This window comes from Microtus pennsylvanicus, chromosome 10, assembly GCF_037038515.1.
Source record: "Microtus pennsylvanicus isolate mMicPen1 chromosome 10, mMicPen1.hap1, whole genome shotgun sequence".
Classification (NCBI taxonomy): Eukaryota; Metazoa; Chordata; class Mammalia; order Rodentia; family Cricetidae; genus Microtus; species Microtus pennsylvanicus.
Genome location: NC_134588.1, coordinates 58,426,754 through 58,570,049, shown reverse-complemented (window position 1 = coordinate 58,570,049; position 143,296 = coordinate 58,426,754). Strand labels below are relative to the sequence as shown.

The window sequence follows — 143,296 nt, the reverse complement described above, 5'->3', positions numbered from 1 at the left end:
CAACCCAAATATGAAGCGTTCATCCACTTTGTCAGACTTGCTGGCTGCAATTAAAACTGACAGGGAGAGGCAGCGCCGCAAAGATGGTGTTCTGAAGGACTGTTTCTTTTTAGGAGCAGCAAATTCCTCCTCTTTGTTCAAATTACTTTGATTTAAGTCCCTGTGACAGCAAGACTCCCAGCTAGGTGCTGATTCTGTAGCCCAGGGATGCTGCCATGAGGACAGATTTTGCGACTGTTACGTTGCCCTTGGATACTATGGTTTCTCTTCATACAGATCGCTTGCCTTTTACTAAGTTATGTTTGTAAATGATTTCTAGGGATGTAACAAATTCAAAATAAAGCAGAAGCATTGGGATACTCAGTCAGTACTCAGCATGATCCTTCAACAATCCATCAAAGATAGGAAAGAACCACAAAATACCAGCACCTAGGCTGAGTATTGTTGTGGAATGTTATTTTAAGATGTGTTACATTTGTTTATGCTGTGGAATATTTGTTCAATGATGCAAAGATGTGTTGTATTCTTATATGCTGCATTTGTTTAACTCTGTAAAGCTGTGTTACTGTGCCTGTCTAAAACACCTGATTGGTCTCATAAAGAACTTAATAGCGATTAGCTAGGCAGGAGAGGGATAGGTGGGGCTACCAGAATAAACAGAAGAGAGGTGAGCGGAAAAAGGAGTGGAGGATGACAGGGGCCAGTCACATAACCACACAGCCAGACACAGAATAAGAAGGAACAAAAAGATATACAGAAACAGAAAAAGGTAAGAGCCTAGAGGCGAAAGGTAGATGGGATAATGTAAGAAAAGCTGGCTAGAAATAAATCAAGCTAAGGCCAGGCATTCACAAAAAGAGAAAGTCTCTGTGTGATTATTTGGGAGCCAGGTGGCGGGGTCCTCAAAGAGCAAAGAGTAAACAACCAACTGCAAACTATAGGGGCTACAAGTCTTGAATTTATGTCACATTCCCCTCCCTCCCTATCCCCCTCCCTCTCATGGGCATCCTACAATAAAAAGGGGGAAAAAACAAGCAAATGATGGCCCCATACTCTCTTTGACAGTCACCATTGTCTTCTCAGATGAAAACACAGAGCGTGTGTTTTAAAGAGTTTGGAAAGCACCGTGAAACACTGGCCAATGAACTCCCACGGAGCATTATTTTCTCGGCACTAAAACAGCTACACAATTCGCCACTAAGGCGAGTTGCCCGCTATCACCTTGCGATCCCTGGTCTGAATGCCACCGAGAAAGACGTGTGATGCTGGCAATCTCGTCAGAACATTCCTGTTTCACTGAACTGTGCGTGCCTCCGTTCACAATGGGTCCCCACCCCCTCGTAATCCCAGGGGCTTTGAACCTGGACTAGACCGCAGACGAATCCAATTGTTGGTCTTAGTCTGCTCAGGAACAGCGGCCAGGGAAGCATCTGGCAAATGCACCCACTTAGCCGCTGCCGTTTCAGGGGCTGTCTGCCATGACCTCTTAGCACCACGGCCTTGGTCAGGAGCTGCACGCTGTTGGGACACAGATCTCATTCATCCCTTATCCTAGCTAAGACTGGGGCTCAGTTCCTGTCTGCAGCAGGCGAGGTGTGAGACCCAAGGTCTGAAGCGCAGTCGTGGTATGAAGGACCCACCAGCAGCAGCAGAGGCCAGGCCTTCATCTCACCCCTGGCCCTTGATGACTTCAGTGTCACTGCCCTGGTCACACCGACATTTGGCTACAATAACTCAGCTATGTGAGAAATTGGCGCTGGGCCGGGCACAGTGGCATGTGTTTGTCATCCAGTGCTTAGGAAGCTGAGGCAAGAACATCACAGGGCTGAAGACACCTTGGACTACACAGTCTAGAGACACTAAGAAATAGAGGAGAAAACAAAACAAAAATAACACCACCAACCCCCCCCCAACAACCTGCATCAGCTTAAACAGTAGTCTGTGGTGCCCCCTTGTGGACACTCAGAATGCTTCGGTGACATCCTACAAGTCCAGTTATAGAGCTGTAAAGAAAGGACTTTGCCCTGTAGGATAATTGGATCTGACCTGAATATGGAGTCTTTCCACGGTACCAAATGCCGAGGACAGAAGTCACAGTAAGCGGGAAGAAAAAGAGAAAACCTGGGAGATGCCCTCAACCCAGTTCTGCAGAGCATGCCGGAGCCCAAGCCTAGACTCCGACATTCCCCACATTCTAGGACATGATGAGCTCTTGGAAAAGAGCGGCGTGATTCCCTCCGAGTCCTGGAGCAAGTGCTGACTTAGGAGTGTGGTTAAACGAGAACACTGCTTGAGCAGTGCAGTGAAGCTTTGGAACAAACATCTGGATCTCTGAAAGCAGTCCAACACACCTCGTTAAAATAGCGCTTTTAATTGTTAATGACTTGAATGACAAGACTCTGGTTGTTTATAATTTTTTTTCTTGAAAAGTCATTTGCAGGATTTGTTTAGTTTATCATCTATTTTTCCAGCATTATGGCTCCTATTTAACTTCTTTTTGCCGCCGTAGGGGTCAGTGGTTTGACACCCCGCACTTCATTAAAAGGACTCTAACGTCATCTGAGATCATGAATACAGGAGACGAAGCTACCTAGTACGTTTTAAAATGTGCTATTTTTAATTGTGTGTATGTGAGTGTCTATGTGTGTGCTGGTGCCCCCAGAGGCCGGAGGGATTTGATTCCAGAGCTGGAGTTCTGAGCAGCTGTGTCTGCCTGAGCCTTGGACCAGTTCCTCCGAGAGAGCAGTCCACATTCTTAGATGCTGAGCCGTCCCTCTAGCCCAGAAACAGTTTTGTTTGTTTTGTTTTTTCGAGACAAGGTTTCTCTGTGGCTTTGGAGCCTGTCCTGGAACTAGCTCTTGTAGACCAGGCTGGCCTCGAACTCACAGAGATCTGCCTGCCTCTGCCTCCCAAGTGCTGGGATTAAAGGCGTGCGCCACCACCACCCAGCTCCAGAAACATTTTTTAATGCCATGTTACCAAGTTATCTCCCACAGATGGATGACTCCGGAAGCAGCGCCAGGAGCTCTGAGACACAGAGCATCTGAGGAAGGCTTGGGCTGTGGTTGGTGCCTGGGCTAATTCCTCTTGTAATTCTTTTAATTCTTCTTTTGAAGAAAAAAATCTAACACAGACAAATTCCTTTCCTTCTGCAATCCTCTTTTCATGCAAATAAAACATATTGTTTTGGTTTTTGCTCGTTTGTTTCAATGCTGGGGTCGAGGCCCAGGGCCCCACGCATGCTGGGCAAGCATGCCATCAAGCGAGCTGCCCCTGGGCCCCAGCCCATGTGTATATGTTTTGAAGGACGAAGAATGAATATTCAGTGCCTACTTAGGTGGAAGATGAAAACAGGAAACATTTCTGACTTCTTTGCTCTGGGTAACTATGACTTTGGAACATGAGACATTCGCGGAGTTTTACAGAAGACACATTTGTCCTGTGCGGGATCAGCCCTACAAGCCGACGTGACTAGGAAGTTCACTCCTTCCACATCTGAAGGGTTCACACAGCACTCTGTATCCGGGGCACACCCTCTGCTCAGGTCTCCCCACTCCAGGCTCCTCTGCACAGGCTCCAGAGGCAGCTGGGTGAAGGGGTCACCCTCCAGGCACAGTGGCCATCAGGAATAAAGCACCTGGACTTGGTACCTCAAGTGCCGATGGGCAATCTACACCTGGTCTACATTGCCCATCTATGGGCACAACTGAAGAAAAAACACTGGGAATAGATGAAAGAAAAAATCCTTGATTAGAATGAATGGCATTTTTCTGTGAAAATGGCTTCGAAACACAAGTTTTAAATTCAGCAACCACATCTTCCAAGAGACCCCACTCTAGGACCAACAGCATTCTGTAAACAGGCAAGCAAACAAGATCAACCAGCGGGTGGCAGAGTCCACTGACAGCCCAGGAAAGCTGCAGACAACAGCAAGCCCTTTAAGTGTGCGGAGCCATCTACGGCTCTTTGCTGGGGTGGGTCGGTTCACCACATTCTGCTTCACCTGGAAACGGAAAGAGAGACAAACAGTTATCTTATTAGCTGGGTGGGCCACTCTTAACAGTTTATGTGTTCCCAGGAAAGACTAGAGAAACACTCAGACCTAAAAGTTTAATGTTTTAAGTTAATTTCAGTGACTCCCGGTCCTGGTTTTAGTAAATGCAGGACAGGGCCCAACGCCCAAGGATAATCTTTTAAGGAGCTCCTCTGCTCTCCGTGGATGATTCTGACATCTCGGTCAATGTCACAGGTTGCTTGCCTGGTATTCACAGAACTCTGAGTTTGATGAACTCACAAGGTGGCTCACTCTGGAGGTGGAGGCAGGAGGAGCAGGAGCTCAAGGTTATCCTTGGCTATAAAGAGAAGTTTTAGACTAGCCTGGGAAACAAAAGACTCTGGGGGGGGGGGCAGAAACCTTTACAACACAAAAGGGGTCCTGAACATCAAAACAAGAGAGAAGTGACTGACCTGTACCAATTGATACTGGGCCCAGCTAGGAGGTGACCTTGTCTGTCTTTCTGTTCTGACTGGGGTTAACAGATCACGGATCCAGCCGCGACAAGCTCAACAGAGACTTGAGTCTCAGTAGTTTACCCTGAGGCAATACCTGGTTCCAATAAAGACCACAAACTGAGACTACCCAGGCACCACCCAGGAACTGACCACCCAAAGAAACATTTCAACTATTGTAGACAGGATCACCTGCCAGCACACACCCGTCGCCTTTTACCAGGACACCCCTAGACAAATGTCAGCCAATCAGGGTTCGAAACCTTACAAATCCCTCACCCCCACCTTTGCTACTATAAAAACCCAACTCCAACTGAGATGGGGCCTCTCCGATCACTCCGAACGTTGGAGAGACTGAGTTTTCAAAATTGTATAAGAATAAAGGCTCTTTGTTTTTACACATGGGACTCGGTCTCCTGCTGGCTTTGGGGGGACTCCGTGATCTGGGCATAACATTACAACCAGGAAATCTCTGCCTCAGCCTTGGTAAGAGACATCCGAGTGATAAAGTGAAGCCTGAGAAAAGCTGCCTCCAGGACGTCAGCAAACGCCTCAAGAAGTCCTTCAAACCTTCACTCAACAGGCAAGTTAGCAGACCGGCTTGGTCCAGCAACCCAATGAAGCAGGTCATTTAGTTAGGTCTGGTGTCAGCCCTGACCTCCAGGTTCCTGTGTGGACACTTTCTCAGGACACCATTCATTCCAGTGTCCCAGCCAGCAGCTACAGGCAGAAGACCCTGTGCTGTTTAGAGAAACAGCATCTTCTGAGGCGGATCTGGGCAAACTCCAGAATGCCATGAGGACCCCGTTAGTGGCTCTGAGAATGGACAGACCACAGTCCTCACAGGTACAACTGTCCACTCCCTGGACTGTGACACAAACGGCAGTAAGGAGCTAGGAGGAAGTCTCACTCAAAGAGTGAAGTAGCAATCAGTGGCCAGAGGTACCCACAGCAGTTTTTAGATGCCTTCCTTCCATAGTACTGCACAGCAGGGGACGCCTGGCCCTGCTCTCCCATCCTCCCCTCAGGACCAGACCAAAGGTCCCCTCTTATCTCTAAGCTGCAGAAAAGCACTTACCCGCTACATAACAGAGGTGGGGGCCTCTATTTTACTCACTCAGAGCAGAGACTTATGGGAAAACATAATTTTATTTTGTTATTAAAGTAAGCACTGCCCAGGGCATGTTATTTACACAGAGATAACTGCACTAAGGAGATCGTGATGTCCCGGGAAGGAAAACTCTAACCTCAAAGAGCGGCCCATCATTCTTGCTGTCAGTCTCCTTGATAATATGGTGCGTGGTGATGATCTCAGCAATTGCTACCTCCACATCCTATAACAGAAGACGCTTGGCCAGCCCAGAGGAGGGTCAGAGGCCCTGTGCCTCTTCTCCCGCACACACAGCAGCAAAATCAACGCTAGGAAGGCTGAGTTCTTCACTCAGACGATTGAAAGACTTTGTTTCAATCAAGTGCCAATCAGCAGCTGCTTCCCCAACACCTGCTGTGGGCTGGGCCATGCACTACCCTCAGCTCTGCTCAGACTACAGGGGCAGGAACACAATAGAACCCTGAGCTTTGCTGTTAAAAATTACAACCACTGGGGTAGGCTGGGGGCTACATAATTCCACCTGCGTTGTTCCGTAATGGAATAAGACAAACATTAAGAATTTAAGCTCCAGACTGAGAATGGTCTGGTCCCCGAAGAAATTCCTTTTCCCAAGGTCAGGCATTATCTCAGAGACTTGAAGAAAGTTCCTACTTGCTAAAAAGGAAGTCATTCTTCTCTCCTGCAAGAGGGACTGTGGAACCTAAGACAAGGTTAAGCTGCCTCTCTTAAACTCTTAGTCTCTGCTCACAAGCCCCACCCCAGCTCACAAGCCCCACCCCCAGCTCACAAGCCCTTTTCCCTGTTCTCATTTAACTCTAGAAATGTTTTCCCTGTTACTTCTCCTTGCTTTCCCAGGAGACAGCCTTGGCAATTTGGCATAAACTTCCCTTTCCACCCAAGGAGCTGCTATTTTGGTTTCTTTACTGCACCTATTTTCATTCAGGCACGACATATAAATCTATCTGACTATCCTCACCCATCTCCCTACAGAGCTGTCAGTCATCACAAACAGGAAGTGAACTAAAAATGAACTTGGAGTGGCAGGCCCAGCAACAGCACCTGGTTCGGAGTCCCTGGCTTCCGCGCTAGGATGCTTTCGTTTGAATCCCAGCACTGCCACCTCCTGGCCGAAAGGCATTGAGCAAGCCTGGCATTTCTCGGCCAGGTGCTCCATTTTACAGCCTGGGGATCACTGCTTTATCCGGGTGTGGTGAGAAACTAACCTAATCACGTGAAGCATAGCACCAACCGGTAAAACACGTTCAACAGACTCTAGCTGCGACTGTTAGCGTCGTCATTATCAGCTCTCAAGCTTGCAGAGGTCACATATAGCCAAATTCCTATTGCCACTTAGGAAACACTCTGTCCCCTGAACCTTGACCTCACTCCAGATCTGATTGCCCTCTTCTTTCTGCCCCAGTCCATCTTTGGAGCCTGCTTCTGGGCTGCTTTCAGACAAGATGGTACTGGGGACCAAACCTTGGACTGTTGAGCTATGTCTCCAGTCGTTGATAATTCTACTACTTTTATTTTGTAATGCTGAGATTCATGCCCAAGCCCCAGGTCCCAGCTGCTGAACTTACACCTCCAGCACCCCTACCCCACCCCCATCTCCTTTCTCTCCAGGGGCCCCTTTGGTCCCAACTTCATCACCTCCAGAGGAATAAACCACATCTCCCCACAGGCATCCCAGTGATGCTGGCAGGAAAGAGTCACTTGCTCAGACTCAGATGTGGTGCAGCACAGGCCAGAGCAGCAAGCCTGCTTCTTAGATAGTCCTCCCAAGCCATGCATACCGTCTGCAGTCCCACAGGCACAGGTAGCCCAGACCCCAGGGGGAGTTCATGGGCGACAGTGACCTGAATGAAACTCCCCCACCTTTCATTGAGCTCTAAGTGAAATTTGTTATTCCTTCAGGGATGATTGCAGATGATAAACCATAGACGTGACAGGGTATCTGTGACCATCTCCAACAGCAATAGAGAAATCAAAGATCCCTTGACATTGTACTATGATTATGGTGTGGTAAACGTTATATAGTCTCTCGTTTCCACTACTTTGAGAGAGTTATGGGCTCATTACTAGAATCCTCATTGTTTGTTTTTGTTTGAAACACAGTTTCACATAACCCAGGCTGACTTCAGCCTCACCATGTAGCTGAGGCTGGCCTTGAATTCCTAATCCAAGAGGTTGTCTCTGCCTCCCAAGGACTGGGGTTACAGGTATATGTCATTACTAGATTTTTCTTCTTTTTTCTTTTCGGTTTTTCAGGACAGGGTTTCTCTGTGTAACAGTCCTGGCTGTCCTGGAACTCACTGTAGACCAGGCTGGCTTCAAACTCACAGAGATCCGCCTGCCTCTGCCTCCCAAGTGCTAAGATTAAAGGTGTGTGCCACCACTGCCCAACGTCATTACTAGATTTTACACTATTTAATGTTAATTCAGAAGCTTACCAATGCTGTATCACACATTTAAAAGTATTTTATAGGTATATTTTAAGAGTTGTTCATTGTTTGGTTGATCTCACTATATAGCTCTGGCTGTCCTAGAACTCACCAAGATCTCCCCTGCTTCTACCTTCCAAGTGCTGGCATTAAAGGGATGCAGTACTGTGCCTGGCTTCTTTTGTAACCTATGTATTTTATTATTTTAAGAGTGGATCCTAGATTATGCAAGGGTCTGCATCATATGAAACGTTAAACCCCCTCGCCTTGGGAGGCAGGGAAGGATGATGCTGGACAGGTGAGAAATGTATACTCACTTACTGCAATGTGACATTAAAATATTCTTCAGGGGTCACGACTTTCGGTCCACCAAAGTAGTCCAAGACCCAGATGTTGGTTATATTTAACTTTGCAAAGAACCAATTATGGCTGGAAGGCCAAGTCTTCATCTCAGGGTGTCGCAGGAACAACGAATTCTTCGCATAGTCTGCTTCCTTTTCATTCACCTGAAGGATAAACCGGGGAGAAACAGACTGACTCTTGGATTTCTCCTTCACTAACAATGTGTGGTTCTCACACCACACACCCTGCCTGAGAACTTATTCAGCTGCAAACCCTGGTCTTCAGATTCCAGAATAAATGGAAGCTCGGAGAAAATAGACAACGATGATTTCACACTTGTAACGACACATGCATCAAAACAGTCCGTAAGGACCGAGATGCGCTGCTCAACAGTGAGCCTGAGCTTCCACTGTACCGGCTCAGACACACTGGTGTCACCTGGGCCTGAGAGTAGCGTCCCACCCACCCCAGGATCTATCTGCACATGTGAAAAGCTGCGTGTGAAGGGTGAACATGCGAAGAAGTAACACGATGGGACCCAAGAGCATTTGTTACTTCCCGGTTTGCTCCTGTCAGTCAAGGACACCACCCACAGAGATATACCCACGAGAACGTCCAGACCTGAAGTCACAAAGGCCAGAAAGCAAATCACTGGCTCAGCAATAAGACTATGTACGTGACACCTGTCCACTGGCATTCCATAGATCTTTTTTCTGTTTGGTTTTAGAGATGGAGTCTCACTATGAAGAGCTAGCTGTCTGGAATTCACTATGTAGACCGGGCTGGTCTTGAACTCACAGATATCTGCCTGTCTCTGCCTCCTGGGTGCTTGGATTAGAAGCATGCACCACCACACTCAGCACTGTGGATTGTATCTAACCTCTTCTCTCCAGCACTCAGCCCAAACTGTCCAGACATACTTCTAGTTAGTAACAGACACCCCTCTTATTGGTGTCGAACATGGGAACATGGAACTCTCATGAAATTAGAGAGCAATGGCTCTGTAAGAGCAGATATTTCTTAACAAGAGTGTTTTTACATAGAATCTTCCAAATGTGACATGTTTGGCTTTAAGACATAGGTTCTTTGTCCCTTTAGAGTCCTACTGAACACCTACATGATGGATCCCCACCACAGCCTTACGTTCTTGGACTCACTGTTTGTGTGAGAAGGTGTTCTTACTGTGCACCCACTAACAAATCAACTGCATGTTATTCTTCAAAGACTCCTTCCTTGTTTCTAATACCATGACATTCTGGCCCATCTCTCCTCGTGGAAGTCACCACTCACCTTGGTCACAGTTCCCGACAACATTATATGAACACACAAGGGACTCTGGGGATCAAATCCATGTTTCCTACAGAAGACAGTCTGTGCCAAAGACAGTGTCAGCGTAGCCTCTGGATGTTCCTGCAGAGAGAAAAACGAAGAGCCGTGCATGTGACCTGCGGTTTCTGGAGAGTACAATGCGAGCTGCAGATGTGCGGTCCCTCCAGGTATCGCACTTACACGGAACAGTGAACTGCAAGCCTCCCCGAAGAAGGGAAAACAGTCCGCAGGTGGAGACCGGTTCTGATCCCCACCAAGTGTGTGTGGAGAGGTGCCAGGTTTTAAATGAACAATCTACGGGGAATGTTTTAGCATATCTGTTATCTATTCCATGATTGTCAGAAGTATAAATACAGTATCCCCCAAACCAGGGCTGTTGATAGCCCTCACTGAAATATCTACAGGGTCAAACTCTAATAAAAAACGAAACCAAACAAAACAGTTCATAAAAAGCCACAGTTGCTTGAACAGCCTAATTACACAATTTAAACAAGAAAGTAGCTGAGTCATGCTGCGGGGTTATCTCGTGACTGCAGAAGTTGTCACGTGATCTCCAAGAGGGAGAGTTGCTTATTCTCCTCCCAGCTTCTGTAACAAGAGAATTCTTCCCTCTGATTCAACACTAAGGCAGAAAGACTCAATTCCTTTCTCTCCAGAACCCAGCGTCCTTCCACAAGACTGCAAATTCACAACTGCCTTCACCCCGAGTGGTTTTGGGGTCAACTTTCCTATTTCACAATGGCCCACCAAAAACACAGAGTCCCAGAGACTCTCAGGAAAGAGGAAAACAGAAAGGGCTCAGAAGGCAAGAGCATGGACTGCTCTCCCACGGGGCCCACGTTCGGTTCCCAGCACCCATGTCCAGTGGCTCACAACCACTTGTAACTTCAGTCCCAAGGGTTCCCACATCTGCCCTATGACAGCGCCCATACACAGACAGCCACAGTTAAAGTCAATCTTGCTGGACATGGTGGTGCATACCTTTAATCCTAGCATCCTAGCTAAAATATTTGCTGTCTTCAAGCAAATGTCGAGAGGATCTTCCCCTTCTACTCACCCCCCCCCCCAAAAAAGGGGGGGGAACAAGGGAAAGAGTTCAGATAAGGTTTCTTCCCTGTGAATTCCAGATCTGGTTGAGAAGTCAGACATAAGCAAAATCAGGACGGGAGCAGGAAGGTGTATTAAGGCAGAGGGAATGTAGACTGGGAAAGTATAAGACTCCATAGCCATTACAGAGAAAGCCACTGTAAGAGGAAGCCAAGGGATGGAGGGGCCGGGAGGAGGTGAGCACGACTCAAACCCCAGCTTAGGGTCTAGGTAGGCATCCTAAAGCAGGGCTTTCCAAAATTCCCTACAATTTGTTAAGATGACGATTCCTGCTACCAATCTGCACCCAAGGTTTTATTTATGTGTGTGTGCATGCCTGTGTGTCCGTGTGCATGCGTGTGTGTCCCCATGTATGTGGGCAGATGTAGGTGTGGAGTCAGATGACACTGGATGTCTTTTTGGATCAACCTCTACCTTATTTCCTAAAGCAGGGAGGGTGTTTGTTCAACCCAGAAACTCCCCGTCTCCACTTGCCAAGCAGGGGGATTACAGGCCGACAGGTTGGCTTTCTATGTGGGCGCCAGGGATCTGAACCCTTGACACTTGCATGGCAAGCTCTTTTCCTGATGAGCCATCTCCCCAGCTCCCACACCCAGGGTGAGAAGCACTTGAGGTGATTCTTGAATAGCAGCGGGCAGCATTGGTGAAGCCCCTTGTGTGTTGGGCAACGCTGTATTTTGCTACTGTAAGTCTGGTGGGCAGGGTGGTCCAGACAGTTTAAGAGTTGTTTGAGAACTTCCTAGCTGGAAGTAGTGAGGACTTAGCCAAGCACCGGGTCAATGAAGGGGAAGGAGCAGAGATGGAAACAAAGGAAGCAGAAGAAAAACCGAGGGATGTGGAGAGGCAGTGAGAATTCTAACGTGTTTACTGAGAAAATAACTATTCCACAAGTCAGGACGCTGAGGGTTTCCGAGAAAAAGAGGGAAATGGAACTCCTATCTGACAGACACTAAATGAAGGCAATCAGGAATACAAGAGTCTGGTGAGGCCCAACATGAACACAAATGTGGAAGTAAATCCTAAGCAGAAGGAAAAGCATGACTGTGCACATTTAAAGTATCAGAAGAACCACGGGGTTAGAAACTGACTTGTTTTTAATAGGTCAAAGGGGAAAAGAAATCAGGAATAACCTGGTTATATCACAAGAGAGAAGTGCCAAGAAGGAAGGAAAGATAAAAATGATTTTGTTTTATTTGAGATAGGACCTTATATAGTCCAGCCAGGTCTTGAACTCACCAGATAGCAAAGAATAACTTTGAACTGCTAACCCTTCTGCCCCCACCTCCAAAATACTGAGACTATAGGCCTGTACCACCAAGCCTCCTTTCTGTAACACTGGGATACAGCTCAGTGCTTCCAGCATCCTAGGCAAGCACTCTCTATCAATTTTACTTTTGACTCGCTGGCTCTACAGCCCAACTTGCTACTACATTATCAACCAGCACCAACAAATTCTTCCTATAAACATTTATTATACAAAAACATTACACACCAAAAAACTAGACAAGAGGAACACTCCAAAAAGACGTAGACTCTAAACCTCACAACTTGTCTCTGAGGGCGATGTCTGGCATTTTACATGGCAGAAGTTCTTCTAACCTAATGGGAAGGCATGAAGAGACTCTTGCTGGTTGGAAGCAAGAAGAAGAGAAGAGCAGAAGCCAACTCTGGCTGGCTAACTGAGTCAGCATCCGTCACGTTCATATCATGAGCACTGACATGTTCACATCTTTTCAATACCATCACAGGAACTGAAACCTTGGGTGGGTTCCTCACATCTGCCTCTTTTCTACACATGAAGTAGCTCACTGAAGTCCTACCTTGATGGCCATGAGCTAGGTGGCCACAAGTGAGCCCCGCTACCTCTAAATCTCAGTGTCTTCGTTTCTGCAGCGAGGACGACACCAGCACTCCCTAGACAACTCACAAATATAAATAAGATTACAGTAATAGTGATGCTCCATCTGTCCCCTTCCTGGCAGAATCATCAGCAGGCTTTGAGGGAACACAGGGCACTGTTTCAAGGTAAAGTGTCTTGGAAGTGGGTGCATTTTGAGACCCCTTCTCAAGAGACCTGCGGGTCATTCGAGTGCCATCCCTGGAGTAGAGGGAATCTGTGAACAGCAGATGCCTAGAGGAGTGAGGAGGGCTGGGAAGAAGGAAACGGTGAACTGGGGTGAACATATCTGGGCTGGAGGAGGCAGCGGCTTCTATTCTTTTTGTTTCTCAGAAGATAAGCTCCGCCCCCACTCCCAGGGCTGCTAGATCTTCTGATTTTTTCACGAAGGTTAAGACACTTTAAATGTTAGAGTGCAGATTCTGTTTGTGATTTATCATGCATCTGTGGTCTGCGTGTGCGCACGTGCGTGCGTGCATGCGTGCGCGTACTGCGTGTCTGTGTTGTGTACGTGTGAGGAGAGCGCTGGTGTACCACAGGTGCACAGGTGTTAATGAGTGTGTGGTGTGGCCCGGAGGTCAGCTATGGATGTCACTCCTCACAAGCTGGAGCCATCCAACTTGTTTTTTGAGACTTGAGACAAGGTCTCTCCCTGGGGCCTGAAGCTCACTGACTCAGCTAGGCTGGCTGGACAGGGAGCTGTGTCTGCCTGTCCAGTGAGGATCACAAGTACATACCTTCACACCTCGCTTTTTACATGGGTAACGAAGACCAAACGGTCCTCAAGCTTTTCTGGCATGTACTTTACCAACTGGGCTATTTCCCCAGCCCCTATAATCATAGTTTTAAAAGACAGCCTAGGCCTGGAGAGGTGGCTCAGCGGTTAAGAACACTGGCTGTTCTTCCGGATGTCCTGAGTTCAGTTCCCAGCAATCACATGGTGGCTCACAACCACCTGTAATGGGATCTCATGCCCTCTTCTGGCATGCAGGTGTACACTCATATATAAAATATAAATATATAAAATTAAAAAAAGAACAAAACAGATCTCTGTGTAGGCTGAAGGAAACTGGCCTCTGGGTTCATGGGTTCCAGTCTGTGTCCTGTTCTTTGAAGACAGGTGGATCTGAGGTGAGCTAGAGTTGGCCCCCTGGCTTTGCACATTGCTTAACCTCATGTCATCATGGCAACAGTCAAACCTACTCCTAAGAGTTATTCCAAGAGATAATAATAAAAGCAAATGAGTGGAAATGAAAAGCTCTCAGCACACGGTGCCATGAGTGCTTGATTAAAAAGTCTGTTTCTCTCAACTGACTTTTACAAGCACGCAGTGTCTTTCCGACTTTGCTCCAAGCCAGGCTCCATTTCTAGGCACCTGTGTGGCTCTTCCCTCCCACAGCTTATCCTGGTCCCAGAGAGTAGGCAAAGGACAAAGAGGAACCAGATCCTCCAAGAGTCCTGTTCTCCATCGAGGCCACTATGTTCTGTAGTCCAAAGAAGGCAGTCAACCTTAAGGTCCGGTAGTAGTTTCCCACTGCTGATAGGAAAGGTCTGGAGCGAGAGGAGAGAGGAACTCTAAAGTCACACAAGCCAAATGCTAAATAACTAGCCAACAATCTGTACGCTTTGTAAAGCCTCTGAATAACAAGCGGCCAGTTCGTGCAGAGACTGTCCCTTAAGATGATTCATGACAATCGGAAGGGTGTAAAGTCCTCCAGGTACTGGCAAAGAATTTATCTCAAGTGGTTAGAACACTAACAAGCGAGTAGGAACATTCTGGAGTTGCCCAACAAACATCTGGAATGCTACAATCTCTGCCCAGCCAGCGCCGCCAGAAGGGACTGTCATCTGAGCTGGGTTCGAAATTCTTATCTCTAAGACCCACGCGCTCCGTAGCGAACTAAACTTCAGAGGTTCGCTCCCTGTGGCCGCCAGCCCCGCAGTGTCCAACCCGGGGAACCGCGCATCGCTCCAGCTCACCTGCAAGTCGCTCACTAGTTGCTGCATTGGACTCAGGTACATGTAGGGCACGCCGCTGCCCGCGCCAGGGGGACCGTCACTGAAGGAGATGACGTCCGCGAAGGACCTACCGCGCACCGCCTCCAGCGTGGAGATAGTGGCCAGCGCGCCCCAGTCCGAGACGTGCGTCACGAAGCGGGCCACGCGCGGCGCGTCTTCGCGGGGTGGCAGCGGAGGCAGTCGCCAGCCCATGTCCCAGTCCCCGTGGTCCAGGCCCCCGCGACCCCGGGCCGGCGACACCAGTAATGCCACCAGCGCTGGCGCCAGAAGGGCAGCGAGCAGGGAGCGCGCAGGCCGGAGAGCACTGCCAGCCATGGCGGCGTCTGCAGAGTCCCTGCCCTACGACCTGACTCTGCGGGATAACTAGTGCCCTCCAAGGTCCCGCCCCTCCGAGAAGGCCAATCAGAGATGAGCAGGCCGAAGGGGAGTGGCCCCTGTGCTGCGGGATCCACAGCCACAAACGCTCGATTCGCTCTGTTTCGTGTTCATCTCCTTAAAGACTGCGAGTTTGCACCAGAGTCTTTTTTTTTTCTTTTACAGACAGATAAGCCAGGCTTAGAAGAAATTAAATAACTTGGCTAAATCACGCAAAAGGCGAACTTCTCGCACGCACCACCTTTTCTAATGTCTTTTAGTATGCGTGCCCGGCAACTGAGAGAAAAAGAGTTTTCTATGTATGCTCTTGTCTGTTTAATCCACTATTTTTGTTGTTTTGGGCTTTTGTTTTATTTTTCGAGACAGAGTTTCGTTGTGGAGCCCTGGCTGTTCTTGGAACTCATGCTGTAGACCAGGCTGGCCTCGAACTCACAGAAATCCACTTGTCTATGCCCTCCAAGTGCTGGGTTAAACGCCTGCGCCCCCCTGCAAGGCCTGTTTACTCACTGTTAGCAAACAAACTTCCTTGTGGTAAAAGGCAGAAGAACGAAACTGGAGGAACTTACAGACTGCTGGCCCAGGAGCGTCCTCAGATATTACTGATTTTCAGTAACCCACTCAAGACTTTGATCATGCCTGTTTGAGATCTGTTAAGTCATCTAGCTTGGTTAAATTCGTGGCTTCATGCATTCTTTGTCCTGGCTGTTATAATTTAAAACGAAGTGCACCAGAGAAAGACGACACCCAACAGAGCTCACAGGGAGGATTTGTTTGTTTGTTTGTTTGTTTGTTTGTTTATAATTGGAGGAAAGGAAGTGGGAAAAGGGGAAGGGGAGAGACCAGCCTCTGGGGACAGGAGCAGCAGAAGAGAAGAGAGGCAGAGAGAGACGCAGAGAGAGAGAGAGAAGAGGGAAAAGACAGTAAGTGGGCAAAGCCCACCTTTTATAAGGGAACGAAGCAAATGTGCACAGGAGGTGCTCTTAGTGGGTGCAGCTAAGGACGTATCCTGTCAGGACCCTAAGGGCAGGCCAGTACAGATGCCTGAATACTAACCCTGGCAGGTCCTGCAAGCCGTTCTGGTCTCCATTCCACTACCCGGGGGAGTTAGAAAACATGTGTATACAACCTGGCCCACATCCTTCATCATTTTAAACTTTGGCCACTGTTAGAACATAGAACCTTTAAGCCCCACCCCATAACCTAAATCAAGCCACGACTCTCCACAGCTCTCCCTAGGTGGGAGTTAGGAAGCAGTCTGTGCAGGGACTTGACAGTTTTTCTTAGCTTACGGTGCCTGGCTCCTTACCACATAGACCACACTGAACTAAATAGTGAGACGGAAACGTCCTGCCACCTCTAGAAGGCTGTAAAAACCAGGCTTGCCCTTTATTCTTCTTAGCTTATGGTGCCTGGCTCCTTATCACGTAGGCCACACTGAACTAAACCATGGGATGTGAAACTTCCTGCCACCTCTAGAAGGCTGTAAGAATCAGGCTTCCCCTTTATTCTTCTTAGCTTATGGTGCCTGGCTGCTTATCACATAGGCCACACTGAACTAAACCATGGGATGTGAAACTTCCTGCCACCTTTAGAAGGTTATAAAAATCAGGCTTGCCCTTTATTCTAGGGATTGGTGAGAGACTCCGCAGCCCCCCACCCCCTGCCTCTCCCACCCACCACCTCTCTCTCTCTCTCTCTCTCTCTCTCTCTCTCTCTCTCTCTCTCTCATTCTTTTTTATATTTATTTTTGTTTTATTGGTGTTTTGCCTGCATGTATGTCTATGTGAGGGTGTAGGACCCTGGAATTACATTACGGACAGTTGTGAGCTGCCATGTGGGTTCTGGGAACTGAAGCTGGTTCCCCTGGAAGAGTGGTCGCGCCTCCAGGTCCTGGAATCCTACTAAACTCCACTGAAAGGAATTATGTCTGCTTCCTTTGCCGACCAACTCCTGCTATTCATCTCTTGTAACAGTCACATCTTTTCAAATTTTAATCTTTTTTTCAGGAGTATGAAGGACTCTAATAGGCTGGAGCAAGGCAAACACAGCTCTGGCAGGCCTTGCCCTTCCCTCCATCTTCCTAAACCACAGACTACATTCCTAAAGCTAGCCACCAAGGTCTCTTCCCTTATCTGGCTACTTCCTTCTCCAGAGGCTGACCACCAAGGGCCAGCTATCAAAGTATTGAAGATCAGCAATCAGAAGCTCCCTTTTGGCTGCCCTAACTAACTCAATCAAAACAAACCAACTCATCCTAACTTGGGGGTTTCCCCTCTTCCCTTTATAAACTGCCATTTGCCTATGGGCCTTGTCTGTCTCCTCCCTATCCAGACACAGTCCTTTGTGTCCCACCCTCCCCTTCCTTCAATCCACCCCCCCCAACAAATACCCCTTCCCCTTACAGTCTTGTTCTTCCCTTCCCCTTCTCCTTTGTCCTCTATCTCCCGTGTTTGTCTATCATTCCCTGCCCTTTGTCCCTCTGGGGCAAATAAATCTCCTTTGTGCTAAGAACTTGGTCTTGGTGTGTCCTGTGCCAAGTCTGGCCCTTGCAGTGTGTACTTCAGTGTTAACAGAGGCCACACGGTGGTACCAGTGCGAGGATTTGCCTGTGTTAATCTGGTGATACCATGCCTTCCAAGGCTTCATTGCTTGACTGCAGTAATTTCCTTCAGAGCTGTGAGCCAGTCATGTGAACCAGTGTGGGCAACAGGTGTGTGAGCCAAATCCCACCTCCTCTTCCTTTCTGAAGGCCAGCTTCCCTACCTTCTGCCAACTTCTGAGGCTATTCAGTAGAACGTGACCCTGCACTCTGAACAAGAGCCCACAGTTCCCTCTGGTAGCCAATCTGTGTCACACTGATTTCCACACTTAGCTAAGAGTAGTGTCAACAATGCTCGGTCCAAGATGACTTGCTTTTCACCTGAGTTTAGGAGAATCTCAAACTAAGTGGAAAACTAAGCAGGAGCCATTTCAAGAGAAGAAATTCAGGAACCCACCTAAAAAAAATTCCATAAATAGTCTGAGTGCTTATCTATTAGAAACAGCTCATCCTCAGTGTATTAAGGAAAAGGTTCACAGAGCCGAATTTGGAGTTCCAACCAACCTACCACTAGCAAGTCAAGTGTCCATGGCTCTTTGACTTTACTTTTAGATCTCAGTTGTTCTTGTTCAAAATTTGGAGCTGAAAGATAGTCATGGTAGTGCCTGCCTTTGATCCATCACTATATAGACTTTGTCTCTCCTGCTTCTGGCCCAAAAGAGAAAAAAAAAAATGGATTAGCTGCTGCTTTAGACTCTTCCTTCACCTTTATCCCCTATTTTCCATGTAATGGTGAAATATGAGACTCTTTAAAGTTTTGGAATACAGATTGTTTTACAAGAGGATAAACCACTTTTCATTTATTGATATACCTCTTACTGTTATGGTAAAATGCTGCAGGTCCCTGAGTGGCAGCAGTGGGCAGCGGGCCATGGAGGCAGCTGGTCCCAGGCAGCTCCGGAGCTGTGCAGTGGGTGAGAGACAGAGACCTATTAAGCGCGCCATGCTGATAAAGTGGGTATTTATTTAGTGGGTTATAGAAGGGAAAGGGATAGGGGAGAAGGGAAAAGAGCAGAGAGAGAGAAAAAAAGAGAGAAACAGAGGGGGTGGGGAAGGGGAGAAGTGGGGAAGAAGGAGAGAGGCAGAACTTGCCTCTTTAGGAGAGAGATGGAAAGGAAGAAGCTCAGGCTGGAAGCAGAAGGAAGGAAGATCCACTTGCCTTGGTGGAATGGGGGTGGGTGGGGTGGTGGGGCTTGTCTCTTAAAGGGACAGGACAGACCATTACATTTACTGCTGGCACACAAAATAGCAAGAGTTTTCTATTACAGTTCCATTACAAAACAAGTGCTTAGAGCTTGCTCTCACATGTCACACTGGGAAAAGAAGGTCTACAAACCCTCCAGGAGTTAGGTATGTCTCCGTAGTTTTTATCCTTATACTTGCTGTTCCCGGTGCCCCAAACACATGTCATTCTGTACTGGCTGTTTCCCATGTACACCTCAGGGAATCAGAAGTCACTTTACAAGAGAGCCCTTGAGCCCAGCTTCTTTTTAAAATTTTATTATTTCCTGTGAATGAATGAGTGTGCGTGTAGACACACACACACACATACACACACACATGCACACACATACATATATACATGCTGGTGCCCTCAGGGTAGAAAAGAACCTCAGAGGTCCTAGAACTGGAGTTACAGACAGTTCTGAGCCATTTGGATGCTGGGAAACAAACCTAGGTCCTCTGCAAAAGTAGCCAGTGCTCTCGACTACTGAGCCATCTCCCCAGTCCTAAAAACCTAGCTTCTAGTCCCTGGCAATGGGCAAAGAGACACCTTGGAGGTGGTGTTGTCTTATATCAGCCAGGGACAGAGCAGATGGAGTCCTTTGTTCATCCTAGCTTGGTGCCTATCTTGGTGGCCAAAGCTGTTTCATGCCTAGGGCACATAAGAAAATATATATATATAAACCTAGCTTCTTAACTCATGTGGTGATCATGAAAAATTTGATAATAGTAAAATCAATTGAAAATTAAGCTCATAATGAATCTGAGGCTTTTTTGGTAGTGCGTATCTGTGTTGCCTCAAGACTTGGCCATAATCTTGATCTGAAGCACACAACATGCACACTTCATGCTCAACACATGAGTCATCTTAGCGTGAAATGCCCACAGACACTGCCTGAAGCACCTTGGCTCCAGCTGCAGAATGATGCATGCTAAAATTGCAAGGTTTTTACTGGATGTGCAAAGTTGTTTCCCCTTTATAGAAACAGAAAAATTTGTTTGATCATGTAAAACAAAGTCTTCTTATCATTGTTCCTTATCATGTTAATATCAAATTAGTGTAACTTTAGATTGTTTTGTGTTGTAATGTTTGACCTTAAAAAGCTGCTACTTGAGTTGCCTTGAGTATCATTTTAAAATGGTCAGTGAACTTGGGTTTGGATTAGGATGAAATTTCTAACAGTTTCAGAAGTGGCAGAGACATACTTCTGTCATTGTATGACAATGTATATGAGAAGGTGTTCTCAGCATTTGTTGCTTTAGAAAAGAGGGTTTTTTTTCTTCTTTTGTTTCCACAAAGGATGAGAACCTGTGGAATCCTCCTAGACTAATGTGGTTTGATGTACCAGGACCCCCTCAAAAGTCTCTATGAACACCCCCCAAAATACTTCATCTAACAAAAAGCAAGAAACAGTTTGGAGAGAACTACAATCATATTCCCAAATATTGTTTTTTATTATTTATTTATTTATTATGTATACAATATTCTGTCTGTGTGTATGCCTGCAGGCCAGAAGAGGGCACCAGACCCCATTACAGATGGTTGTGAGCCACCATGTGGTTGCTGGGAGTTGAACTCAGGACCTTTGGAAGAGCAGGCAATGCTCTTAACCTTTAAGCCATCTCTCCAGCCCCCCCCAAATATTGTTTATAAATGTTTGTTTACATTTAAAGAGGGATATGCTAGAGAGATTTGCATTGGTGTGACTCTTGGTGGGGAAAACTAAACTGAATGCTGGGAAAAAGAAGGCAGAGTCAGAGAGAAGTCATGTAGCCCTGCTGCCAGAGACAGATGCCAGAACTTTACCCAGCAAGCCACAGCCTCGTGGCAATACACAGATTGATGGAGGTGGGTTGAATTAATATGTAAGAGTTAGCCAATAAGAAGCTAGAGCTAATGGGCCAAGCAGTGTTTTAATTAATACAGTTTCTGTGTGGTTACTTTGGGATCTGGGTGGCCAGAAACAAACAAGCAGCCTCCTACAACAAGCATTGTCAACTATAAAGTCAAAATGTTGATCAGCTCTGAAAAATGTCCAATATACTTTACCTGCAGTATCAAATATTCACCCACTTTTGAGACAGGACTGGATTCAAAATCACTATGTATCAGAGAATGGCCTTGAACTTCTGACCCTCTCACCCCCTGTTTCACTGGTACTGTGTTGGGTCCTTGCATGGCAAGGCATGTCAACACAAACACATACACACAAACACACACACATGAACTGATACTTTCTCATTTATTGGCAGTAAAATTTTTATTCGTATGCCTATCTTATATAACTATATAAAACTATATAAAACCATTTTATAGAACTATATATACCTGAGGCCATGTAAAAATTTCTCAGGTGAAAAGGGACTGTGAATAGAAAGTTTAAGAAGCCCTACCTTGGGCCAGGCATGGTGACAAATGTCTTCAAGTCTACCACTGAGGAAGCAGAGGCAAGTAGTTCTCTGTGAGTTCATGGCCAGCCAGGGCTATATAACAAGATACGTCCAAACGTAGTAAGTAAATAAATGAAAGCCCCACCTTACACTGCTCCCTCTGAGAGGACTTCCCCCAATTGCCCTGTACCAGACAATGCTTTCTTTCCTAACTAACGCCACACCCTGTAATAGCTGCATTTATTCAGTGACTGACTTCTTCATTGTCCATTGCTAGAGTGAGCGTATCTAGAAGGCAGGAATGTTGTCTGTCTTGTCCACCTCCATATCTCCCAAGCAGATGGGAGCTCAGTAAATATTTGTCAAATGATTATTGGCAGCTGGTGAAATTCTTTGCATAAAATCAGCAATGAGGTGTGAGTGTAATAGCTTCATAACAGGTGAGTATTTTAGCTCTTAATCAGCAAATCCCCCTCATTGGGCTATTGGGGAAACTCCCAGCCAACAGTGGTTTATCAATCATTTTGGATCCTTCTGCTTCTTCTTCTTACTTAGTTTTTCTATTTGATCAGTGGACTGATCCCCGTCCCCAATGGCCCACCGTGAAACAGTCATCTTCCCTTTGTGACTGGTCTTTGCCCTGATGAAAAACCCACCCTGCAAGCCCTCTCTTTCTCATGGTATTTGCATTGTGTATTTGTCTGTGTTGCCACCAAGCATGGTTCCTTCTAGATCAGGAGCAGTACCTTGGTGTCCCAGCACACGAATTGTGTGTGATCTTCATCCAAGTAGTAGTATCAAGGTATGAGGGTTTTCAGCCTTCAAATGCTAGGGACATTTGGTTCTGAAAGAGCAGATAAGTTCTGTTTTTTGATGTACATGGTTCAAACCACAGTAGTGGAAAGAACTAGGGTAGAGATCTGCCATTTAAGCATGACCTTAGATGGGATGATACTGAGCCTCAGTTTCATGCTCATCGAAAAGGAACCAAGTAAAGAAGGTGATCCAGAGCTTGCCAGCATGCCCTGTGCCTTGGAACAGAACCTAGAGACCCCACATGGTGGGGAGCACAGAGCAGTGCATGTGTGCCCTGAGGACAGAGGGCAGAAAGTACCAATGGATAATTTACAGCCTAAGTCTGCCCAAGCATCTGTCCTGGAATCCCAGCAGGGAGCGCTATCTACCTCATAAACTGGGTCAGAGTCAGAGACTCCACTGCCTGATGTGGGATTCCCCTCTGTATGCTGTGAATACCATTGGCGAATAAATAAACTGCCTTGGCATGTTGATAGGGCAGGGTTGAGCTAGATGGGGAAAACTAAACTGAATGCTGGGAGAAAGGAGGAAGAGTCAAAGAGAAGCCATGGAGCCGCTGCCAGAGACAGACATGCTGGAACCTTGCCAGTAGGCCATGAGCCTCGTGGTAAAATATAAAATACTGGAAATGGGTTAATTCTAGATGTAAGAGCTAGCTAACAATTCACTTCAGTGATTGACCAAGAAGTGATGTAAATAATATAGTTTCTGTGTGATTATTCTTGGAGTCTGGGCATCCGGAAAAACAAACAAGCTGCTTCCTACTACAGCGGCCCAACCCACCTTTCTCATGCAAGCCCTGCACCAGGGTTCCAGGCTTGGCCCATCTCTTCTTATAAACCAGGCATGGTGGCTCATATCCCTATCCACCTATAATCCCAGTGCTAAGACAGGTGGATTGCTGTGAGTTTGAGACCAGCCCAGGCTACATAATGAGTTCCAGCCTGGAGTACACAATGAACCCTCGGCCCCCTCAATATGGGCCTCACAAGAAGAAACAAAATGAAAACTGTTTTGTCTTTTTTTTAAAAAAAATGTGTGTGTAGATATTTTGTCTAAATGTCTGCACACCACGTGTGTGCCTGGTACCTTTGGAGGCCAGAAGAGGCCATCAGATCCCATAGAGCTGGAGTTACAGAAGGTAATAGGCCTCCATGTTGGTGTTGGGAAGGGAACCTCAATCTTCTGGAACTCATAGTCACTAGGATGAGGATAGCTGGGAGGATTAAAGGGGAAAAAATGTAGTAGGTCTGTGTAGCCTGAAGGGAAGATTGGTGGAATGTTGAAGAACAATTTGTACTTTAATTGTTATGTATTTCTTTCAGGAGAAAACTCTAGTCTGAGTATCAAATAGTTGTTATTGCTTAAAGCAAGCTGTTAAACAATTTGTTTGGAAACCGGCTTGTGCATACTTAAGATTTTTTCATTTTGTTGTTTGATATCTTTTAGCGCAAAAGAAAAAAAAGCAATAAGATATTGAACTAAAAATATTTAAACTAGCCTTCAGAAGAGTAGCATTTTCAGCATTTTAACATCTCAATAATATTATTTAACATGAAAAGAAAGCTCTCTGTTAGTCAGGATAAAATGATGACATCAGTTTGCCCTACTCAAGGCCGGTCTGTCTCCTCATCCGCACAGTCAACATGCAAATGAAGAGTTTAAATAAAAAATATCTGTTCACTTTGCCTGCCTCATGCTAAATTGCACAACATATGCATTTGGGTGTTAAATCTATGTAAGGGTTGAGGTTATAGCTCAGTGGTAGAACATTTCCCCAGCATTTGTGGGGTTCTGTGTTCCATCCCTGTAACTACAAGAAAAAGAAGGAAAAGAAGGGGCTGAAGAGATGGCTCAGGGGTTAAGAGCACTGACTGCTCTTCCAGAGGTCCTGAGTTCAATTCCCAGCAACCACATCGTGGCTCACAGCCATCTATGGTGATATCTGGTGCCCTCTTCTGGCAAGCATACATGGAAGGAATGTTGTATACATAATAAATAAATAAATCTTTAAAAAAAAAAAGGAAAAGAAAACAACAGCAAACTGTAAGGGTCCAGGAAAAAGCTGAAAGAAGACCCCAGACTCAAATAGTATGCAAGAACAAAGAGCATTTATTACCAACATGCAGGAGCCGAACTCCTGCACAAAATGGCGAGGACCCTGAGACAGGCAGGCTCCTTTTAAGCACAGCTAGAGGACTTTCAGGAACTGTTAGGTCAGCTCAAACATAGTGGGTTAAGCAAGCCGCAGTTACACTAGTATACTTTTAACTGGCTGAGGTTCAGTTTTACCATGTTTGGACATACTTGAGCAAGTTTAGGCAAGTCCAGACGTGACTCAGAACGGGGGTTGCAGGATTTCTCCTTGAGACACTGTGGGGCTGACTTGGGCCTTGGGCGTGCTCTCTCCTTGGTCCCTGAATGTAAGCATGTTGTTGATAAATGGCCCTCTGGACCTGTTTTGCCTCCTCAGAGAACGGAAACATAAATTCAGTTGTAAAAGTGGGGAAGTTTAAACTCTTCACAAGCAAACAAGAAACAACCTAGGAAAACGAGAATACTAGAGTGGCAACCACACCTGAGGCATCGTGATAGGAAAGAAGAAATCAAATATTAGCGGACATTGTCTCCACCCTTGGGGGAAATGTTTAATTAATTCGCAAATAAGCAAACAGGCAATGTGTAATGTGAAAGTTTAGTGCAGTGTGAAAAAATAAAAGAATGCAGAGAGCAAAGGAAGTTCCCTTGAGGGAAGGCTTCACGTAAGAGGTAAGTTTTTAGTTGAAGCCTGAAAGATAAATAGGTTAGCAGTCAAAAAATGAGGTAGGACAGAGAGGAGGGGCCAGGAAATAGAAGGGTGGTCGGCAAGAATGCCTGATGTAAAGCCGGGTGGTGGTGGCGCACACCTTTAATCCTGGCTCTTGGGAGGCAGAGGCAAGTGGATCTCTGAGTTCTCAGCCAGGCTGGTCTATAGAGAGAGAGTTCCAGGATGGCTGGAGCTACATAGAGAAACAAAAAACAAACAAACAAAAAACACAATGTGTGAGATGGATGTGTTCATTGGGTAGGAAAATGAATCATGTCAAGAAAAAGGGATTTTTGACTCCTGGAAGCCATCATAAGTTCTTAATTTTTTTTCTTAAGAAAAATCAAGGGTCGAGAATGTAACTTAGTGGTAAAAGAGTTAACTAGTTTTTGCAAGGCTCTGTGTTTGAGTATCATGAGAAGGAAGAAAGGGATGAAGGGAGGGAGAGAAGAAGGGAAGGAGGAGGGAGGGAAGATGATAATGGGATAGACTCAGGAAAAGAATTGCAAATATTTGAAAGACTGGCAATAAAGCTTCCTTTATATACCCATGCTATGCCTAGTCAGGTTAGTGAATGATAGGTTATTAAATCTAAGCAAATTTCATCAAGTGACAGGACTCAAGACAAACATAACTGATAGCTTTCCAGCACAATAGTTATAAGTTATGAGAAAAACAAAGTGAAAAAGATAGAATTGACAAAAATCATTAGAGCATTCCTTACTCTTGAGCAAACAAATGCAGTTTATAAGATCGTCTGCTCTCTTAGTCTGTTAAGTCGGTGCTTTCAGCTCGAATTCACGCAGCCTCATCCCAAAAGTCATCTAACTGTAGCTTTGTAGGCTCACCAAGAAAGTGTTTGTAAAGAAAAATATTGAGGGAGAATGTATCTTAGAAATATCAGGCACACCATGGGCAAATGTCAAGATGTTAAGATGTAAAATATAATTTTATATTTTTGGTTGTGAGCCTAGCCTTTAACGGCTGAGCCATCTCTCCAGCCCGTAAAATGTAATTTTAGTGAGCATATCAGATGATCTCATTTATAGTACTTAGATCAACTGTGCTAACTCAGTGTTACTGGAAATAAACATATATGGTTACAAGTTCAGAAGTCAAAGGACACTGTAAATGACAGCAATTAGGACATAGGAACTATTGTAGGAACAAACTGTTACTAGTTGGTTTCTCTAGATACCGGTACAGAGACCAGCTACAGAGGACTCAGAAAAGGAGGGGAAGTAAGATCTACAGAACCTAGGGACTAGAAATTCCACTTCTCAATCTACACTCAGATGAAATCTTTATAAATGTTGGCCAAGAGACATGTACAAGAATGCTCATAACAGCATTATATGTACTATTTCCCAAACAGATATCAACAGTAGAATAGACCGTTACACTGTCATACACTCATGTGGTAAAATGTTGTCATGAGTGGGCTATGTTAGAAGCTGTGTCTTTCCAGTGTCCAAATGTATTGAATCACAATAAATTATTGCATGGTATTGGCCAAAGCAAGCATAGGTTCTAATATTTATTTCAACCTTAACTATTAATGTTAATTTTCAGATCACACATTGAATAGTAAAATATTTTCTCATGTGTGTGTGTGTGTGTATTAAGAAGGGTTGCAAAGGACTAAGAGGCACTACAGTAGAGTTTAAAGAGAGAAACAGTAAGAGTTGGGGAGGGGGTGTGTCCCATAATTAACTCTGTTGGAGGTCTGGTATAGACTCTGCTGCACAGTCCAACCTCAGAGTCAGACGAGCTACAGAAACCAAGGTGCAGGACCCTGGAGGCCACCGAGATGAAGAATAGAATTGGATCTAGGAGGACAAATGGATAACAGAACCGATGGATGAAAAGAAAGGATGGATGGCCACTTGAGAAGGTTGCATCAACCATGGGGGGGCTGAGCTGAACTGAAGTCCTTGAAACAGTTCAGAGTTTTCTGCCTATTTATTCATTGACATACCAGGTATCACAGGACAGGCTGGAGACAGGAGTGTGTATGTGGGGGGAGGAGGGTCATGATTGCGTTGTTAAGTGTCCTTCTCTTTAAAGGGTTTAGGTAAAGGTATATATCCTTTCCTCAATTTCAAGTGTGTGATGATGTTTCCTTATACGATAAAAAAATTCAGATTTATTTATTTTATGTCTTTGAGTATTTTGCCTGAATGTGTGTGTACCATGTGTGTGCAGTACTCACAAGAGTCCAGAAGAGGGTGTCAGATTCTCTGTAATCAGAGTTACAGATGGCTGTGAGCGGCCATGTGGCTTTGGAGAATTGAATCCAGGTCCTCTAGAAGAGGAATCTGTGCTTTTAGCTACTGTCTCTGCAGCACTTAGATGACTTTAATATACTGTGTATTCACATGATTCCAATATATTTGGATATATACAGTGTATTCACATGATCCCAATCCACTTGGGTAAATTTACCTGATAGCAGTTTTTTGGCTGTTTGGTTGCAGGTCTAGCCTGTTGTAGCTGGCTGAGCCATCTCTCCAGTCCAACCTTCTTTACTCTTAAATAATTCAGGTGGTATTGTCTGTGTGCCCACCCTGGTGCACAGTCATTCTGCTTCTGTGCTGGCATTCAAAACGGATTCCAGTGCTTTGTCTGCTTGGGCACAGTACATTCTGAAAACCACTTTACCCACATTATGAAGTAACCTATAAAATTCAAAAGTGGACAAACCATTCTCGGAGGACAAATATGAGAACAGCAGTCTCTTTAGAGTGGTAATGGCAGGGGAAGCGCCCCCCCCCCCTTCATGATGCTAAGTTTTTGAAGAGGAGAATGCTGACACAGGTGTGCCCTGGTGTAAGACAATCCCAGAGCCTACTCTGACTTGCGCTCTTTCCTGTGTGTACGCTTGTGTCCTCCTTAAGAAATCACCCTTAAATGTCATGAGCTAAATCCCAGATGTTATGTCACCCTTCTGCGGCCAGGAATCCAAATGTAGCTTAGTTAGGAGTTCCATCTCAGAAACTTTTGTTGCGGCCAGAAGGCTTCCTGATTCTGCTGGAGTCCCCTTGTAACTCTTTATCATCTCAGAACGGCATCCCATGGCTCAAGGAGAGAGGATTAACACAGGGCATGGCCCAAGGGGAGGACACTACGCTGGAGAAACCATATGATACAAGAAGCCTACCACTTCCTTGTATTCTTTAGTTCAGCTGCCTGACACCCTTGGTCTGAAGTCTCGAAGAAGAGCATGGTGGAAAGGGGAAGAAGAAGCAGAGATCTCTCGGCCACAGAAACGGAAAATGCACATTCGCAAGCGTGCTTGGCAGTAGCGGAGTCTGAGTTCCTCTGTAAACTGGGTATGGAACTCGGGGGTCAAGACCTATGCCTTGATAAGTTTCCTTACATGCTAAAAACAAACAAACAAACAAAGCATTTTTATCATATGTCAGCCACTCATCTTCAATTAGTCAATAAAGAACCAAACTAACAGGAGACAGAGGCAGGTGGATCTCAGTGAGTTGGAGGCCAGCCTGGTCTACAGAGTGAATTACAGGATAGCCAGCCAGAACTGCTACACAGAAAAACCCTTTCTTGAAAAAAAAAGTGGAAAACAGAAAAAGGAGATTTATTCCAAGAGACCCAGGAACTCCCCCGAGTCCATCTTCAGGGTCCTGAAGTGGGATAAAGTTTAAATAAAGACTAAGGATAAGCCCATCTAAGCAGTCCTAGTAGAGGCGTGGCCCCGCCCACCATAGTCCCCTCCTTGTCTGAGCTTCATCTCACCCTGTAGGGTGTTCTGAGAAGTTGTTAGACCTGCGAAAAACATGAGATTCTTGGGGAAATTCCCATTTCCTTGGGGGTCCATTGTTTTGGTAATCTGACACTCAGATTGAGAAACACACTTGTCTCTTTAGAATATTTTCATTTCTTCCAGGCCTGTTATAAAAACTGATGCTAAGCTGGAGGCCACCGGCCTCAGCTGAGAGTGCTCTTCATATCCCACAGCCTTCAAGGAGGAGGGTCTTCTATTAGTGAAGACCAGGACAAAAGAGAGGGAATTGTGTAATTGGTCTCTGCAAGGAGATTTCAGCCTGGATGTTGGGGTGGGGGTGACTGAGGGTGGCTTTTAAAGACAAAGACTCAGTAGCATCAGCCACTTAGTGGAGTTGGAAGCCACGGGGAGTGTTTCTGGAATATACATAGCAGCCTGTGGTTGCTTGTTAAACAAAGAGTATGAGATTTCGCCCCTCCTGACATAGGCCATGCGATCCCCATTCTTCTAGGAAAATGGACAGGGTTAACTGGTTCCGTCTACGCAGGGGAGCCAGGGCTGGAGTGTGGTGAAGCGGCACAGCAAAGACTCTCTAGCAGATTCATTACAGGTGGATGCTGAGGACATCATTTGGTCCCCAGGGAACCCAGCCTCTTCCCTTGACCTCTCTAGAGTGTATAAATCATGCTTGCAAAATATATTGTGACACCTTCACAATCTGTGACTACAACAGAGCTATGGAAAAAGACAGGAGGAGATGATGAACGCATGAGGGACCCTGTTCTTTTTAACTTCTACCGTGGGAAAGAGCAAACGTGAATTATGGTATTTCATATCTAAGATTAGAAATACACACTATGCAAATATGGACATGAAAACATGAACAAGTAAGTTGGATTGTATAATAAGGCAAATGGTCAGCAAATGTTACAGTAGAAGCACCATTATCTCTCTAAAGGAACCATTTACTAAAACCAGGCACTTCTTAACCATTAAGGCTGGTGAAATGAAAATAAGAGAGTTTTATGTAACTATGTCTTGTCAGTTTGTTATTTAAAATGTGTGAATGCATCTCTCATATTAGGCTGAAGTTTGCAGGCATTCATAGAATGGACATTGTGATTTTCTTTCTCTCCTTTTTTATGTCCCCCTTTCTTTCAAGACATGGTTTCTCTGTGTAGCCCTGGCTGTCCTGGAACTCGCTCTGTAGACCAGGCTGGCCTCGGACTCAGAGATCCACCTGCCTCTGCCTCCTGAGTGCTGGGATTAAAGATGTGCGCCACTGCCCAGCTGGATGTTGTGCTTTCAACTAAGATTTATAAGATGGTGTGTGAATTTCCTTTGTCCGATTTTTTTTATAGTGAAAAGAACAATTGGCTAAAATCAAAGACCAAGTTTTCCTCTGACTTCATTTTGTTAAAGGTTCTTTTAACTGCGAACAAAGAAAGATGCCAACACTTTTCATTCTTTAAGAAGTTGTGAAAACTATAAACCAGACTCCACTTTTTAAAATGAGTCTTGGTCCTAAATGGTTGGCTCAGCAGTTACTCCTGCCGAGGACCCAGGTTCGGTTCCTAGAACCCATGATGGGCAACTCACAGCCACCTGTAACTCCAGCTCCTAAGGATTCGACAGCATCCTCTGGCCTCCTATAGTACACACACACACACACACACACACACACACACACACACTCAGCAAGACCTCACATCAGGGAAGAGGGGGAGGTTGGGGGGAGGAACTGGGAGAAGAGGAGGGAGGGAAGGGACACTGTGATTGTGCTGGGAAAAAATTAATTAATACAAAAGATGCCAGGCTGTGAAAGTCTGCACTTCCCTCTCACGGTGCTGGCGAGTCCTCTCTCACAGCTGCCGCCTGCTGGAGTCCTGCTTGCTGGGCACTCGCTTGTCCTTTCCTATGATGACGTCAGCAAACTGCTGTCTTTCCTGGCAAGAAACACTGCTTGCCCCAGTGTCACAGGTCTCATCCAGTGTTTGGGGGGGCACACCGCTCGCTACCACAGAGCTTGTCTGAGATTGAATATTTGGACCCTGGTCTAGAAGTTCCTCAGACTAAAGAATGGAATTCTTTTTACTTTAATACCATGGTACCTTAGCTCCATGTCTTATTATCCTGGCCACCCAGGCCCTCAGGCTATTTTCCTACATCAAAGTGACTTTCTTAGAGTTTTGATAAAGGAAATGTATTCCTTCTGTTGTAGACATTCTGGCCATACTGCAGGGTGGGCAGAAAGAAGTTAAGGCAGGGTTTCTCTGTGTAATAGTCCTGGTTGTTCTGAAACTTTCTCTGTAGAACAGGCTGGCCTCGAACTCACAGAGATCTGCCTGCCTCTGTCTCCTGAGTGCCAGTATCAAAGGCATACGCCACCCTGCCTGGCTTTCTGGGCATACTTTTAAAGCCCTTCTTTCATGCTTTATAAAACCGCAAAAAGACATTATAAGGTAGTGTGAGATACCAACTGACATACACTCGGTATATGACATCTAGCCTTATGGACTGATCAACTACTGGACTCTTGGACCTTCCATTGGTAGAGAGCCATTGCTGGGCTAGCTGGACCATGGCCTATAAGCTGTTCTAATAAATCATATATATCATTCATTCATTCTCTAATCTAAGTTCTGGTCCTCTAGAGAACCCTGACTAATACAGTTATCATCACATAACCCACCCCACCTTGAATTCACGGTTAACAGTCCTTGAAAGCATCCTGTAAAGTAGGCCTTATTGTTACCAGTGAGCTGCCGGGGATCCTGTTAACCCTCCATAGAAATCAGAAGCCAGCAAGGAGAGGCTCTTCAAGTGTTGACCTTGGGCAGCTTTTGTCTCCAGTGGCATTTGAAGGTATCAAGAGACGGCAGAAGGCAGATAGGAGCAGCAAGTGTGCCCTCTAGTGTTAAGGTCTTGGGAAGCCTAGAGGGCCCAGAAGGGGTATGTGTTGAAGGATGTTTCTTAAATACAGGGATCCTGTTTTTTGAACACATAGTGAGTCTGTGTCTTTTGCTGGGAGAGTTGAGTTCACTGATATCCAGAGTTATTACTGAAAGATGTTTATTAATCTGTTATTTTGTTGAATTTGTGTGTTTGGTGGGGAACTGGTTCGTTTCTGTTGACACAAACCCGAGATGTCTGGGAAGAGAGGACGTCATCTGAGGAATTGCCTCCATCAGACTGAAGCGTGGGCACACAACCGCTCATGGCATTTCATCACTGCACAAGGAAACACATCAAATCATCCCTTCTCTAGGAGATCAAGTCATCAATTCTTGGGGACTGTTCCTGAGAAAGATTAACAAGAGAACATTCTCAGTCAAAGTCACTTGCCCCTCCTTTGCAGCTGAGCCCGCTGGGGTGTGCGGTTCTCCCACTAGGCCCAGGAGAGATCTGTTCACACAAAATCCTGGTGATTTGGGGTTGCTTTTCATCCTCGATGAGCCTGCTTTTCTCAGACCAACAAAAGCATGTGGGTTTCTAGCCACTCTTCACGGCTCATAAATTTAACATCCCCTGAGGGAATCTGTCTGAATGAGAGTTTGTTCTGTTTTTCTCTTTCCTTCAGCCTTTGGCCCTTTGACCAGGAGAGTTTACAGAGCACAGCTGTGCCTGCTGAGTGTTGGTTCTTAGTCACACGAGGTGCTTTGATCACCTTAAAGTCTAGAGTGAGGCTATTATAGAAAATATACCATGTCCATCCCATCAATACAAAGAAGAGCAGGGTTTTCATGTCCAACAGGTAGGCAAAAGTGACAGTCTGATTAAACCAAATGTCAACATTGTATTCTACATCGCTGTGAGAATGTAAGTGGGTTTGGCCACTGTGAAAAACGATTTGCAGTTATCTTCTGAACTTAGACCTAGTGGTCCTCATTATTGGAATAACATTTTAGAGAGGGCCTTGCTCAGTTTTTACAGTAGAAAAGCAGAGTAAGACCAACTAGAACCTGCTGGAATTTCCTCAGCGGAAGAATAATGTAAGAAATGTTCACCTAGAACAGTGCTTCTCAGCTTTTGGTGGTCAAACAACCCTTTCACAGGGGTCACCTAAGACCATTGGAAAACACAGGTATTTACACAATTAATAACAGTGGAAAAATTACAGATATGAAGTAGCAACTAATACAATTTTATGGTTGGGGGCACCACAACCTGGGGAGCTATATTAAGGGGTCACAGAACCACTGACCTAGAGGGACATTATAACAGCAAAAAACACCTCCTGCTATTGGCGTCAGTATGGAAGCACGAAAAGTTCTGTGGGAATGGCTTCTGGAATGGTTTCCGAGATGGCTCTGTGATTATGAGCACTTGCGGCTCTTTCAGAGGACCCAAGTGTAGTTCCCAGCATCCACACGGTGGCCACAACCAACTGTAACCTCAAGGCTCTCTTCCGGGCTGAGGGCACCAGGTATGCACGTGGTCACATACATACACATAAGGAAACACTCATACACATAAAATAAAAATAGACACTGCATAAAAGAAGAAAGACAAACTTTGCTGTCATCTACATAAGAGGGGGTCTGGTTTATTCAGAAGAGTTTTGATCTTTTCCGTCCTCATTAAGTGGTAGTCCAATCTAAAAGAGAATGCTCAGCTGGGTGGTGGTGGCACACAACTTTAACCCCAGCACACAGGAGGCAGAGGCAGGTGGATCTCTGTGTTTTCAAGGCCAGGCTGCTCTACAAGAGCTAGTTCCAGGACAGCTAGGGCTGTTGTAGAGTGAAACTCTGTTGAGAGAGAGAGAGAGAGAGAGAGAGAGAGAGAGAGAGAGAGAGAGAGAGAGAGAGAGAGGGGTCTTATATAAGAGAGTCAAATCTAAGAAGCAGTGGTCCAAACTAAGGCCCCTCTCTGCACTCTCTGTGTTCTGAGGAGCACAGCAAACACGGTAAGGAAAAGAATAGAGGCACCTTTGTCTTAAGAAGTCTGTGCTGTGCAAACCATGTAAGGCCACACAAACTCCTAACTGACCTAGTGGCTTCAATTTACTCTAAAACCACAACAGTTCCTACAGACAGTTTGTTACAAAACAACCCAAAAACCTTGAAGTAAGGGACTGTTGGGGGTGCCTGGAGGGAAGGGTGAGAAGGGAGGAATGAGGATGGCTACAGTCAAGATACATTGTTTACATGTATGAAATTGTCAAAGATAAATAAAAGACAGTCTATTTTTAAAAAGAAAGAAACCACAGTTCAAAATAAACATAAATCAAAGAATTTTGCTGAGAGATGTTTGACCGTGTGAGCAAAGGCAAGCATCTCTCTCTCTCTCTCTCTCTCTCTCTCTCTCTCTCTCTCTCTCTCTCTTTCTCTCTTTCTCTCGGTTTTTTTGAGACAAGGTTTCTCTGTAGTTTTGGAGCCTGTCCTGGAACTAGCTCTTGTAGTCCAGGCTGGCCTTGAACTCACAGAGATCCACCTGCCTCTGCCTCCCGAGTGCTGGGATTAAAAGCGTGCGCCACCACCGCCCAGCCAGCATCTCTCTTGACGACTTCTTTCCCAGCTCAAATCATCACTATCTCTCTGTGGCAACATCCTCTTTCCCAGTTTTTTCTTAAATAATTATTGAAAAATTCGGCTTTCTTCTTGAGTGGCCCAGCCTAGAATAATGGGTCAGATCTGTGAGCAAGGCTGCGTCTTCACCGAACAGAAGGCTGTGCCAGCACCTACCATTTGAGAATCCTTTCGATGTCCCCCTCTCTTTAATGAACTTAGGAGACAGAGATGAATTTTCTAAGAGACTTGGACATCAGGAATAGTAGGAACGTCTGTAGTTATAGCGCTCTGAGAAGCTGAGGCAGGAGGATACCAAATTTGAAGTAAGCCTGGGTTACACCATGAGATGAGATATCAAAACAATAGCAGGCATCAAAAGGAAGCTTGGGTCCAGGCCTCTTAGATGAAGTTGGCACTATGAGTTACGTGTGTAGGTAAACCCTTATACTTTTCTCAAAAAGACCTTTCTAAAAATGTGCCTCTGAGTGTTCAAGCCAGAGAAGAACTTTTGGGAGGCTGCCCTTTCCTTCCATCTTGTGAGGCAGCGTATGTGGTGAGCTGAGTCCTGCAGGCTAGCCAGCCCAAGAGGTAGTTCTGCCACCTCCTCCCATCTCTGCGTAGGAATGCTGGGGTTACAGACCAGTGCACTGTACCTAACTTTTAACATGGGGTCTGGGGAGCAGGGCTTCATGCTCAGCCAATCAGGAGAACTAATATCCAGTCCTGATGGATTTCCTAAGAATGCATGGTACACTCATTTAACATTTTAAAGCAGTTCTGAACTTTGCCCTCCAAGGTATCAGAGCATCAGACAGTAGCCTCCCTGGGATGTAGTGTTTGCCCATCCCTTGGATGCTCCACTGAATCATGCTCAGGAATCACACCACCAGCCTTCCTTTAAATACCGTTAAAATAAAGCAGCAAGCCAGACACGGTGGTGCAAGCCTGTAGCAAGAGGACAGTGAGTTTGAGACCAACCTGGGCTACTTTGTGAGTTCTATATTTACACAGTAAGAACCAGACTCAAAATGCAAACAGCAAGAGAGGAGGGAGAAAAGAGATAGGGGGAAGAGAGAGAGATTGAAGTGACGTGCTCAGGACACAGGAGGGCGCTGTTTCTATAGTTTGCAGTGGCAGCCCAAAAATGCTTGCGGAAAAAACAAAACAAAAACAAAAACAGAAAAGGAGAAAGAACTGTGGGACTCCCAGATGGGCACTGAAGAGAAGAAATTCCCTGTGTCCTATTTCTGCCGTGAGGCATGGCTTCAGCGATCCAGATCCACACTGGTAGCTTCCCTGAAACCAGGATGTCAAAACACCAGTTTGAGTGTCTAACTAGAATAAAAAATAAATGACCTGGAATAACTTTGCCTAACCTGTTCTTGGCTTAAAACAGAAGTATTGGAGCTACAGAGATGGCTCAGCAGTTAAGAGCACTTGAACTCTGGCAGAAGACCCAAGTTTTATTCCCAGCACCCCCATATGGAGAAGTCCAGAGGATCTAATCACCTTTTCTGGCTTCTGCAGGCACTACATCCATGAGGTATCCTCACATAGGTAGTCAAAACACACATAAACATAAAATAAAAATAAATAAACAATTTAGAATGGAAGTATCTCCCATGATGCTGTGGGGAGGACTACACCCGGATGTCCTGGAGCACCTGATACTTTACAGGGACTCAGAACATAGAGGGTCAGCAGTGCCGACCTACAGCAGAGCTCAACCATGGTTAAACAAGTGAAGGAGATGGGTCCCTCGGTTCAGATTTCACTGGTCTGAAGAAAACTAACAGGGGGTAGAGAGATGGCTCAGTGGTTAAGACCACTGGCTGTTCTCCCAAAAGATCTGGGTTCAATTCCCAGCATCCACATGGCACCTCACAACAATCTGTAACTCTAGTTCTAGGGGATCTAACACTTTCAGATAGGCATATATGTTATGATTTTTTAAAAATGCTGGTGGGTCCCGAGCAGCTTGCGGCGGGGCAGGTTGGTCCTGGCGACAGTGAGGTTCCCTGACTGGAAGAGCTGTGCAGACCCAACCATGCAGTGAGCAGCTGGGCAGGCTACGGTGAGTCCCTGGAAGGTGCAGTTTCCCAGTGGCGAGTGGCTGGGCAGGCGAGCAGGTGGGAGACACGTGGACAGACACATTGTGCATAATAGAATTGAACATTTATTACTTAGAGGAGGGGGGAGAAGGAGAAAAGGACAGAGAGAAAGAAAGGGGGGGCGGAGAAGTGGGGAGAGGCAGAAGCGAAGCTACCTCTGCGAGAGGAAGATGGAAAAGAGAGTGAGCTCAGGCCAGAAGCTGAAGATCAGCCTGCCTCAGCAGATGGGGGAGGGAGTGGGCGTGGCTTGCCTCTTAAAGAGATGAAAATCATAACAATATACATGCAGGCAAAACACCAGTGTACATACAATTAAAAATAAGTTATTTTTTAAAAAGAAAACCAAAATATATGAGCTTCAGTGCCTTGAAATACAGAACACCTGAGAGCTGAGGAAGCAGCTACTTTGTGGAAAATACACTACAGCTGCACCCTGCCTCATCTAGCCAGGGAGAAGGGTAGAGAGAAACGGTACCGTGTGGATAGCTGCAGAGACAACAGGGGTTCAGAGCCTGCGTGTGAACCCTGTGTGTATGAATGTTGATGTGCATGAGGGGTGCATACATGCTAACTCGTGCATGTGGAGGTCAGAGGAAACCTCACATGTCGCTCTTCACCTTCTACTGTGTTTGAGCAGGTTCTTTTGTTTTCCATTACTGCACTCACGGAGCTGGCTGACCTGCTAGTCCAGAGATTCTCTGTCCATCTGGTCTTAGGAGCCCTGGAACTACAAATGTGTCCTACCCTGTCTGGCTTTTACAGGAGCTTTAGGACTCTAAACTCAAGTCCTCATGCTCACAAGGCTAGGATTTTACCCACGGAACCATCTCCCCAACCCCTATGGATCTTGAGTCTTACTGCGAAGTGTGGCTGGGTTGGGAGGAGCTAGCGACTGACCCTAGAAAACAAACAAGATTTTGGTTTGGTTTGGCTGCACTTACAAAGTGCACTGTCACCCAGCAGTGACCCCATCCTAGTGTGGAAAGAGTTGGAACTGCAAAGGGGTTGCCGCCTGCGGTGAGCCACTAATCTGAAGGCCTCTTTGGAGCATGCTCACTTCCCCAGATGCAACTCTCCATATGTCGTAAGGGACCTTGGGTCACCCCTCCTTTTGTGCAATGCGATCAAAAGAATAGTTTCTACTTCCTGCAGCTGCTTCTCCCTTAAAAAATAAATTAAGGATTTGTATTTATTTTATTTTATGTGTATGAGTGTTTTGCCTGCATGTATGTCTGTGCACCATGGGGCGTGCATGGAGGTCAGAAGAGGGTGTCATTTCCCCTGGAACTGGAGTTATAGATGGCTGTGAGGCAGCAATGGGAGTTTTGGGGACAGACCCAGCAACATGTGCCCTTAATTATGACCCATTCTTCCAGTCTGTGCTTCTTTCCTATCGTCAAGGTTCCGTGCAAATTCTCAGGAAACAGAGTTAGCTGCTGTGGCCAGTTGTCACTAGGTAGCCTAGTCAGGCCTCCAGCCACGGTCCTCCTGTATTATCCTGAGGGCTGTAATTACCTGCATGGCACATAACTTTAATCCCAGCATTTAGGAGGCAGAGGCAGGAGGATCTCTGTGAGTTCAAAACCAGCCTGGTCTATAGAGAGTTCCAGGACAGCCAGTACTACACGGAGAAACCCTGTCTTGAAAAACAACCCCCACCCCCAAAAAAAAACCAAGACTCATTATCTAGCTAGCACATTTGACTTTCTTTCTTTTATTTTTTGTTTGTTTGTATTGTTTTTTGAGACAGGGTTTTTCTTTGTAGCTTTGAAGTCTCTCCTGGAACTTTCTCTGTAGACCAGGTTGGCCTCTAACTCAGAGAAATATGCCTGCCTCTGCCTTTTCTGCCTCCTCACTACTGGGATTAAAGTTATGTTCCACCACACCCAATTTCTTAATTTTCAATTTTCTTCTTATAGTTTGTGTGTGTGTGTGTGTGTGCGCGCGCGCGCACGCATGCATACTACCATATGCATGTAGAGGTCAGAGGTCTCTGTCCTCTTCTCTCACTATGTGAATCCCAGGGACTAAACTCAGGTCATCAAGCTTGGTGGCAAGCACCTTTATCCACAGCTGTCTCTCCGAGACCCACATATGACTTCAGCACCTTTATACAAAAGATGTGAAACCGGACCACCCCTGAAAACCCAGGATGGATGCCCTTGCCTCTTGGGAAATTCTCTCCTCTGGAGACACTTGTTGGAAGTGCCTCTGCTTGTGCCACAGTTTCATGGCTGTGGGTATGACACAGACATCAGTCCTCGCTGGCCTTACTCCAGTCCCGCTTGGCTCCCACTCCAGTTTTCCCAGGAAGCCCAGCGTGGTGGAAGCCCTTTCCCATGGTGAAGGCTTAAAGAGGCACTGTTGCCTTCAGCTCTTGGAAGGTGCGGTTGTTTTAAAATATGCATCTGCCAGCGGGAGAAGTAACTCAGTGAGTAAGAGCACTGGCTATCCTTCCAGAGGACCTGGGTTCCATTCCCAGCCCACACATGGCAGTTCAAACCCATCTGTAGCTGGGCAGTGGTGGCGCACACCTTTAATCCCAGCACTGGGGAGGCAGAGGCAGGAGGATCTCTGTGAGTTCAAGGCCAGCCTGGTCTACAGAGCAAGTTTCAGTACTGGCTTCAAAGCTACTGAGAAATCCTGTCCCGAAAAATAAATAAATAAATACATAGATGGATAAATAGATAAATAAATCATAAAACCCTGCAACTCTAGTTCCAGGGGATCTGACTCCCTCTTTCAGCCTTCCTGGACATCAGCCATACAATGGCACCCAGACATACATGTGGGCAAAACACTCATACACATAGAATAACATTTTTAAAATTAAAAATATACCAATCCAAAAACCAGAGTATACTAATAAAAGCACAATACTGTCTCTACACTGCCAGGGTTGGGATGGGAGCAGGAGCAGTGAAAACCACCATCCTCTCAAATTCTTCTGATTCCTATGAAGGCTGTGGTAGTGCTGAGGGGAGGTTATGACAAATGGCCTCAGGTCTCCACCCCTTCGTGCTGATGTGTGGTTCTAAACAATAGCCGTGCACTCACGTAGAAAGCCAGACTCGGCCACAGAGGTCCTGCACTCGAATCTTACCTTCTTTTCCTTGGCTGTGTGGTACTGTGTAAAGTTCTCTCACAACCTCAACTCCTTCCCTCCCGGTAAGGAAGCCCAAACTCCTGCTGGCAGGGGGCCAGGTCAGGGGACAAATGCTGGCACCTTATGTGTCCCTGAGTGATGTAATAGGTGTCAAGAAAAGGGTATTCTCATAAGAAGCTTAAAGGCTAACAGTTAAGAACAGGATCTGGTAACACAAGCTCAGGGGATTGTCATCAACTCCACCAGGAGCTCGACAGGATCCTAAGACTGCTTTTCTGCCTTGCTGTGTGGAAGGGAAGGAGGGTCACTCTGACTGGCGTCTTGAGGGATGTCTAGTGACTTCCTCTTAATGGAAAGCGCCCGTCTCTCTACTCAAACCCACTCACTGAGGAGTAAGTTCCAGGGCCTTCCTCAGCTACCGCGATGACAGCTCAGGAGCCAGCAGGCACTCACCAGAGCGAAGCTCGGGAGCCCAGCTGCAGAGCCTCTAAGGAGAGGTTGGTCACAGTGTGTAGGCGGAGCCGCAGAAGAGAACAGTATGCCACAGAGCATGGGCACATCAGCGTCTGCCACTGTAGAACACAAAGCGGGCATGCAAACACAAGAGCTGCAGATCGGCGATTCTCACCTACACCAGGTGAAGCCAGCTTGCGCTGATGAGTTAAAAATGCGCCAAACAGTGCTCAGTGGGTATGCTGTGCCTGTCAGATGGCCGCTTTGATGCCCGTGTTTGTGGCTATAGATTAGCGAGGCTGCCAACTTTAACTCTAAAAGTGTCTTTTTGCAGTGGGTGGCAGTTACTGCTGAGATTCATAGCTGCTCAAGGTGTTGATGTATACTCAGCCCTATACGGGGTGCCTGTATCACCCCCTCCAAAGCCCATGGGTTATCAGGGAAGAAGGGACAAAAAGAGCAAAAGGAGACAGAGGAATCGATGGCATTGTGGAACATAGTTTCCCAACATGACCTGCCTTGAGCTCACAGCAGCTCTGGTCACCTGCGACAGGACCTATACAAGACGGAGCCATTAGCACTCAGTGATGGATGAGGGAACTTCTGAGGTCTCACCCTACCGGAGGATCTATGGAAGGTTAATGTTTGCTAAAGGAGGGAGAACGTTTTCTTCATTGGTATAAGATGCCCATGTTCCCGTAAGCAGCTCTTATTAGACTATTGGAACCCCAAGGGGTGGGACAGGGGCATGGCTGTAGAAGGCAGGCTGGTTAGGGAGAAAGGGAATGAGCAGGGATGGGGGAAATAGGAGGGGGCAGTGGGAGTGGCTATGATCAAAATGCAATAGACATTATATATGCATATAAAATGTCATTATGAACCCCACCATGATGTATAGTTAATATATGCTAACAAAAACGTAGAAACAAGACAGACAGCCCTCTAGGCAAGCCAGTATAGTGGACTTCACTCTCCACCTGGCCTGGCAGCCCCTAGCAGGCTCTAGATTCATTTATTCGGGACTCCCAGCATCCTCTTGAGATATGTAAACCGATGCTTCTCATCACTTCATTGAGCAGAGGAAGAAGATCAAACCTTCTGGGCAGAGATGTCTCGAAGCCCCTATTTCTTATCAAGGACATAACAGATCTACTAAGTCAGGCAGGAAGCCGGGCACTAGTAGCTGCTATCTGCTCTCCAAATATGTTCTCTCTCAAAAATAATAACAAAGCTAAGCAGTGGTGGCACACGCCTTTAATCCCAGCACTTGGGAGGCAGAGGCAGGTGGATCTTTGTGAATTTGAGGCCACCCTGGTCTACAAAGTGAGTTCCAGGACAGTCAGGGCTATACAGAAAAATTCTGTCTCGAAAAAAAACCCAATAACAACAATAATAAATTTTTCTGCATGTGTGGAAGAATGCAGTAAAGACTAAAGCTAAAGACTACATTTCCCAACATCCTTTGCATCTATTCGTGTCTCTACGGATCAACATAGGCTATAAATAAAAGTGTTTACAGTCTTTCAGGCCAGATGTCTGTGACTTCCTCCATCCTGAATGGCAGATACAGAATATGATGGTTGGAGCTGGGGAAGACATGTTGATGTATACAGGCTCCGAACCACGCACTCGCCTGGAATTTTATATGAGGGAGAAATGAGCCGAAGCTTACGCCATTGCATTTTGTGCTTCTTTGCTACAATCACTTAACATTTACTCTGATGCAAATCCCAGATAATTATCACAAGGAAAGGAAACAGGCACAACAACTGCTAGCGTTAAAGCGGGTGCCCAGAGGACACATTACCTGTGGGGCTGTGCCTGGTGCGGTCCCTGAGATAGAGTCACCCGTACAGCCCAAGCGTATACACACAGACGTGCACCTACGTCCTTAACTGTATTGGCATGAAAGTAGCCGCTCTTCCCTTTAAAGTGACCTTAAGCGGCATGATTAAAAAGTCCCAGGCTCGAGATCAAGAATCCTGAGATCTAATTCTCGTTCAGCTTTTTGCTGCCGCATCAAATTGCTTACTCTCTCTGAGTTTATGTTTCTTCACGTGTGAAATGAAGACGATGGTGTCTGCCCGAGGTCACTCGGAACTCTTCCCACGTTGCTCTCCCTCGCCCCAGGTGGCTTAGCCTTGTGTCACGTGAGTATTGAACGGATCCTGTGGCCTCTTGTGTCTCTAAGCCAGCCAAGCAAAGCGGGCAGCGCATGTGGGGTTTAATCAGCCGAAACCGATGAGTGGAGGTGGCCGGCGTCTCCCAGCCATAAGCCAGGAGTCTTTTTGCAAGGACAGTGGTTCTGTGATGCCTGGAGGAAGGGGAGCCTGTGGCATGTGTGAACTCCACAGTGGGAGCCATTGTGTGGATGAAGGGCTAAGATCATGATAGGAGCTTTTGAGCTCTTAGCGTGACCTATGGGGTCAGAGATGCCCGGACAAGAGTGGCTGATTGGGACAAGGTCAGCATGCCACAGTTCTTGTGGCTCCAGGCTACAGTGAGAAACCTGGGAAACTTCTTTGCTGGATAGCTCAGGGCTGACATCAACCTGAACTCCTACCAAGTATCAGGAGACTTGTTGCTGTCTGAGCAAACTTGCAACAGTTAAACATTGTTCAAGGAGCCTGGCTACGGACTGTATTCCAGTCCCATGGCCAGCAAGTGTTCTTGAATATCAGCTTAAATCACCCGGAGAGAGTTGGTATCTGTCAGAAGTCTTGAAACCCTCAACACTCTCCAGCCACCTCCTCAGCTCTTACCAGTCCCCAGTTCTCTTGGGCAGTGAGGCCCACCCACGTGTACAATCTTATTCCTCTCTCACTGCTGGATCCCTGGGAGCTGAGTGACAGTTCCCACTAATGGGTCCTTCATAGAATCCCAGATTTCCCGGTCATACCAGTCTAATCCAGTCTAGTTCCAGTGTCTTAAGCACAACGGGGCATCCCCCTTTCACTCAGACAGTGGCTGAGACTTCCTGCTGGTAGACCTGAGTCAGACCTGACAGGCAGACAGACCTCTCTTCTCTCCTGATATTTCCTAAAGTGTGCATGCAAGGTTTAGGTATCAGGAGGATTTAAAAATTCATAGTATGGTTGTTGTTTTTGTGTGTGTGTGTATTTGTGTGTGTGTAATGGGCATAGAAAAAAAATTAGTCAACCCCACAAAACTGGTGATTTTCTCACTATTATTACTTAGAACAATACTAAAATGTAAAAACCATGGGCTGGGGAGATAGCTCAGGGAGTAAAGTGCTTGCCTTGCAAGCAAGAGGACCAAGTTTGATCTCCAGCCTCTGAACTATAAGTTGAGCATAGTGGAGCATGTAGGCAGAGACTGCTCTTTTGTTTCCCGGCCACCCTGACCCGAATAATCACACAGAAACTATATTAATTTCAACATTGCTTAGCCTATTAACTCGGGATTGTTATTAACTAACTCTTACATCATAAATTAACCTATTTATATTATTCTGTGTATCGCCATGAGGCTGTGGCTTACCAGGTAAGGTTCTGGTATCTGTCTCCTTTGGCAGCTACATGGCATCTCTCTGACTCTGCCTACTCTCTCTATATATAGCTCTTCCAGCCTGGCTATATTCTGCCCTGCTATAGGTCAAAGCAGCTCCTTTATTTACCAATGGTAGCATACAGAGGGGAATCCCACATCATGAGTGCATTTGTAATCCCAGAGTAGGAGAGATAGAGACAGGTGGGTCCTTGGTGCCCTCTGGCCTGGCAGCCTAACCCAGCCCAGTCAGTCCTGGGTCCCAGAGTATGGAATATTCCTTTCACTGTGTGAATATAAAGCATTGCGATTGGTTTAATAAAGAAGTTGACTGGTCTATAGCTAGGCTGGAGAAGGTTATGCAGGAGAACCAGCCTAAGATAATGCTGAAAAGAAGGGCAGAGTCACAGGAGTTGGGAGGAGACACAGGGTGAAGCAAAAGAAACCGACGAGCTGAAAAACAGAATCTCAGAGGTACCACCATGTGGCAGATAAGAAATATGGGTCAATTTAAGTTATAAGAACTAGTTAATAGCAAGCCTAAGCTAGTGGCTGAGCATTTATAATTAATACCAAGTCTCTGTGTGGTTATTTGGGAGCTGGCTGGAGGGCATGATGAAAAACTCCACCTACACCAGAGAGAGAGAGAGAGAGCCTGTCTGAGAAAACAGTGGACAAATTCCAAGAAATCACACCTGAGCTTGGCCTTTGGCCCCCAGATGCACACGCATGCACTGGCACACCCATGTGCACATATGTACAACATACTCAAATAACGTGGAAACACAGATATTGCTTGAGAAACATTCCTATCTCTGCTCAAGCCCCAGATAAAAGTGAGAACTATAATGGCATCTACTACTCCTTATAGTTCACAAGTATTTCATTTCTTCCCAGCAGGGCCATGTCCTGGGGAATTCAATATAAGATGGCGATTGTTGCTTTCTGTGGCGAACACACGCAGCTGTCTTGAAATCCCTGCACTGGAGAGCTGAGGCAGGAGGATCATAAGTTCACAGACAGTCTGGGCTACATCATAAGATTCGGGTATCAAAAGACCCAAAGAAATGAAACTTAGAGATAAACAAAGAAAGAAAGAAAGAAAGAAAAAGAAGAAAGACAACAGGTTGGTTCTATAGTTGAGTCTGAAATAAAGTTCTCTGATAAAATACAGGACACTTGATTCATTTAGAACTTCAGATTAATATTGCACAGGACATATTTATATAGAAAGTTATTCATAATTTGATATTCCATGTTAACTGGACATCCTGTGTTTGTATTTGACAAATCTGACAACTTTACTCTGAAATTTTAAATTATTCCAAGCACTTCTGCTTCCCTGCTCCATTTTCACTTGACGAGTCAACGCTAACATCTTTTAAATCTCTCTCTTCCTCCCCAGTTTCAGCCTTGGGATCTCAACCCCATGTACTCCTGACTAGTTCTCCTGTCCACAAATGTGTTGCCCCTGACTCCTGCTGTCAGAGTCAGCTTCCTAGAATATAAATCTGTCACTTAGAAAAAGCCCTGAAAATGGCCCTTCCTCTGGATGCAGGGCTGGATGAATGCCATTCCCCTTCACACACCCCAATTAACCCCTTTATACACCCTGATCAGGACCCTTCACACACCCCATCAGCCCCTTCACACACCCCATCAGGACCCTTCACACCCCCATCAGCCCCTTCACACACCCCATCAGCCCCTTCACACACCCCATCAGGACCCTTCACACACCCCATCAGCCCCTTCACACACCCCATCAGCCCCTTCACACACCCCATCAGGACCCTTCACACACCCCATTAGGACCCTTCACACCCCCATCAGCCCCTTCACACACACCATCATGACCCTTCACACCCCCATCAGCCCCTTCACACACCCCCATCAGCCCCTTCACACACCCCATCAGCCCCTTCACACCCCCATCAGGACCCTTCACACACCCCATCAGCCCCTTCACACCCCCATCAGCCCCTTCACACACCCCATCAGCCCCTTCACACACCCCATCAGCCCCTTCACACACCCCATCAGCCCCTTCACACACCCCATCAGGACCCTTCACACCCCCATCAGCCCCTTCACACACCCCATCAGCCCCTTCACACACCCCCATCAGCCCCTTCACACACCCCATCAGCCCCTTCACACACCCCATCAGACCCTTCACACACCCCCATCAGCCCCTTCACACACCCCATCAGCCCCTTCACACACCCCCATCAGGACCTTCACACACCCCCATCAGCCCCTTCACACACCCCATCAGCCCCTTCACACACCCCATCAGCCCCTTCACACACCCCATCAGACCCTTCACACACCCCCATCAGCCCCTTCACACACCCCATCAGCCCCTTCACACACCCCCATCAGCCCCTTCACACACCCCATCAGCCCCTTCACACACCCCATCAGCCCCTTCACACACCCCCATCAGCCCCTTCACACACCCCCATCAGCCCCTTCACACACCCCCATCAGCCCCTTCACACACCCCATCAGCCCCTTCACACACCCCCATCAGCCCCTTCACACACCCCATCAGCCCCTTCACACACCCCATCAGACCCTTCACACACCCCCATCAGCCCCTTCACACACCCCATCAGCCCCTTCACACACCCCCATCAGCCCCTTCACACACCCCATCAGCCCCTTCACACACCCCATCAGACCCTTCACACACCCCCATCAGCCCCTTCACACACCCCATCAGCCCCTTCACACACCCCCATCAGGACCTTCACACACCCCCATCAGGACCCTTCACACACCCCATCAGCCCCTTCACACACCCCATCAGCCCCTTCACACACCCCCATCAGCCCCTTCACACACCCCCATCAGGACCCTTCACACACCCCATCAGGACCCTTCACACACCCCATCAGCCCCTTCACACACCCCATCAGCCCCTTCACACACACCATCATGACCCTTCACACCCCCATCAGCCCCTTCACACACCCCCATCAGCCCCTTCACACACCCCATCAGCCCCTTCACACCCCCATCAGGACCCTTCACACACCCCATCAGCCCCTTCACACCCCCATCAGCCCCTTCACACACCCCATCAGCCCCTTCACACACCCCATCAGCCCCTTCACACACCCCATCAGCCCCTTCACACACCCCATCAGGACCCTTCACACCCCCATCAGCCCCTTCACACACCCCATCAGCCCCTTCACACACCCCCATCAGCCCCTTCACACACCCCATCAGCCCCTTCACACACCCCATCAGACCCTTCACACACCCCCATCAGCCCCTTCACACACCCCATCAGCCCCTTCACACACCCCCATCAGGACCTTCACACACCCCCATCAGCCCCTTCACACACCCCATCAGCCCCTTCACACACCCCATCAGCCCCTTCACACACCCCATCAGACCCTTCACACACCCCCATCAGCCCCTTCACACACCCCATCAGCCCCTTCACACACCCCCATCAGCCCCTTCACACACCCCATCAGCCCCTTCACACACCCCATCAGCCCCTTCACACACCCCCATCAGCCCCTTCACACACCCCCATCAGCCCCTTCACACACCCCCATCAGCCCCTTCACACACCCCATCAGCCCCTTCACACACCCCCATCAGCCCCTTCACACACCCCATCAGCCCCTTCACACACCCCATCAGACCCTTCACACACCCCCATCAGCCCCTTCACACACCCCATCAGCCCCTTCACACACCCCCATCAGCCCCTTCACACACCCCATCAGCCCCTTCACACACCCCATCAGACCCTTCACACACCCCCATCAGCCCCTTCACACACCCCATCAGCCCCTTCACACACCCCCATCAGGACCTTCACACACCCCCATCAGGACCCTTCACACACCCCATCAGCCCCTTCACACACCCCATCAGCCCCTTCACACACCCCCATCAGCCCCTTCACACACCCCCATCAGGACCCTTCACACACCCCATCAGACCCTTCACACCCCCATCAGCCCCTTCACACACCCCATCAGCCCCTTCACACCCCCATCAGCCCCTTCACACACCCCCATCAGGACCCTTCACACCCCCATCAGCCCCTTCACACACCCCATCAGCCCCTTCACACACCCCCATCAGCCCCTTCACACACCCCATCAGGACCCTTCACACACCCCATCAGCCCCTTCACACACCCCATCAGCCCCTTCACACACCCCATCAGCCCCTTCACACCCCCATCAGCCCCTTCACACACCCCATCAGCCCCTTCACACACCCCATCAGCCCCTTCACACCCCCATCAGCCCCTTCACACACCCCATCAGCCCCTTCACACCCCATCAGCCCCTTCACACACCCCATCAGCCCCTTCACACCCCCATCAGCCCCTTCACACACCCCATCAGCCCCTTCACACACCCCATCAGCCCCTTCACACCCCCATCAGCCCCTTCACACACCCCCATCAGCCCCTTCACACACCCATCAGCCCCTTCACACACCCCCATCAGCCCCTTCACACCCCCATCAGGACCCTTCACACACCCCATCAGGACCCTTCACACACCCCATCAGCCCCTTCACACACCCCCATCAGGACCCTTCACACCCCATCAGTCCCTTCACACACCCCATCAGGACCCTTCACACACCCCCATCAGCCCCTTCACACCCCCATCAGCCCCTTCACACACCCCATCAGACCCTTCACACACCTGCATCAGGACCCTTCACACACCCCATCAGGACCCTTCACACCCCCATCAGCCCCTTCACACACCCCATCAGACCCTTCACACCCCCATCAGCCCCTTCACACACCCCCATCAGCCCCTTCACACCCCCATCAGCCCCTTTACACACCCCCATCAGCCCCTTCACACCCCCCATCATGACCCTTCACACACCCCATCAGCCCCTTCACACACCCCATCAGACCCTTCACACCCCCATCAGCCCCTTCACACCCTATCAGCCCCTTCACACCCCCATCATGACCCTTCACACCCCCATCAGCCCCTTCACACACCCCATCATGACCCTTCACACCCCCATCAGCCCCTTCACACACCCCATCAGCCCCGATCCTTGTCGCCCTCTGGAGCACTGGGCACTTATCTCCCCCACTTTCACCCGCACTTCCTGTTATAAAGCAGTCAGCTTCACCGACTGCAGAGAATCTGATTCTGAGTCTTCTGTTAATCCCAGAACTGTCTTTTCTGTGAATCCTCCCCAGAGCCCTAGTTGTGTCTGTCCGGTCCATCCCACTTCCCTCCTAGGCTGCCACATCTCTGCCCCAGCATGAGGCCCTAACCCCATCTGTGGCTCTCCACTCAGGCTGATACTGAGCACCCAAGGGGAAGCTTGGGTGGGATCCTGACCACAGCAGTAACACCCCGGATCTCTCGAGCCAGCAAGTGGTGAGAAGAGCAGGAAAGGGGGCAGGTAGAAGAATTAAAAGAAGCAGTTTGGGAAAGGGTCCCTCCCCTCTTCTGCCTTAGACTCTATTTATTAGGCAGGCTGTCTGGACATGATTTTACCCAATGGCAGCAACAGCTTGCAGGCTTCTCATTTCAGATTCTCAAACAGCAACCAATGATTAAATCAAAAAAGATTGCATGATTAGTCCTGTGGTGGTTTGAAAAAAAAAAACCAGCTCCCCAAAGGAGTAGCACTATTAGGAAGTGTGGCTTTGTTGGAGGAAATGTGTCACTGTTAGTACAGACTTTGAGGTCTCTTTTGCCCAAGCTTTACTCAGGATGACACTCAGACCACTTCCTGTTTCCTGCATATCAAAATGAAGCCAGCACCATGTCTGCCTGCACTCTGTATGCCCCACCACAATGATAATGAACTGAACCTCTGAAGATGTAAGCCACCCCAATTAAATGCATTTCCTTTATAAGAGCTGCTGTGGTCATGGTGTTTTCTTCACAGCAATAGACAATAGCTAAGACAGGCCCCCCAAACCCACAGCAGTAAAAATATCATCCAGAATTAAAACCCGTGTCTTCTAGTATGACGGTTATACATATTATTAACTGAGCTCTTCTTCCCATCCCGTGAGGTCCTCTCTTCCTGACCCTTGTGCTCCAGGAGGAGGTCTAAGAAAACAAGCCATTTGTTTTTAGCAGGCTAGACACTCATTATTCCATACATGGTGAATGCATCCTGCTTACTGCGTTGAACTGATGATGGTTAGGACTTTGCTGCTGATATTTTCAGAAAAAATAAAATGGGAAAAAAAGAGGATGGATTCTTTCAGTGTTCCTGGGGCAAACAGCTGGGTAAACAAGACCCACGTGTTTTTTTCAAAAGAATAAGTGAGGAGTGGAATCGGGATAGAACTGGAGTCACTTGTCTGATCCCTGAAACAGTCCAGATAACATTTTATAGCAAGAAACTGCAGCTTGCTGAGTCAGAAACTCCAAAGGGTTATCAGGGTGTGATGCCAAATGCCTGTTATCTCAGCACTTGAGAGCTGATGGTGGGAGAATCAGGAATTCAAGGCTTGTCTCAACAACCCAAAGAGTTCCAGGTCAGCCTGGAGCCTGGGCTACCTGAGACCCTGTCTCAAAGAAAAAGAAGAAGAAAGAAACACAAAGAAAGGTTTTCTTAAATCTTGAAAATAATTATTTTGAGGGTCAGGTATGGTGGCTCAAATTTTTATTTCCAGCACTTGAGAGGCAGAGGCAATTATATCTCTGTGAGTTCGAGGCTGGCCTGGTCTACATAGCCAGTTCCAGGCCAGTCAGGGTTATCTAGTGAGATCCTAACTCAAAATAAATAAGTGAATGCATAATACATACTTTATTTATACAACATGCATATACGTAACCTAATTTCACTATCACTTAGGTCCCTTGAAAATTCAGAGCTGGTGGCTACTCTTGACTCAGAGTGCATCCTGGGTGAGTTGACAACAGGTTACCTGGCCGTGGGCCACTGTTCCTGAAGCACCTAGTACCTACGGAGAAGCTCTGGGGAGCCAGGTAGACCAGCATGTACTCCTGCAGCAGCAGTTCTCAACCTGTGGGTCACGGCGCCTTTGGTAAACCTCTATCTCCAAAAATATTTACATTATGATTTATGACAGAAGCAAAATTACAGTTAGGCAGTGGTAACAAAAATAATTTTATGGTCAGGGGTCACCACAGCAAGAGGAACTGTATTAAAGGGTCTCAGCATTAGGAAGATGAGAGACCTACAACAGAGAGAGCGATCAAAGCCTGGGAGGGTTTCCGCTGCATCCCATTCCCTCACTCCTTTTCCCTTGCCAGTGCTGCTGAGAAGTCTCTACAGCAGTCAGAAGGATAACTGAACCTCTGCAGCCTGCCAGCATCCTTCTCATCCATCTTGCAATGACTTGAGGGCACAAAGCCACAAGCACAGCGGTTCTTCACCAAGGACAGCCAGGAGGCCATCTCAGATGTCCTGAACATATGTTTGTTGAGGATCTGACGCAGAATATTTGTTTATACTGTGAAGATGTATCTTTGCCAAGGCACCTTCTGATTGGTTTAATAAAGAGCTGAATGGCCGATAACTAGACAAGCAGAGGTTAGGTGGGATATCGGAGTACAGAGAGGATTCTGGGAAGAAGAAAGGTAGAGTCGACAGCCAGACATAGAGGAAGCAGTATGGAGAGATGAGGTAATGACAGAATGTAGATTAAAATAAATGGATTAATATAAGGTTAGGAGCTAATGGGACACGCCTAAGCTAAGGCTGAGCTTTTATAATCAATAATGTCTCCATGTCATTATTTGTGAGCTGGTGACCCAGAGAAAAATCCGTCTACAAGGATCACGATGAGATGGTTTTGAGAATTTCCTGTGTTAACATCGTGACAAAGGCCATCTGTACAGATCATCTTCCTAGCAAGGCAGTCCTTGGATGAGCAAATTTGCCAGGATTGTAGAAATCCTCAATAAAAGACCACACATTCAAGAGGCCTCGCCAGACAGACTGTGGTAGCCATCACAGAAGCCTTGTAGCTTGCAGGATATGGTAGTAGCTGAAACACTCTACACATATGCTTCATGCAGGGGTAAGAGTGGGTTGAGGGTAGGGAGAGAAAACGAACATGTTCTGAATAGCTGAGACTATAGGCCTGTTCACTGTGCTTCGCTTGAAGGCTATTACACAACATCTTAATCTGGTCTATACTACTTCTCTGGACACTGAAAACTGGTTAAGAAGGTGAATTTTATGAGCTTTTACAAACCAAAACTCACAGCAAATAAGAAAGTGGTGTTAAACTGAATTCTTGAATATGCCTGACCACAAATTGCCACCATCAATGTCACTTATGACTCACTGGGTAAAGATTTCTAAGGAAACAGATATGACATTGATAAAAAGAACCATTACAATGCCAAGCCATACGCTGTGATGAGGCTTCATGAGGTCTGCCTCATAAAGGTGTGCATTTTCAGGACTGAAGGCTGAAGAGATGAAGCCAACTTTACACAATCATCCACGGGGTGTCAGGATCACTTGTGATGTGATTCAGTCTAATGGCTTGACTGTAGAGATAGTTCCTGTAATGGTAAAAGTAAAACGGCGCTGATCCTCAAGTGATCCACGGGCCACAAGGGGCAGCAAGTCTCAGGCAGGGAGCCATGTGGTGGGTGAGAGATCTTGGTGGGGCAGCCAGTCCCACGAGGAGCTGCAGCTGCGGCAGGTGAGAAACTGACAGATAGGCACGCCATGTAGAGTGAGGTTGGATATTTATTTAGTGGGTTATGGAGGTGAAAGAGAAAGGGGGAAGGGGGAAGGGGAGAAGGGAGAAGAGCAGAGCGGGAGGCAGAGAGAGAGAGAAAAAAACAGAGAGGGGGAAGGGGAGAAGTGGGGAGAAGGGAGCAAGGCAGAAGCTGCCACAGAGAGTGGGGGCCTTGCAAGCTGGAAGCAGAAGCAAGATCCAAAGATCTGAAGATCTGCCTGCCTGGGTGGTGGGTGGGGAGGACTTGTCTCTTAAAGGGACAGGACAGTTCCCAACATGGAGATTCCGAGATGAACCACTGGACTGAGCTGAGCCCTCAAGCCAAGCACAGTGAACAGGCCTATAGTGTAAGCTATTTAGGACATGGAAGCTGAACTGTCACTTGAGCCTACCAGTTTGAGTCCAGTAAACAGTAAAACCCTGTCTCAAAAATCAATGATAAAAGTTTATCAAGTTTACTGTTTGCTAAGTATAGAGTCTGTACTCATTGGGTAGGGGGTATCTCCCGTTTGGCCTGGAGAGATGGCTCAACAGTTAAGAGCACTTGTTGCTCTTGAGAGGATCCAGGTTCAGTTCCCAGCACCCAGATGGTCATGCACAACACCCTCTTCTGGCCTCCTTTAGCACCAGGCACACACATGCGGCACATACATAAATGTGGGAACTCACACCAACAATAAAATAAAAACAAACAAGAATTAAAGCAAACTAAACAAAACCTTCCCTTACCCAGCACTGATGACCTCCATTCTTCTTCATGCTTCTATAGCTTTGAGTACTCGAAACATATAACTGAAGTTATGTGTTCCTTTTTGACTTCATAAAGTCCTTAGGATTCATCACTATAGCATCCAACAAGGTTTTTCTGCTACTTTGAAGCTGTGTGATGCTCCCTCATAGATCTGTCTGTGGGTGTTTGAGCACCTGCCAGATAAACACTATTGTACACAACGCTATAGCAAATAAGTTTGCATTTTTTTTAGATACTGCTTTCAATCCTGTTGAATGCATACCATTGTGGGGTGGCTGAATCACGTGATAGTATAGTTTTAAATTTCTTTTTGCGGTGGTGGGGGTGGAACCCACAACTTTCTGCATACTAGACAAGTGCTCTAACACAGAGCTACATCCTCTGCCTTTGTCTTTACATTTCTGGGGAACTTCCATACTGTTTTCCTCCAAGGGCTGCATCATTTTCCATTTCCACCGGCAGCGCAGAGGATCCCCTTTCTCCACACCATCACTAACGGAGGGGGGTTCCCTAAAGGTGCAGGCAAGCAGGGAAATGAACCATGAATGCGTGAGAATGAAAACTCAGTTCAGACTGACTTCTTCAACCTGGATCAAACCTCGGGACCAAACCCATCTGCTGGGGGATAATTGATCACACTGCATGAAAAGCGCCTTCTGTTGGTTTAATAAAAAGCTGAATGGCCAATAGCGAGGCAGGAGAGAGTAGGTGGGACTTCTGGGGAGAGAGAGAATCTGAGGGGAGCAAGAGACATCCGTGAGACCCTGGGGAAGTCGGACATACATTATGGAGGAACAGCAAAGAGCATGTGGCAGAACATAGATGAATAGAAACGGGTTAATTTAATAAGTTATAAGAGCTAGTCGGAAAAAGCCTAAGCTAAAGGCCAGCCTTTCATAATTAATAATGTCTCCATATCATTATTTAGGGGCTGACGGTTGAAGAAGTCTGATGCCAGGGTGGTGTTGCTGTCAGATTATTTAAACATGACAGAATTTGGAAAGAAGTCTCCTGATGTAATACAATCCCTGATGTACAAGGAAGCATAATTACATCAAAACTCAACTCAGGGTGCATGCCATTTCTTCCAAGAAGATGGGCTCTGAAGATAGGCTACCTGCATTAGCTTAAAGACCCAGAGGAGGATGTGGCCTGGTCTCAGTCATACAGAAAGTGTGGAGGTCATTTTGGGTTGTTAGCTGCCTCCAGCCCTGGTTGGAGGAGCTGATACGGCCTGCTCCAATAGATAATGCAGATCACCAGGCTATTCATTGCCTCCAATTCCCAGCTTTCTGGATGGCAGATCACAGGGGTTCTGATTTCTCCACACCCTTACTAATTGTGGGGGTCTCTGTAGGTGTAGGCAAACAGGGAAATGAACGATTGAATTTGTCAACCTAGATCAAACCACAAAAAAAAAAAGTTAGCTCCCGCCAGCTAACCTTTTTTTTTTATTATTAGTTTTAATTTTTTTTTGGGGGGGGTGTTGAATTGTGGCCTTCAGGAGTCACCTTCTTAAATGGGTGTGAGGTCATTGCTCATTGTTATTCTGATTTATTTTAATGGATAGTGGCATCAAACATCCTTTCTTACACTTGCACACATTCTTTAGGGAAATGTACAATCAGGTTTTTCAGCTGCTTTTAACAGAGTCAGTGAATTTGTAGTTTGAATGTTGCTGAATTGTAAGAGTTCTTGTTTTTTGTATATTTTCTTTAATATTTCTATTTTGTACTATATATAAATTATATATTTAATTTATATTATAAATTAATTATTAAATATATGTAATTTTTAAGGCAAGGTTTCTTTGTGTAGTCCTGGATATCTTGGAATTCACTCTGTAGACCAGGCTGGCCTTGAACTCACAGAGATCTACCTGCTTCTATCTCCTAAGTGCTGGTATCAAACATGTGTGCCACCACTGTCTGGCTACTCTTTTATATTCTTATTATTAAACTTTTATCAGATACATGATTATTTTCGGTGGCATAGCTTGACTTTCACCATGTTATTGCCTTTCGTGTGCCAGTCTGCGGGTCTGTAAAGTCTCTGAGTCTATTTTCCCACTGTTTCATGTGCTTTTGGGTGTCACATCCAAGGAACCATGGCCAAATCCATGCCATGCATTTTCACAGCAGGTCTTGGTTTTAGGTCTTTTATTATTTTTGTACTGGTGATTGAACCCAGGGCCTCACGTGCCCAGTCACTGAGCTAGATACTCACCTCTTTTTTACTTTTCATTCTGAAATAGGGTTTTCCCAGCTGCCCCTGAGTGAACTGTGTGGTCCAGGCTAGCCTTAAACATGTCATCCTCCTGCCTGTGTCTCTTGAGTAGCTGAAGCTGCAGGTCTGTGTCACAAGGCCAAGCCTTTAATTCACTTGGAATTGATTTTTATATAAATGGATAAGGGTCCACCTTCGTTCTTGAGCATATGAATGTAGTTTCTCACTGTTGTGTGTCGGGGTCTACCCTTTCTCCACACACGATGCCAGCTCCTTTGCTGAAGATCATTTGACGTAGACATGAGGGTCTATCTCTGAACCCTCTTCTGTGCTTTTGGTCTGCATGTCTGTCTTTATGCCAGTAATCACGTTGTTTTGATTACTATAGCTTTGTCATGTGTTTTGAATTCAGGGAGTTTGAGGTCTGAAACTTCCAAGACTTTGGGTAATGTGGAGCCCCTTAAGGTTCTCTGAATTTTGCAAATATTTCTGGTGGTTTTGTTGTTGTTGTTGTTTGTTGTTTTTCAAAAAGTACTATTGCAACCTCGACGGCAATGGCATTGAATGCTTGGATAGCTTTGGGAAGGATGGCAGCTTTAATAATATTGCATTTTTCTGATTCATGAACACACCATGTCTATCTACTTATTTAGCCTTCTTTAATTCTTCGATGTTTTGTGGGTTTCTGTGCATGACGTTTTCCCTCCTTGTTAAGCTGACACTTATCCCTCTTTTAATGCCATTTTTAGGCACTATTTTCCTGCCCTCCTTCTTGGGTTGCTCATTTTGTGCAGAAGCACAGAGTTTCATGCTAATATTCTGCCCTGCAACTTCACTGGGTTTATTATTTCTAGCAGTGTTTCCTTGTGGAATCTTCAGGGTTTTATACACATAAAACCACGTCATCTAAAAACAAAGGTTTCTTCTTCCTTTCCAATGGATGTTTGTTATTTCTTCCTTCTCGCCCATTGCTCTGACGAGGGCTCCTTGTGCCTCATGGACCACAAGTGGCAAGAGCGAGCCTGCTTGCTTTGCTGCTGACTTTACAGAGGGAATTGCTAGGTTTTCACTGGTCAGTATGGTGTTAACTGCTGGCTTTACTTTTTAAAATACAGGGCTTGGGGGGGGGGGTGGACAGCAAACGATGCTTACCACCAAGCCTGCCAACCTGGGTTCCATCCCTGGGTCTCACATGGTGGGAAGAGAGAACTGACTCCCTCAAGTTACCCTCGGACATCCGCGCTTGTGCTATGACAGGTGCATGCTCACACACATACACACAGAGACACAATACAATAAGTAGATATAATTAAAAATAAAATACAGGATTTGAGCTGAGATTAAAAATGAATGCTTATGAATTCCACCATTGAGGAAGCTGAGACAGAAAGATCATAAGTTCAAGGCCAGATAGTAGATAGTTCAAGTTAAGATAGTAGGATTCTATCTTAAGAAATAAAACAAAGCAAAACCCAAAATACACACACATACACATCTAGTTTGCATATGTGTGTGTGTATATATATATACACACACACACATTTAGTTTGCATATATGTATATATGCAAACTGCTTCCTGAGTGCGACATCGAATACGACATTTGCTAAGTTGACAGTATAGGATGTTAAGGAGAGACGAAACACCCATACATGACTGATAAGGGCTAAGCACCATGCGGGAGCAAAGAGAGTTTATGTAGGATTCCTCTTCCACCTTCATGGTCTCTCCTCAGTAATGGTTCCTGAGCAGGACCAACATCTTTAGCTCATCAACAGCCAATATTTCACCCCCTGGTATTTTCTTAACATCCTCCTCCCTCCTTACAAACAAACCCTAGTCCCATTTGCTTACTCCCAACCCGTTGTGTAGCCTCAATTCTGGGTACCAAAGTTTTCTCCATGTTTTCACTCTTTTGTGCAAGGATGTGGGAGGAAAAGCACCAGACAGACAAAGAGATAGACCCAAGATGCAGAGCCAGAGAGGATTCGGGAAGCCTTAACACAGCTGCAGATTTAAAACAAAAATGTCAAGGGAACGGAGTGTTCCAGCTGACCTAACTTCCTGTTGATGGTCTCTAGGGAGAAGGGGTGAGGCCTGGAGCCTCAGAATTGGAGTGGAGGGAGGGCAGGGGCTGGGGAGGCGGGACTTGCCTTTTCATGGGTGGTCACCCAGAAGTTTGGTTCTCATCTGCGAGGCTGTTGACACTCACTTCCTGAGGCTGGCCATGGTCAGAGGAGGCTCTTAGAGCCCAATGCGCCCAGCCTACAGAAAAACAGGATGTGAGCTTCAGATCTGACGGAGCCATGAGATGCAAATTCCTCCCTGTCCCCGCACCCACTCCTCTCCTCAGCTCCTGCCACCCACACTTTTCTTCTTTGTGCTGGAGAAACCATTCAGCGTCCTGTGTGACTTCTATTGGGGCCCCTGTGTCCTTCCTTGCCTTTCCTTCCTAATCAGTCCTTCTGTGTGGGTTCAGATACAGTGCTTAACTCTTTTCATCTTTGTCTGTTTGCTTGTTTGTTTGTTTCAAGGCTGCGTTTTTCTTTTTGTAGCTCTGGCTGTTCTGGAACTCACTCTGTAGACCAGGCTGGCCTCAGGCTCACAAGGATCCCCCTGCCTCTGCCTCCTGAGTGCTGAGATTAAAGGTGTGCGCCACCACCACCCGGCTCACAGTGGGTTTTGATTTTAGGAGTTCCTTATACATCCCTGGATGACTGATGAGAATTTCCATCAAATAAAGGAATCAGAATGGTTGGATAATTTAGCTCTCTCGAAGAACCGGCTGGTAAGAAACGAGCCTCCTGTCCTCACCTGGGCCCCTCTGCCTGCAGGGCCTGCACAGGAAGGGACTGGATGTGCCCCTTGCCTTCCTTTGCTCGCCCTTTCTGCTTCTTTCACTCTCTGTTGCCACTTAAAAGTCCATCGCTGTGTGGGTGGAGGAAAGAGAAACAAAATAGAAACCAACACACACACACACACACACACACACACACACACACACACACCATCTACTTTCACGGGGGAGGGGGAGGAACAGCAATGGTAAAATACTCAATGTGTTTCCCAGAAGGTGATGAATACCAGGCTAGCTCAGACTGCTGTACACCTTGTTGGAAAACACACTACCAGCCTGAAGGCCCTGGAGGCTGGCCTCTGAGGGACACTCAGGTGCTCCCCGCCCCTTGCTCCTCAGGGCTCTTAACCTGGAGTCTGTCCCCCGTGTCATGAGCCCCCATTTTCTACTCCACCAGTCACATCTTGGTCCATTTCCTCTTCCTCTTGCCTCTGGGCTTCCCCGGACCAGTTCATTCTTGTAAATATGGTCTTGTTCAGGACCCAGAGTCATTCAGCTGTCCACTGCTTCAGAATTATAGTATTTGATTTCCATTTCTGTTATTTCTTGCTTTCTCAAATGAGTGACAGTCTTTTTTCTTTTTCCAAGACAAGGACACATCTTTCTGTGATCCCACAGGCACAGCACAAACGTTAAAACACTCCCTTCTAATGCATTTCCTTAGGACCCTCCCAGAGCTCATCTCCCAAACAGATTTACCTGAGCCAGACCAGAAGGACATCGCCTTTGTACTTTGTTGTTTTTTTGTTTTGTGTTTGTTTTTTCGAGACAAGGTTTCTCTTTAGCTTTGGAGCCTGTCCTGGAACTAGCTCTTATAGACCAGGTTGGCCTCGAACTCACAGAGATCCGCCTACCTCTGCGGATCTCCTAAATGCTGGAATTAAAGGTGTGTGGCACCTCCTCCCAACATGAGTGACAGCCTTATAGGTTAGGGCCACAGAGCGCCTCATTGTGCCTGCAATGTAGGACACACAAGAAGAGAAAAGTCTTAAATCATAGACAGATCAGGAAGCAGGGAGGTAAATGAGGATCCCCTGAGTTTAGACAGCATACTTGTGACATAACCTCAAAGGGCAAAATCATTCGGAAAACTTCAGCACCAAGAATTGTCAGTTACATAATGGAAAAAGAAGAACAAATAAAGTATTGACATGCAGAAAACATCAAGAAAGAGATCCTGCTCACACTAGGAATAAGCTGTAGCTCTTTATTTGTCTACCATTTAATTCTGGGGAACCTAAAAATGGTTTCCAAAATGATATCTATTCAATATGGCAAAATTTATTCTAAACTGTGGCATTTCTTCTTCTTTTTCTTTCCTTCCTTCTTTCTTCCTTTCTCTTCTTCTTCTTCCTCCTCTTCCTCTTCCCCCTCCTTCTCTTCCGGCATGTGTAAGCAAAAGTAAAGAATTGCTTCTGAACTCAGACTATTGAGGAACCACTATACAAAGTACAAAGAGGAAAAACTAAGGCCAGCAAAGGCTTTCTTTTGAGGTCAGACCATGGCCAAGCACAGAGCCTTGTAAAAAGCCAGTGGGGATCACAAAGGGATGGACGCCTTGGAACTGAGCAATGACCCAGGAATCCTGTTGTGAATGAAGCTCCTGAGCCAACTGGCCTTGTCCTTTGATCTTTTCTGTTTCCGTTGCTACTGAGGAGTGTATTTATCGCACCCAGGTGCCAGAGCTATTCTGAGCATTCCTTACAACTCAGTGCCCCGAGTTCCCTCATACCCATTTTATAGATGGATCTGAGAGACAAAATCATCAAGTTTCTTCATCAAAGTCAGAGTTGGGCCAGAATGCTGGTGTCCTAGCTGACCCCTAAGCCACTGTGCTATGTACTCTCTTATATGGCTCTGCTATACTAGTCCATGTTTAGGGGAACACACAAGAGCCAGATTACAAAATGAAGGAGCTATCCTTTTGCCTGGGGCTAGTGTCCATTCCGTCCTTAGTTCATTCATCCAGCATGTATTGACATCAAACTTGAAGTCAGCACTGATCATAAAAGCCAAGAGAATGAAATGTGCCCTTGTCAGGTTTTTTTTTTTGTTTGTTTTTTGTTTTTTGTTTTTCGAGACAGGTTTCTCTGTGGCTTTGGAGCCTGTCCTGGAACTCCCTTTGTAGACCAGGCTGGTCTCGAACTCACAGAGATCTGCCTGCCTCTGCCTCCCGAGTGCTGGGATTAAAGGCGTGCGCCACCACTGCCAGGCCCTTGTCAGTCTTGAACGTTTCGTAAAGTTACAGTCTTCCTAGTGACAAGGTTAGGACAGGAAGGAAGTGGTACTAAGAAAGTCTTCTCAGAGGAAGCCTCAACCGGGAACTGAAAGATGAGCAGGAATTCTGGGGACAAGAGAGAACTTTTTGAGACCCTAAAGCAATTCAGAGGACATGAGCAAATCATATTGAGGGTTCTTGGGGAGTTCGTTGGCGTCCTACTGTTTGCTTGCTCGTTTGTTTTTCAAGACAGCGTCTTGCTAGACAGCCCAGGCTGACCTTGAACTAACAACTCTGCTACTTCTGCTTTCTAAGAGTTGAGACCAGGTAAAGGGCTAAAGGCAGAAGAGTGGTCACATCATGAAAGGGGACAAATGAATCATGCCACAACGTCAGCTTCCTCCTGAGGGTTCCTGGGAGCCAGTCTCCTGTTTTAGAAAGACTGCCTCCTGTGGAGTGCAAGAGAGATGAGGGAGGTGGTGAGCAGTTGGGAGGTGTGCAGGTTGCAGCACGCAGAGATAAGATGGCAACAACTACGCTGAAGGGAGAGGGTGTGTCAGAGCTAGAATTTCGTGACTGAGTGGTAAAGATGAGAACACAGCAGCACGCCCGGTTCCCGTCAGAACAGATAGATGGACAGAGAGACTACCACAGAATGGACAGAGAAGCTAACAGGTTGAGGGTAAAGGTTGTAGTAGACTTATGCAAATGAGAATACCAGCACCAGGTCCCAGCCCCTACCCATAGAGAATAGGGGACAGGCACACGTAGTTTTTCAAATCTCCTTGGGTTATTGTCACTGGCGGCCAAAATTGAAGCTGGAGCACAGATGATCTGAATGACCTTGGTCATTTTCACTCCTAACCTCAAGAGACACCTCAGAAGGGGAAGGGATCACAGGCTGGGACCTTCAGTTTGCCTTTGGGTTTGTTTTTTACTGTGCTAATCTTTAGCCTGTCGATTAGTCCAGTGTGCTGGCTGGCTTCTTTAAGCCACTTGCATTCCCTGATGGCCTTACCTTCAGCTGCTATCGGAGCTCCCTCAGAGCACTGGGGCTCCCTGCAGGCTTCATCTGGGTGGCCAGCTTCCTTCCATTCAGCGAAAACTCTTCTCCAAAATCCCCAGCGCCTCATAAACTAAGAATTGTGGTATGGACTACAGTCCCAGCACTCTGAAGGTGGAGGCTTGGAGATCAGGAGTTCAAGGCCATCTTTGGCTACACAGTGAGTAGGAAGGCAGTCTCAGTTGGGGGAAAGTATTTACTCAATCCAATGAAGCAACACAAAGACTTGCAAAGGTGTATTGGAATAATCTTATCTTTCCCTTATTAACCCGTGTTATCCCTGAAGGCTGAACTCCCTCTGTGTCCACCATCTCTCTCTGGACCAGTATCACCAGGCCCTAGTGTGGGGAAATGAAATGACAGAATTGGACTCGGTCTAGAATCCCCCTCCCCCACTGCTATTTTTCTTAATTTGTTTAGTTCAAAATAATTTTTAAAAAATTGTATGTTGACTCTCTGAACAATGAGGCGAACAATGAGGGCTGATGAGAAGCCAAGGACAATGGCACAGGGTTTTGATCCTACGTAATGTGCTGGCTTTGTGGGAGCCTAGCCAGTTTGGATGTTCACCTTCCTAGATATGGACGGAGGGGGGCGGACCTAGGACTTACCACAGGGCAGGGAACCCTGACTGCTCTTTGGACTGGAGAGGGAGGGGGAGAGGAATGGGGGGAGGGGGAGAAGGGTGGGAGGAGGGGGAGAAGGGTGGGAGGAGGGGGAGGGAAATGGGAGGCTGGGAGGAGGTGGAAACTTGTTTTTTTTTCCTTTTCTCAATAAAAAAAAAGAAAAAAATTGTATGTTGTCTTAGTTAGGGTTTCTATGGTGTCATCAAAACATCATAGCCAAAAAGCAAGTTAGGGAGGAAAGCATTTATTTGCTTACACACTTCCAGGTCACATAGTTCATTATTGGATGAAGTAGATCAGGAACTCATGTAAGGTGGGAACCTGGAGGCAGGAGCTGATGCAGAGGCTATGGCAGAGAGCTGCTTACTGACTTCCTTCCCCTAGCTTGCTTAGCCTGCTTTCTTATAGAACCCAGGACACCAGACCAGGGATGGCACTACCCACCATGGGCTAGACGTCCGCCCCATTGATCACTAATTGAGAAAATACCTTACAGCTGGGTCTCATGGAGGCATTTCCATAACTGAGGCTCCATCTCTCTGATGACTCTAGCTTGTGTCAAGTTGACACACACAACCAGCCAGTACATATGTATCTGTGTGTTTGTGTCTGTGTGTGCACACTGTGAGGGTGTGGGTACCCACAGTGGCCAGAAGAAGGTGTATGATCTCCTGGAGATGAAGCTGGAGTTACAGTCACCTGACATGGGTGGTGGGAACCAGAGTAATATGCTCTCCTAACCATTAGCCCATGTCCTGCCCAGTGATTTCAAACTTGGAGAAAATAACAAAATGAATACAACGAACTCTCAAACACCCTTTGTCCAAGATTTCCTTCAGCTTTTCTAATTAACCTCTTCACAGTTTTTGTAACATGCTTCTAGTCAAAGGAGCCAACTTAAAACTGCATGGTTAAACCAGTTGTCATGTGTCTCCAGCCTCCTCCAATCAGGGCTCTTCCTGGGCCTCTCCTCAACATTGCCATAAGACCGAAGACCAGCCATTTTGAGAAATACCCTCCTATTGGTTTGTGCAATGTTTCCTCTTGATTAGACTCAGGTTGGTCCCTTTTGGTCAAAATATCACAGAGACAGTGATGTGTTCTGAGTCTCCTCAGGCAACACAGGATGTGGTCTGTCCCCTCACTGGGGGTGTTTGGTCATTTGATTAATACAGCACTTGTGAATTTTCTTCTCTATAAAGTTACTGACTTCGCTGTCACAAGTAAGCTAACTTCTGTATCATCTTAGCATCTCCCTGTGAGCCAATGAGAGCCTCCTTATTTCTTGGCATAAGATTGTTCTGGGCTTCTCTTTTTTCTTTTTTTATTCTTTTTTCTTTTTGGTTTTTTGAGACAGGGTTTCTCTGTGGCTTTGGAGTCTGTCCTGGAACTAGCTCTGTAGACCAGGCTGGTCTCGAACTCACAGAGATCCGCCTGCCTCAGCCTCCCGAGTGCTGGGATTAAAGGTGTGCGCCACCACTGCCCGGCCTTGGGCTTCTCTTACTGTGAGGGACTCCACCCATTTTCTCCTAAGAGTTCTGTTAGTGCAGAATGCTCAGAAACAAAAGTGCGGAGTGTGTGCTGCTGTTTTTGGAGTACCAATGTTCTCAGGCCACCTCAGTGCAGCAAAACAGGAAACACACACACATGCACAAATATACATTTATCAATACATGCATTTCTACAGACTGAAAACTGTGAGGGTCCACCTGTGTGCTTCCTCACTTCCTCTCTACACCACCACAGGGTCACCCTAGCCCTCTAACACTGCATGTTTGTTTGTTTGTAACACAGAATATCTCTATGGAGCTCTAGCTGGCCTGGAACTGGCTAAGTAGCTCTGTCTGGCCTCAAATTCACGGGGATCTGCCTGCCTCTGCCTCCTGATCGCTAGATTAGAGGTGTGCACCACTTTACTGGTTCCTACCCTACTTGACGGTATTGCTGATTTTCCTATCGGGCTATTCTACTGATCTCCATGGAGCCACTGTTCTACGGGCCTGTTGAAAGCCTTCTTCATGAATCCCCCAGCCCTTCTTTGTGGCAGAATGAATCAGGGGCCTTTGGGTGTTCCATTTATCCTGTTCCAGGATTTAGGGCTGAAATGTAGACAGTCCGCTCTCTGTGATTCTGCATCCATAGATTCAATCAATACTCAGGAAAAATGCATCTGTATTGATCTTATACATTTTCTTTCTCCTCATTCCCAAACAATGCAACTACTGACACAGCATCATAGATATTGGAAGTAATCTGGGGCCAGGACGATGGCTCAGTGGGTAAAGGTGCTTGCCACCGAGCTTGAAGACCTGAGTTTGACCCCATGAACCGATCGATGTACTGGACAGAGAAAAGCAACTTTCAAAAGTTGTCTCTGACCTGCAGGCATGAGCTGTATAGTATGTGGGCTCTCTCTCTCTCTATTTCTCTCTCTCTCTATTTCTCTCTCTCTTTATTTCTCTCTCTCTCTCTCTCTCTCTCTCTCTCTCTCTCTCTCTCTCTCACACACACAGAGAGAGAGAGAGAGAGAGAGAACAAATAAACACATATAAAAATTTTAAAAATAAGTATCCTAGAGGTGATTCAAAGCATACAGGAATCTATGCAAAGCTTATATGCAAGTATCATGCAATCTTATACAATATGCTTGAGCACCAGAAATTTGGGCATCTGTAGAACACAGTGTTGTAGGAAGGCCACTTGTTTGTTCCCAGTTGTCCAGAACCAAAATAACCACACAGAAACTGTATTAATTACAACACTGCTTGGCCTATTAGCTTATGCATATTCCTAGCTCACTCTTATCTCTTAAATTAACCCATTTCTATTATTTATATTTTACCACGAGGCTCGTGGCTTACCAGCAAGGTTCTGACCAACAACTTGCATCTCTCTCCTCTGACGTCTCCCCATGGAATCTCCTTGACTCTGCCTACTCTCTCTATAGATATCTCTTCCAGCCTGGCTATATTCTGTTAAGCCATTGGCCAGAAGCAGCTTCTTTATTCATTAACCAATAAAAGCAAAACATATACAGAAGGACTTCCCACACCAAGGAGGGACCAGTATTCCTGAAACCATTTACTGTGAGACAACTCTATGTGCATTTTAGTTAGTATTTATACTCACTAGGGAATATTCTTTCAAAATATTTTCTTTCTTTTTTTTTGGGTTTTTGTTTGTTTGTTTATTTGTTTTAAGACCAGGTTCTCTGTGTAGCTCTGGCTGTCCTGGAACTCATGCTATAGACCAGGCTGGCTTTGAACTCAGAGACCCATCTGCCTCTGCCTCCTGAGTGCTGGGATTAAAGGCGTGCACCACCACCGCCTGACAAGAATATTTTCTTCTTGCTCTAAATATGAAAAGTAGACAATCTAGCCAGGAGTGGTGGTATACACCTGTGACCACAGGGCTGAGACAGGTAGGTTACAGTTTGATGCCAGCCTGGGACACAGAGAGACTATGCTGGCTAGTCTTCACTATCAACTTGATACAACCTAAAACCAGCTGGGAAGAGTCTTGAGGGGGAATTATTTGACTTGGGTTGACCTGTGTATCTGTGGAGGGATGGGCTTGATTGCTAATTGACCCAACCCACTGTGGGCGGTACCATTCCTTAGGCTAGCCCTTAACTGGATAAAAGTGAAGAAAGCTTTTGTAGCAAGCAAGGACCATGTGCTTATTCTCTGATCTGGACTGTGGATGTAATAAGTACCTGCCTTGGTTTCCCTGATATAACGGGCTGCAACTGGAATTGTGAGCCAATGGCACCACGTCCTCTGTGTTGCTTTTGGCCGGGGAATTTCATCACAGTGAATGAAACTGTAACAGAGACCCTACCTCAGATTTAAGAAGTGATTGATGAAATGATGAGCAGAACAAGACGACCACCAGTGGAGCCCTTGCATTTTTCCTTGTCCTCAGTCTATCCGGTTACCATGTAAGCCTCTTGATGGTCTTCTCTTCCTTCGTTTTTCCCCTAGGACCAAGCACAGGTGCCGGTGTAATCACTGAACAACCCCACCTTTTGTTTACATGCACGGATTCTATCAATCTGCTTTGCTCTTCGTTCTTTCATCTTTCCACGTAATCATTCATCAAATATTGGTTGGCAAGCCGTGCATGAGGGCTGCCCGTCTACATGGGCACCTCCTCTCCTTGCCCTTCCCCGGCCCAAGCTGCATCGCTGGTATTCCATAGTCTTGCCTCTATGTCTTTCTTGGTGAGTATGTAAAGGGGAAGCTCAGGTTGAAAGTGGAGGAAGTGGGTCCCTCTAAGCCAGCTAGACCCTGGGGAGCCGAGAGAGGAGGATGAAGGCAGCCACTTTCTCTTCCCCTTGGTTGTCAGAAGAGCTGGGTGTTTACCAGACTGTCTGTCTCCATCTGGTCCCTGGTGATACTCTACCGAGGTGGGAGGGAGGGTACAGGGAGACTACATCCCACACATACTCCAGATTGCTGGAGGAAGCCCTGGATTTCCACGTTCATTTCTGCTCCTTCCCGGGGAGAAGGACCCTGCTGGGGCAGACAGAGCTCTGGAGCCACAACCTACTTGGTACTGGGTCCCAGGAGCATGAAGGGGCTGTGGAGTTTGCCTGTGGATCATCTGTTCTCAGATCAGGGAGGCCTCATGCAGGGTGGGGCAAGAGAGCAGCTGTGGAACACCTTGGTGGCTGTGATATTATCTGGGTCTAACGGTTTCTTCTGGGTAGGCTCTTCCGCCCTCCTGCTTGTGGAGTCAAGACTCGTGCCCTTGTGTCTGAGTGGAAAAGAGCGCCCAGCTCTAAGGAGAAGAAAGTCAGGCTGACCTGGAGGCACACACCTGTCACTCCAGTATCAGGGTGCGGAGGCAGGGGGATCAAAAATTCAAGATCAGCAAGACCTTCCTTTCTTGCTTCCATCTAGTCTTTGTTCTAGACTCTCCTTGCAGCTGTGTAGGTAGAATATGGCAGCTCTTTCTCTGGGCCCCAGAATGCCTGGCTCTAAATAAAAGGACTATGGGTTGTTTATCCATCTGCCCCCTGTGCACGCGCGCTGTGAAAACAGACGCTCTTTCCAGAGCGGCGACTACACTGTAAAGATGCCCCAAATGAAGATCAGATAAGTGGGTTTTTTTTTTCTAAAGGAACACAGCCAGAAAGCAGGGGATTAGAGTCTAACCCTCCATCTGCTTCTGAAAGTCGAGGTCTTGCCCCTATGCTCCGCTGAGTTCAATGAACTAGAGTCTTCCCTGACATCGTGTTTTACAAAATAAGGTTTAGAAGGCCTGTGACCTCAAAGTCCACAGACCAACTGTGTGAGAAGCAGTCAGGACAGCTTTTTGCAATGTGGGCACGGGCTCTGCTGGTTTCCGGTAGTGGTTTCTCTTGGACTCCTTGCCCAGGTGCAGCACCAACGTGCACCTATCTTATGGTCCGTGCACCTATCTTATGGTCCGTGCACCTATCCTATGGTCCGTGCACCTATCTTATGGTCCGTGCACCTATCTTATGGTTCGTGCACCTATGCTATGGTCCGTGCACCTATCTTATGTTCCGTGCACCTATGCTATGGTCCGGCACTGTGTTGGTTCTCACTCTCCCTTGCACAGCAGCAGGTCCTGGTTTGGAGGACAAAGTTGAGGGATGCTGTAAGAAGATGTACAGACATCCTTGTTAGCCAGTCCCCTGAAGGCATTTTCCCTGGGAAATGAGATCCAGAAGGAGCACCTAGAGGTATAATACAGTAACAGACAATGGCCCTGGCACAGATTCAAAGTCCCTACGTCCCTCCCACACAGCCCTTTTTCTGTCCAGAGGGCTGTACAAACCGACTTCTCTTGGGGAGAGTTGCTAAGCTGGGCCTTATGTGAATCCGATGTTTAGGACCGTGGCCCTTGCTATGTTTAATAGGAATGGGGCGGGGGGGGGAGGTCCTTTAGCAAGCCTCCTGTGAGAGCAGATATTCCCACATCCCCCCAGGCACGCCTACATCAGTGAAGAGAAGCTTGATGCTGCAAAAAAACTTGGAAAACTTCACTTGGGTTCCTCCCTCCCTCCCTCCCTCCCTCCCTCCCTCCCTGCCCCCCTCCTCCTCCACAAAGAGATAACAGATCGACAAACTGATAGCTGTTTCCTGCAAATGGAATCCTGGAAGGTGGACAGGAACAGAGGAGTCAAAACCAAGGTGTTCTTATTAGGCTACTGAATCCGCGAAAGCTAGGTAACGCAGTGAAGTAGTAAAGATAAGGATGGAGGGGAAGAGGACGAGGCTGGGAAGATGGATATGAAAAGATGGAAATGGTAAAGAGGAAAAGAATGAAAAGGGAATCCTAATTTGAGAGGCAAGGAAAATAAAGAATGCAGGCTACAAGAGGGGGAGTTGATACGGTCTGAAAACGTGCAAAGCCCGGGGTCCTGAGAAACTTCGCGAGAAAGGGGGCGCGGCGCTGCCCAGCCCATGTTTGGGCAGATTAATGGAGTCGTGGCTCGGACTCTTGAGTCCTGCCCTGGGAGGGACAGTATCTGTTTAGATTTGTGTCTAAATTTAAACCCCTATCCGGCCTCCCTCCCAACTCCCCTCCATTCCCCTCCCCTCCTCCTGCGTCCCTCGGTCCCTCCCTCCTCCTCCTCCTTCCTCGTTCTCTGGCGCAGGGCCCCCGGCCGGGGCAGTCCCGCAGCCGAGCGCAGCCAGGCGCGCGCCGCCGCCCACTCGCCCAGAGCCCGCTGCAGTCCGGAAAGTGGCCCGGGCTGGGAGCGGAGGGGACAGCGGGGGATCGTGAGCTCCTGCCGGAGCGAGCGGGAGTATCCGCTGCCGGACGTCTACCTGGAGGACTGGAGGCATGGAGGTAATGACGGGGGGAGACTCGGGGCTGGGGTGGGGGTGGGGGTGGGACGCAGTGAGAGTGAGGTCAAGGAGCTCCTGTCCAGGTCGCTGTCCCTGATCACAAGAGGGAGCACGCAGCTCCAAAGATGCCAGGCCAACACCAAAGGCTGGTCCTTACCCCTACCGAGGAGACCCCTGTGGGACGAGTAGTCTTGTCAGGAAAAGATCTCAAGATAAAGTGTGTGGGGGGGGGGCGGCGTCCCTCTTTAGGGATTCGGATGTTTTGACTGAGCACATGCATGTTGTTTAGAAAATAAAATTAGGTACCGCTAAGGTCATAAACCGATAAAGCTGTGTGAACCAAGAACCCCAAAACAAAAACTCCAGTGACCCTGACTCAGAGGCACTGAGAAAAAGAGCGGGTAGTTGAGGTTGGGACTCCATGGGCATGGCTTCCTCTTTCGTTTGCAGCGTGGCCGTTCAGACCAGCTGTCCTCTTGCTTCTGAAGTACCTCTTGTGCCTGTGGCATCTTCTTTCTTTACTTTCTGAAAAGCTCCCTTCATGTCAGTCCAGTGAACTTATTTCCGAGAAACTCGAGTCTCCCCAGGATGTCCTGCCTTCTGAGGTTATGTGCACCTTGGGGTGTGGTAACCATATCTGAGGGGTGTGCAGAGGTGAGTTCCGGACTTTTCTGCTTCTGAGAGGAGACTAGGGACTTTCCCTGCACTTTTCCAACCTCAGTGGAATACAGGCCACTGCTTTCCATCTGAGCAGTAGCTGGGACATTACTTCCCCTAGCTCCCTTCTCCACATCTACAGACTTCCAAAGACGCCCTCCTTCAAACCCACTCCCACTCAGAAGGAAACTGCTCTTCCCTGGACCGTGGTCTACAGTGGTCCCAGTGATTAGAAGTACAATCCCTTCTAGGCCTGAGCCCGCTGTCTTTTCTAAGTTCCGCCGTCTTCTTACCATCTCTAAAAGAACAGTAGATTTGTCCTGGATATTCAGCTCAACCAGTTTTCATTAAGAAACAAGGATTACATTCTGGGGAACTTGAGTACCTGGAATGCTGGGGTCTGAGATGGACCTTCTGTAGCAGTAGGGTAGATAGACCACAACACATTGCAGATGGGCTCGCAAGTCTGCCCAGACCCTACAAACTCAAAGTGATAGGATTCTCTGAGCTACGGCTACAGGATAGAGGGGAGCGATGGCCCAAGGACCCACAAAGAAACTGCTGTACTTGTAGGTTCCCTCTTTGGGGAGCACTTGCCGTGTTTCGTGCACCAAGCTGGGAGCTCGTGGGATAACTACCAGGACTGTAATGGACAAAAAATGAAATACAGCTAGGCTTAAAGCAGGGTGCTGCTCGAAGGCCCAGTGCAAACTCTAACTTTAATCTAGGGAAACACAGGTCTCCCTCCACGGGGACACTTCTTCCTCCCTCAGCTGAAGAAGAAACAGGGAGTTCAAGGCTCTGAAAATATCAGTCCAGCAACTTCCTGTGTGGCTTGGTAGGCGGGAGGCACGAAAAGAGGGCTCTCCCCTCTCTAAACCGCTTTATACAGTAACTGAAAAGGGATTGGATGGAGATAGCCAGATTCCTGTGTGCCATACGCTGGACCAACACAGGGAGAGATTACCTAGTCAACCAGAACACCAGGCAGATCTGCCTATGATGGTCTTGAGGTTGATGGTCTTGCTGGTTGGCAGCGGCCACTTTGGAAGTTTCTTTGGCAAAGCCAATAAACCAATAAACCAAAACACTGCCACAACTGGGCATAAAGGGCATAAAGGGGAAACAGAGGACAGCGGAAGTGACGGTTCTCAGCTAGGAAGGAACCCAGAATCAGCCTCAGGAAGGAGTGCCTCACTTTATTTGAGAAGAAACCGAGTCACGTCATGTCCCCATATCAAGTATTCAAACCTAATCAGCAGGCCGTGGCTCTGGTGCTCCAACCCACGCTTACCTGCTGCAAACGTTGGGGAAAGCTTCCAATCACTGGGGCTGTTATTAGTTGCGTTAATCACACCTCAGCCCACAGGGATCTCTCAGGGGAATAAACAAAGCAAGGTGGCACTTGAGCCCTGCCTTTCAGACACTCCCAGTCCAATAGAGGAAACAGCACTCACGTATCCTGTCAGGCATACTCTTTGAAGAGGTGCGCTAAGTGACTGTTTCTGCAAGCGAGATTTGTACTGGTCAGGGCCGATGCTACGCAGGAGAAACCTTGAGATCCAGGCAGCGGCCAGGTAGAGAAACACAAGGATGGGGCTGGGAAAAACACACCAGCTCTGTTCAGGAAGGCAGAACAGTTGGTTGGAGGGGAAGTAGGGGGTCATTAAAGGAAGAAAAGTGAAAGCAGCAAGATAAAGCCAGGAGACCAGTAAGTATAGGAGCCACTCAGCAGGTGGTTGAGCCATCAGGGGCTGAAATCTAAGCCACCCAGAAGGCCTTACCTTTTCTTCATATAAAATCTCCTTCCCTGGCTGTGCTCTTAACCTGGACCGTGTCTTCTAATCCACCATTTTCAGACCTTGAAGGCCAGTTATGAATGGCCCTGGCGTCTGTGCCACAGACTGTAGGAAACAGAGAGATGCGTGGGGTGGCAGCCATGATGCAGCAAGGTGGTCTATGCCACCCATGAGTACACAAGGCTCTCAGGCTAGGGGGTCCCTTTGAGGCGTAGGATGAAAGACAAAGGGTAAAGACTCCCGTGCGCTACAGGGGAAGCAGAAACCACATCTGCATTTGAGTTCACCAGGGGGCCCAGAAGAGGAGACCTTGCATAGCCTGTGTGAGGCCCCAGGTTTGATCCCTAGCAGAGGGAGGGACAGAAGGAGAGAGAGAGAATATACCTCAGTATGGGGAAGGGCTGCCTTACTGATCTGTGGGTCTCCATGAACCAATACAATGTCCATCCCAGAACCCCAATTTTCCAATAAGATTTGCCTGATAAAATAATAGAAACTGTAGTTCAAATGTTACCACCTCTGGGCACCTCCCCAGAGGCCCCCCGGGCCTCTACAAAGCACTTAACAACCCCACTGGGACTGGCTCTCTGGCTCCCTGCTGGGAGGGACCATATTTTCTATTTCTAGGGCCTCATGGGCACCAAACAGGACATATTGATTGAGCAAATGTGTTCTTGGAGTTGAGAGAGATCAGACTTTTAAAACAGAGAGAAGGAGAAAAAAAGAAAGAAAAGAAAACGCAGACTTTAGTGTGTTTGTTGGTTGGTTTGACGGTTCTGGGTAGTAATTTCAGTACTCGGAGACATACAGACCTCTTCAGTTACAGAAGCGATTGTCTCTAGAAACAATAACAGTGAAGTTATTGTAGATAGGAAGCCAGGGGAAACCCCATCCTAGCCTTTGAGGGCACCAGCATGAATGTGTGCATACACACAAATAATGGTTTTTTAAAAAGTAGCGCACGGGAGTCTTTACCCTTTGTCTTTCATCCTACGCCTCAAAGGGACCCCCTAACCTGAGAGCCCTGTGTACTCATGGGTGGCATAGACCACCTTGCTGCATCATGGCTGCCACCCCACGCATCTCTCTGTTTCCTACAGTCTGTGGCACAGACGCTAGGGCCATTCATGAAAATAAAAGTGTAAATAAAAGTTATTTTTTAAAATGAGCTGAGAATGGCAGCACACGCCTTTAATCCTAGCACTTGAGAGGCAGAGGTAGGCGGATCTCTGGGGGTTCAAGGTCAGCCTGGTCTACACAGTTAGTTCTAGGCCAGCCAAGGCTACATGGTAAGACAAACCCTGTCTCAAAGGTGTGTGTGTGGGGGTGTGTGTGTGGTCAAGCTGGGTGTGATGGCTCACAGTTTAATTATAGAACATGCAAGCTTGGAGCAGCAGAGTCAAGATAAAGATCATCTTCGACTACATACCGAGTTCCAGGCAGCCTGAGCTCTGTGAGCCCGTTGTCTAAAGAAAACACACACAAGCCAGGCGGTGTTGGCGCACGCCTTTAATCCCAGCACTGGGGAGGCAGAGGCAGGCGGGTCTCTGTGTTTTTGAGGTCAGCCTGGTCTACAGAGCAAATTCCAGGACAGGCTCCAAGGCTACAGAGAAACCCTGTCCTGACAAAACAAAAACAAATAAACAAGCAAACAACAACAAAAAGAGCATACGAACACATAAAATCACAATATCAGCAATATAAGTGTGTGCATGTATACACACGTGTCTACATACTGATATATGTATGATGTATTTATTTTGTAACCTGTCTTAATTCATGTATTTTTACCTTGTTAAAATTGTGCTGCTTTATTTTTAGACCATTTTAAAACATTAATTTTTGTTTTATTAATTACTACTATTATTGTGTCTGTGCACGAGTGTGGGGTCTCAAATGCCGCCCTGTGCATATGGAGATCAGAGGACGGTTTACAGCAGTCAGTTCTCTCCTTCCACCACGGGAATCCATTCCGGGTCAACCCAGGTTGTCTGGTTTTTTCCAGTGAATACATTTACCCATCGGACCATCTTGCCTGAGCCTCTACTTTATTTTATTTATTGGTGTGGAAATGCCAAGTCTAGGGAAGAAAAAGGATTATTCGGGGATGTCCCAGTGAACCTCATTGGTTTTCCCCCATGGGTCACTGAGCCATGGTGTGCTGGTTGAGGTTGGTGGTCATAGTGGGGACTGTTCTGTCTCTGAAGCGGGAGGCAGGCCGGATGGATGTGTGGGCATGCCGGGATACCCACTCCTCGCTCTCTCCTTTTGCGTGGGACCCTCGCAGTCACTCTGGCTCCTCTTAGCAGACATCTTCCGTTTGCTGGGCTGTGAGAATAGGAGCAGTTTCGGGTAGGCGCGCTGTCAGGACCCGGCTCCTATCGCGCAGGGGTGAGAGCATTCCTGGAGCGGAGTCGGATTTCAGAGCCTGATCCTCAGCAGGCTGCCCACAGCAAGGAGAGCCTGAGCCTGGCTCCCGCTGTTCCGTGAGAAATCTGAACGCTGGCGGCTCAGCAACTCCCTTAATCTTATCAGAGCCACAGGAGAAAGCCGTTCGGTTCCCGAGAACTCTCAAAGCAACTGCCTTCGTCTAGTGAGTGAGTGTCTTGATTTTTGCCGAGCCAGTCTGGCCTACCTAAACTCACTAGAAAAAGGCCCTGTAGCCCTGGGACAAACAAGGCAATACCTGATTGCTCCAGTCTTACTGGAAATGAGCAAACCAGCCTTGGAGGTATGCTGGGTCTGGGGCGCAGTCGGACCTTATCTGGAGAGTAGGTTAAAAAAGTCCCAGCCTCACGAAGTTCCGTCGCAGCTGCAGCACGTGGCTCACATCCACCTTCACAGAGTCAGGTGGACACATCTTTCTGTGATCCTCCCACAGGCATAGCACAAACGTTAAAACACTCCCTTCTAATGCATTTTTTTAGGACCCTCCCAGAGCTCATCTCCCAAACATACATACCTGAGCCAGACCAGAAGGACATTGCCTTTGTCCTTTGGTTTTTTTGTTTTGTTTTGTGTTTGTTTGTTTTTTCGAGACAGGGTTTCTATGTAGTTTTGGAGCCTGTCCTGGAACTCACTTTGTAGACCAGGCTGGCCTCGAACTCATGGAGATGTGCCTGTCTCTGCCTCCCCAGTGCTGGGATTAAAGGCTTGTGCCCCGTCTGGGCCATCCTTTGGTTTTTTTGAGGCAGGTTGCTCTCCACCCCACCTTTTCCTCTTTGGGGCTTTGTGAGTACAGGTTGTAGGGATTTGTGGAGACTGACTAGCGAAACCCATGAGGCTCACCTTGTAAAGTCATTCATCTGGGGGGGGGCAAAGACTGTTCTACAGACAGGGCTCCAGTCACTGCCTTTCAGCTCTCTGTAGCTCCCTAGAGGGGTGAGGTGGACATGCAGGACCCTCACCTCTGTGAGAAGCCCACACGAAGTGCCGCTAAATCCCACTGTCAGTGAACAGTGAGAGTCCCCAGCTGTAAATCCTCAGTTCTGGACAATGAAACTAACTTCTTCCTTGCCAAGAAATGAGCATCTTGGAGCATCATAGATGCCCCTACCCTTTGTTTTGGATCTGCCCGCACCACCTCAGGGCTACCCTCCTGGCCTGTGGATGGCAACCGCAACTTTCTCCAGCTGAGTCTTCTACAATCTATTGGTGGCAGTTTGCGAGATGTCAGATAACAGTCTTGTTATGCATGCGCGCGCGTGTTTGTGTGTGTGTGTGTGAGTGTGTTGTGTGCACATATATTAAGTGCTGAAGTACACATGAAGGTCAGAGAGGTCAACACTGTCTTCCTCAATTGCTCTCACCTTGCATTTTGAGAGCCTGTCACTAAATTTAGAGCTTGCTGATTCAGTCATGTGCCACCATATGTGACACACACACACACACACACACCCTTTTAATTAAGTGCTGGGGCTTGAACTTGGGTCTTTATGTTTGCAGGGCTAGCCTTAACGCCTTGAGCCCTCGCTCCAGCCCACAGAGCTGTTTAATTAGGCTTAACCAACACATAATGGTCACTTACTGCCTGCCACGCACTGGGACTTTAGCTGTGGCCTTATCTCTTACCTCGCTGGGCTTCTAAGACGGGAAATGGGCACTTAAACCCTTAATTGCAGAACTGGATGAGCAGCAGCAAGGGCTTGCCCCACTGGAGGAGGGGTACCACACCCAGCCTGGGACGGGGGACGGGGTGGGAGGGCAGGGAGTGGAGGGAAAGGGGGAGGCTTCCTGTGACAGATGACTTCTGAGTTGAGTGTTGAAGGAGGACTAGGAGTTAACCAGCAGCAGAAAGTTAGAAAGAGTACATTCCAGTCAAAGACAAACAGTGAGGTATGCATGGGAACTAGGCGCAGTTGGTTCCTGGAAGGTAAAAAGAGATGAGATTTGAGAGGGAGGACTCCGGTGGTAGCAGAGAAATGTAGATTGCAGCTACTACCATAAAAGGGCTCTTTCCTATTTGGAGACCCAAGATCTACACGCACGATGTGACTTTCTGAAAATACAAAATGTGATCTTGATAAGCTGTGAGGTGCAGGGTGGAGTTCAAAGTCGGCTTCTTCTGAGTAGGAGCGAAAACAGGCTTCCTCCTTGGGCTTCCCTCCAGGTGTTTCCTGTCAGTCCTTCATCTGACAGCCTTGGGGGCTTGTCACCGGGAGCTCACTCCTACCTGCAGCTCCTACTGAGGACCTCAGAGGTCAAGCCCACCAAAGCCACCCTCAAGGCCCTCTTATCTTTTTTTTTGACTAGAGGCCTTAGAACAAGCCACACACACACACACACACACAAACACACACACACACACACGTTAGCCCCACCCAGAGCAACGGAAACCAAAGGCTAAGCTGTGGTTGCTGTTGCATAACGCAAGACACAGACCCGCGAGGGCATTTCCATCGTCTAAGATGCCATGGAAGGCTTCCATCTCTTCTGAACCCCCCTTCCTGCTCGACCCTCACTCGAATAGTTCATTCCAAACACATGAGCTACAAGGCCACTTATTCCAGCCCACTGCCCCACCCCCACTCTCTCAGCCCTCTAGAATACATTTCTCAGCCTCAGGTCCCTGGCTTGTCATGCTTTTGAGATACGAGTTGATGGATAGTGGGAAATTCATTCCGTGCAGCCGCAGTAATGGCAGTGTGGGCAACATTTAAAAGCTGTTGTCATGGCAATGACTGTAACACGTTGCATGCCTACTATATGCAGGTATTTTCTATAAATTTATCTTTTTAATCCTCATAAAATCTTAGTGCATCTGCCTCTGGATAAGGGAGGTGAGGGTCTATGTTGCTGGAAGATCTGGAAGGTGACCTTCGCAGGAGCCACGAGGTAAATCCGAGGGCTGGGTCCTAGGATTCCTTTCTCTTCCTGGACAAACTTCTTCCAGACTGTGCCAGGCCAGGCAGCCCAAGGCTTGGAGTTTTTTAAGACCTGGCTCAGGTGAATTAATTCTGAATCCTCATCTAAAAGACTCCAAGAAGGTTTCGCTGTGTCTTTGGTGGAGACAGGAGGCCACTGGTGCTAACATCAATGACAAAAAAGGAGGTGGAATTTTCAAAGTTGATTTTTGTTATTGTTGTTCTTAGTAAGGTTTTTAGGACTGGGTCTCATATAGCCCAGACTGACCTTAAATTCTTTTTTTTTTAATTTATTTATTTATTAAGGATTTCTGCCTCCTCCCCGCAACCACCTCCCATTTCCCTCCCCCTCCCCCCCATCAAGTCACCCTCCCTCATCTGACCTTAAATTCTTAAACCTCTCCCACCTCCAAATGATGGCATTATAAGTGTGCACTACTTCACCCAGCTTAAAAACTGACTCTTAGACTAGCAGAGGAGTTTGGGAAGTAAAAGGAACGAACAGTTCCTCTCATCCCCCTTTATTTGAAAGGAGGGGTCCCTAAACATGACCTATTGATGGCCACACTCGAAGTCAGGTAGTAGCTGAGTCAAAGCTACGGCAAAAGCTTCTTAACCCCCAGGGCACTACGGGACACATCTGATCCATGGGCCTTGCTTCACTTTGCTGCCTCTACAGCTGTCTCCCAAACTTTAGTGTTTGGTGTCTGAGTTCCTCCCAGCAAGCATTATTCTCCATGGGACTTGGGAGAAAACCAATTCCATTATCACTGCTTTCACTAGAGTCTAAAGACCCAGAGCCAAGGCTAGAAAGTGTCCATCCCCCACCTCCACCTCTGCACCCTCCACCTTGTGCCACTGCACCCCCCACGTCCCATCCCCACTCCCCATCTTGCCAGCCCAGTACAGCACTGTGCCCCCTTCACTGGGCCTCAAGAGGGCTTCCTCAGGGAGGTCTGTGGTCTCCATTATCTGGCCATGGCCTTGACCCCTCAGGATGGCCTGGCTTTGAATACTCCAAGCAGAGTATGGATGATGCTACAAGTTTTCCTTGTGGAAATGTGTGGGAGGCTCAGTGAGATACCTGGTGCCAAAGTCAGGGGCATTAGCCAGTGTCTGCTTTTGCCAGGGCTCTGCTAAGAGGTGGCCATGGCCAGGCCAGGTGTTAGCAGAACCACACTTCCTACAGAGGCTCCTCCAGCAAACAATCCTCTTCTGACTTCTCTTCACTCCTGGTACTTGCTGGTTCCGGCTTGGGAACACATCCTCTTCTCTCTTTGTTCTTTACAGGGACATTATCACTGAATCCTAGGTCACGATTTAGGACGATGGTCTCCTCATTTCAAAACCCTTAACTCCATTTACCAAGTCTCATTTTACAAATAAGGTTGTATTTACAGGTTCCAGGGATCAGGGAGTGAGTGTGTGTTTGGGGAGCCACTAATCACCTCTTTACATCAGGAAACATGTTATCCATACAGACACAGAGGGCAAGGGATAATCCTTGGTATTAGGTTAGGGTGTAAGCATCCCCACCTCTCTGCCCTAGGGGCAAATGTCTAATGAATATAATGAATACTCATTTCCATTTGCTGAGTGACTAATTCCTTACCTCTTAGGTAGCCCATCTCCACTCTGGTGTCCCTTATACCTAAACTGGTGCACATTTAGCTACAGCTCTTCATTGGGAGAAGCTACTGTTGGGAAGGGAGGCCCCTGGGAAACATAACATCTCCATGAGCCACCCTCATCTCCTGCTGGTCAAACTAGGTGATGGCTTAGCAGGGTGGTAGGAGCTCAACAAAGCTCATGGGCACCTTCAGGAAGGGACAGGTGGCAGGATTCTATGACTTTGTACCCGATCTCCCTCTGTGTTCTAGTCCTGCATTCCTTAGTCGTTCCCATTCTTTCAGTCTTTTATCTAAAGACATCTACTGAGAAGTTACCAAATGAGAGCTACTCAGACACAATAGTTGCTTTCAGGCTCTCTGCCTCCTGGAGGTGGAGAGGGGAGCAGAAATCGAGGCAAGGCAGTGTGGTTGCTTCCGCGAAGACGGCGAGTAGAGAGTTAAAGTTGCATGAGTTACAAACCAGGCCAGTGTTGCTGTAACGAAGGCCACAGCCCTGGCCAGTGAAAGCAGCAAATGTTTGTTTATGACTTGTGCTACATGGTTGTCACAGCTGGGGTCTCTGTTCCACCTCATATTTGTCCTTCATCGAAGACCCAAAAAGGGGACAAGTGGTCACACAAGTCCTCAGCACCACAGGGCCGGGATAGTACCAGCCTATCACCCCACCTCACGTGCAGAGAGCTGGAAATCCTCTGTGGATGGTTTCTATAGGCTTGGGGGTCTTGATTCATAACAGTGACCATCTCGAAGCTGGTCTGGAAGCAAGGCTTTGTCCTTCAGGCTGTGAAGGTGGGAAGGCCAGGGAAAGTATAAATTATATGCACCCCTCAGTTTCAGGCCTAGAGGTTTGCAGAGCTCTGTGTTCAGATCCGCTCTTCCTGATTGAAGTGAAAGTTGCTTTGTAAGCAGGAAGATCGTTCTCAATGATGCCAACTGTTCTCTGTGTTTTAGAAAGGCAGTGAGTTTGGAAGGGAAGTCAGAAGTACGTATACACCCATTTCTATAGGAAAACCTCAGAGACATCTATAGCCAAGCTATTAAGTGAAGCTGTTTGGACAGATTCTTAAGCATTTTGGTCCTGGAACAGCTCGTTTCTCAGAGTGCCATCAGGAGATGTGGTTTATAGCTCTATTGGCTCCAGGGAATTCAAACCTCCTGGCCTATTGCTGCAGCACAGTGCTGAGCCACCCAAGGGACTTTGATTTTAAAGCAACCCCGCTCCCCTCAAAGAGGGGACCTAAGTCTATTTCCTTCTTGCAGTTAACTCTACACGGAGACTGACCATCCTTTTGTTCAGAAAGCCCTGCCTTCTGAGCCTGTGGGCAGGCTCAAGGTCAAGGGAACTTTGTGGTGAAGTTGAAGGGCACAGTAGTTCCTTCATCTCCTGGCGAGCCAAGAAGGGTGCGGTACAGGAGGGAGATGGGGAATCTGAGTTTCAGGTTCAAGAGTAATAACAGCCTCAGAATCCATTCCCCATCAGGAAAGTGAATACCTCCTTACCATGCAGGTTGTTTTAAAAGGAAATATGATCCTGTATGTCATAGATAAGATGATTGATGCTGTCAACTTGAAAAGCTACAGAGTCTCAAATTCAAGGTGGTACTGGTGTTACTAATACTTAATAAACTAATGCTTAAAAAATGTGACAACCCTAAATAGGCCTTATAGTATAGGTGCTGGAAAAGTGAGGGGGCAAAGAAGGGGACATGCGCAGAGCTTTGAGACAGTAAGGCTTCTAATATAAGCAAGGACCTTTCATAGAATAAAAGTGGCTGTAGGGCCAGACATATAGCTTAGTTGATAGAGCATTTGCCTATGCATAAAGACCAGGGTTCAGTCCCCGGCACCACGCACCAGGTGTGGTGGTGCACGCCTGTAATTCCAGTTCTTGGGAAACAGAGGCAAGAAATTCAGATTCACGGTGAGTTGGTGGCCAGCCTGTCTCAAAACAAACCAAAGGTTCTGGAGCCAGTAAGATGGCTTAGCCAGTAAAGGGTTGCTACCCAAGCCTGATGCCATGAGTGTGATCTTTGAGTTCCCATGTAAACATGGAGGGGGAGAACCAACCGCACAAGGTTATCCTACGATCTTTAAGTGACTTCTGTGGCATGTATGCATTCCCCCATTCACATATCTTACCCAAAATAATCAATAATAATAGTGATCATAATAGTATTAACAAATAAGTTCTGACCTGTGCCGTGCAAAAACACTTTCGCTCCTCTGAGCTGGAAGGGCTGAACACCTATGATGAGAACGATATACACAGCTTGCCCTTGTCCCTGAAGGCAGGATCACAGATGTCCTAGAGCCACATGCAGAGACAGCCCTGCCCCATTAGTGCTAAAGAACAAAGGCCCAGGAGCCAGATGGCTGGGGTTCTATCTGATTTTGCCATTTACTGGACTGCGATCTCCTGGGCTCTTGGTTTTCCCATCTGTAGAGTGGAAAAGTCTTAAGAGCATGCACCTCTGAGTTAATGTTAGTGAAAAGTGCCCGGCGTAAAAAGTGAGTCTGGGAGGAGGTTGTCGTTTGGAAGAGAACAGCCCCATGCAGCTGGTGCAGCCTTGGTGGGGGCACCAGGACATCTGAAGTTCCCCTCTAGCCCCAGGGTCTGTGACAGACAAGGAGTTGTTGCCGACCACACATCAGCCCACCTCTCTGGACTTTTGCAGACAGCTGGGCCGGGTGTGAAATAGCAGATCAAAGTTGTAGGCTCCCGGGGCAGCTAAGGGCTGCCAGAGGAAGGGAGACTCATTGTCTTAATAAATGCGTTTTGGAGAAGGAGATGGAAAGAGAGGGTAAGGAAGGGGAGGAACAGCAAGTGTTCCATGCCTTCACCCGGGAAGAATAGGTAAGGGAGGAGACAGAAAATGAGAAGAAGAGTGGTCGCCCTTGGTATAGTCACAGACCTCGGGGGGATGCCTAAAACCACAGAGTACCGCCCGGATAACCTGGCCATTTAATGTCCTCCCCCATTCATTTCTTTATTTACTTATTTATTTTTGAGACAGGGTCTCTCTCACTTACATCCCACGCTGCCCTGGAACTTGTAGCAATCCTCCTGTTTCAGCCTCTCAAGCACCGAGGTGGCAAGCATGAGCCAACAAACCTGACTTGCCTTTCCGATCACAATTAGAGCATGGGCTGTGTCCTGACCGTCCAGTGTGAGGCACAAGCTGCACAACTGCCTTGCCTTTGTTTTGCTTTTCTCTCCTTCTTCGCAGCCGTAGACAGATGACTCAGTCTCATGAGAGCCTTACCAGTCTCAGGTTATGGTTTCCTTTTCCCTAGCTTATCCAAGCTCCTCACCCGCAGGAAGTACTTCATAGCATCTTTTGGATATCTGGATCACCTGTGCTGCTGCTCCCGCGCTCTGGGGCCAAAATTAAGTGAAATAAAGTTGCTAGAACCTGAGCAGTGACGAGACGGTAGATCTGGAGCTCTGCTATTAGCCAGCAGGCAGGTAGCATGGATACGCTGGACAAAGAGGGCGTAATTTGTAACCGTTAAGTTCTTCCTTCCTGGAAGTTTCCATTCAGTATTTTTGGATTGCAGTTAGTCGTGGGTAGTTGAAAATAGAGAAAATGCAGTCGGGGCTAATGGAGACGATAGTGTGTCCCACCCCTCCTTTCCCGCGTCCCTCACCTCCCCACCACACTCCACCCACCCCATCTCCCTGCTGACTTTCTCTAAGCAGGTCTGCTGGGGAGCAGAACAAAGTGGGGTGCTGAGCCTTAGAAGCACAGCAGGGATCGGAGGGTAAGAGTCTAAACATTCTGTCGTGAACCCATCTCTCCCTCCCAGCCATCAGTGAAGAACTTCTAGCTAGGTTTAGAGAATCAAATGTTCTCATAAACCAACAAGAATATCCTGATTTCTCAAACTCATATTATGAGGGAATTTTTTTTTTGGCAAGATGAATTCAGAGTAGATTGAGCTACCCTGTGTAAAATATCCTCATTACGGACCTTAGGTCTTTCCCCAGGACAGTCTCCAGTGGCAAGCCTTGGCATTCTGTCCTTGGCACGCACTTGTTAAATATTTTTGTTAACGATTTGAATGAAACCTAGAAAGAATCCAGATGACCCACAGCTGGGATACTTAATATGATATATGACACATTCAAGTTCGAAATGATTTATAAAGGATGGGACACGGGGCCAAAGCCAACACAATGAAATTAAACAGGGATAAATGCGAAGTCCTCTGCTTAGCTTTAGTGTTGGACAGACCTGGCTTGGAAACACACATCTGCTTGTTCCGTCTTTCTGCGGTAATGTCGCAGCTAGCTGCACAAAGAATGCTGTCTGGGTTCTTGGAGGGAGTGAAATGTAAAGACAGTGAGCTGAGGGTTTGGGGGTGGGTGGAAGTGAGGCACTCCCAAGACGAAGCAAGGAATGGGTATTGTGAACGCAGTGAGCCCATGTGGTTGGAGGACTTATGGAGAAAATACATTCTGCATTTATGCAGTTGGAAGCATCTTTTCTAAGTAGGAACAATGGTGAAGGGATACCAGTGAGGGACTGCAGGGCCTCCGATGTGTAGGGTGCACACCAATAGTTGCACACGGGGATAGGGCCAGTAGGAATGCATGAAGTGAGCCTATGTGCTGATTAGAAGACAGCATTGACCAGTATGAGCCTCCTTCTGTCCATGAGGGCCCTGGAGGAGAGCCTCTCAAGGCACCAAAACTGCTGGCAGGCTCTTAACTGCCCCCAGTGTATCATGGGTGAAGAAAAAAGAGGCAGAAATACCAGTTCAGGAGCTGAGGTACTAGTGAGAGGTGGCCTTGGGATTGAGATGGCAAAGACATTGCAAACACAACTAAGGAAAGATGGAGCTAGAACTCCGGGCTGATGCTTTTCTTCCAAAAGAAAAAAAATGAGAAGGGGAGGGAGTGAAGGAGAGGAGAGGAGGGAAGGGAAGGAGGAGAGTAGGGGAGAAAAAGGGAAAAAAGAGGGGAGAGGAGAAGAGGGGAAGGGAGAGAAGAGGAGGGGAGAGGAGAGGAGAGGGAAAGAGGGAAGGTGAAAAAAGAAAAGAGAAGGGAGAGAAGCGGAGAGTAAGGAGGACTCACTCTCAGACTTTATTTCCACCCTGCACCTATTAGAATTTCTTATCCTCCCTAGGTGACCCCCTGGGATCTGTGTAACTCCTCCTCCTTCCCCTCAATCTTCAGGATAGGGCCTCAGAGGAAACAGCATCTTTAGGACTTCCGGGCTGTGACCCGTAGGCTGGATAGTGGTAGCCAGATGGAGAACCCCGCAGATAGAATTATTTGTTCCTTATGCAAATGTCCTGTGAGTGCTTTTGTGGCTGGCAAGCTACAGTCCCACACTGCAGATAATTTACAAACCTGCTGTCGGGTACTGGAAAGGTCCAAATGAGGCAAGTTTCCGTTATTATATTCCACAATAAAGTTGCAACTGAGTGGGGAAGGGAGTCCTTCCAGAAAGCCTAGCACTTTGTGTTCAAGGCATTTCCCATAGTTTCTAGTCACTTACAATAAAAAACATTAATTTATTAAGAAGGACATGAAACAGGAACAACATCTCAAGACCAAGGCCAGCCTGGGCTAAAGAACTCAGGTGGAATGGGGAGAAAAATGATGATCCCACTAAATATAACTGCCTCCAACTTCCTGTGTCTTTATTATTCTCAGACACGTGATTATTCTTTTAAAATTACTAGTATTGTTTTATTATGTGTATGGATATTTTTGCATGTCTGTTGGTGTCTGATGAGGCCAGAAGAAGGCTTTGGATCCCTGAGTTATGGATGACTCTAAGACAGCACGTGGTTGCTGGGAATTGAACATGGGTCCTCCAGTGTTATTAACTGAGCTGTCTTTCTGGCCCCCACTTACACAATTATAATAGGCATATATGCATATAGCTTCTCACTCTATCTTTTCACTTAAAGTGACTTGCAAGACAACATCCTTGTTCTTACAAAGCCGTATTTTCGCTTTAAATGTCTTTGTGATAGTCTGCTGCACGAATACACCATGGTTTATTTTATTATTTTTCTATTTTGGGTCATGACATTTGCTTCTACTTTCTGCGTGTTATAAATAACATAGCTCTAAACAGTGCATGTATCTTTTGCTTGTAATTTTAAGTAATTTCCTTGGAAGCAATTCCCAAGAGTGGAATTATTAGGCCAAAGGATATGGATATTTTTATGACTCTTGATGAGCACTGCTGCATTGCCCCGCCTGCCCGCCTTCCACACAGCCTAGCTGGACCTGGTACGGCCACATTGCAGGCTCAGCAGGAAGACCAGAGAGGGAGTGTAAGGCAGGAGGGACTCACAGGCTGTCCAGCAAACAGCCCTCTCCTCACAGGGCCCTGCTGCCTCTCAGCTGGGAGGGGAGAGCAAGGCAGGGCAGGAAGGGGATGTGGACACTCTGGGAAATGAAGCAACCATTTGGTACTTCCTGCTGAAGCATCTACAAATGGGGAAATAACATATTGGTGGGGTGTGCGCGCACACACCTGTGTTTATACGTGTGTGTGTGTGTGTGTGTGTGTGTGTGTGTGTGTGTGTGTGTGTGTGTGTAGCGAGTGTGCAGGCACAAGAACTTGATCTAGTCAGGAGTAGGCAGAACCAGAAGAGGAGAGCTGGGCTTCAGCAGGAACTGGGAAGGAAAAGGCAGGGAAAAGAGGTCCTTCCCTTATTGGGATAAGACTTTCCAACCTGAGTCCAAGAAGACTAAGGATCCTAGGTGCCAGTGTGGATACCCAGGTGTAACCACAATTTTAAGGACCAACTGGAATTTTTGTTTCCGTAGCAACGGCAGCTCACCCGGGGTCTCTGGGTATGTGTGCTTTTGTTGTTGTGCATGCATTAAAGGAGACCCCAGGGGTCTTTAAAGTCTAGCTTAAGGAAGCTGGAGCTAGGGGTACCGAAAGGCACTCCATCACTAAAGCCTATGGGATACTGGAAGACACTCCATCACTAAAGTACTATGGGATACTGTATCAGGCATGCAAGGTCTGGAGGCCTCACCGGGAGATAGTTTCCTCCCTGTTTGACAAGCAGGGAGAGTTAAATGAGATAATGTGTTCATAGGCAAAGATTTGGAAGACTACACATGCAAAGTATTGTTACCACTGTTCTTTTAAAAATACAGAAAAATATCTGGATATGACTTAGTCCCTTAACAAGAAGCATGTGCCCAGAAGCCTGGAAAGGTGTCTGGGAGTGGGGATAAAGCTGTGGGCATATACCTCTGTTTGAGGTTCTGCTTCTTCCTCTTCTTATGGCTTCCCTTTGATGCTCCAAGCACTGTAATAGATGAGAGGCGGGCTGGGTGGGGTCGACAACCCACACAGAGGCTGAGAGTGTTTGAAGGTGACAACCAGGGAAGGGCAGCACTTTCTGACTCCCCGGAAGAGGGTTGAGCGCTGGTGGGAGACACTCAGAGATACCTGTTGCCCACCCCTCAAGGTCCGCTGCCCAGCCATCCAGCCATAAACTGTCCAGTCAGCAAAGAGCTAAAGATGCCCCTGTATTAAGGACAGAGCCGGAGAGATGGACATCCAGAAAAGTGTCTCAGGCTTGGGTAGCACTGGGGAGATGGCACATGCTGTGAGCAGGAAGGTTGTAGTCCAATGTGGGAGGGGCAACCCCACAACTTCTGCAAGGCCACACTCAGCACCAGGTGACTCAACCATCAGAACATTTTTCCTTGTGGTTCCGGAGGCTGGCAGTCTAAGATGAAGGTGGCTGTGTACTGTCCCTTCTGAAGCTTCACTCTAGGCCACTCTGTGGCCGTCTCCTCACTGGGTCCTCACATGGCGTCTGTATTAGCTACCTTTCTCGTGAGGAAATACCTGATACGTGGGAAGGGTTTTTCGGGGATTACTACTTTAGAGGTGTCCCTCTCTCGTGGCAGGGGTTAAGGCAGACCCTCTCACAACAGCATTAAGAAACAGAGAGGGACACAAGAAGGAGCCAGGGACAAAATACTTATGAAGATCACCCCCAGTGGTCTCCTTCTTGCAGGTAAATCCCATTTCCCAGAGTTTCTAATTCCCGAATGTCCTAGGGACCAAACATTCAACACAAGGAGCCTGGGGACAACATTTCATGTTCAAGCTATAATGGTGGGTGTCTATGCCATTTTCTCTTCCTGTATGGTTTCCTGTGTTGGTTCCTTCCTATGTCCCTTTGTTTCCTAGCAGTCATATGAGACAGCCTGCCAAAAGACCACCCTCAGGGCTGCAGAGAAGGCTCAGTGGCTAAGAGCACTGGTTGCTCTTGCAAAGGACCCAGATTCAATTCCTAGCACCCACATGGTGGTTCACAACCATCTGTAACTCTAGTTCTAGGGTGACACCCTCCTCTAATATCCATGGCACCAGGGATTCATGTGGTATATATAAATATGTATAATCAAAACACTTATACACATATAATTAGATAAAAATTTAAAAAGACCACCCATAAGGTCACATTTTAATCTAATTATTCTGGTAATTATACTAAATACAGTTGCATTCTGAGGTGTTGAAGATCAAGACTTCAACAAGGGAGCTTTGGCAGACTCAATCCAAACCATCACAATGCCCCCAGCCCCTCGCTGCCTGACCTGGATGAGAATGGAAGGTCCCAGGAGTCAACTCTCTAGCCATTGCTACTGCTTCCGCTGGCAGAAGAATGTCAAGGGCTCTGAATAACACAGCCCTTGGAATTCTTTGAGCCCAGTGGTCTGGGGCCACCCTGTCACTCACCAGCTCCTGCCATTCCTATCCCCTGCCACATCCTGAGAACACAGAGTACAGTGTCGCTGCAGAGATTACCTCACCCTCTGCCCTCCCTTTGACTCCAGGCATGGCTTCCATCATTCACTTCCTTATGGGTTGATAAACCAGTGATACCCATAAACATAGTGCAGGGTCAATGCTGTGAGCCACATTTCCTTCCTTCCTTCCTTCCTTCCTTCCTTCCTTCCTTCCTTCCTTCCTTCCTTCCTCCCTCCCTCCCTCCCTCCTCCCTCCCTCCCTCCCTCCCTCCCTCCCTCCCTCCTTCCTTCCTTCCTTCCTTCCTTCCTTCCTTCCTTCCTTTTTTCCTTCCTTCCTTTCCTTTCCTTTTGTTTGTTTTTTGAGACAGTTTTTCTGTGTAGCTTTAGTCCTGGAACTCGCTTTGTAGACCCAGCTGGTCTCGAACTCACAGAGATCCATCTGCTTCTGCCTCCCAAATGCTGGGATTAATGGCATGTGCCACCGCGACCCGGCTAATTTTCAAATGACTTTGAGTAGCATTCCTCCAGGCTGGCTTCTCCCCCCCATATCATACCATCCCTGACTCTTCCCTCCAGGTCCTTCAAGATCTTCTTACTGGGATTTTCCTCCCCAGTGTTTATTCTATGTGAGAAATCCTGTCTTCCCATTGAAGACAGAGAGGAAGGGAGTACAAACATGGGTAGACACCCAGGAGGCGTGGTAACATGAACCAGTGGCCTAGGTGGTTCCTGTCCCCCTGCCACCCCAGGTTTCTGAGAGGAGAGCCTAGCTGGGTTATCAGGTCCAGGTGGAAGGAACTCTCCGACCCCTGGCTCCCGCCTCCCTCCTAGTTTTTCATCTCTCATGGGGCTCCTGTTCCCTTCTTATCATCTGGACTGGAAAGAATTTAAATAGAAATGGAGCTGAACCCCTTCAAAGTTGAGTCCTCTCCATGGCCCGATACTTGAGGGTATTTTCAGCCCTCGGGGCCTAGGTGAAGAGCCAAGCAGTTGTCACTGGAGCTCAGCCGGCTCCTCCCTAGAGACAGCCAATGGATCAGCATACCCATGGGAAGACACAGATTTTCCAGTGACTGTTTTTCTGATTATGAGAGGCGTGATCAGCCCCAAGGCTAGTAAAAATTTAACATTTTTTGCTACCCTGGCAAATTCTCTCCCAGGCTTTGCTGACGCTGGGTGCCGCATCCATTGTGTTCAGTTACTCCATACACTTGCTATGGATTTTCCAGCCATTTTTCTGTTGTTGCTTCACATCCATCTCATGGTGCTGGAAATATTGTGTGTGTGTCATCTTTAATGGGAACGTGATGTTTTATGACCTTCGTGCTCTATAACGGACTTCAGTTCTTCTCTGAAGCTTGCATTCAGGTGGCTTCTAATTTTTCACCTAATGGGATCAACACTGCTATACACAATTTTGCGTGACCAACATTCTTTCTCTACCTCCTTAGTGTATATTCTAAAAGTACAACGAAGCATTGCTTATGTTATTCTTCCAGATGACTGCACCAAAAGGGTCAGCATTAATCACTGTGCAATGCTCGCGGCAATTTTGAAGGAGCCGAGTCCCACCATAAGCTTTGGCTTCTTACCCCCGTAACACATTGGGCTTTTGCCATTCTGATAAGCTAGGCAACAGTCCTTCAGTGCCTCGCATTGTATTAGTAGTGTCATCGGTGCCTTCCCATGGGGACGTGTGAGTTGGTGTTTTCTTGCTTGAGAAGATTTTCCTTCTCTGTTGCTTTCCCCAGACTTCACACACACAGACGTGGGACTGCCCTGAGGAGCCTTTGCCTCCACTGGCCTCTTTAGACTCCAGCAATGGTGTACACGCCCAGATGAATGTTAGAGATTCTAACATCCCAAGCCTGGGAACTATTGGAAATAAAAGAGAGCTAAACAGACTGCTCTCAGTTAACACAGAGGGAACTAAGTCACAGTGGCCTAGAACTTGAGTCCCAAAGACAGAACACCCAGTGGCTGCTGCCTTGAAACCAACCGATTTTGTTGCTTATGTGTTATATGTCAGTCTCTCTTCTAGAAGCGTGGGGGGCCCAAAGTAGATCTATGGTTTGGCCTTCATGGGATGGTTATAGTAGGGTGAAAGGAACAGAGTGCCAGGGTGGAGAGAATGGGGAGGAGGGGTTCTGACACAGCTCAGGGAGAAACTTCATGAAGGCCCCTGGGAGAGGTAGCAGGAGTGGGATCAGAGAGGATGAAGGACTGTCTAGACAGGGGCAACTGGTCCAAGGCATCTGAGGTATAGAAACTGTGCACAGGGCCATGGAGATGCATAGTGTGTTGGAAGGGCGGTAAGAGGTCCATGATGGGAAGTACAGAGGCCTAGAAGAGGCTTCGCTGGCTGGATTCCAGCTCCACCACAACGCTGGGGCCCTGAGCAAGCCATGCAGCCACCTGAGTTCTAATAATCTACCATCCATGTGTGATCCAGAAGCAGTGGCAAGGATGCAGTGGGCTCGCGTTCGTGGTTCCTGTGGCATGGCACATTCCGCTGCTGAGGAAGTGTGACCTTCTCAAGAGGAGAGATGAGCAGGGCCTTATGTTCTGAGTAGGTCTACGCTCCCTTATCAGAAATGCTTGTGGCCAGAACTACTTTTTAAAGATCGATTCTGTTAAGCCGGGTGGTGGTGGCGCACACCTTTAATCCCAGCACTTGGGAGGCAGAGGCAGGTGGATCTCTGGGAGTTCGAGGCCAGCCTGGTCTACAAGAGCTAGTTCCGGGACAGGTACCAAAGCTACAGAGAAACCCTGTCTAGAAAAACCAAAAAAAAAAAAAAAAAATTAAAAAAAAAGAAAAAAAAAGATTGATTTTGTTATTTTTAATTATGTATGTTTGTGGGTGTGTGCTTGTGAATATAAGTGCTCAGAGAGGCCAGAGGTGTTGGATCCTCTGGAGCTAGGGTTACAGGTGGTTATGAGCTGCCTTCCATGGGTGCTGAGAGGCAAACTCGGGTCCTCTGGAAGAGCAGCAAGTGCTTTTAACCACTGGGCCATATCTCCAGCCCACAAAATTATTTTTTATCAGCTGGGTGGTAGTGGTGCATGCCTTTAATCCTAGCACTTGGGAGGCAGAGGGAGGCAAATCTCTGAATTCAAAGCCAGCCTGGTCTACAGAATGAGTTCCAGGAAGGCCAGTGCTACACAGAGAAACCCTGCCTCAAAAAAAATTATATAATACATAATTATATATATATATATGTATGTGTGTGTGTGTGTGTGTGTGTGTGTGTGTGCATATATGTGTGTGTGTGTGTGTGTGTGTGTGTGTGTGTGTGTGTGTGTGTGTGTGTATTACCCTTAGATTCTTTTCAGATTCAAATATGTGGCTATCTTAACTTATTTGGGATACAAGTGAATTATAAATATGAAATTCATTCAGGCTGATGATAATTTTGTAACATATTTTTTATTTTTTGGTATTCCGTCGTTTGGATTGCCTCCTGTCACATGAGATCAGTGTGGAATTTTCTGTTTGTGCTCTCGTGTTTCCATCTAAAGAATTCTTAGTTATGGAGCATTTTTGTTTCGGGATTTGACGATTAAGGATGTTCATCCCATACAAAGGCGTTTTGAGCATAGAGTGGGTACCATGTACCCAGAAAACCAAGTGGGAAGGTGACTGAACTCAATTTTGAAAATGATTATTTGCACAGTGCTGGGGGAAGGGGGAGAAGAAAAACAGAAGCAAGAAAACCAGTTAGGTGACCGTCATCAGTGACTACAACTAAGGGAGAATCGGTAGCGGTCTGAGGGTCAGTGTTCACAGTGTTGTGAAAGCTAGGTCAGAAGTAAATGCTAAAGACAAAAGCCCCAGGCTTGGCTATCTCTTACATGATCTATTTCTGGATTGCCACTCTCCGTCCACTCCGCAATCAGCCAGGTCCTGCAGAGACAGCATCATGTCCTCTCTAGACAGGACTGTCATCAACACCCTTGTGACCCTAGGGACAGACTTCCTGGGATTGAGAAGACAGTAGAGGAGGAACACAAGAGTCCCTTGTTTCCAAAGCTGGCTGGAGGCTGCACATCTCCCCGAGGAAATGAGGTTATCTTCGCTTCCCCTAATACACCCTCCTGCAGAAGAAGCCCCGAGCTTGGGGACTGGGAAGCCTGTCACTGATAGACACCATCAATTATCAGGATGCCTTGGGCTGCTAAAATGTGTGGTCCAGGCACATCTCTGCCTGGAGAGGGGTGCGCTTTGCTGAGAGGAAATGGCTCCAGTCAGATATCGCTTTGTTTGCTTGCCCTGTGAAGAAAAGAAACGATTTTCCTCTCATCTTTTATTTATTTTTTAGGGATCAGGCAGATATTTTTAATTCTTCTAGCTTCCCGCTGCCTACAGGTGTTTCCTATGGTGTTGCTATGGAAAGGACAGATTCCATGACATAATCGGCTTTGTTCCCAAGGGCTCCCAAATCCCTGCTCCTTGGATCCCTATTGTTGCCGTGGATCCCAACTGGCAAGTTGTGGTGACTGCACTCCTCCACCTACCTACCCTGTGCCCCTCATCCAGCCCCCCAAGCTGTCTGGAAGCACAAAGGGGATCCTCCCGGTCCAGCCACACACTGGCTGTGGAGTCCCTGGAGACTGGAGACTGGGCAGAGGTACAAGCACCCAGGAGAGCAGTTCTTGACTTCTAACCTGCAGACAACTCTCCCTCCCTTTACTTAGGGGATGATAGGTGAGACGTCTTTCCTCTGACATTGAAAACAGTTAAGAGCAAAAAGTTGCCCAAGCCTAAAACTGTTCTGGAAAACACCATGTTTTCTGTGCACTAGAGAAGCCTATTACAGGAAATCTTTTTATAAAGAAACTATTGTTAAATAATATCTGTTTATTTGTTTACAGTCTACGTGGATTTATGGCACCTCATGCCTGTCTTTTAGACTGAATAGAACAAAATGTTCATGGAATGTTTTTACCATGCAGCTTCCTGGCTGGCCTCTAATTCAGAGCTCAGAGATCTTGCCTGCCTCTGCCGCCCAAGTGCTGGCACTAAAGGCCTGTGCCACCCGCTCTGCTGAGATGGCCTTCATTTTCTTTTTGTGCAGATCACAGAGTCTTTCTCTGTAGACCAGGTAGACCAGGCTGGTTCAAACTCCCAGAGCTCTGCCTGCCTCTGCCTCTTGAGAGCTGGGGTTAAAGTCGTGCACCACTACACTGAGCCAAGTGAGTTTTTTTGTTTGTTTCTGTTTTTGGTTTTTGTTTGTTTGTTTGAGACAAGGTTTCTCTGTGTAACAGTCCTAGCTGTCCTGGAACTAGCTCTTGTAGACAAGGCTGGCCTTGAACTCATAGAGATCCACCTGCCTCTGCCTTCCAAGCGCTAGTATTAACAGCATGCACCACCACCTGGCTGATTCTTTTTTCATGTAATTTTTATTTTTGATTATGTGTACGTACATGTGCTGTGTGTTCATGTGGGTGCAGGTATCCTCAGAGGGCAGAACAAGTCATTGTATCCCTGGAGACTGGAGTTACAGGGGTTATGAGCTTCTCAACATAGACGCTGCTTCAGTTTGCTCATTAGGAAACTAAGGCTGGGAATGTTAGGGGATTTAATCATTGTTAAGGGACTGGAGGAGGATTTGAACCCAGGCCTTTCGTCTTGTTTGGAGTTTTATATTATAATACTACTTATAGTTTGAGGAGGAAGAAATAATACCTTTGATGTCAGTTCATACTAAAAATATAGTATATTATGAGTATATAAAAATTAACAATAAATTAATATATTAAGCCCCATGACTATCACATGGAATTGTTGGGAAAATGGGAGCTGTGTGATAGAAGAATTCTTCCCATAAATCAGCAGTAGCAGACAGATGCCTGGCTTGGCCAAATGTAGCATTTCCCATCCCCAGAGAAAGTCTCTTTCCCACTCCCTCTCATTATGTGTTAGAATCGTCCATTGAGAATCAGACTGAACTGATGATTTGGAGTCTTAGCTGAGTAGCCCCAGTCATTCATTCCGATGGACATGTGTTGCCCACACATCCCTAATGTCATTTCGTCTCTGTAGACCTTGAGGTTTACAACAAACACCTCTGCCTCCAGAGAGGGGCGTGTCATGGACTCAGCCGGCAAAGGTCACCACTGCAGGGTCAGAAAGAAGCTCATATATTGGAGAGATCCATTCCCCATCTCTTCAAAGTGGGGCATTGTCCTCGGGGCCGAGTGGCCTCTTCTGTCCACACTGGCACAAAGAGTAGAAGTCGACCTTGAAGACGTGAAGCTTGCCCGTGGAGTCGACTCCGTGAGTTTTGAACCCAATGCCGTTGGGCCAAGCACACGACCATGGGAGATCATCTCTGTGATTCCCCAGAAGTAGGGACTGATCTTGCTGTCCATGCACCTCCTAGGATGCAGAGAGAACTAGGAGCAGATGCCTGTAATGTATACACAGGAAGTATTTCATCTCTATTGGCTCCTGCCTTCTTTCTCCTCTCCCAAGCTAATGACTTCATGACCTCCGCTGGGGATGGAGTCTGTTTATTGCCAGGAATATGAGTTTATGCTCGACTATTCAAGCTCTGAGGAAATCAAGGGTGTGGGGTGGAAAGGAAATCACCTGTGTTCCCACTTCTCACTGGAAATCTGTTTCTTCGGGGCGGATGGCGAGGTCAAGTGGCTGTTCGTGCTTCAGATTGCTCCCAAGAGGAGGAAGAGGCAGCTCTCTAAAGATGTGTCTGAAGCTACTGCAAACTGGCTTAAGTTTCAGTTTTCCTAAAACCACTGTCAGGGTGTACATATTTACATTTTGTACCAAAATATCTTCATGCAGTTATTGGTAACTTTACCTCCTCCTCCCCTCTGGGCGTGTGTACCCCTTCCATAGACACCTGGGGTTTGGAGCTGACCTCTGAGAGGCTGGCAACTCCCTCACTGGGGCGTTTTCCAGGTTTTGTTCCCACGTTCAAGCCACACCTTCCTCAGAGAGCAGAGCTCAGAAATCTCACGTCAGCAATTCAGCATTTTTTCTGTTTCGAATATTTTATATTTTAATGCCTCTTGGCGATTATCTTTCTTTCCCTCAAAAACACACGACGGACAGCTTTAGACATCGGCTCTGAGTGCTCCCTAGTGGCGCATGCCCGCACACGCGTGCTCAATCACATACGTGTGATTGCATGACTGAGATTATACCAGCATACTGGCTTTCTCAATACTACTTTGATTTTCGTTGTTTATTTCAAATCCGCTCTCTTCCCCACAGCCCCTAGAAACCTCATGTGTGTCTTTCTGCGGAATGTCTATGTTCCTATAGCTAGTCACTTGCACGTGTTTGTACACATATATACAGATGCAAGATATACACACATAAGGGGCAGCAGGTTTTACATAAGCGGGACCATATATTGACTTCACTATGTCTGTGGTTCTATATGTATGTTACAATATTTTTGTGGAAGTTCAGAATGTTTTTTTATTCCTTTTAATGGTTTTGTAATAGACTGTTATGTGGATAGACCATAAACCATTTCCTTTTTTACGGGTATTCTCTTTGTCGCCAGTACTCTACTGCTGTAAACAGTGCTGCAGGCGGCCGCTGTGCCCGTATTCCTGGGGCTTTTTACCGCCTGTGAGGTGGACTGAAGATGAGCTGAGCCGGGAGGATTTGTGTAATCTAGTTTAATAGATGCTGCCAGGTCGCTTTGCCAAAACACTGAGACAACTGGTGTTTCCTCCAGCGATGGATGAGGGCTCCCCGGCGGGCTCTGGCCCCTCCACCTCCTCCTTCCTGCCCCTGTGAAAGGCATAGCAAGCTCAGTGCTACTTAAAGTCCCATTTCCTTACAATGAGTCCTAGCGTCTTTCTATGTAGACTGGCTTTTCACATCTGCTTTTCTGTAGTTGGTGTGTTTGTGCTCTTTGATTATATGTAGACTGTTCGTGTCTTGCCAACGTGCTTTCTGTGACAGGTGTCGCCTCCTTTTTGTCTGTGTTACCAGTTCTTTTCCAGATCTGCTGTTTTCTCTTTCTACTATTTTTTACCATTCAAGTTTTTAGGGACTGGGAAGATGGCTCAGTTGGTAAATTCTGCTGTGCAAACATGAGGACCTGAGTTCAGATCCTCAGCCCCCACATAACAGCTGGGCATGGCAGCGTGTGCTGGAACTCCAGCCCTGGGGAGGCAGAGATGGGGGACCCCTGGAGCTTCCCGGCCAGTTAGTCTAGCTGAATCAGTGAGCGCCGGGTTTAAAGAGAAACCTTATCTCAAAAACTAAGGACAGCGATTGAGAGGGACACCCAGCATCGACTGCTGGCCTCCCCATGTGTGCACACCATGCACACCCCCACATGCATGTGTGCACACACACATACGTGAACAAGTATACATATACCACATACTAGAAACAGGCTCCAAAAGTTTTAATAATTACAGGGTTTTTTTGTTATTTGAAGATTTTTTTCTTAAGATTTATTTATTTACTATGTATACCATGTTCTGTCTGCATATATTCCTGTACACCAGCAGAGGGCACCAGACCTCATCATAGATAGTTGTGAGCCACCGTGTGGTTGCTGGGAATTGAACTCAAAACCTCTGGAAGAGGTGCCGGTAGTCTTGACCTCTGAATCTCTCCAGCCCTGAAGGTTATTTTGTTTTGCTTTTTAAAAAGGTGTCTAAGTTCTCTGTCTTGATTTAAACAGGGAAGTATGTCATGTTGACACTCATGTGTCCTGCAGTTTACTGCTGCATAAATTTGCCTTGGAAATCCCTGGGACCTCAGAACCAAGTGCGGGGAATTTTAGCACAGCTTTGCTGAGTCCCGACTCACACCTCCCCTCAGGCCTTGCTGAATCCTGTGACTGCAGTTTCACCCAGGCTTCAAGCCCATTCTTAGATCCCACAGCAGATACCAGTCTGGAATGTTCCTCTGTTCTAGCTGCTGTCTTGCTGTCCCTCCCCAGAAGCCTCTCCCCCATGCACTCCTTAAATGGAAGTCTCCGCTTCCCAGCTCTCTTCTCTACTTTGCCCTTTGCTGTCGTGGCTTGGACATGGACTGTTCCTGAACTCTCCGTGTCCCTGCTCCAGACATGCCCAGTATTACAAGGTCTCTCTCAGTAGGGTCCCCCACCTTCCAGGACGTCTGTACCACTGAGATCTGCCCCACTGGATTGGATTTTACAGCCTCTCTTTGCATGATAGGGATCCAGGTCAAGTGTTTTTCCTTCAAACCCTCTACCGTTTTCACTTCTTCAAGATAGCTTCCAAATATTTTGGCTTTGTGTTTAAAATCTTGCATTTATAGGACACTTAGTCTGACAAATACTTTGCACACATCCTCTCATTTGATTTCCTTTTTTTAAGAAAAAGATTTATTTATGTTTATTTTATGTGCATGAGTGTTCTGCCGGTGTTTGTCTGTGTACTGTGTACATGCAGTACCCTCAGAGCCCAGAAGAGGGTGTTGAATTCCTTGGAGCTGGAATTATAGACTGTTGGGAGCCGCCATGAGGTACTGGGAACTGAACCCCAGGTCCTCTGCAAGAGCAGTGTGCATTCAGTCTCCGAGCCGTCTCTTCAGGCCCTCATTTGACTGTTGTGCAAGCCTGTGATGGTAGGAATTGCTATCTCCTCTTTACAGAGAAGACCCTGAGAGTTCTGGAGGTGACGTCATCCACCCATGGTCATGGAAGAGTAAGCTTAGCATCCGACTTTTGTTCCCACAGCTCTGTCCCTCACCTCATCCTCTCCCCACCTTTTCTTCCTGGGTTCGGGAGTCTGAACTCTCTATCCACCTGCTGATGTTCTTGAGTCTGCCATGTTGAATGCCCTAAGCCAGCTGACCTGCAAACTCCCAGGCAGTCTCTCCTGTTGCCACCTCTCATCTCAGGACAGGCATACTGGGACTGCGGATGCACACGGACACATCCAGGTTTTGTTTTTTTTTTAAAAAAAAAAGTTTTCTAAAATCTTCATTTATGTGTATGCATGTGTGTCTGTGTGTAGATACCACGTGTGTGCAGGTATGTACAGGGGCCAGAAGAGGGTGCTGGATCCCAAGCAGTTGTAAGTCACCAATGTGGGCCCTGGGGACCAAACTCAGCTCCCTGGAAGGGCAGTGGGCACTCTCAACCCCTGAGCCGTCTCTTCAGGCTCACACAAGCAGCTTTCTCATGTGGGTTCTGGGATCGAATTCAAGTCATGAGGCTGCCATGGTGGGGTTTTACCCACCGAGCCACCTCACTGCCCCGCCGCCCAGTTTCTCTAGCTTGTTTGGTTTTCCAGCCTTTAATCCTGCCCATGGTGGTTTCCACCTCTGTTCCGCCATCTTCTTACTGTGTTGGTCTTTCCATTTGCTCCACATTTCTCCAGGTGGGCTGTCAACTTAAACAGCACAGGGGATATGGCTTACTTCCCTGTGAACACTCCCCTTATTGCATTAATCGACTGCTTTTTAGTTTTCAAGAATTCTTCCTGGTCTCCAGAAAAAAAAAATGTTGTTTATTCAAGACTCTACAGGAATATTTTCTTAAATCTCAGTTGTCAAAAACCATGACCATAAACTTACAGAAGTCCGTGCTCAAAGTTACCAAGCAGATAATAAACACTTCAGGGTCATAGTAAGTAAAACCAATCTAAAATAGGAACAATAAATTGGGGGAGGAGATGGCTTTTAATATTGGGTTTTTAATCCCTCATGCACATTATTTCATTTAATATCACAAGGGTCTTAGAGACACAATATCATAGGTACAGCCTCATTTTACTGAGGCGGGAAATGAAATTCTGAGGTCACTGGCATGAAGACAGACCCTGCCCTTCCCACTGTTACATCCTGCTGGCCAGATCTTGCTAGCCTCTGCCCAGGTGTCGGGCTAACTACACGCAGGCCCATGTGGGCCAGTCTGACCTCACTGCCAGCACCATCGTGAAAATGAAACCCTCTACTCCCTGCTTTCTGAGGGGATGCAGAAGGTCATTTTCAATTCCCCGTCCTCTGTGTGAGAACTAGGCTGAAAGTTGTCTCCGGGGAAAGCCACCTCTGTGACCATCCTGGGTACCACCCAGACAGTTAGAAAATGTGGGGTGTGCTGTAGGGTGATGGCATAAAGCATTGCCTAGATTACCCACTGATCCACTGTTGGGAGAGAGAGAGAGAGAGAGAGAGAGAGAGAGAGAGAGAGAGAGAGAGAGAGAGAGAGAGAGAGAGAGAGAGAGGAAAGGGGAGGGAGGGAGGGAGTAAAGAAGGAAGGAAGAGAGGGAGAGAGGGAAGGAAGGAGGGTGAAAGGGAGGGAGGGAGGGAGGGAGGGAGGGAAGGAGGAAGGGTTCAGATGTAGCTACAGGAGGCTGGTTTATCTGTGTCTTAGCTCTCATGAGCATTACTCTCGGGTTGGGGCTCTTTCTGGGTTCACTACTTGGAAGGCCTTCTTGAGTCTGGGTTTCCTGCGAGCGAGCGATATAACTTATGCATGGGTCTGGCTTCGGCCCCCGGGGCAGACACTGCTCTTCCTTGGTAAGGGATCCAAACCCTCCTTTTCCTAGTTCATTCTTTGATAAAATGGGTACAAAAGATATAAAAGAGCTCACAGAATATTTGACCACTTAGCTGGAGATGTTACATCTTCTGAAGAAAGGCCCTGTTCTAGTATAGGGTGGGTTATTAAAATCAGAGAAGACAACACCCAGGAAAGAATATGCGATTGTAATGGATTTCTTAGCTCCACGTAGACACAGGGGCTCCAATTGTTAGTAATGGATTGATCAGGGAACATTCCCCCTCTGTCCTCCTGTTACTACTTCAGGGACCCTGATGAGCCGCCGCCATTTAACGAGAATGTGCCAATCAGTTTGCTCAGAGCCATCCTTGGCCGAAGGTCTCTCTCCACTTTCGCCATAAGGTCCTGGTCTGTATTTATCAGGCTTTCAGAATGTTGGTCCGCTGGTGTCGATTCGCTGAGGCATGGGTCTGTTTCTTCATTCTTTATTGGCAGGCACATGCGAGGTACCTCCTATGGGCCAGGCAATCTGCTAGAGGCTGGAAACTAACCGCATTGTTTCCGTGCTCGGGGCTGACAGCAGAAGAGGCTCTCACAGAACTGTGTCTTAAAGCTCCCCTTAGTTCCAGTTACACAAGCTCACCAGGTCCCCCAACACCTCTTCAAGCACGCACGCACGCACGCATGCACGCACGCACGCACGCACGCACGCACTCACACGTACACACATTCACACATCACTTACCTTGTCTACACCGCTATTACTTACCTTAAATGTCACAACTTGTATCGGGCTTCTTTCTCGTGTGCTTTCCTCACCCTCCCCCTCTGCGGCGTTTTTGCCCTGATAACTATAAACAAGGAAAACGAACGATCGCTGTTGAGTGGGCCTCTCCCACAGTAGCCTCCATTATGGAAGGAACTATTTCTTGGCACCCCCTGAGCACTCTGCGGTGCAGGGCACAGGCTCCCAGAAGCATGAAGGCACGCGTGTAAGACAAGGTAGGACAAAGGAGGAACAGCTACTTCTGCCCACGTTTGGCAGAGGGATGAGAGCTGCCTTGCCGCTGCTGGAGTTTGTGTAAGTGCCCAGGCTGGGCTTGGGAGAGGCTCGGTGTCGGGTTTACCAGGCAAGGTCTCTGTATGCATAGGCCCAGCACTCTCCGGTGCTAGACAGCGTTTGGTCAGTGTCGTGGGACAGGCTTGTGAATGCAGTCGTTTATTTAAAATAATTAAGTGTTTAGTCTTCTGTTAGTGTCTTCTGTGTCTATACTGGGCAGTTCTACATGCGTTACTTCCAAGAACAAACCAGGGCCAAGTGGACTCAACGCATGAGACATTTTTCTCCATGTTTGCAAACAGCCTTTGGCTGTCCCTTCAAACACTAGAAAGCCTTGCTAGAGAGGGAGTTTCTTATCTGGAATTTTCAGGGAACCGTGGCAATTTAATTTATAGTAGGCAATTTAATCAAATCGTCATGTTTTGTAAGACCATCCCAGCAGAGAGGTAGTGACTGATGGGGTTTAGTGTCCTCCCTTCTGGTCACTTGCGCCCAGTGGCATGAGCCCAGGCCTCCTGGCTTCCACAGACAAGCATTTAGCTAGGCCCTGGCTTTGCCTGGCCTGTCCTTTTCAGACCAGCCCTTGTCCTGTCTTCTCATTATAGCTAATAAGAAACCACTCATGTATGAGACAGAATTCTGTGCACATTCCCCAGAGGGACTCCAAGGAGCATTGCTGTCCTTGCTCAGGGAGTATAACCCATTAATAACTCTCTGCCTCAGTTTCCCTAGCCATGGGAAGCTAGTGTTTCTCCTTCTAGTCAATCAAATCTTTGTGTTACATAAGGTCTATGAAGCCATATCTGTAGACGGGCTGGCATTTGGAAGGTGCTCAGGGCACGGTAGCCACTGGCATTACCAAAGGGTTCTTCTGCCTATGAACTTGGTCCACAGCTCAGATGAAAGGTATCTTAAGGGTTAGTCCCCTCCCCAATCCGTCCTTGTGAGACACTCAACAGTAGGTACTCCAAGGCTCAGCAACACATACTCCTGTGGGCACCCCAAGCATGGGACATCCTGAGAGCCCCCAAATGAAACTCCCACTCCTGGCTGTGCTGGCTCCATCCCTCAGGGAGCCAAGAGGACGCTGCTGTAACAGGAGAGGCAGCAGCTGACTGGCAGGCAGGCCAGGTCCTTGGGAAATTTGTTCTAATCTTAGTAGTCTCCACCTTCTGCTGTGACTAGCAGGATAAATGTCACAGACCTCAAATACACATACACTGTTACTACTGTGATCCCCAGAGAAGGGTTTTTGTGGGTCTCTCTAGGTGGCTGCCCAAAAATCTTGAGGCTTACAGTGAGAGGGACTCTCCGGTAGTCAAGTATATTAGTGCTCTTACCAGGGCAAGCATAGCACAGGGCTGGGAGGTTCTGAACAGACTTTGGGAAGAGACGGATTGTGTATTTACTTGTTGATGAAGGTGAATGAGTTGTCTGGGAATCAGGTGCATCTGACCATTTGACTCTGGGACATGATGTTGCTGTCCACAAAGTTCACAGCCAAGAACTGAGCAAACGAATTAAAAACAAAGCAAAACAACCAAAAACCTGATAATGTTTTAAGTAATTTTGTGTCGGTCTGCATTCATAGCAATGCTTTGCTGACCGTGGTCTGTGTCCCTTCATTCCTGCTTGTCTGAAGCCTTTGCTGTCACCCCGTAGTACAAGCTAAGATCCAGCCCCCCTGGAGGCTGACTCCCTCACTCCCACGCTGTTGCTGTGGGTCTGTGTGCTCCGCCTCACCCTTTCTGGGCGCTCATCCTGTGGCACCTTCTCTAACTTCGTTTCCTCAGCCCTGTCTCTCTTCCTGGGCCTCTCCTGTCAACAACACTCTTGTCTACCCAGAAGCCTCTTGGCTCTACCCTGCACCTCCCACCTTCCCCTCCTGCTCCAGCCACGGTTTGGGATGCCTCAGAGCCAAAGTCTGCTGTGTGTTCCCACGGTTGTGTCATCAGAGATCCTCAACTAGATGCTTCTCCCCTTGCCATCCCCCCCCCCCCCCGTTCCTGACCCTCTCAGTCTCCACCCACCAGGATCACCCCTCCCACTGTGTTCACCGTGTGCCTGCATTTGTTGACTTGTGGTCCTTTCCTTCCAAAGGCAACAACAGCGGTCAGACTCTCGGCTCCAGTCACTGACTCTGACTTTCCCCTGCTCTCCTCCTTCTTGTAGGGATTGTGTGGTTACACATGGCCCACCCAAACCATACAGAATATTCCCCATTTTAAGATCAGCCGATAGACAACTTTATTTTCACCATTTACTTCGTCTGCCATTTACCATGTGACCTTACGTAGTGACGTGACAGCTTCCAGGGACTCGGATGTAGATCCATGTGATGGGGTCAGGGGACCATTACTCCGTCTCTCCTGGTGGCGGACCTGTTTGTGGTACTTCAACGCTTGCTTCCAGAGGTGCGGCAGTCCTCATCCTGTCCAGCTGTGCTCTTCTCCTCCAGTGTGCTCCCTCGTTCGCTGTGTCCTCAAAGTCTTGTGACCATCTAGTGTACAAGGCAAGCCAGGGGTCATTCTGATGTCACAGGTGCAGAGGCTGGGGCTTCAGGAACTCATGTGACTCATCCAGAGTCCTCTAGAAAGAGGAAGCTCCAAGAGAAATGAGGATATCCTAGAAGTGAGGATAGCCCGAAGGCGATCCTCAGCCATGACAGCAGGCCTCCCAGAGCTCCCGGCAGGAGGTGGGAGGAATACACAGAAAATAACAGAAATGGTCCAAATCAGAGAAATGAGGTCATAACCAGGATGAGGAAGGAGGCAAACAGTGACGACACGTGTATCTTTTTAGTGGTACTGCCTTCAAAGAGTGAAGCAAATTACCTCCCGCTGCCCAGCATCCCCCAAACAAATTGAAATCTCCAGCGTTGATAGATGGATGGAGGGATGGCTCAGAGATTAAGAGCAGATACAGCAGTGGTGGTGCACACCTTTAATCCCAGCATTAGGGAGGCAGAGGCAGGTAGATCTCTAAATTCGAGGCCAGCCTGGTCCACAGAGTAAGATCCAGGACAGCCAAGGCTACACAGAGAAACCCTGTCTCAGAAACTAAACAAACAACTGAACGCATACAACTCCTGCAGAAGACCCAAGTTTGGTTCCCAACACTCAAATTGGGTGACTCACAACTGCCTCTCACTCTTGTTGTGAGAGACCCAACACTGTCTCCTGGCCTCTCTGCAGGCATATGCGCACACATAATTTAAACAACAAAAAGGCATCTTCAAAACAAAAAGACTATTCATTGTTGCAGTGTCTGCCTTGAGACTAAACAGCAGGTCCCCTAACATTTCAGCCCACACCAGCCTAAGGAGTGGACTGAGTTCTGCACCCCGTGTTCCATGTGGCAGCTCTCACTTAGCCCTTCTCGTGCACTGAGTGGGGACTAGAGGAATGAGCCCGTCACCCAGGGAACTCATCCGAGGCTGCGACAGCTGCGACATGCTCATCACTTCCTCTGTGAGGTTGCCCTGGTGTTTCTTCCCCATGCTTCTGGGTGAGGCCACCCAGCACAGAGTGGCCCTTCTCATCATGGTATTTTCTACCACCAACCAGGCCTTCAGGTAACCAGGAGCTCCAACGCCATAAAGTTTACCCTGTAACCCCCATACTTCACCTTTCTTGGGCACACAGCTGGTGCCCCGAGACTCAGTCCCTGCCTGACTGAGTACAAAGCCCGTGCTGGTTCTTGCAGCAAGCTCATTCTGTCCTTGAAGACCTCTGGGGATTGGTAGCTATTTTATAACCGTCTCCTCAGCTCCTTCCCCCAGCAGCTGACTGCAGGGCACTCCTCAGATGTGCCCGCAGCAACAAGGCAGGCTGGGAATGGGAGAATTCTGTCAATGGAGACTAGAGAACACAGGGAAAGGTCAGGACTGTGCAGACAAAGTCAGTTTTCTCTTGATTAGACCCTTTAGGCTGGGTGTAAGGATTTGTTGTCTTTTAAAGTAATAATTTGATTGAGATGTAAATAACACACTAAACAATTCATCTATTTAAAGTGGACAGTTAGTGCCTGCAAGATGGCTGGGGTGGGGTGTGGTGGGCAAAGGCCTCCAAGTCTGACAACTTGAGTTTAACTCCTGGGACCCACTTAGTGGGAGGAAAAAAATTAATCTCCAACATGCACACCGTGACACCTGTGCGTGTGTGCACAGATACACACACACACAGACACACATACACACGCATTCAGTAAAAATAAGTTAAAAAAAAAATCAATGGGCACTGGGTATGGTAGTGCACACCTTTAATCTAAATACTTTTGAGGTAGAAGCAGGTGGAGCTCTGTGAGTTTGAGGCCAGTCTAGTCTGCAGAGTAAGTTCCAGGACATCCAGAACTGTTGCAGAGAGAAACCCTGTCTGCAAAATAAACAAATAAAATATTACAGGCAATTAGAAGGAGCATGTTGGCTCGTGCCTATAATCCCAGCACTTGGGAGGCTGAGGTAGGAGGATGGCTGTAAGTTTGATACCAGCCCATGCTACAGAGAGTGAGACCCTGTCTCAAAAGTTGGGGGCGGGGGTGAAACAATCTGTATTACATCTGTAGATGTGTACAGCCATCATCAGCCAACATTAGAGCACTTTCGTTGTCATTTTCAAAAGAAGAAACTTCTATGGCTACATCACCCTGCCGTCTGTCCTCCCATCCCCTCTGGGCAAACGTCAGTCCTCTTTCTGCTCTCTAGGTTTGCCTGCTCTGGACAAGTATTTAGGGCTTCCTGTTTAGTGTGATGTTGGTGTAATTATCTATGTTGCATGTGTATCAATATTTCATTCTCCTTTTAAAGAATTAACTGTGTGTGACAGAAGGGGCTGCGTGTGCCACAGAGCACATGTGAAGCTCAGGACAACCTTGTAGAGGCAGCTCGCTCCTTCCACCTCTCCGTGTATCGTAGGAGTTGAGCTCCCTAAGCTTACCAGGATTGCTCCACAAGCATTTTACCTGCGGAGCTGACTCACAAGCTCCTAATTTCATTCCTAATTATAGGTGAATATTATTGCACAGTGTAACTGCTACAATCTACTTCTCCATTCCCTGGCTAGTGGGCATGAACCTGATACTTTGATTCAAGTGCTTTGATTGACTTAGGGATCACACAGCTTGGATATATGTTTAGGATTTCTGTGAAGTATTCCTGGGGATGGTAAATGAGGAAAGGATGGGGTATCTGCTAGGCACCCATCTTGGTAATAAAGTGGCCCATCATAATGGTTGGCACAGGATGTCCACTCATAAGGGAAGAATATGTCTTAGTTGAGCCTCTGTCCTGCAGAGGGGATAGAAGAGTAACGGAAGATTGGGCCTAACTCTGAACATCTCTTAGCCATTTGCGCAAACTGCTAGCCTCATAACCAACATTCAGCAATAGGGAACAATTATTGAACCCTTCCTGTGTGCCAAGTTCTATTCTAAGCATTGTACATGCATAACTCATTAAGTCTTGCCAATGGCTCTATAACATAGTACTATCATAATAATTCCCTTTATACAGATTGGGATCCTGGGACACAAAGTTTGGTAACCACTGCATCCAGTGTAGATGGATTTGACCTGACTAGGGGTATGGAGAAAATGGAGAAAGGACAGACACCCCAAAAAGCTGGGGGCAGGTGGGCTGTGCAGACACCAATGGAGTGGTACCAATACCGCTACAAACCAGGACATCAGCAGGTTTATTATGTATAGCACAGGGCTGGGGGGGGGGGTTAGCTAGTCTCAGTAACATGTGTTTGCAGGGGCGGAGTCTCCAGCTGTAAGCTTCCAGGATGAGGAAGCTGCAGCTGTATCTTTTGCACACACCAATCACTCTTTCATAAACACTCACACTGGGCCAGAAGAAAGCTTTGGCCCAATCCGAGTCTGACCCAAATGGGAAAAGCTCTGACAATTCCCTGTGAGTCAGAGGCCTTGATCCTTGACGTGGCCAGCTCATGTCACATAGTACACATTCACTCAGGTCTCCACTGGCCCAGGGCTTCACCCGCTCCCTACAGTTAACATCTAGGGCCACAGAATGGAAAATGTGGGGCTGATATTTGCACTCAGTCAACCTGTGCCCCACACAGAGCGTGGTAAAACTGTCACTGCACCCTGCCTGGAACACAAGGCTCATTCCCAATCAAGTGGGGACTCTGTGGCTAATAGTCTGCTTCTTGCTATCCATGAGGGGAGGGCGGTACAGCCACCAAGAACCAGGACACAAGTTGCAAACTGTGTTGTCGCAAAGGCTGGTGGGTATTAATAACCTCACTTACAAAACAGGAAACTGAGGCTCAAGGTACTGTTGGTCAGCTTTCCATTGCCGTATTAACAAATACCCAAGTTAAATTAACTTTAAATTACGAAAGGTTTTTTTAGGTGTGTGGTTTCTGAGGTTTCCAGGGCCAATTGGTCTTGCCGCTTCGGGCCTGTGGTAGCATAATAATACATTATAGGGTGAGTGTACAGGAGAGGAGACTTGCTCAGCTCACGGCAGCTAGGATGCAAAGAGAGAAGAGAGGTCCGGGTCACAATGTCCCCTGCTACAGCATGTCCCCAGTGACTTAACGCTCTACCACTAGACCCAGCTTCTCAAAGGTTTCACCCCCTCTCAATAGCATGCTGGAAACCAAACCTCAAACACATGGACCATGTAGACATTGAAGATGCAGCGGAGGCCCCTGCACATCGAATGCAACCAGCGCCTGCATCTGGCTCCGAATGTATTGTTCTCATCCATCGTCCCTCTGCCTTTCTAGGCCTAAATAATTTCCTTCCTTGTGCTTGTACCATAGCTCACAGGTTTTTCAGAAAACGTTTTTCTCAGATTACATTGCTAAATTCCAAGCATTGTCATAGAGCTTTCTGTTTCCTCTGTTACCCGTCACGGTTACCTGGGCATTCACCCAAACTCTAACCCTCTGTATGTTCCTGCTTTTATACCTGCTGTTCCCCATCTAGAAGACTCCCCAGGACTCCTGCCTTTAGGCACCCAGGACTGTGCCCCATAGTAACCCCCCCAGGACACTGGGCTGCAACACCAAGTCCCAGATAAAATGGAAAGCCCAGAAAGACCCAAAGAAGGACTCGCCCCTTGCCAATGCCTAGGGCTCCTTTGGTAGATTGAGTATTTTTTTCTGGGTTTTCCCTCGGAGTTGCAGAGGCCAAGGAACTTCTATTTTCAGGTCCTCGAATCTTACAAGTGGGTAGGCTGGAGATGTTTGGGACTTTTTTGGTCTGTGTGAAAGGACTATTTGTTCTCACATACCCATTTCTACTCTTCTACATCAAGGATTTGTTATTGTTCTTCACCTCCGCCTTCCATTTTCCCCTAGAGCAGGCTGCTCACAGCTTGAAGTCATCACTTGTTCCCACAATGCATTTGACAGCATCTGGGGATGCTCAAGAAAGAATGGATGAAAGAACCACCTAGAGGGATGAGGGACACCACACACAAGTCATGCGGAACATTTGGGGTTTCTCGCCCTTCCCCCATTCACTTTAGTCAGGGAACTTTCTGACATTGCTCTACCCCATCTCCCCTGGAGCAACAGGGGTGATCCTCCTTCATGGATGAAGGTCAGCTCACACAGAGGAGATAGCACAGTGTTCAGCCTTTGGTCTCTTCCCGTTCTGCATTTCTTCTAATTTGATCCAACCTTGTGACTTCAACTGCCATCTCTACCTGGGCACGCTCACCTGCCTGTCTTGGTTTCCTCCTTTGACCTCTAGGCTTGGTGTATATTCAACCCTCTCTACTGCATCTCAACTAGGGTGTCTATGAGACATTTCAAACTTTCATAATTGAGAAAATACCATTCCCCTCATCCCATCTGTCCCACCCACTCTTCCAACCTTTCCCAACCCAGAAAGTACTTCCGGTGCCCTACTGTCCATAACAGAAGTCGGGCACCATTTTTGGTTCTGCTCTGTTCCTCACGCCTACACAGGCTTCATCATAATTCCAGCAGTTTTATCTCCAAATCTCTCTTCTCCCCCTCTCCTGCCTGCATGTGTGGGCCCCTCCACTGTCAGCCCTGGTTAGCTCACACCCTGCAAGCACCTGCCTTTGGTCTCCTTCCCATTCTCTTCCATCTTCCACGTGCAGCCTCTCTATGAGGGAGCACTCACTCGCTCGCTCAGACTGAAACACAAGCTGCTTGTGACGGGGTACCCACGGGGGCTGGCCCCATCCCTTACCTCCCCACCCAACTCTGGCGCCCAGATTGTTCCTGCCTCGTTTTCCTCTGCTCTCCCTCATCCTGTTCCTGTTTGTGATTGTGCTCAGGAGACCTCCCTTCCCCATCTTTTCCCTGCCTGGGATTTAACAGAGCTATTCCTTTCTCGGAGATACCTTTCCACACCCTCACTGGAAGGAGGACCGGCTTTGCCTCCATCACATCTTTCTCAGCCCCGTATCTCCTTGTTGTTGGTCTTTCTGCATCTTCGTTGTTGAGGGCAACAGTTCTGCCCTGTTCACCTTTGCATCAGAGGCTAGAACAGGGTCTGTGAAGGAGGAGAAAGAGACACACGAGGGTGAAGGGCTGGACGTGTGGGCAAAGCTGGCATTCCATGGTGGTTCCCTCCCATGCCATCACTTACTCACTTGGCAGAAAGTTACTCTACAGCATGGCCCCACCTTTCTCCTCCAGTTGAGGTAAAAATCAGACAATGTGTCACACTGCTCTGAGAACAGTACTCAGAAGCAGGTAGGATAAGCGAACCTGCCTAGTCTGGTCCAGAAGCCTTTCCGTCATCCTAGAATGGCAGTGAGGGAAACACTGGGATGAACGGAAGAGTTAGGAGCAGAGAGAACACCTCAAGACGTTACACTGCTCCTTCCCAAGTGATGATGAAGCAGCTCTGTAGGGATGGGAACTCTTCCTAGGAGATAGCCTTGTCTTATGATCCTTTTCCTTTCTGGAGGACCAAAACAGCCAGCATCCTTTATGCCTTTGAGGCTCTGGGTTCACTGTTCTGATGAGCAAGAAACATTCTTATTGGCTAAGAGCAAACGACCCTCAAGCCCAGCCCTCTCGTGGCTGTGCACAATCAGGCTTCTCAACATACCTTGGTTCCCTACACTGTAGCCCAGAGTCTGTTAGGCAATTCAGCTTTCAAACAAGCAGGGTGGAGAAGCAGGGCAGAGCCAGAGAGGTAGCCTGGCCTTCTTCTGGCCTACACACAAAGGTTCTACTATGTGGATGGTCAGCATCCTCCAAACTGTGTTTACTCGGCATAGCAACACCATCCAGGAAGCTCCACACAGTCTAGACATAGGCTCCTCAGTTCTCAGAAAATCTCACAGACATGGAAAGGAAACATCACAGGTGATTTGCTCCTGGCCGCGGCAGAGTCAGACATTCTTGTAGCTGTGGTCTCAGAGGTAGCTGGCAGAGCCGGGCTTGTTTGGTGGCAGGAAGGGTGTAGCAAGCAAGATTCAGGTCCAGAAGGATGTTGTGGAGGCTGGGGCTGCAACCAGGTGTGGTCCCCAGGGTGAGTTAAGGGTGTCAGCAGCTGGAGGAGCAGGTACCTAGGTCCTACACTGGCAAATAGGGCCGAATGGGGATGGGACAAGCTCTGATGAACTCCTTCTACACTTCAGGCCCAGTGTTAAGTACTTTATGAACCAGAAAAAAAATTATCCAGGGAAGTTGAGAGTCTTGGGAATGCCTAGAAGGAGGCAAAGACACTGAAGTCATTTTTTTTTTTTGGTTTTGTTTTGTTTCGAAACAGGGTTTCCCTGTGTAGCCCTGACTGTCCTGGAACTTGCTCTATAGATCAGGCTAGCCTCAAACTCACAGAAATCTGCTTGTCTCTGCTTCCCCAGTTCTGGGATTAAAGGTATGTACAACCACCGCCCAACTGAAGTCTTTCTTAGAGCCAAGAATACATGGGGTACAGATGTTGCTCAATAGGTAGAACGCTTGCCTGGCATGCACAAAACCCTGGGTTCGGTTCCCAGTGCTGCACAAAACTAGGCATTGTAACCTCAGCACTTGAGGAGAGGCAGCAAAGAGATCAAAAGTTTAAGATCGCCAGGCATGACGATGCATGCCTTTAATCCCAGCACTCAGGAGGCAGAGGCCAGAGAATCAAGCTGTGAGTTCAAAGCCAGCTGGTCTACAAAGCAAGTTCCAGGACAGCCAAGGCTACGCAGAGAAACCCTGTCTCAAAAGAAAAGAAAACAAACAAACAAACAAAAAAGTGTGTGCTCAGTGTCTTTAAGAGTAGCTTGATTTACACAAGACCTGATGGGGGTGGAGTACAGTACAGAAGACAATGAGAGTGTGGGAGCCCAGCCTGCGATGGGCTTGCAAGCTGTTGCACCCACCGAAGGAGCTCTGTGGCTAAGACCACAATGCAAGCTGGAAGCAAAGCCTCACATGGGCTGAGCTGCCAGCCTGAAGATCATGCTTCTTCCATTGCACCTGTGCAACTCGCTGGCTAATAATACTCTTGATACTTACATAATAGCCCTTTGCAGTTCTTAAAGCGCTTTCCACGGGATGTATTATTACTTAACTCATGGCCCTCGCTGGGTGTCAGGGTCAAATATTCCCATGGTTAATTCCGTTTGGTTTCTCCTGTGTGACTTTGGCTAACTGATGTGTGCCTCTGGCCTTCAGTGTGCGCAGTAGCCATCGGTCAGTACTCGGAAATTTAGGAAAGGAGGTGCCCTGGGGACAGGTGGAGGTGAGAAGCTTTGCCATTTGAAGATAACTTGATAACCTAGGGGACTTACGGAAGCAAACTCGGTATTCGAATCTCTCCTTTCACCCAACTCGTAAGCCCTTAGTGCTCCCAGAAGCCTTCCGGTTCCCTGCCGCTGAGCCCCTTGCCAAGCACATCTTGAGACAGGGAAGTTCCGGTGTTTTTGATCCCTCTGTAGCTCTATTTTTAGCTGGAATGTTTCTCACTGCACCACTAGCCCTCGGCGCCTGGAAGCTGAGGTAGGGTGCACTGTCAGCAGGCCTGGAGGAATAAATAGCAGTGGACAGAGGCCGTGCTGGTGAGTGACAGGAAGCTAGACAGATGGACAAACCCATCAGCCTGCATCTTTGCCAAGGGCAGCTGGATTTGCCATACTCTGCCCCCTGAAGCCTTTCTGGCGCTCCAGGACAGTGAGGTGTGGGTCTCTGACCGCTATTCATGTGACCAGTGGAAAGATCAGACATGGACCAGTCCTGAGTCCATCCAACAGCCTCCTCAGATGGAGTGTCCAGGCTTCCAAGGCATTCCCAGCAACTTGAGGAAAATCTGGGGGTGGGGACAGATAAATAATTTGAAATCCTCCTTGAAATCAATGCCAATGTTTAGACTGGGGTGGGATGAACTTGAGTGACGCAGACAACAGGAATGAAATACCTGACTTCGGCCCCAGAACAGCCATTCACATCTGGAGGTCTGAGGCTCCGTTCTTTCTTTCCTACCTCTGCACAGATCTCCTTTCCAATCAGATATGTTTATGCCACTTAATTGCTGGGAGGTAGCAGAGGCCAAATCTAAAAGTGGAGACACTTTTAGAACCAAGGGGGGGGTGGATATGTCTGTGCACAGGGGTATAAGTGGCATAGAAATGCATGCTTATGCTGGAGTTGGGGCATGATCCATCTCAGAAGCCATGATACCACCCGTGGGGAGGCAGAGACAGAGTTTCTCAAACTGCTACCCAAGTCCCCCAAGACAAAGGGAGAGTGATAATGTTCTCTATGTTAAGAAATGTCACCATCACAGTGAAAAACAAAACAAAACAAAAAACCTAACAGCTCTAGGGTTGAGCACATAAGACCACCAAAAAGCCAAGAGGTGGGGCCAGCAATGTGGTTCAACAGGTAAAGGTGTTTGCCACCAAGCCTGACAACCTGAGTTCAATTCCCGGGACCCACTGGCAGAAGGAAAGAACTGACTCCCACACTAGTGGACAGGATAAGGGCGCTGCTGGAACTCAGCCAGGGACTTGCTCCACCTCTCTCATTGCTTCAGCAGTCTGAGCCTTGACACGGGTGGTGCCAGTCTCTCATTAGGGCTGTCCGAGTTTAGTGACTGACAATTTAATGGCTGTGGAAATTGGGAGGAAAGGAGGGGAGGAGCAGGGTGTTGTTATTATGACTGGCTACAGGTCCAGCTTGCAATGCTGCAAGTTGTCCTCTGACCTACACACACGCACACACACGCGCGCGCGCACACACACGCGTACACTTTAAATTTAAAAAGGAAACACAGAAGGAGCTGGGTATGGTGGCACACATCTATAATCCAAACACTGGAGGAAGACAAAGTCGGAAAGATGTGAGTTCAAGGTCATCTTAGTTTACAAAACAAGACCCTGTAAGAGAGAGAGAGGAGAGAGGAGAGAGAGAGAGAGAGAGAGAGAGAGAGAGAGAGAGAGAGAGAGAGAGAGAGACGAGGAGGAGGAGGAGGAGGAGGAGGAGGAGAAGGAGGAGGAGGAGGAGGAGGAGGAGGAGGAGGAGGAGGAGAGAAAGAGAAAGAGAAGGAGAAAGAGAAAGAGAGGGGGGAGGGAGGGAGGGAGAGAAAGAAAGTAACCTCAAACAGGTTACTATGTAGACCACAAGACCTGCCATTTGCAGGGTCAGTAACTCACTCTCTATGTCAAAGTGACAAGTAGCATATGGGATGGACTGTGCCCTTCAGGCATCTTAGCTTGAAACATCAATAAACTAATGGCCAGGACAGAAGGCTGGACCCATAGCCAGCCATAATAACAACCCTCTTCTTTCCCCACCAACCCACAGCCATTAAATAGTCACCAAACCCAGAGCAGCCCTAATGAGAGACACTGGCACCGCCCCGCCGAGGCTGGCCCGCAGTGAGAAAGCTGGAGCAGGTCTCTGAGTTCCAGAACCCTCGTCGTCTGCTACTGCCTCTCAAGTCGTTCATTAATAAATGGTCACCACTGCCCACGGCATTCAGCTAAGTAGGGAAAACAAAATTTAAAAAAAATCACATCTGGATGTGAAAATTCTAGAAAGGGTAAATGCTCTCTCTGTTTCCTACCCTAGTTCCAAATGCATTTTGCCACCCTACTGAACCCCCATTTTTAGGGTCATTAAACAGGAAGGAAGTTTGCAGACTATTGTTGATACTTCCCATGTTTGATGGGTGTTTGCAGAGTGGGAGACCCTTCCCTGACTGCCTCCAACCCCACCTTGGTTTATTTGTCCCCAGGGGCACATCTGGAACCCTGTGTAATACATTGTAGCTACTCACTAAATGTAGATAATTGAATAGTGTGTGTGTGTGTGTGTGTGTGTGGTTGTTTTTAAATTTGGATATAGGAACCAATTGCAAAATACTTTTAAAAATGTATCGTCACAGAATTCCTGATGCAACCACAAAACAGGTGCCTTTCATGGCACCCCATGTGACCCTCCGAAGAGGAGAGTGTGCACTCACTTGATAAACGTTTGCCTCTCCTTTGTTTGCCAGGAAAGATCGGCAGAGACCAACTCCAATGTGGACAGCTCAGCGCAGCCTTCCGTGGCCCAGCTGGCTGGGCGGTTCCGGGAGCAAGCGGCTGTGGCCAGAGAGGTAAATGTGGAGCCGGGACTGGAGGAAGAGGATGCCCATCAGGCCCTGAGGAGAAAGCGCGCAGGAGGAGCTTTGGCAATTACCAAATTAGGAAGAGAAGCCAGAGAGGGTCCCTCTGAATGTGAGGAATGTACCACCGACCTGCTTCTTTGGGGCAGAGAATCCTTCCCTACCAGAGCCGGGCTCCCACCATGGTGAGGAGGGGTGAATGAGGCAGAGCGTGGACTCCTGTTCCTCTTGAGCGTCCACGGACAGGGATGAGTGCTGTGTCGCTTTGTCCAGCCTGGACGGGTTCAGAGCAAAGAAGTCCCAGCTCCTGCTTCTAGCCTCGGAGCAGGAAACAGGCAAGGCGGCATCAGATCCAGAACTGAGGATTCGCTAGGAAACACTTTCCAAAAAGAGACCAGGAATGGAGGACCAGTGGATTCTAGAAGAATCCTGCTGAGAAAAGAAAAAAATTTTTTTAAGTGTTATAACTTTGCGCAGTTGGACCAGATTGTTTCAGTCATGTAGTGTGTGGCTTCCATTCCAAGTGAGCTGAGGCTAGGCCAGAGTGATGCACGCCTTTAATCCCAGCTCTTGGGAGGCAGAGGCAGGCGTATCTCTGTGAGTAGCCCAGCCTGGTCTATAAAGCCAGTTCCAGGACAGCCAGGGCTACACACAGAGAAAGCCTGTCTTGGGGGTGGGGGGGAGATGAGCAATAGCAAGCGTGGTGCTGCACGCCACCGAGATTTCAGCACGTGAGTGTTGAGGACCAAGGCTTCAAGATCATTCTCAGTTATATAAGGACATCAAGGCTAGGCCAGGCTGCAGGAGACTATCTGTCAAAGCAACCAAAGCAAAAGGCAGGGAGAATCCCCAGGTGGCAAGGGTCTGCCTCGGCCCCATAGCCTTGTTCTTTTATGTACACAATTTTGCACTTCTGTTTTCTCAACTAAAAATAAAATTGACCCATGCTATCTAAACAGAAATGCTCTAAAGGACAAAGAAAGGGGGTGGCGATGATTTAAGGGACTGGTTCTGCCTCACGGCCAAAAAGGCAAAATGTGGATGTCATCTTGAGAGGATGGCTCAGATCGGGGGGGGACATTGAGTACAAGATGACATTATTGCTGAACAGAAAGGGGAGCAAGATAACAGCACAGCACTGATGCATTCAGCAGGAGGACATCCCTGAGACAGCCGGTTCCGGTTCCATCACCATTCTTTCCTCCTCTAGCCATCCCTAACCATTCCTAACACCGGTCTCCAGCCCTTCCTCCTCCTCCCTATCGCCCCATTCACTGCCTCTCTTTTTCTCTCTGTGTCGTCTGTCACTCTCTCTCTAGACACCAGCCAGTAAACCAACAAGAAGGAAACCGCCCTGCTCTCTCCCCCTGTTCCCCCCCAAGGTAGAGCTGGGCCAGAATGGTGAGGAGGTAAGTGCTACCCTGGGATCAGAGATGCTGGCTGCGGGGCTTCATCCACCTTGCAGGAAGAGCTACAAACACCGCACATTTAGACCTTGACATCAGCACAAGGGTCTCTCCACCTCAGATGCAATAATGGGTCTCTAGTAACTTCCTGGATCTTTTACCTTGGAGGCTCACCTTCCCCAATCTCTTATTCCAAGACTCCTTAAGCATCAGTCAAGGACCAGAGTGGTGTTTCTGAGTCTAAGGGAAATGATGGTAGAAGAGGTGTGGAAGGGTCCTGGAAAGAGAGGCTATGCTGTTGAAGGCAGAACTATGGTGCTAGAGACGTTCATGCTCGCTCCGTATCCTCGAAAAGGCTGGCTATTGTCCTGGATCACTGGAAGAAAACCAGAGCACACAGGAGGCCTCCTGGCCCTCGGATATAAATAGTCAGTGCTGCCAACATAATGAAGGCTCTGGTGTCATAGATCATAGCCAGTAATAGAGTCCCGGCCTGCGTGCTGGCCCAGCCTTATTTATCTAATTGTAGCTGTTTAGAGCGGCTGCTGCGGCCCCAACCCAGCAGCCCATGAACTTTCACTGTGGTCACGGCCATGGTCCTGCCAGAAACCAATCTGCACGTTGTCTTCAGGCCCAGGAGGCCAAGCCCAAAATAAAGCAAGCAAGTCACACAGCTCAGTTCCCGATTCCCACTTCAGCTCCCTCCTTTTCCCTCCCCTTCTTTCTGGGGACCAGCATCCTGATAAAAGGCCCCAAATACCCCTGTGAACTTAGGCAGACCTACATTTGGTCCCCTATAAAGTGAAACGGTTGATGTAGATGAATGGTTTTTCAGGCCTTTTTGTCAACCCAGAGCTCACAAGTGCATCAAAAAGCAGAGAACTCAGGCCAGCAAGAGGGCTCTGCGGGTAAAGGCACTTACTTGCCACCAAGCACAGTGACCTGAATTCAGTCCTTGACAACCACATGGTAAAAGTTGTCCTCTGACCTCTATACACACGCTGTGGCACGTGTGTGCCACACACACTCACACACACATAATAAATACAAACAAACAAATAAGCAAGTAAGTAGAGTCAAGTGGTGGTGGCACACGACTTTAATCCCAGCACTTAGGAGACAGAGGCAGGCGGATCTCTGAGTTCGAGGCCAGCCTGGTCTACAAAAAGAGTTTTAGGACAGCCAGGACTGTTTTGAAAAACAAAAACAAATTGTGTGTGTGTGTGTGTGTGTGTGTGTGTGTGTGTGTGTTGCTTGAGATATGGCTCAGTGGGTAAGAGCACTCATTGCTGTTCCAGAGGACCAGAGTTCGATTCTCAGCACCCACACATGGTGGTCCACAACTATCTGTAACTCCAGTTCCAGGGAATTTGATGCCTCGGTGCCTCTCTTTGACCCCTATGGACACCAGACACCAAAACACCCATACACATAAAGATTATTTAGTTAAAAATAAATTTTAAAAAATTCAAAAGACAGAGAACTCGTAGCTACCTCCCAGTCAAGTAGGGTTGGGGGGGTGGGTCTGGGGCTTTTTTCCACTGGGCAGAATGGTCTTGTGAGCTGACAAGTCCCCAGAACCTAGGTTAACAAACTGTTAGGTCTCCTCAGGTGCTGGCATCCATGATGCTATGGCTCCATGGCATTCCCAGCTGATGCTACCACCGCCAACTTTGCCAACTTCTCTTTACAAAGGGTTAACTTTTGTAGCTCTTCCCTGCTGAGTTTGGCACCTCTGCTGGTGCAGGGCTGAGGCTGTGGCCATCTGAGGCTGTCCCCAGGGCTTTCCTCAAGAGGAATCATTGCCTCATATTAGTTCCTCATTTGTGAACCGAGGACAGGAACATTACCAGAAAGTGTGCGGTGGGGCTGGATGGGGAAGTTTTGCTCATGGGAATAAAAGCAGATGAAGCGGGTCAGGCTCATAGAGATTTGATTTTATGGCTTCATTTCACAGACTTTATAAAATCCAGAAGTTAAAGGCATGTAATGGCCAAGGGGTAGAATGAAGAGGAAGGTGGGGGTCAAACTGAGAACCCCTCTAGAGTGTGTTTATGCAAACACTGCCCCCAGGATCGATGGCTTTCTTTTTGCCTTGAAATTCAGAGTGAGGGAGTCATGGCACACAATCATAATCCCAGCTCATAGCAAGCTCCAGGCCATTCTGAACTTCAGAATGAAACCTCTGTCAGAGAAAGTGGGCACAGTTCTCCCGGCAGAGCTGGATGGAGATGTTGCCTGCCTGTGTAGTACATGCAGCCTATGGGAACCCTGACAGCCTTCCGGTTACCCTAGCTCATGCCCAGGGATAGGAAGGACTGCTTCATCCCTTACCTCCTATACCTTCTGGGCCTGAGATGTGGGGTCAGCCGCCAGGATTTCTCCTGCTGGTTGTAGGCAAAGTAACAAGTTACCTTTCCTGAGAGAACCAGATGACACGGAAGGACATGAATACTACTTCCTGAGAAGCTATCAGGTCCACAACTTCTAGATGTCATGTTAATACACATACACATAAAATAATAAATGCCAAGTTGGTTTTTTTTCTCTGCAATTTGTTTAACCTTAACCACTGGCCTGGAGCCTGTCATTAAATTATAAACTAAATGCTGCCATCTGCTGTCCATCCTGTGAACTGCACTTGCGGTTGTACAGGATCCCAGTCCACACCTGCTGCCGTCTCCAGCACTCACTGTGCTCAAGAGGTGCTGTTTGTTGGATTTCCACTGTCTTCCAGAAGAGTTGGGAGAGTTTATAATATTACCTAAGTGAGATTTGGTAGGGAAGATTTTTGCTGCAGTTTATGAAAACCACGAAATTCCTCTGTGAAGCCCTGAAACTAAGAACCTCTCAGTTGGTGCCGAAGGATCATGATGCTCACTAGATACCAAAGTTCCTTGACAGCCATCTCTAGGAACATGTCTGACAATGGAGACAATCTAGAGCTTGAAGGAAAGCCCTCGGCATCCTTTGCCATAGCCAAGAAATCTTGGTAGAGCAGGCATCCATCTGGCCAGCAAAGTTGGCGTCAGAAGGAGCAGGTCCCGTTGCAGCATGCTCTCCCTTGGCACCAGCATCTGAAAAGTTCCTGATCAGTTGTTTCTGTCTCTCTTCTTCTACAACTAATATAATCAGACACCTCAGAATGTTACCAGGCAGCAGCAGTGATGGTCTTCTTACGGTTCCAGCACAGCCATATATGGAGATGGGGGAGGTAACATACTCTGGTCCCCAAATCCTGAGACTATCCCTTCTGTGCTTGACGCTGTCTGTCAACGTGAAAGTCGCCTTCTATCTCTCCACCATCATTTAATCACCATGACTGTCCTCACCTTTGTATTATACTGGGAATTTAGGGTGAAACAAGGAGCCAATCTTTTTACAAATATCTAATCCGGAAGTGGGAAAGACTCACGGTGTACATTGATCACAAAAATAATTTTCAGAGCCTGCATAGTAGATAGCAGTCACAACTGTTCGTTCAGGGAAGGGAGTAGATCACCTTCATCTTCATGTACCCACCGTGATGCGTGAGGGCCATTAGATACTTAATGTGTGTATCTGATAAATTAAATGAATATTCACATTTGGGAAAATTGTAGTACATGAACAATGCCATTGGTGGAATTTTCCAAAATATCAATTCCATGAAGGGATTTTGCTAATACCGCTGCCTAATTTCATTCCCCGCCTAGGATTTATTGTTTTGTTGATGACCATTTTTGCCCTTTGTCTGTGAAATCCCCTTTAATTGTTGATTCGCCTTGGAAGGCCATGAAGAGATTCTCCCTAGGAGGGGAGGCTTCCTGTAGTCCGTAGGTCTGCCCTGACTTCTCAGCTCAGACTCAAGTGGTCTTGCGTGTGGTGAAATGCGGGTGTGGGGGGTGGCCGGGGGTGGTGGGGAGGTGCGGGCAGGCAGGAAGTCTGCCTCATCCAGGCCTGACAAGGTAAGTGGACAGACATCAAAGCGGCGGCGGCTTGAGAGACCACCCTGTCCTCCTTCTGGCTCACTTGGTTGCTTTTGGTCTATTTGCTCTGTAGAAATCACCATCCAACACCAGCCACCCACCTAAAATCAAGGTGAAGAGCTCTCCGCTGATTGAGAAGCTTCAGGTCAGTGTGAAGTGTACACGCATCCCCATGCATGCTCATGCACGCTCATGCGCACACCCCGCCTCACGCGCATTCCCTGGCACCTGTGGTCCAGCATTCCCTGGCACTCATCATATGCTATTAAAAAAACAAAAACAAAAACAAAACACAACCTGGACTTAACAATGCTGCCTCTTGTGCATTTTCTATATTTAATTCTTCCCATGACTTAGTCTCGTCTGCTTTGTGCATTCGTCCTTAAGACAACACCCGGTAAATAATAGCTACCTTCCTAAACACGCTTAGTGCCTTGAAGCCAGAGAGTGCTAACAAGGCTTGGGAGTTCTCAATGTCATCTGTCTCGCCTGAGAGGAGTACTGGGGAGTGGGGCATTGCAAGTGGAGTGTACTAGCCACGCCTTGCCGGAGATCAGGCTAAAAGTTGGGACAGAGGACCTGAGTCTCAGAAAGGGTGTTTAGACTTGCTCAAGATCATCAGCAGCTATTGAGAGAAAGATCCTATATCAAATATAATTGGCTGTGTGGAACTTTCTGTTGTTCCGCCAGCCTCTACTGCCAGTCCCCTCTCTGTGAGGTCTTCCTATGACCAGCCCCGTCAGGTCTACTCAGCTGTGTAGGTCTGGATCTATAAAGGGCAGGAGGAAGAGTGTGCCCCTAGCTGGCACTGAAAACCTGTGGACTGGTGATTCAGCTCAGTTGCCAGAGCTCAGAAAGCCCCATCAATTCAGGGTTCAATTCCTGGCGTCTAGTCTTGTTGGAGCTGCCTGCAGCCCCAGCACTCTGAAGGTAGAAGTTCAAGGTCATTCCTGGCTACACAGGGAGTTGGAGGCCTGGCTCTGTGAGGCCCTGTCTGGGCTGTTAATGCCGTCTTCCATATGCCTTCCATAGCCGTCTTCCTGCTCTACTGTTGGTAAGGTTGGTCTGTGGTCTCCCACCTGTTCTCCCACTGAACCTGTGATTCCGTTAGGCATTGGTTACCTCTGAGTGACTCTGCCTTTGGTCTCCCTTCATATCCATTTTGATCTGGTTCCGTTGTACTGCAATGCCCCAGAGAGACGCCTTGAAGTGTGCAGCACCATTGTCCTGTCTCCGAAGACAGAACTCTGCCTGCAGGCCTAGGGACAAGTAGGCCTGAGGAGCGAGCAGGCCAGCCACAGACCTCAGGATATTTAGCCATCTTCCTCTCAGGAGACCAATACTGACTCTGTCGGATGATCGCAAAGGCGACAGCTGTATCCAGCAGAGATAGGTGCACACAGAAGATGTTAATAGGCAGCAGATGCTATTGGCTAATGGGAAGATGACATGAGTGCCAAATACTGTGAGATCCTGGGAGCTGATGGTGCTGCCAGCAGTTTCTCTTTGGGCCACTGTGACTACTCACTGGTCATCATCATCATCATTATCAGAGAAGGTCTCACTATGTAGCCCCAGCTTGCCTGGAACTCACTAATGTAGACCAAACACACAGAGATCTGCCTACCTCTGTCTCCTGAGTGGTTGCTTTTGTTTGTTTTGTAGTTTTTTGAAACAAGGCTTCTCTGTGTAACAGCCCTAGCTGTGCTGGAACTAGCTTTTGTAGACCAGGCTGGCCTCAAACTCACAGAGATTTGCCTGCCTCTGCCTTCCGAGTGCTGGGTTTAAAGATGTGCACCACCACCGCCCGGATGGCACATATCTTTAATCCCAGCACTCAGGAGGCAGAGTTGAGTGGGTCTCTGAGTCCAAGGCCAGCCTGGTCTACAGAGCAAGTACCAGCATAGCCAAGGCTACACAGAGAGACCCTGTCTTGAAAAACCAAAGGAAAACAAAGCTACACCACTATGCCAGACCAGGACTGTTGGAGTGACTATTGGGTCCACCTCAGCATGCCCTGAGTGTCCGACAAGGCGACCTACTGTGAGCCAGGTAACAGGCCGTATGGCTGGCTCTACAAGCCTTCCAGAAGCAGTCAGAGTGCAATGGCAGACAATTGGTTTGGGAGAAGCACACAGAGTCTCCTTTTGAGTGTCCTCAGCCAGCTGAGGCCAGTGAACAAACATCTTTTCCCCTTTCTTGACAGGCCAATTTAGCCTTTGACCCAGCAGCTCTTCTGCCTGGGGCTTCACCCAAAAGTCCTGGACTCAAGGCTATGGTGTCACCATTTCACAGTCCCCCTTCCACACCCAGTAGCCCCGGCATCCGATCTCAGCCAGAAGCAGAAGAGGTACCTGTGAGCTTTGACCAGCCCCCGGAAGGGGCTCACCTGCCTTCTTACAATAAGGTACGGTCTGCCTCCGTCATACTGTGGTGTGCCCAGGGGAAAAAACCATCATCTACAGTATTTTAGGTCATTCCCATTGAACCCAGAGCTCAGCAATGGGCTGAAATGCTGGTCAGCCAGCTCCAGGGATCCATTGTCTCAAATCCACAGGTTGCCTCTTGTTTCCCACAAGATGCCAAGAACCCAAACTCAGCCCCCCTCGCTCTTTCATCGACAGCCAACACTTCACCCACTGAGATTTCCCCCCAAATTATTAACTGATGGACAGCATTTATATCTCCCTGAGACAAAAGCCTGCAGCCTACCAAGTAGTTTCACAATCCCCCCAGAGCGGTGGTCCTCAACCTTCCCAATGCTGCAGCCCGTTAGTACAGTTCCTCATGTTGCAGCAACCCCCAACCATAAAAGCATTTCACTGCTACATCGCGCCTGTCATTCTGCTAGTGTTACAGAGTTCTAATGTAAATATCTGGTAAGCAGGATATCCGATATGCAACCCCTGTGGGGTTGAGAGACGTTGCTCTCAATCCTGTTTTATAATAAACAGCAAACAACTTTCCACCCTCCTAGGGAAGTTAACGGACCTGCAGTGAGTTTGTTTAGCACACTTTGTCTTCCCCTTAGCCTTTTTTTTTTAATTTTCAGGATAATAGTCCTTCATGTCTTCTCCCAGGTGCGGACTAGAGGCTCAATAAAAAGACGTCCTCCCTCCCGGCGATTCCGGCGATCTCAGTCGGACTGTGGGGACCTTGGAGACTACAGGGCTGTGGAGCCATCTCAGGAAAATGGTGCCAGGGTAGAGAATGGCGATGATGTGTTCCCTAGCAAGAGCAAGGCCCCCGGGTCTCCCCCATCCAACCAGGAGTCCATGGGAGATGGGGTAGAGGGAACCCTGGGAGCCACAGAAAAGCCTCCTCGAAGGAGCTTGTGCAATAGCACAGAGAAGCCAGAAGAATGTACTGGGACCCCAGAGGAGGCCAATGCAGGAGAGAAGGCTGGACAGAATCCAGACACAGCTAGCCAGGCTGGTCTGGAGGTCCCAGAACCACCCCAAACCTGCAACACAGAGGCTGAGAAAGGGTGCGAGAGTCAACTGGAGGGGACAGAAGCTGGAGAGCGTACAGACGCTGGGACGGCCACAGAAGGGACAGCCTCTGAGGAGAGTTTGGCAGATGAAGAGGAGGGGTTCGGACAGAAAAGCCCAGCTGCAAAGACACCAGAGGAGGGAGCAGTCGGGGAGAAAGCTCCCCAAAGTCTGGAGCAAAAGGAGAGGCCACCTCTGGAGCCAGGCTGCAGCCCAGGGGTCGACAATGCCCCAGCAGAGAACAGCAATGAGATCCAGAATACTCAGGAAGCCTCCACGGTAGGTAACTCTGATGGCACATACCGTATCATGCTGGAGATGCCCCCGTTGTCACATGTCCTGTTCCTCCCTGTCTGCTGTTAAATCAGCACAGTCTGCAAAAACACAGTTACCAGACCCTCACCTTGGGCTGACCCCATAGAGACTGACTGTGGGGAGAGAAGGGAAGATGCATCTCATGTTCTGGCCTGCTTCCGGCTGACTGGGCCAGCTTCTGGGTGTGCATGGAGTGAGCAGGGTGTGATGCTAACTCGGTGACCAGTGCTGGCAATGTCTACGGGGAGCAGGGTATTCCTGGTGGGACCCAGAGGTGTAGTGAGCAAGGGTAAGACATCACGGACACGTCTAAGCACAAGTTGCCTTGGGCTGGGTCTTTAGAGAAGACTTTATGTGACGTCTATTTAGTCTCGGGCAGGGTGGGTCTTTCAAGGAGTCTTTGTGTGACATCCACTGAGTCACAGGCAATGTCCTGTGTTGCACCTGAGAAGGGGACAGAACTGTCCCTGCCCTTCTGTCACCCCACACACCCTGGACCTTTCCGTCCACTTGTCTATTCCCACCAGCTCCCCGGAATCCCCCTGGAACTCACCGTCTGCTTTGGGGGACTGCTCGGTTCTGTGGAGGCTTGGAAGCTCCTGAAGAACAGCCAGGCGCCCCTCCCCAGCCTGTCATCCTTCTGTGTCCTTCATCAGTTTTGTCTCTCAGCCACCACATGCATCCTGCGATGGTAGCCTCTGGCCTTTCTCTCAACCTTTGTGTTCTTGCTCGATGAGATTCGTTCTTTACACAGGAACCGAATTGTGGATAGATCGGTGGGTGGTTGACTGGCGTGGATCTACTCTCGGCAGGATTTCTCACTCCTCTTTTACTGGGGTTTGGAGACACAGTCCCACAGGGTGTGGCTTGACACAACAGAAATGAGCCGAGCGTGCCTCTCATGCCTGTCATCCCGGCACTCAGTGTGAAATGGAAGTGAGTCCAAGACAGCCTGAGTTAAAAATTAAGCAAATAACTGTCTCAAACAAACAAACAAATAACTAATAGAAATGTAGTTTCTTACAGTTCAGAACATCAGAGACTCCAAAATTAATAAACTGAGTTCCCCCAGAGGGCTAAAAGAGAACCTGACCCTCTTCCATTAGCTGCTGCCTATGCCCTTCCTGTCTTTTCTGGCCTCTCCCAGTGTCTGGTGGCTGTCATAAGTGTTTGCAGTCTGTGGCTTGAGAATGCCTCACTGCAATCTTTGTCGCTATCTCTGTGTGACCTTTGTGTCTGTGTCTGTGTGTCTCAGATGTCCCCCTTTTCTCGTCTGAGCTAGCAGTCTTCAGAGGCAGGACACACAGGATGTGCCTTAAAGCCAATGTGACCTTATCTCGAGACCCTTCACAACATCTGCAGCAATCTGCTTTCCAAATAAGATCAAATTTAGTGCAGGAATGGACGCACACTTCCTTCCCTGGCTCTCCCCAGAGCTGTGCTCTAGCAATCCGATGTCTTTTTTTCTGAAACAAACTAAGTTCACTCCCTACTCCGAGTTCTACCTCTGTAGCCCACTCCGCCTAGAACACTCCTCTTTCTGACCTCAGTTCCAACCCATCCTTCCGGTCTCAGCTCAGCTGATGTTTACCACTGAAGTCTCTCTTGTGACCACTCAGTCAAAGGAATTTGATTCCCCTCCACAGTTACTCTCTCCCATAATCCCACTTTATCATTTTCCTGTGGGGGTTTTTGTTTGTTTGTTGTTTTTTTGTTTTTCGAGACAGGGTTTCTCTGTGTAACAGTCCTAGCTGTCCTGGAACTAGCTTTTGTAGACCAGGCTGGCCTCGAACTCACAGAGATCCACCTGCCTCTGCTTCCTGAGTGCTGGGATTAAAGAGGTGCGCCACCACTGCCCAGCTGGGTTTTTTGTTTGTTTGTTTGTTTTTTAGGTTTATTTATTTCATTTTATGTGTATGCATGTAGGTACACCTCCTAGTACCTGTGGAGGCTAGAAGAGGGCACTGGATCCCCCAGAACTGGAGGTAGGGATGGCTGTGAGCCACCATGTGGGTGCTGGGAACCAAACCCAGGTCTTTTGTGAGAGCAGCAAGTGACCTTAACCACTGAGCCATCATCTCTCCAGCTTCTCGCCTCTTTATTTTTATTGTCTCTTGTACTTTTCTTCTAGTATTTCCTCAAAACTTTTACTGTAGAACTTGTTGAAGTTCTTAAAATATGTGTAGAGTGAGTGAAGAATTGTTAGATAATTAATTAATTTCCTGAGACCAGGTCTTACTCTGTAGCTCAGGCTAGCCTGGTACTCACAATTAGCCCAGAAGGCCTTGAACTCAAGGAAACCCTCCTGCTTTTAGCCTCTTGAGGACTGGGATGGGTGTGTGCCACTGTGTCCATCTGAATAGACAAATCTTTAAAGAGCAAAAGTCACTTGGCCCAAAGTAAATGACTCCTGATGGCAGAGCAGCAGGTGCAAGAGGGGCCGCTGTGCTGTGAAGGCTCCGTTCAGGCCCGCGGGTTCCATCATACAAAGTAAATTAGGGGAAGAAAGCATGGCACTTTAATACTTCCATTTCTAGCTGAGCCTTCTTTAAATCAGATTTAGAATGAGCAGTCATTGGGTTTAGAATCTTTTAGAACCTGGAGATTCCACTAAATCCCAGATTACAGCAAATGCCCAAACCCTTAATCCTCCTTGAGTCCAAGGAGTCCCCCACCAGTGGCTCCCACCCCTTCCTTGCCCAGGTTGAGAGACACCTGCCTTCTAGGAGCCCTTCTGTCTCACTCACAGCCACTTCCAATCCCCAGGAGTGGGGGGCTCCTGGGTACAGAGTTGGGGGGAGAGTCTCAGGTCGAGGATGGGTTCCTGAAGAAAATTCGGGCCAGAGCTAGAGGGCAGGCTCTGTCTGGTCATCTCTTCAGTTTTACACTCTGTATTCCTAAGCCAGAGAGCCCCCAGCCAGGGAAGTGGGTGTCTCAGGAACACTCTCCCAGCAAACAGCAGCAGCTCAGATAGAAAAAGAAGAGCTTCCCTCCCCCACCTCTCCACACTCTCCACCCCACTCCTGCTGACCTCCAGTCACTGAGAGGCAAAACTTTAGTACCATTTAGCCCACCCTCCTGGTTTTAGAAGGGAAGGAAGGTACTGTGGGCCTGGAAATTGTCCAAGGTCACCAAGCTCCATCAGTGCTGACCTTCCGGGCACCTGTTCACATCATAAGAATAAGCTGTTTTGAAGCACCTGCAGGGATTATCGCTTCCCATCTTCTTTGGTCCCTCTCAAGCCTGGTCCAGACCAGAGCCAGAACGCATCAGACACCAGGGCAAAGAATTCCCCAGCGATAGTTATGAGAGGTCTCTTGGCACTTCCCCAGACACCCTGCCTCTCCGGGGTCTTTCCTTGGGCTGGAAGAGACAGGCAGCATGCAATAGTAAGTGGGTTCTCACTCCCATCTAATCCCGTTTAGTGCTTTGATGGACACAAATCAATTAATTGATCAGATAAATTAATTACAGTGGCATTTGTCCAGTCGGCACTTAAGAAACACGGATTGTCTTTATCACTGTGGGAGAGACTGGGGCTTCAAAACCGAGGGAACAGAGGCAGAAACAAGGCATTCAAGAGAAAGGGGGGGGTGCGCGGAGGGGGAAGAACTTAGTCGGGAAAGTGAGGATCGAAACCCAGATCCTCTACACCATGCTTCAAAAGGGCAGGAGGGCAGACAAAGCAGCGCATGGTGGAACATGCTTTAACACAGCACTTGGGAGGCTGGGGCAGGCCAATCTCTGAGGCTTATGTGGTCTACATAGGTAGTTCCAGGCCAGCCAGGGCTACACAATGAGACTCTATCTCAATAAACAGACAAATAAATAACTAAATAAGCAAACAAGATGGACAAGAACTTATGAAGACATCCAGCATCTGCCTCTGGCCTCTACACCCAATGTGTATGTACAACTCTACACACATTACATGAAACTGTATTGTACACACACCACAGAGCAGGGAAAAGTTACACAGACATCAAATGTAAGGTGTTCTCTAAAGGGTTACCTTTCTGCTCTGTTACCCCTCACGGGTAGTTTAATATCTCAAGCTCTGGTCCCTGGGATTAAGTCCCAAGTTTACAATTTGGACCCTGGAAAGTCACTTCCCTCTTATTCCTTAATTGTTTTACCTATAATGTAGAGTTAATGGAACTACTTAACGCCCATGGATTTTTTTTTTTTAAAGATGAAATAGTGTGTGTTGCGGCTCACTCCCACTGTATGAGTTTTGCCTTGTCTCACATCCCCAGGGCCATCTGCTGAGTGTCGGTCTTTCTTCCCTGTGTACAGGATGACATCCCCATCGAGGATACACGAATGTGATGAAGAGCTTGCGGTGCCGGTGATGAAGCCACTGGAGACATCTCCCTGGAAACGGCAGTGTCAATAGTAGCGGCTGTAGCACATGAAGCCACGGCGGAAGCAGAATCACTGAGCATTTGGGGTCGGCCCAGGATGCTGGGCGAATCATCCCCTGTAGGCCACCGCAACTGTCTCCTCATTGGAGATTAGAGCTGGGGGCAGTAGGGTTTTATCAACTTGAGTTTGTGTCATTTGATGGACTTGACACAAAGTAAAATGTACTGAAAGAATTGGCTGTGGCCACAGTACTGTTGACCCCACCTCTTCCTGCAGCTGACCTCCCGCTAGGCTCTGGTTGAGCTTCTGTAAAGTTGCAACCTTTTTATTGTTCTAAACTTTTTATGGCTCTCAGATGTAACTTAAAACTAATTTCAGGTAGATAAAAAAGATAGTCTTGTGGAAAATAAAATCCTCTAAGTTACAGAGAGCTGAAAGCATATCAAAACCCTCGAGGCGATCTTTCTGCTTACTCCAATGGGGAAAAGGCCAACCAATTTCAAAAGCAGTGGACTTAAAGAGATATTTATTAAAACCTTTACAAACTTGTTCCTGTCTGTTCCAAGGGCAGGAGCATTTCCAGTCACATAGTCTTGGCTGATAACAACAAGGGGAGGTGACTGGCCCATCTCATCCCATCAGACCACCCCTAGGAGGAGGCAGGGCAGGAACTCCTGTGGGGAGGCAGGATGCTCAGACTTGCTGGCTTTGAGCTTCATTTCCTCCACTGAAGGTGCAGCAGTATGCCTACGTGATGCTGCGAGCCTGGGCTGCAGGCTCCTACTTGAACACGGGCTGACCTCTGGGAGGTGCCTTTCGTACCCAGGGTTCGGCTGACCTTCTGTTAGCATCCTTCTTAGCTCTCTGGGAAGCTTTTATTTGTTTGCTTTTGATTTTTTTTTAAATCTCACCACGTAGCCTTCAACTCACTTTGTAGCCAGACTGGTCTTGAACTGCCTCTGCCTCTGGATTGTACTAAGTATCACCATGCCTGGCTCTCAGTAAGCATTTCTCGGATCCAAGCCCACGTTCTTCTCCTGGACCCATGAGGCGTGAACTGGGGTCTTCAGCCCGTTTTCATCTGTCTGGAGATGGAGGGTTTGCAGGAATGGTGGTTGGACCATCCACTCCTCTGCTCACCTCCACTTCCCTCTTCATGCACTCCCGCTAAAGAAATGTTAACCTGAATAAAGGATGGGTCTTCAGGTTTGGTCCTTAATTCTGAGTTGAATAGTTCTGTGTCTCAGGGTGCAGACCTGTCTTCTAGAGGGATGGTTTTCCTGCAAGTCCATTAGACCACACCAACAGTCTCACAGACTTAAAAGGCCAATGTCACTGGTGGTACCTCAATTTTCTCATCCAGTTTATAGGTTTCCTAATTCCAAGATAGTATTATTATGTGAGATACATTATTTTTTTTTTCAAAACAGCCTTTAAAATAGTTTGTAAGTGGTAACGAACTTGCGACCTGGTCAAGACTGACAATGTCTTATATAAACTCTGAATTTGAACAGAATTTGGGGAAAAGCATGTCAGACATGTCTCGAGATCTGCATATTGTCCACCTGCTTGCTTGCCCTCTATCACCAGGGATGTCTGCCCCTTGAAGAACACATGGTTTTATTTGTGCATCTCAGTGGGTTGTTTCTACACCCATGGGACTGTTTCGTGGGTGCGGAGCCTGATAACTGTGACAGTTCACAATTCTGTGTGCTGGGGAAGGTGTGTAAAAGCAAGGGCAGGATGTAGAAACTGGACTCTTCAGAAGGCACTAGGGCGTGGTAGAAGAGGAGAAAGGAGCAGCTTTAGAATGTGGTGACGTTGTGACATCACAGGGACGTGCTTGGTGGGGTCAAGGTACCTTTGTCCATGCCCCCAAATCCCAGCCCCTGTTATTTGCATCATTTGTTCTAGTTTATGAAAGCAGCCCCGTTCCCCGGGGTTCTTTATTCCTAAGGGTCCTCTTGGCAGGGTGTTCCTAAAGGGCAGGCGCTCATCTCTTCTCCTCGAGCAGCTTGTGCTTCCCTGAAGCTCCCGAGACTGAGTGCTGTATCTCCACGGTGACTAGGGAGGCTTCCACATTTGGACTGGCTGCTTTTTGTTTTGCTTTGTTGTTTTGTTTTGTTGGGGGGGGGGGTGAGACAGGGTCTCTCTATAGTCCTGACTGTCACAGAGAGCACACTACGGAGAAAACTCTGTAGACCAGGCTGACCTCAAATTCATAGAGCTCCTCCTGCCTCTGCCTCCTGAGTGCTGGGTTTAAAGGCTTTTCAGCACCATGCCTACAGACAATATTTGAGTTTTAAAAAGATATAAAGCTAGGCATGGTGACTCAGACCTGTAATCTCTTCCCTGGGGAGGCTGAGGCAGGACGGTTTCAAAGAGTTTGAGGCCAGCCTGGGCTTTACTGTCATACACACACACACGCATACGCACACACACACATACACACATACGCACACACACACATTAACATGTGAGTACACAAAGCTGGCTTGTGTCTTATGTGGCACATTGTCACAACTAGGTCAGAAAGATGTTTCGTTTGGATTTCTTAAGCAAACAAATTGTTCTGTGGTGACAGGCTGAAGAGAAAGACATCTTTCGAGAAAGGGGGAGGAGGGAAGGGACCTGCCCAGTTTAGAAAATCCTGCTTGTTCCGGTTTGCTTTTCTGTGATAAAGCATTCTGAGCAACTTGGTGAGGAAAGGGTTATTTGGCGTACACTTCCGGGTCACAGTCCATCACTGAAGGAAGTCCCAACAGGAACTCAAGCAGGGAAGGATGCACACATTTCAAAGGAATGCTGCTTTAGGGCTCACACTCCCTGACTTGTTCAACTAGCTTTCTTTTGCAGCCCAGGACCACCTGCCTAGGGATGGTTCCACCCACAGGAGACTGGACCCTCCTACATCGATCAAGACAATCTGTCAGCCATAGCCACAGGTCATTGTGATCCTGGAAATCCTTCAGTTGAGGTTCCTTTTAATCAAGGTGACTCTAAGTTGTCAATAAAAATTAACAATACATTGGTTCAGCTTTATCTAGAATGAGTTAACTGGGTATCTTCATGTTTCTATGGCTGTGATGAAATCATAGCCAAAGCAACTTGGGGGAGAAAATGGTTTATTTGGCTAACACTTCCATATCGTTGATCATCATTGAAGGAAGTCAGGGCAGAAATTCAAACAGGGCAAGAACCTGGAGGCAGAAACTTGTGCAGAGGCAGAAGGCTGATCCCTTCCACATCTACCACTAATTAAGAAAATGCCCTACAGCTGGATAACATGGAGGCATCTTCTCAGTTGAAGTTCCCTCCTTTCAGATGACTCTGGCTTGTATCAAGATGACATAAAACTAGCCAGGAAGCTGGGTGACCATAAGAAATCGCAGGGGCTGCTGGCGCCACGCTAGTACAGAGATCCCCACCAAGGAAGCCAGCCATATGGGTTTGGGCACGAGGTCCGTCAACTAGGTAGTGTTAAATATATGTCAAGTAAAGGAATACATGATTAGGAAAACAGCATTATCTCCTGGTAAGGCCTTTGGGTTACACACATTAATGCCATGGTGGGCTGGGAACGTAGCTCAGTTAGTATAGTGTTTGCCTAGAGTAGCAAAAGGATTACCTTGAGTTCAGGCCAGCCTGGGTTACTTGGTGAATTTGATGCCAGGCTAGGCTAAATAATGAGACTGTTTAAAATTAATAATAAAACAAAGCAAAACCAAAAGAAATGTAAGGCCCCCACCCATCATTTCACATCTGTCGGTTTCTGAGCTGTTTCTTAAAAAAAGGTCAGCTAAACCAGGCAGTGGTGGTGCACGCCTTTTAACTTCAGCACTGGGGAGGCAGAGGCAGGCAGATCTCTGTGAGTTCAAGACCAACCTGGTCTACAGAGTGAGTTCCAGGACAGGCTCCAAAGAGACACAGAGAAACCTGTCTCAATACCCCCCACCCCAAAGAAAAGGAAAGAAGGAAGGCCAGGTATACAGGTGCACAGTCTTGGAGCTGGAGGTCAGCTCTGACCTTGCTGGATCCTCAGGTGAATAATGACTTAAGCTCATAACATAGCTTTACACAGAATGGAAATTACTGGAAATTAGGTAGCCTATAAAATCAGTGCCCACCCTTAAAGAATGCATGGGTTGGGGTTAGTGGGATGGCTCGGTGAGTAACAGGGTGTGCCATCAAGTCTGGCAACCTAGGTTCAATCCCACATGGAGAAAAAAAAACCACTGATACCAATATGTTGTCCTCTGATCCCTAACCATACAAACACATCACACACACACACACACACACACACACACACACACACACACACACAGCTTGCCTGAAGATCAGAGTACAGAGCTAAGTCACCAGGAAGTGGCGGCACATACCTTTAATCCCAGTATTTGAGAGACAGAGGCAGAGGGATCTCTTAGTTCAGGGGCCCCTGGGCTACACAAGATTGAATCTATCTAAAAGAGAAACAGAGCTCACACAAAGGTGATCCCAGCACTTGGGATCCCATACCTTTAATTCCAGCACTAGGGAGGTGGAGACAGGAGTGATATGGCTGGGCAGAGAGAGGAATACAAGGTGTCCGAGGTTTGGTATAGACAGACAGTTGCAGTCTGGAGATGCAGTCTGAGGACAGAATCTCCCCTTCAGTCTGAGCATTGGTAGAGATAAAAGAACTCTCTAGTGGCCAGCCTCTCTGCTTCTCTGACCTTCAGCATGAACCCCTGTACCTGACTCTGGGTTTTTATTATGAAGACCAACTACACCAGGATTAAAGGTGTGTGCCACCACCACCTGGCCAAAACATTGTTTTCCAATGAGTGAACTGGATTACCTTTTAACAAGCTCTCAAAAACAAGAGTCTAGAATGATTTCATGGTTATTACTCAAAGAGTACGTGTTACTGAGATGTGGAAACTCATTGCCCTCCAAGAAAACAAGGGCATCTTCAGATCTAGGATCCCTTGTACTAACCGCTACTGTCTGATATCTAAGGGAGCCAGGGGTGCTGGGTGGCACTAGCCACTTCCACAGCAAGGTTGGCGGGAACTGTCGTACTGATGAATTCTGGAAGCACATGGTGGAAAGGCACAGAAGGGCCTGCCATGTGATGCCTGCAGCTGTCCCGACTCATCCTTAAACAGTTTTACAAGCCCTGTCTTCTTCTCTTTGGTTTTTCAAGACAGGATTTCTCTGTAGCTTTGTAGCCTGTTCTGGAACTCGCTCTGTAGATCAGGTTGGTCTCGAACTCGCAGAGATCCGCCTGCCTCTGCCTCTGCCTCCTGAGTGCTGGAATTAAAAGCAAGCACCACTATCGCCTGGCCTAGCCCTGTCTTGTTTATGATTTAAAAACATACCTTACCTTGACAATAGCGAGATGGCCCAGCAGTTAAGGGTGTTTACTGCTCTCATAGAGGACCTGGATTTGGTTCCCAGCACCTGTGAGACATCTTACAACCTTCTAACTTATGGGCACTGAGGACATATGGTACACATACAAACATAAATGAAGGAGTTGTTAAAAAAATGTTGCTTATCTTAATTTTTCTCAGTGCATATTTGCTTTGTTTTGAAACAGACTCCCCAACATCCCAGGCTGGCCAGTTCAGCACCTGGAACTTGAAACCCTACTGTCTCCAATTCCTGGGGACTAGGATACAGGCATGCATCATCTCTCCTATTTTATAAGATGCTGAGCACCAAACTGAGGGCTTTATACATACTAGCCTGCACTCTACCTGCTGGGGGGGGGGGGAGGCCTGGAGAAGGAAGGAGAAACAGTCTGTGTGACAGAGAGATTGCAAGATCTCCTGTGGGAAGGATAGGTGCCCACGGGACAGCCCTCGAGGTCTGCATCCCTTCTCTCTCGCTCTCTAATTTCTTAATTTAATGTGTGTTCATGTATGTGTGTGGGCATGCATGTGGAAGTCAGAAGACCACTTGCAGGAAGGAGATTTCCTCCTTTCAGCACGTGGGTCTTGGGGATCGAACTCAGGTCATCGACTTGGTGGCAGATGCCTTTACTCACTGAAGCCGGGCTGTGGTGGCGCACGCCTTTAATCCCAGCACTCAGAGGCAGGTAGATCTCTGTGAGTTCGAGGCCAGCCTGGTCTACAAGAGCTAGTTCCAGGACAGGCTCCAAAACTACAGAGAAACCCTGTCTCACAAAAACAAAAACTCACTGAGCCACTTCTCCCACCCTCCCTCTCTGTCCCCTTCCTGGGGCAGTGACCATCAAGTTATAACTGGATAGTAGACTTGGGAGACATCTGAACCAGACAGGTTTTCTCCTTCACAATATGACAACTGTTCCTGATCATCAGAAATTAAATTGGGTGGTGTTGACCAAAAGGTGCCTTAGGACTACCAGGAAAAACACACGGTCAGTTCCAGCCAGCCAGGGCTTTGGGACTGCAGGAATTTGTGAAGGCTTTTCAACACTCTATCAAAATAAGTGTATTAGTCAGTATGGAAGAAAATTGATATTTACAACCGGAGAGAGAGTGGGAAAGAGAACTAGACAGTGACCTTAGGATAAGCAGTCTGTCCCTGGGAGATGGACAGTCAAGACTAGTGATCCTGGGAATGAGAGCTTTAGCTGGAGAATCCATGCAGACACCTGTTAACAGGACAGGGAATGGGGACATAGGTGCCCCTACACAGTGAGCTAGTTTTTACGCCAGTTTTATGTATGGTGGTTCTTTTTCATTGGCAACACTTGACCGTTTCTAAAGAAACTATAAATCTTGAATAAAGCAGGGTCAGGCCACAGTGGAGAATGTTTGCTGTCTTGCTATGCTATGTAAGTCCAGGATCCAAAGATCCCAAAACCTATGTGGCAGATCTGTTTCCAATTAAAGCAGAAATGATTGATGGGAGACAGGGCATTTCTAACATGAATCATCCCACTATTTTCTTAAGAGCTCCTGAGAGACCGGTTTATAAGACTGTTAATCAGTATGTTTTGTTTTTTTAAAGACAGGATCTCACTATGTAGCCTTGACTGGCCCACCTGCCTCGGCTCCTGTGGTGGCACTATGCCTGGTCATAATGGATTTTACATAGAAATATTTCCAGGTATACTTCCTTTAAGTCGCATACAAGATGCACATAAATTAACAAAACGGTTCATTTCTTATTCAAGGGTGTTTTCTGACACGGATTTGCGTATGTATCTATTTTGTTTGTTGAGTGCCGTCAAAACCATCTGTGGGTCAACCTTTATTTTCCATCGGTGTGAACAAGCTTCAGCCTGCACTTCCTGTCCTGTTTCAATTAATTTTGTGTGTGATTTTGGGAGTAATAATACTTTTTGAAACAAGACCTGAGTATAGGGACTTGAGATAGAGTAGTTTTAAGCATTAAGACGTGGGAGAGGACGGGGTAGTGGTGACACACCTTTAATTCCAGGGGTGCAGAGGCAGGAGGATCCCAATGAGTTCGAGGCCAGCCTGGTCTACAGAGCTTGTTCCAAGACAACCAAGGCTACACAGAGAAACCCTATCGCGAAAAAACAAAACAAACAAACGAAGAAGAAAAGAAGATGAGGAGGAGAAGAGGAGAAGGAGAGAATGAAGGGAGGGAGGAAGCGAGAAGCGGGCATGAGCCAGCGAGAGGGCAAACATGCCAGGGAGACCCACGGAGAAGTCAGACCAGACTACAGGACAAAGGCCATGTGGACTGAACCCAAGCTAGCCTAAGGATGGAAGAAAGCTTTGAAAGCGAGGGTCCTCTACAACTCTGCTCTAATGCGTTAAGCATGGTGAGACAGGAAGAGCGGGGGTGAGATGCGGGGAAGAGAGTAGGGTAAGGTTAGCCCACCACAGGAAGGTACGGAGGAGGGACAAAGGCTAGCCCAGTCTAGACGCCTGACTGAGAAGCTAACCCCGCGTGAGACCTTAACCCAGAGCGGCACACTAGAACCCGAGGTCAGATTGCTGGAGAGGAGATCTGCCCCACGAGCTCTGGGCACACTAGGACCCGAGGTCAGATTGCTGGAGGTCTGCCCCACGGGCTCTGGGCACACTAGGACCCGAGGTCAGATTGCTGGAGAGATCTGCCCCACGGGCTCTGGGCCCCCACCCAGCCTCAGCCCCTCTCTCCCGTCCCAGGAGCGCGGGGTTCTTCCGGGAGCTGCAGGGCCTTAAGAAAGCAACTCAAGGTCTCTGGACCTCAGTCCCCTCCCGCTGCAAAAAGGCTGCCGGCTGCCGACAGTCGGAGTGCTTAAGGGACGGTGCTGAACTGAATATCAAACGGCGTCAGTGCGAAGTGCTTAAAACGTTGGGGTTTCGGGGAAGACCCCTGTTCCCATAGCTCCAGACCGAGGCGCGTCCGTTTCCCTCGCCCGCGCTCCGGGAGTCACCGACTTTCTCTCGGCCCGGTTTCCTTCCAGGGCTCCAAGTGACCCAGGGCCGAGTGGCCCCGGGCGATCCCAGCTGGGCTCGCTGAGGGCGGCGGCGGCGATCGGCTCCGGAGCGGCCGTCTGGGCAGAGGCGCGTCCTCCCTGCTCCCCTTGGCCGGCCGGAAGGGGCTCCAGCCCCGTACCCCGGAACCGAGGTTTCCCGGCCGGGTCAGCGAGGAGGGCCTGAGGGAGGCTGAAGTGAGGCGCCGAGAGAGGTGCTGCTGAGAGCGGCTCGTTGGTCTAGGGGTATGATTCTCGCTTCGGGTGCGAGAGGTCCCGGGTTCAAATCCCGGACGAGCCCTGGTTTTGCTTTTCCCACCCTTTGACCTACAGATTAAAGATCAAATTCGGTTTCAGTTTTGGTACGGATCTCATCCAAAGACTCAAGTGAAACTATTCCGGTCCTCGGAGCTCGACTATCCGTCGATTTCGTTTTCGGAGCGAAGAACCAGGTGACCCCAATGTGGGTCAGCAGGGCAGGGTTCTAAAACACACTATCAGTGCAGAAACCTGCGAGATCCGGACGCTCCCACACGTGACAGGGGCGTCGGGGACTGGCAGGGCGGCGTTCCAGAATCCCTGGAAGCCGCAGCCCCGCTTTACGACAGAGCAGCCTGGGCGCTGTGGTTTAAACCCGGCTGCAAACTACCGAGCACCCCGGGTCCCTGCGCAGGAGCTGAAATCGGAATAGGCGGGGAAGGACATGGTTAGAAAACATTAACGCTCCCACGATATTCCTTTTACTGGATGTTGAATATAAAGTGTGCTTTTGTTTGTTGTTTGAAAGAACAATTTTAGGTTTCTGTTATATTTTGTGTATTTATTTGCTTTTCACCACAAAAAAAAAAATTCAAGGGCTCGTCCGGGATTTGAACCCGGGACCTCTCGCACCCTAAGCGAGAATCATACCCCTAGACCAACGAGCCGTTGTGTGACGATTTCTCCTGTCATCATAAAGGTCTATGAAAATATTTAGTCTGGCGCCCCCATGTGGTCATCTCTATATGGGAACGTTTATAGTTTTTGGTTTACATTTTATAGACTTAGTTTTTAATTTTCCTTTTTCTCTGTTTTGTTCCTTAAAAATTAAGTGAACCGGAAAACGCAACGATATCATTACTAGTGTAATACTGATCTATTATTTTGAAAACCCGAACTCTTTGTGGCTAACAAACTGCATGTGACAGTCAATGTCCGAGGGGAAGTGACCCTTACTGAGTCCTCCATGTTCATGACAGTATTTCACTCTTTCCTATTTTGGTGAAATCGTCCGTTTCTTGCCATTACATATTTTAAAGTACTGGTCTTCAAGTCCCAACTTTCCATCCTTGAACTTTTGCTTGAGACTGTTTTGGTTTTTTTTTTCAGCTGGAAAACCTGTTCCTTTTTTTTTTTTTTTTTTTTTTTTTTTATAAATCCCAGACTCCAACTTTCCTGGGCATTGAAGAATCCGTTTACAAATCAAAGCCAATATTTTTCTTGAACATGGCCTCACTATACAGCCTGGAATTTACTATAGAGTTCAAGCTGGCCTGGAACTCACAGAACCCCACCTACTTCTGCCTCCTAACTGCTGTGATTTTTATAATTTTAATTTAATTTACTTAAAAGCATGTTTCACAGCAGCCCTGAATTGCAATCTTGCATCTCATAATTTCTTGGGAGCCAAACACCCAATAACAATTATTAATTCTTAATTTTATTGTGATTGTGGCCTGACTGTCCATTATCCTTAGTGAGACAAAGAAATCTCAGGTTGTGTTTTCTCCAGCAGCGCACACCATATACTAAAATTGAAACAGTACGGAGAAGAACACCATGGCCCCTGTGTCCTATTTTCTTTTTTAAATCATAGCTTGTTAACTATATTAAATCTTTAAACACTTCATTGATGCTTATATCAAGGGTAATAGTCAGTAATTCTAAGTGACCACCGTTTGCCCCAAATTCCTTCTCAGTATTCATTTTGTACTCTGAGGAATAGGAATTGAGAATCACCATCCTAGTAAGAAATGACAAACGGATGTGGGGTTTCCTGCCTAGGCTCATTGTTTCACGTGCACGGTGTTCAACAGTTTACTCCTTGGTTTTTTGCTCATTCATCCAGCAAACATTTGGACCCTGACATGTGAAATCTTTTTATTTTTTTTCTGGGAGTTGACACCAGAAAATTACAGCGCTGATATTCTAAGGTGTTCTCTCTGCCCTTTGTTTTGTTTGAAACCGCCCTGACTGCAGTCTTTAATGCTTAGGGCTCAAGGCAAAACTGGTGAGGATACTCTTTAAAATGTTAGTAAGTTCCGGCTGCCAGGATAGTTTATTCATGAAAATCCAACTGGAAAAAAAAATGTGTTTCCCAACACCAAAGAAGTCTACACCCTAAATGAAGCAGTGATTATTACTTAGGAAGACAACGTAATCCCTTCAGATTTTGGATCTTTGATGGCACCAGTCTCCACACACTGAGCGTCTACGCCATCCTTTTCTACTGAATTCCCTGTGGCTAACATGCTCATCTTCTCCCCGCCTTCAGGGCAACACGGTGAAACTCAGAATGCCCTCAGACCTCTAGCAGTCATCCTGGCTTGCCTGGTCTCCTGGGATTACAAGTGTGAGCCACCCTGGCCAGCTAAGGAGTTTATCTTCTACTCTCCAGCACCCCAGATACTAGTCTATCTTATTTATTTTATTTATATATCTATCTTTTCATTCAGTGATGAACAAAACTGACAATAATTAGACTCATAGTAGCCGTTGCCTTAGGATGGAAAAGCTTCCTGTCTCGGCGGAAAGAATGTAATGTTGGACAGCTTTGTTCAGTTCGACACAAACCAGAGTCACCTAAGAAGAGGGACCCTCAGTTTAGGATTGCTTCCATCCGATTGGCCTGTGGGCTTGTCTTAGGGCTTTATCTGATTAATGATAGTTGTGAGAAGGGGCCTAGCCCTCTCTGGGTTCTGTCACCCCTGGGCAGGTGCTCCTGGGTGCTCTAAGAAAGCAGGCTAAAGCCAGGCGGTGGGGCACACGTCTTCAATCCTAGCACGTGGGAGGCAAAGGCAGGCAGATTTCTCTGAGTCTGAGGCCAGCCTGGCCCAGGACAGCCAGAGAGGGCTACATAGAGAAACTCTGTCTCCAAAAAAAAAAAAAAAAAAAAAAAAGACAAAAGAAAGCAAAATGAACAAGACACCAGGAGCAAGCCACTCAGCACTCCTCCTCCAGGGTCACTGCTTCAGCTCTTGCCTTCAGGAGACATGAGTTTGTGCCTTGGCTTCCCTCAGTAGATTGCACGCTTCTTGGTTACAGTGCTTATCACAGCAATATAAAACAAACCAGGACAGCCTGTGACCCAGTCTGGGACACATCCTTCCCTAGAATGAGGTCCTTGTGAAACCGGACGTGATGGTTGCAGGGTACATGAAGTTTAAATCTTGAGGAACATTTTGTCCCAGCTACACTGAATGATACACTTGGTGGCAAAACCTTCTGGAAGAAGCCAGGAAGACAGGGAGAATTCTGAGGCCATGGAAAGAAAAAGGAGCCTCTCCAGACTGTGACTGAAACAAGAATTCCAATACCTGGACTTTTTACTAGGAAGATTGCCTACTGAAGGTCATTTTTTCAAATTATGTGTATAATGGTTCTTACACTTAAAATATTTTATGTTAAAATAGCAATGAACCAGGCTTGTGACCTTGCATGTGACCTTGGGTAGGGCCTCATTCCTCTTCCAGACATTTGCTGGGGATCTCATAAATTGTTAACTCTGTGGGGTTTTTTTGTTGCTGTTTGGTTGGTTGGTTTTGTTTATAAAAATGTGGGTTTTTAAAATTATTGTGTGTGTGTGTGTGTGTGTGTGTGTGTGTTATGTGCCCGTGAGTTCAGGTGCCCTCAGAGGCCTGAGGTGTTGGATCTGCCTGGTACCTGGAGTTATGAGCTGTTTCCTGTGGGTACTGAGAGTTGAACTTGGATCCTATCTCTTGAGCCCATAACTTAATTAACAATAAAGATACCCTTACTTCCTGTATCTTGGTGATCTGTCAGCTGCTGTATCAATTATGACCCTGTCAGGAGCACCTCAGGAACACACTGTGGTCTCATTTAGTACCTTCTTTAGCAAGGGCCTGAGATGGCTTGGTAGGTAAGGGTGAAATTACCTGGCGCAAGTGAGAAGGAAGCATGAAACACGCAACAAACCGGCTTAGGAGTTTATTAGAGGAGACGTGTGCTGTCCTGATGAAGTCAGTGTGCTGAAGATGGTCCGTCCAGCTTTTAAAGGTTGCCTAGCGCATGCGCACAGGGGGTTAATGTAGGTATGTCGTATGCAGATGACTGACTTCATGCATGCACGCAAGGCTTACATAGCTGCGTCATACGTAGGTGATGCAACCATGCCGAAAATGGGTCACACAGGGCCTTTTAAGGTCCCCGGAGACGCTAGGTCTTTTTGCCACGCATACACGGCCCTGGAACCAGGAAGTGCCAGCCATGCTGGTTGGCTAAAATCATAACTTTCCACCCTTTTGTTTATTATAAAACACTGGGGAGTTTGGGGTCTTTAATGGGTGGGAATGGGGTGGCGTCAGGTCTCTTGTGACTGCTTCCTGCTGATTTTGTGGGCGTCAGAGAGTTGAGGTCCTTGACCACGTACTGGGGTGGCTGATTACTTTCGTGTTTTTCCCCGTCTCTGTGAAACTTACTAGCTGGTAGCTCGGACCTCACAAGATGCTGGAAAGCCAGAAAATTATGTCTGGAAAAGTTTTAGATACTGGTGATTGAGGAAGAAGAGTTCCAAGATGGAAGATGAGGGGCTTTCGGGAGTGGAGGAGGGAATTTCTCAGGGGTTCCCAAAACCAGATGAGACAGATTTTGGTGGGAGAAGACAGTGGTGGGTGACCTAAAGGTTAGTTTCCTTGACTCACAAATAAGAAGCTCAGTGGCCACTAAAGCGCGTATGCAGGGTGCCCAGCCCTGAGTGGTGAGGTCCAGCTTCTTTGGCAGGTATGCTACAGGTGCAAAGGAAGGTCCCAGCTGATGTCCTAGGACCCCAAGGGCATATCCCTCCTTCTCTGTTCCATAGAGAATGGATGAGTTAAATCTGTGAGATGAAGAGCTGGAGCCTGGATAAGGGCTTGCTGGAGTCTCCGGAAGGGTTTAGTGTAGGCCCACATTTCTACATGGTGTGACAGCCAGGCTCTTGGGCCATAGTTTGTACCTAAAGTGGTCACGTGCCCTTCCAGACAGGCTGTCACTACCCTAACGAGAGGTCAGGATGTTGCTCTGCCCCTCCTTCTTACTTTGGAGGATGCCTGAAAAGAGAAGCTAATTCAGCCTACACGACAGAGTTAGCATACCGAGCAGGAAGACGTGACAGCAGGCACAGGTAGATGTGGACAGGACTAAAAGCCATTCACCTGGTTACCTAGGAAACAGAATGCTAATGATTTCCCCCTCAGTTTACATTTTGGTAAAAAGGCTATTTGGAGAATAAATGAAGGGAAAATTTCAGGATGTAAACTCAGGATTTCATGAGGGATCATGAAGAATCTCCCTCCTGATAAAGCCATGTGAGTTGTGTCTTCATTCCCATGCCTCCATGCTGGGTTGGAGAAATAATTTAGGGTCTGGGCTGCCACTGGACCACGACCATTTAGTAATGGGATAGGGAAAGGGACTCATGCAGAGAGCCAAGAGCTGCCTCAGATAAGGGGCAGGCAAGGAGAGAAAAAGAGGGGTTCCAGGAACACAGGAAGCCAGCTATTCCTAGGAACAATAAAACCTCTTCTTTTGTAGAATTCAAGGGACTTAATTAGCTTTTTTTCCTGTCTAGGGTAATAGCTTTTTGGGTTGGGGTAATAGTTAATCCCAAGTAATAGCCCTTTTTGGACAGGAAATTTAAAAGAGCAGAGGTATCAGTTTTGCCGATCTCCAAGGATGGACTGCAAAGTAAAATATCATCTACGTACTGTATGAGTTTAGACTTGGGGAGAGACAGTGATAGAAGATGGGAAGCTAAAGCCTGACCAAACAGGTGTGGGCTGTCCCTGGATCCCTAGTGAAGGATGGTCCAGGTGAGCTGTGTGAAAGGTGAGTGTCAGGGTCAGTCCAGGTGAAGGCAAAGATATTTTGAGATTGAGAGCTGAGAGGAATAGAGAAAAAAAGCATCCTTGAGATCTAGAACTGAGAAGTGGGAGGTTCCTGGGGGGATAATGGGAAGAATTGTGTAAGGGTTAGGCACTACAGGATGAAGAGGGACCACTGCAGAGTTAATGAGCCAGAGGTCTTGAACCAGGAGATAGGTTCCATTCGGTTTATTTTAACAGCAAGTATAAGGGTGTTAAAGGGAAAAGAGGTGGGACAAAGTAGCTTTTTTTCTTAGAAAGTCAGAGATAATAGGCTCAAGTCCCGTAAGGTTCTAGAGAGAAAGGGGGTACTGAATTTGGGTAATGTACTTAGTAGGATCTTGTCATTGGATAACAATGGGGGAATGATGTTTAGCAACAGAAGGTTTTAGGTGTCCCAAACTTGGGAGTCCACCTGAGAGATTGGTAGAGAAAAAGAGCTGGGAGTTTGGGAGGCTAGAAGGAAGAAGAGGGGAGCTTTGGACTAGGCTAGGGTAAGGTGAATGGAAGGAGCAAATGAAATGGAAGCTCCTACTTTTGCTAAAAATCTCTTCTTATAAGAGGTACCGGGCAGGTTGGCATGACTAAAAATGAATGAGTGAGATAAATACCCCTAAAAACACAGTTGAGTTGTGGGGTCTGCTGAGGTAGATAAAGCTGTTCCCTGACACCAACAATAGGGACTTTCCCGGGTGTTTCCAAGACCAGGAATGATAAGGGAAGAATTAAATGATACTTATTCTGGGCGAGTCTGGTCCATTTTGATAGGTCCAATTGGCTCCCTGGAGCTTATGAAAAAAATGTTTGAAAAGAAGTACATTTCAGACATATTAAAAGCTTATGATTATGATAGTATAGTGTTGGAATAGAAGACAGCGGGGAGGAGGGAGGAAATGAAGGGAGAATTATTAGAAAGTAGAATTATTAGACACCCCAATGCTTTACCTCAAGCAAATCATAAGACATTTGAAACACGGGCCTGGCAGTTCTCAATCCCCAGGTTGGGGGGGGGGGGCGGTAAGGGAGCAGCAAGGACAGCACAGATCAGGCGGTCTGTCACCTTGGCTGGTGTGGGAGGGGGCGTGGCTAGCACATACAGTGATGATTGCGGGCTTTGTCGTTTCTCACATGGTACACCTTAAAAGCCCACTCTAAGACTTCTGCCTGTGGGGTCAAGGGGCCTTTCTCCAAACATCTAAGTTTAGCCTTAATGTTGGGGTAGCACTGAGAAAAAAAATGAACCACGAGTAACTGTCTGCCTTCCGTGGTTTCTGGATCTAAGTTAGTACATTGTAACAGAGTTTTAGTGAGGCGTTTCAAAAATGCAGAAGGATTTTATTTGTATCCTGAATAACCTCTGAGAGCTTATCATAGTTTACTGGCTTGAGGAACTTATGGAGATCTGCCAGGAGGCAAGTCAAAAACCGGTCCCTAGCTAAAATCCCACCTGGAGTGTTATAGCCCCAGTGTGGTTCCTGCTCGGGAACTGCATCTGCCCCCGGTGGGTGTATTACATGAATTTGGTGAACCTCATCTGCATGTAGTCTGGCCTGCTCCCAAACTCGCCTGTGCTCTTCAGGAAGTAGGTTATTAGATAGGATCATATAAATATCATAAAAGGTGAGCTGATAAGACTGGGTAATATATTGAAATTGCTTTATGAAAGAGGTAGAATTAGATGTATAGGACCCCAGTTTTTGTTCCATATGGGAAGAGTTCTGAGAGGGAGAAGGGGACTTGTACCCTAACCAAATCCATCTATGCCAGCCACCTCTAGCAATGGGAAAACTGTAGCTAGCTTTGCTTGGTCAGGGTTGGGTTCTGGAGCAGCACATGAGTGCATGAGAGGAGGGGTAAAAGTGGGTGCTGGAGCCGGGCGGCTGCTGTGGCCTGGCACAGGAGGAGGAATGATCCAGTAGGTGTAGGGGGAGAGCTGAAGAGCGCAGCAGAGGTTGCAGGGGCAGATGCGACAGATGCGAGCAGAGAGAGGTGTTAAGGCAGGTGGTAAGCCAGCAGGTGGTGGAGTGGAAGTAGCTGCCCATTGAGGTTGGAAAGGTGGGGGTTCGTTAGCTGGGTCCAGAGCAGAAGTGAATGGTTCTTCCAGCTCAGATGGCAGAGCCAGGAACATGCGAGCAGGTGATCAACTTGCAAGGACAGAGGGCTTAGACTTAGAGCTTAGGTAGCAAAAGGCTCGGATATAAGGAAACTCCTTCCATCTGCCTGTGCACTGACAGTAGTTAGAAAGCTCCCGTAGAATACCAGGATC

The 143,296-nt window shown here is 47.6% G+C and overlaps 2 protein-coding genes and 3 non-coding genes across 7 annotated transcripts; 3 read left to right on the top strand and 2 right to left on the bottom strand.

The window, feature by feature from the left end:
* Positions 1-2,355: 2,355 nt before the first annotated feature.
* Positions 2,356-15,113, bottom strand: Creg1 (cellular repressor of E1A stimulated genes 1). Of its 2 annotated transcripts, none has more exons than XM_075988493.1 (4): positions 14,720-15,113; positions 9,697-9,816; positions 8,382-8,570; positions 2,356-4,003 (listed from the first exon to the last, which is right to left on the bottom strand). In XM_075988493.1, the coding sequence occupies exons 1-3, from the start codon at positions 15,071-15,073 to the stop codon at positions 8,382-8,384; spliced, it is 663 nt and encodes a 220-aa protein (XP_075844608.1). In that variant the 5' UTR covers positions 15,074-15,113; the 3' UTR covers positions 2,356-4,003. The 2 variants fall into 2 exon arrangements, with proteins under 2 accessions (XP_075844608.1, XP_075844609.1); XM_075988494.1 differs by having other exon boundaries at positions 8,386-8,570.
* A 4,366-nt stretch (positions 15,114-19,479) lies between these two features.
* On the top strand, positions 19,480-19,621 carry LOC142859238 (small nucleolar RNA SNORA48). The gene has a single exon (XR_012912153.1). It is a non-coding gene; the product is annotated as a small nucleolar RNA SNORA48 (small nucleolar RNA).
* Positions 19,622-68,463: 48,842 nt separating this feature from the next.
* Rcsd1 (RCSD domain containing 1) lies at positions 68,464-127,723 on the top strand. 2 transcript variants are annotated; one of them, XM_075988490.1, is made up of 7 exons: positions 68,464-68,676; positions 112,849-112,950; positions 114,279-114,368; positions 118,407-118,478; positions 120,540-120,740; positions 121,414-122,103; positions 126,436-127,723. In XM_075988490.1, the coding sequence occupies exons 1-7, from the start codon at positions 68,671-68,673 to the stop codon at positions 126,466-126,468; spliced, it is 1,194 nt and encodes a 397-aa protein (XP_075844605.1). In that variant the 5' UTR covers positions 68,464-68,670; the 3' UTR covers positions 126,469-127,723. The 2 variants fall into 2 exon arrangements, with proteins under 2 accessions (XP_075844605.1, XP_075844606.1); XM_075988491.1 differs by lacking the exon at positions 114,279-114,368.
* Positions 127,724-135,140: 7,417 nt separating this feature from the next.
* On the top strand, positions 135,141-135,212 carry Trnap-cgg (transfer RNA proline (anticodon CGG)). Its single transcript has one exon. It is a non-coding gene; the product is annotated as a tRNA-Pro (tRNA).
* A 553-nt stretch (positions 135,213-135,765) lies between these two features.
* Positions 135,766-135,837, bottom strand: Trnap-agg (transfer RNA proline (anticodon AGG)). Its single transcript has one exon. It is a non-coding gene; the product is annotated as a tRNA-Pro (tRNA).
* Between the last annotated feature and the right edge of the window lie 7,459 nt (positions 135,838-143,296).

Excerpts from the sequence above, each read along its gene's own strand:
- Rcsd1 (XM_075988490.1), top strand. Across the intron at positions 120,741-121,413 it reads ACCTGCCTTCTTACAATAAG|GTGCGGACTAGAGGCTCAAT; the intron begins GTACGGTCTGCC and ends GTCTTCTCCCAG. Across the intron at positions 122,104-126,435 it reads ATACTCAGGAAGCCTCCACG|GATGACATCCCCATCGAGGA; the intron begins GTAGGTAACTCT and ends CCCTGTGTACAG.
- Creg1 (XM_075988493.1), bottom strand. The coding sequence starts at position 15,073 with ATGGCTGGCAGTGCTCTCCGGCCTGCGCGCTCCCTGCTCGCTGCCCTT. Across the intron at positions 9,817-14,719 it reads AACTAGTGAGCGACTTGCAG|GAACATCCAGAGGCTACGCT; the intron begins GTGAGCTGGAGC and ends TTCTCTCTGCAG. Across the intron at positions 8,571-9,696 it reads TGTCGGGAACTGTGACCAAG|GTGAATGAAAAGGAAGCAGA; the intron begins GTGAGTGGTGAC and ends TTTATCCTTCAG.